The sequence below is a fragment of the Zalophus californianus genome, chromosome 12 (genome assembly GCF_009762305.2).
Source record: "Zalophus californianus isolate mZalCal1 chromosome 12, mZalCal1.pri.v2, whole genome shotgun sequence".
Classification (NCBI taxonomy): Eukaryota; Metazoa; Chordata; class Mammalia; order Carnivora; family Otariidae; genus Zalophus; species Zalophus californianus.
This window is the reverse complement of record NC_045606.1, coordinates 72,955,052-73,099,230: the sequence shown is the minus strand read 5'-3', so window position 1 is coordinate 73,099,230 and position 144,179 is coordinate 72,955,052. Positions and strand designations below refer to the sequence as shown.

Below are 144,179 nucleotides of genomic sequence, written 5' to 3'. Positions count from 1 at the left end.
ATTCTTTCAGTTTCTGCCAGTCTTGGATGTTCTGCATCTCTCCATCCATTCTAAACGACAGCCTTGCTGGATAAAGTATTCTTGGCTCCATGTTCTTCTGTTTAGTATCCTGAATATGTCTTGCCAGGCCTTTCTGGCTAGGGGCAGGGTTTTTTTATACAACAGCTGCCTAAGCCCACTCCCGTGGCAGACTGTAGGTGGAAAAGTTTCAGGGAAGAGGGAAACAGGTAGGCACTCCAAAAGATATTCATTACCTGCAGAATTGTACTATTTCCCAAAGCAAAGTCCTTAAGCGCAAGGAATAAATTACATGTTGCTTACAATATCGCTGTGTTTACCACAGTGCTGTTCATCTGCCACAGAGATTCACAACCCTGGCTGCACAACAGAATCACCTGGGAAACTTTTAGGAACATTTCAGCTTTCAGTGCTCCTCTTTGCCACCACCAGAGATTCTGATTTCACTGGTTGGGGGCAGGGCCCAGACACCAGACATCAGGGGCTGCTGTGCTTTCCAGATGTCAGACTTAACTCTTACTGAGGTCAGGGCCATGGAAAACATTACTCCTAATACTGAAAAACTGATTGGCCTCCTAACTGAAAACATGTGGAAATTCAAGAACTATTAAATAGCTTAAAATTCTTGCTTGGCCTTTTTAGAAGGCTAAGTGTAATTACATGCATATTGTCTTAGGTGGGGAGAATACCAGGAATATGGGTAACTTTAGAAAGAGACATTAAAATTTCTGATTTTATATTTAAAAAAATTTTCCCCATTCTGGTATCATCAAATGTGCTAGTCAGTGGTTATTTCTGCAAGGCTTTTTGAGCACATAATCAATGCATCTTCAAAATGCAGTCCTGTTCCTGGATTCTTTGAAAACAGGGTCTTATATAATTAGGAAAATTTAAGATTTATTAAGTTCTGAATTGTTCGCAATTCAGAGTCCCACTTGAATGACAATTGTTTTAGTTTTTTCAGTGGCAACTCTGAAATTGGCATTGATAAATTTAGACTTACTTAAACAAACTCCTTTAGAATAGCAAGCAGCTAATTTATTGCAGGCTCTAGATGGAGATACTCTTCCAGGGTGCTCTTTATAGTATCCTTATGGTTGCCAAGGTTTGCCTTAGGCTTTAGAACCATTGGATGTGGTTGAGTAGTTAGAGAATTCCTTGAAAGTAGTTTCTGGAGTTCTTCAATACGATCAATGAAACCAAGAAGATATTCCAAGTTAAATTGGTTCAAGGAAATTGGTTCAGTTGTTTGTTCCTGAGGGAATAGCACTGCCTTTCCTGCCAAGTGTCTCTGGGATCACCTTGACACATTTGTTAACAACCTCTGGAAGTCAGGCTGCCCTCATCTTATGATTAGGCACTGATTTTTGCATAGAATGTGATTCATCTGCTTTTACATTTCTTACCTCAATTTGCTTCTCTGTAAAGGAGCCATTTTTCCCAATTAACTTGCAGTACTCTTAAGGAAGGCAAGTTTTAATATTGACCTCTTTGGCAAAGGGCCTCAAAAGAGAATACCATGGAAAACATCTTTACCAATTTTTGATCTAGCATAAGCAGACTCCATTCCCCTCTTGTGTTATGGTACAGACCAGTACAGTACCAACACTTTGTTATCCTAGAGCATCTTGTGCTGGACCTTCTGGATGTGAAGATCCCTTCTTGGATTTACCATCATGTGTCCAATGGTCAATAATGGGAACTGTGGTGTTAGCTATTAAGTTTCCTTTGGGGGTGATGTGAATGGCTTCCCTTTCATTCTAGCAAGATATTGGCTTTGCCAGAGAAGGAGCAGAGATATCACCTTGCAAGTTGAACCGAGATTAGTGTGTCTGCACTGACTGGCAGGGACTCTGGAATATGCATTCCTGTGCAGCAGACCCTGCTGACCATCTTGGCAAGAAAGCTGTGCTTGATTGATGGGCACAGCCGTTAAATAAGAAACTGTGTCCTTACTTACTATGAACTCTGCAAGCTTGTCATTTGGCAAGGTTAATTCTAGGACTTTTGCATATGTCATATTTGATCCCAAATCAAATGGCCTAAAGAGGAAGTCATTAAAGGTTTCATTGTGAATTCCTTTTATAACACTATTCTGCTAACACATCATTGAAGTAGTCCCTTGACTTGTAATGCACACAGATGGCACAACTCAGCACTACAAGCATTTTGCTAGTTCTGTGTTGAAATCTAAATCCAAAAAAACTTTGACTAGCATTGATGAGAGATTTTCCTTTAGTAACCCATGAGACTGTCAGGTGTGCTCCTGAAGCAGGAACAAATAGCAGAATATAAGATCTATTATGGGTTCTGCAAACTTTTGGGAGAACAACATGCTTTTTCTTTTAAGGAATTTTGATTTTGTTGCCTTAAGATATGAATTCTTGTCATCTTGTAACTCCCAGCAAGCACACTTCCAAGAAAAAAACTTTCAATATGCCTCCCGAAGAGCATTTTAAATGCAGGTTCTACTTGGGTATTAAGGTGGAGGTTTTACTCAATTGTTTCCCAGAATTTTTTGTTGCCAAGCTTAATTTTGAAGAGGAGTTCCCCATTATTTCCTCCCTCTCTCTGTCTCTCCCTTCCCCTCCCCTCCCACCCTCCTTCCCTCCCTTCCTTCCTTCTCTCCCTTTCTTCATTTCTTCCTTCAACAAACATTTTTAAAGTATCTACTTTATGATGAGCTTCTGCTGAAGGTACAGGTATTAAAACACAATCCTGGCCCTCAGAAAACTTTCTTCTTGTGGGGAAGGAGTGGAGAAGTAAACATGACAAACATGCTGTCTGATAAGAATTATATCCCTGGTGTTATGGAAAAACATAGTTAGACACCTAAGCCATCCTGGGTGGAGTGAGGCAGTCTGGAATGGAAAGGTGTACTGTTGGTAAAGGTATCCTGGAGGAGGTAACATTGAGTCTCTTTGGGCAAGTGTAAGACAGCCTGTTTCAGGATGCAGGATGGAGAAAAGAAGACAAACAATGGGCCTAAAGGCAAGAGAGGATGGGACATTGAGGAAGTGGCAAAGAGTTCTGTGTTATTGGAATGTAAGGTACCTGGGGTGGGGGGTGGAGGACAAGAAGTGACTCTAGTGAGGTTGGAAGAAACTAAATCAGGAATATTGGTACATTTTTATTATAGATTTAGAATTTTCCTAAAGAAATGTGGACACCTTAAACAATTTTAATGATTAGATCTTCCTTGTTACCCAGGTCATTCTAGTGATGTGTGGAACATAGACCAGATGGTGAGATGGAAGGTAAGGTGATCTGTTAGAAGGCAATTGTAGGTAGTCCAAGGTAGAAATGATGAGGGTCTGACCTAAGGCAATTCCAGCTTAGTAGAGAAGAGGGGATAAATTGAGAGAATTTTAAAAGGTACAATTAATAGGACTTATGCTTATATAGATTTGGTGAAAAAGAAAGCACAAATATACTTATGAATGAGGTCCTCATTTTGGTAAAGATCATCTGTTCCAAACACATCTAAAGTCACTGGGAATCCAGCCAGAGGAATTCAAACTGTACAACTATAATCAATATGACTACCTTTGAACACATAACCCCATGATACACACATCATGCACCTTCTGCTATGTTACTTGCTTGCTGAAGACCTTGTTGGAGATTCCCTCAAGTTAACTTTTGATCTTTCTCATGAAAAGTCCTCTCTACACAACTATTGGAGATATCAAAATTTATCTAGCTTAGAGCCTCAGAATTATCTTTAATATACTTTTCCTTGTATAGGTATAATTTGTCCTTTTTCGAATTCTATCATAAACTATACATTTTAAACAATTATTTCCATAGCAAAGACACTTGTCTAATAAGTTATGGGAGCTACCATAATTTGACCTACTCACAGAACTTCCCTTTTTCAGTTTTTTTCCTCTAATTAGAAAAAGCTAAAATACTAATTTGGTTTCTGAATTTCCGTGTTACCTTTAGTACTTTATTTTCTTCCCATTCTGCAAGAGAAGATGTGCACATGTGGTGGAGAAGGCTGCCACTGAACTGTAGACTCTTCTTGTTGAGCCCTAGAGAGTTTTCATGCTCAGAGCAAGCAACTGTGGTAAGCAGGAGGGGAAGGTAGGTAGGAAAATGGTGATCAGTCACAGGACTGGGGAGAAGCTAAGCTAATTGCAAGTCTTCCCTTGGGAAAGTGAATGGTAGTGGTGATTTAGTACCCCTATTCTAAAACCCAAGTTGTAGCTGTCTAGAGAAATGGAATAATGAGCCTGAGGAGGACTATGGTTTCTTAATTGTTTATTAAGGAGTCAGAATTTGCACCACTTCAGTGAAGCCCTGAGCATGAGTGTAAAAGAGAAAAGGCTGCTGTACCTCAGAATGGCTGTTGAGAAACTCAGAGGCTCAGTCTAGGCTGTGATTCTAGATTTTGCAGCCTTAAAACTAATGTATTTTATGTATAACTCTTAGCCAGCTCAGTTTATCTGTTTTCCAAGCCCCAGAAAAGATGGGAAGCAAGCTAGAGGCAGGCATTCTGGCAGCAGCAGACAGATTTGAGAGCTGACAACCTCATAACAAAGGAAAGGCTTAAAAATGGAAAGTCAGTGTAGAATTGTACTCTGCATTATAGCATTATGCAAGAAAAGATAGATAAAATTATGGACCGGTATTATCAAGGAAGATTAAATTATGACTTGTGTTTTTTATTTGCCATCAATGTTTGTTAAAATAAACAGCTTAGGAATGCAAACGTTTTCATTGCTTGAAGAATTAATAACATAAGACATGTTTGTTTCTCTTATGGTTTCTGCTATTAAGCCTTGTAGAAAAATTACAAAGAGACCATGAAAGTGAGTATATCTCTTTTATGAGCTCTCAGAATTGCCCATCTCACTCTCTAGTTACCTACTACCTTACTTCCTATTTCAACTGTTATTCTCACCTTTCCCCCTACCGTTTGTACACATCACACTCTTTACCTTTCTTCAGCTCCTGTGTTTGTAGTTGCAAAATTTATTGCTATGGTTTGAATATCCATATACTGGAATTATAACTCCCCAAAGATGATGGTATTGGAGGTGGGAACTTTGGGAGTTTCCTAAATCATGAGGTTGGAGCCCTCATAATAGGGTTAGTGACTTATAAAGGAAACTCCAGAGAAATCTCTTGCCTCTTTCACCATGTGGGGATACAATAAGGAGTCTGCAACCCTTACCTGACAATGCTGGCACTCCGAAGTTGAACTTTCAGCCTCTAGAACTGTGAGAAATAAATTTCTGTTGTTGATAAGCCACCCAGTATGTGGTATTTTGGTATAGCAGCCCAAATGGACTAAGACACTAATCATTTTCCAAATGGTCAAAAATGGTAAAGGAAATCATTACTGTTCTTTCCTTTATAACTACCTTTCAATTACTTTTACTATTTAATTAGTATAAAATAAATAGTTGCCACAAAGGCCAAAGAATGAGAAACAAACAAAAACATTCAAAAACATTTATAACTTTTACATAGGAGATTAAAATGCTGAGAGAAAATCAAGAGGCCTGAATTTAAAATGTTGTAATAATTATTAATAACTTAGTAACTAACTTTACTGGAATGGATAAAGCTTTGTTTTGAAAGTCAGCTATATTAAAAAGTAACCCCTCCCAAATTCTCATAAATCATATCACTCCATTTTTGTAACAGATATTTCTACTATAGACTTTGTGGTTGAATTTTAAGTTAACATATCAGTTTACTCAGAAATCTTAATTCTGTAGAAGCAAAGAATGTGGGGCACCTGGGTGGCTCAGTCCGTTAAGCATCTGCCTTCAGCTCAGGTCATGATCCCAGGAACCTGGGATCAAGTCCCACATCAGGATCCCTGCTCAGTGGGGAGTCTGCTCCTCCCTCTCCCTCTGCCCCTCCCCGGGCTTGTGCTCTCTCTCGCTCATGCTCTTTCTCAAATAAACAAATAAAATCTTAAAAAAAAAAAAGAAACAAAGAGCTTGACTTAAAGTTGCAAATATACTCTTAGAAATGACTTAACTAGTATGGAATGAATGTTTGCATGTGTGACCCTTGTGTTGCAGATGCCTGGAGCAGAAGGGATCACTATTAATTTATATGAATATCACTCTTTTATTGGGTTGAGTTCCCACTTAAAAGTCTGGGAAAAATCTCTTCACTGGTCAGTCAGTCTGGGAGGTTGTCATCAGCTTGCAATTTGGAGGCTTAATCAATGGGTCAAAATGTCAGAAAGAAGCCATGTCAGAGAAAAGAAAGCTAACAAGTATTATGGGAGTTACTGGTTACTCCCAAGTGACATGCTCACTGTATGCTTGCTTCTGCAAGTTCTGTTCAGGGCATTTTCCAACTCTAATTCAGGGCTTCTCAACTCAGCAGTATTGATATTTTGGACTAAAAACCTCAGTGTATTATGGGGACTATTGAGTGCATTCTAGGATGGTTAGCAACATCCTTGGACTCCACCTATAGATTCCAGCAGCATTTTCTAGTATTGATAACCAAAAATGTCTTACAACTTAAGAAATGTACCGTGTGTGTATGGGTGTGTGTGTGTGTGTGTGTGTGTGTGTGTGTGTGTGTGTGTGTGGCAGGGGAGGGAAGATGGAGAGGTAGAGGGAAAGGCAAATTAACCTCAGTTGAAAATCACTGCCAAAATCATAACCCCAACACACTGAATTAACATGCTGTTATTGCTCTTGAAACATAATATCCTAGAAAAGTTTTTGCTGTACATTGAGATAGTAAAATGAATACTGTTCTCTAAGCTGTTTTGTTCTACTTAATTATAACTTCATTACCTGTAAAATATCCTGGTTGTATTAGGTCCAACGTACCTAGATGGGTATTTTATGTCTCCTCACAGAATGGCATACTTCTCTTGTCTAACTTTCTTTTCTCTTCTTTGGCCTAAAGTCTTTTTGTAAGTGATCCTGTGCCTAGTTAGGTGTAGGGTGAGCATGCATCTGGTTCATCCAGATCAGTCCTGGAGCATGCCTGTTAGCCAGGCATCATTGTTATTGGAACCCATTGTCAGTCCCAAAGTGTTCTGGTTTGGCTGATAAATCAGGCACCTTTTTATGACATTTTTGGGGGGAAAAGATGTTTCTTTTCATTCTACCAAAAAAAAAAAAAGGAATAAAATTCAATGTTTTTTTTTTTTAAGATTTTGTTTATTTATTTGACAGAGACAGACACAGTGAGAGGGGGAACACAAGCAGGGGGAGTGGGAGAGGGAGAAGCAGGCTTCCCACAGAGCAGGGAGCCCGATGCGGGGCTCAATCCCAGGACCCTGGGATCATGACCTGAGCTGAAGGCAGATGCTTAACGACTGAGCCACCCAGGTGCCCCTAAAATTCAGTTTTAAATGGAATGTTTAGGAAGTACATTTAGTTTTCTCCTCTGCCATTTCCCCATGCCATTAACCTGAAGAGAAAAATCACTTAGGATGGAAGAGTGTTCGTGAATAGACCCAGCAGCTTGACTACCTACCTGAAAGGCAGAAGAAGCTAAATACTTTCTGACAGATGAAACTGAATACCTCTAGCAGCAGCCCACAATCTGCAGCAGAGAAGGTGGCCTCAGGGCTGTTGCCCTCCTTTCTGACAGGCCTCTATAGAGTTTCCACACCCCTCAGCAGCAGTTCTACCAGGCAGAATTGGGAAGAGAGTAATTACTTGAAGGACTCTTGATGGAACAGCTAAATAGGATGAACTAAAGTGTTTAACCAATCCCCTTTAGCTCCTATCTAAATCAGAGGGCTGATGGCCAAAGAAATTGAATAGTCATCCGAAGTGCTACAGCTTCTAATACAGGTTTTGGCACTTCAGAACAAACGTGGGATGATAGGGAATCCCCAACTTGCATCACTTTCTCTCCCATTCCTTTCTAAAATGAAGATTGCCAGGGGCACCTGGGTGGTCAGTCAGTTAAGCATCAGCCTTCAGCTCTGGTCATGATCCCAGGGTCCTGGGATTGAGCCCGCATTGCATCAGGCTCCCTGCTCACCAGGGAGTCTGCTTCTCCCACTACCCCCTGCTCCTGCTCTCTTTCACTGTTTCCCTCTCTCATATAAATAAAAATCTTTAAAAAAAGTGAAGATGGCTATACTAACCATAGAGAAACAGAACTTCAGAAGAAACCCTTAACAGCTACATATGCTAATCAAGTTAGTCTTTTATTTGCCAATATGAATGGCTGAGGACCAATGCTCATTAAGGAAAATCAGTAAGGCAAAAAGGATAATCAAAATGAACAAACAAAAAAATTTAAAACTGTTATTGTTATCTTCAGAAAGATCAGATTAGGTATTGCAACCATAAGTAAGCTTAGGCTGCTATAAAAGATGAGCACTTAGGCAACAAGCAAGAGTTCTTGGAAATTGAAAAATAGTTGCCCAAATTTAAAAAGTGAAAGGAAACAGAAGATAAAATAAAATCAATTAAATATCTCAGAATATACAGCAAAAAAAGATATAAAATTTAACTATGGAGAATCAATTCAGGACAGCGAGCACATATTAGAAGTTCTAGAGTGAACAGAGAAAACAGAAGAATTAAAATGATCAAAGATGTAATCGAAGAAAATTATCTGATTAAAAAAGACACAAGTCTGCAATTTTTAAAAGCCCACAAAATGTTAAATGGGATGAACGAGGAAAACCCCAGCTGGACTTGTCCTAGTGAAATTTCAGAAATATAAAGACTCAGAAAAAGAGAAAAAGAGCATACTATCCACTTCTATAGTGAATAATATTACAAAATCATGATATTGTAAATGCTATTTATTGTTTTCCAACTTCAATGAATCAACTCTAGACAAGGCTTTAAAGATTAATTATGGACATACAGTAATGAAATGTAAATATAATTGGGGCCCCTACATTAATCCACATGGGCTGTGCACTGTCCAAGTCTAGGAGACACCATTCTTAAAGGAGGCAACAGCGCAGCAGCTATATATGTAATGAAAAATTCTTTAGCCATAAAAAAGAATGAAATCTTGCCATTTGCAACAACATGGATGGAAGTAGAGAGTATAATACTAAGCAAGATAAGTCAGTCAGAGAAAGACAAATACCATATGATTTCACTCATGTGGAGTTTAAGAAACAAAACAAATGAGTGAAGGAAAAAAAGAGAAAGAGAGAGGAAAACGAAGAAATAGACTCTTAACCATAGAGAACAAACTGATGGTTACCAGAGGGGAGGTCAGGGAGGGATGGGTGAAATAGGCGATGGGGATTAAGGAGTGCCCTTGTCCTGATGAGCACTGGGTGATGTGTGGAATCCTTGAATCACTATATTGTACACTCCAAACTAATATAACACTGGGTGTTAACTAATTGGAATTAAAATTAAAACTTAAAAAAATAAAATTAAAATTTATTTTAAAAACCCAAACCAAAAATAAAATAAAATAAAATAAACAATAACAAAAAACTTATCAGAATGGGGAATGAAGAGGAAACCACCAGAACTAAAAATAGAAACTCTGGAAAGTGGGATAAATGGCAGGTAGCAGGACAGAAAATGTAACCTTTCCTTTGATACCATTTGAATTTGTTCTTTTGGGTATGTTAAATTAATTAAAGAAGGAGGCTGATGTGGCTCTAATGTCATGGTGGCCTATGTAAGCAAACCAAAATCTAAGCCTGTAAACGCCTCAAGGTGACAAAATCAAAACCAAATTAGAAACCACTAAGTAGGCTTTAAGCTATAACCAATCAATAATTTCCTTTCTTTGCTTCTTGTACTTTCTCTATGTAAGTCGCTTCCCTGGCTCCTGTCGGGAAGTATTCCTAAAACCACCTCGAGTTTGGTACAGCTGGGTTGGAATCTAATTTTGCACAAATAAACTTTTAAAATCATCATTGTATAATCACCCAGTCACCTGGGAACTTTGCAGAGGGGCATGTGCAAATTACACAAAAATCAAACAGATCCTAAATCACTTCAAGATTACTATGCCTCATGCTTTTTTTTGACTCTGATTAAAGTGGAGGCACAGGGTGCTATTTTGTATTGTGATTTTGTGGACAAGTTAAATGGATGGTATTTCCCATAGGGTATGGAGCTCTCTTTTTTCCCTTTGGATATTGGTGGATTTATTGATGTCATATAATTTACTACTAACACTTCAGGATCTTTATTACGTATTGATTTGTTAAATATAAAACATTTTGTTTGAGCCACGCCACACTTCTGTGACAATTCAGATAATTTTATCAATAATGTTGAGTGAGGTTAAGAAATTGTTTCATGTCACTTGAGAAAGGAAAGAGCCAGCACTGGAACAGTCTGTCTTCCCCTACCCCATAGCTTCTTCAAGGGTGGAGGAAGATTGAATAGTATTAAAACACACAGGCAGCTTTTAAAATGTGAAAAACTCATTACCAAGGAGGAAAAAGGAGCCACCAAAAACAGGAAATCCTGCTGAATGCCTCAGCTATAATCTTCCTCACCCTGAACTCTTTTTCAAATTGAACAATATGGTAGTTAAAAATGTGTCCTGCAGAAAAGCTATCTACAGACACTGTAAAAATGAAGAGTGTTCCTTAAAAATCTATATAATTCCATTTAATATCCAGTGCCAATTTGAGTCCTTATTTATGTCCCATGAAGCATCTTCTGACTCAAAATTAAAAATTGGTTTTAATGGAGATTTTTAAAAATATATAAGATTAATCTCCTCCCCTCCACCCCCCCCACCCTGCAACCACAACATTTAAGAGGTTTTTTTTCCCTAAGATCAGTATCTGTAAAAATGGGGATGGGGATTGGGGAGTAGGAAATGTGGGAGGGTGTAGAATAGGAAATGTAACTGATCTTTTCATACCATTTGAATTTAATATATGCATGTATGGAGGGAGGTGATTTAACCATAAGTGAGAAAGTGCAGACTACCGATGAGTCCTTTTCCACAATGCTATCTGATCCCTTTAAAGTTAAAATTTTATTAGACTAACATGAATCCAATCAGGAGTTTCAGGGAATAATTCTGTTCTTGTTTTTTAATGGAGATTTGAAGTTCTGACTTCACAATGCTGAACACTTGATTTAAATTGAACATAAAATTGTTTTAGCAACTCCAGTTGCAGGACGTTCTCTTTCTCTGGCCCACCTGGCATCCGTGTGAATGTTTGATGACTTTGTCCAAATTCTGACTCTTTTCACGTTGACTCAGTTTCTAACTGCTAGAACAAGGTGACCTGCCAAGATAGAAAGGACAACATGCAGTGACTCACAGACATGTTTTCTCTTTTTTTTCTAAACAAGTGCAAAGACCATCGATAAGAGTGATTTTAACAACCATGTTATCAGTTTATTGTGAGGCAGTCTTTCTTCCTTCCTACTATACCCACCCACCCCCCAATCATCTCACCCAAGAGAAGCAATCTACAAAACTTTTAAAGATACACTTGCTGGTTTGAGTGTAGATACTTAATCTTGGAATTACTTTGGTTTTTGGGTGTTTAGCCAAACTGTTACTCAAGTATACACTTTTCTTGACAATTACCTTTAAGACACTGTAAAGTGTTTCATGGTACCTAGCCATAAACAATTCAAATGTATTTTAACTTAAAGCCTTCACTGGCTGTTTTCATCTCAATGACACAGAGAAATATATTTGGATCAGGGAATAATTTACATCAGTAATGTTTAATTAGCATGATAAGATATGTGTAATCAAGAATTACATAACTTCCATTGCATCCACATTTATCAAATACAAATAAAAATAACAAAGCTTATTTCTTCCATAGATAAAAGTGTCTTTGAGAAAAATAGTCAATCCATAGCTGCTGTGATAAAATAGCATGGTTCTGTTATTTTCAAAAGTCTAGCTGTCAGGATGGCTAAAATTAAAAAAGATAAGAAATAACAAATGTTGGCAAGGACGTGGAGAGAAAGGACTTCTCATGCACTATTGGTGAGAATGTCAGTTGGTACAGCCACTGTGGAAAACAGTGGCTTCAAAAAATTAAAAATAAAATACCATATGATCCAATAATTCCACTACTGGGTATTTCCCCAAAGAAAGCAAAAACACTAATTTGAAAAGATATATGTATCCCTATGTTTATTTCAGAATTATTTACAATAGCCAAGATATGGAAGCAAATTAAATGTCCATTGATAGATGAATGGATAAAGAAGATATGGCATAACACACACAGACACACACACACACAAACACACACACAGTATTCCTACTACACAGCCATAAAAAATGAGATCTTGCCATTTGCAACAACATGGATGGACCTAGAGGGTATTATGCTAAGTGAAATACATCAGACTGAGAAAGACAAATACCCTGATTTCACACATATGTGGAATCTAAAAAAACAAAACAAATGACTAAGCAAACAAAAAGCAGAATCTGACATATAAATGCAAAGAACAAACTGTTGGTTGCCAAAGGGAATGGGGATAGAGGAATAGGTAAAATGCGTGAAGGGGAGTGAGAGATACAGACTTCCAGTTATGGAATAAATAAGTCACAGGAATATAAGGTACAGCATAGGGAATATAGTCAATGGTATTATAATAGTGTTGTACGGTGACAGATGGTAGTTATGTGTGTGGTGAGCCTACCATAACATAGAGAGATGTTGAATCATCATGTTGTACATCTGAAACTAATGTAACATTGTGTCAATTATATTAAAAAAAGTCTTGAGTGAGATTAATGATGTTTTATAAAAGTCAGAATGTGCCTTTATTATATTATTTATTTATGCAGTGGTTTCCCATCACAAATGAAAAGCCCCAAGCTTAGTGAATTTGAATCTTTTAATGGAAAGTAAGCAAACCTGCCTAACTTTTGCTCTGGAGGGATACAAGGTCTTTATTCTATTAGACAATCAACAAAGATGCCCTGTGACCCAAAGGGAGACTTAGCTCTGTCTTCCAGAGCTGCTCACTATAAATCATTCTTGAAAAGAAAAAGTCAGTCAGTGCCAGCACTGACAAGACATGCAGAAAATTGAGAGACACGTGGAGAATTGTCTCCCAAAACTGGTAACTGCCAGTGTGGTATGATTTCAGGGACCTGGCTAGTGTATGGACTTCTACCCATCTTAGCTTCATCCCTTCAGTAGATAATGTTTATATGCACCCTACATTTTCCTTGCAGCCCCCTCCTTCCAACACATTACCTAGAGTTTTGTGTTGTCACTACCAGTGTCCCCTAAGTCACTGTTTTCAGCAACCATGGTGACTTGGCTCACTACAAATTTTTATTCCTGCTCTCATTTTATTTCTATTGTCTTCATTCTGCAGAATATACTATACAATGAACTTCACAATATTTCAATACTTTACAAGATATTCCTCTCTCTGGACATATGACTTGAGATAGTTGAAGACATGAGGCATATTAGCAACCATATTTCTTTTTTTCTCTCTTTAAATAATGAAGTCTGTATTCATTTTGTGTTTCTTTTTGTATCAGAGTAAATTGTAATAGAGGAAAAAAGATCTGAGCACAGATTGAAAAGACAAAGTTGAGGGTATAGGCATAGAAGCAGGCACCTTGGAAATAGGAGAGAACCCAATTGCATCTGCAGTTTCTTTTTCAATATACATTTTTCAGTCTGTACCTACACACACGCTCACACGCGCGCACACACACACACACACACACAATTGTCTTACTGAATTTACTTGATGACAAATGTAGCAGGAATTAAATGTATTCTCTATATTCAGTTATGGTACAGTCTTTTCAAGTAAAGATAACTCAGTCTCTTGTGAGGAAATATTCTTATTTTCAACAATTTAGAACCCTATTTTGTTTGTTTCTCCTGCTAACAAAAGCTCTTCCCTCCCCATCCTTCTTCCCAATGTGCAGGCAGAGGTGGCACCAAACTTAATGTGGCAGAAGTTGAAGCCACTGTCTTCTGTGTTCTTGATGTTCTTTGCTACAGAGGGATTGATTTTATTGGTTGTTGTCTTTGGGTGTGAGGTTCCTTTACTATGTATGGTCTTTTTCCCCCAGTTCAGAGTCCCTCCTAGGTCCTTGTGGCATCTCTATATTCCCCCACTGGTCACACTAGGAGCTCCTGGGTCTCTGGCACACCATGCACAGGCTATGGGAGGATTGGGGCACCCTTTTGGATATACCATTGAATGCCTCCCTTCCCAATCCCCACTGGACAGTTTTTTGGCCTGTTGACAGAGCAGCACAACATGGAGCTCTCCCTTAGCCTATTTCAGCTTTCTATGGGCATTTTGAAAGATTTTGTTCTTTTTCCCTTTGCCTGAGACACTGGGATGGCAGTATGGGCTGTTCTAGTTCTGACAAGGGAACCAGGTACCTCCTCAGCTTTAACTGCATTACCTCTGAGATGTGTGCCTTTTTTGCATGGCAGAAGACTTTGCTGCTCTCCCCTCTTCCCTTGCATCCTATCCTGTGCCCATCTCCCTAGAGCTCAGTAAAACTCTAGGACCAAAGTACATCAGGCCTATATCCTTATATGGGAATTGGAGTTTAGGGGATTTATAAAAAAACCTTATCCCTTTAAACAAAGTGTCGGTTTCAAGAATCTCACTGGGGGTTCAAAAAATCTAATTTTGGAAATCAAAAGCTGAACGTGGACACCTTGCCATCTTGCATTTCTGTTTTAATTCAAAGCTTCCCCAAGATATTGGCCAAGGTTCCACTAGCTGAAGGGGGAACAGCATAATATACATGGAAATGTGAGAAAGAAAAACACCTATTAACATATTTTAAAATATTCCCATAAAGTTGGATCTGGCTTACTTAATTAAAGGAAACATATTAGAAGGCTATTGGGGTCCCAGAAAACCAGTAGGAGGCTGAGGGATAAGTATGGGAATGAGCAGGAACCCAGGGTGATGCGGAATACCAAGACGAAGAAAGCAAGGCAAGGCAGTATGAGTAGGATGCCACTATTTAAGATTCAAAGGCCAGGTGGGAGAGCATCAGATGGTGAGTTTGGTGGGAGTCTACCCTCTGTTTTTGCCAGGGGTGGGAAGAGGTGGCATTGGGCAGTTTCAGCTTCTATAATGAATTACATGCAACTGGATTATCTTGTCACCAACACAACACAGTTAGTGGTGGTTCTGGAGGTTGATCAACCTTCGAGGGAAGAATTAGGGTGTTGTTAGGAGTTTTTTTCTTAGAACCCCTAAATGATAAATATATATGACACCTAAATGAAAACCAAGAAGAGATGGGGAAGAAGGGCTAAGAAATAGAAGGTGGGGTCTCCAAAAATAAGATCCCCTCTGCAATTCTGTCAAGGATATGTGTAATTCTGGGGTTTGATGCTTGACCTTGGCCCTAGCACACATCCCACGGTGCCTCTTTCCCCTGCTCCTCTGCTTCCTCCTTTATTTTCTCTCCTCATCTGTGTAAATGGTACTCAAGTACATTGCAGATTTTCCAGAGCCTCTTCATTCTAATTCTAAACTGCTAGGAGAGAAAATTTATTGGGCTAGCTTGGTGTAGCCACACCTAATTAGCTATGAATCCAGGGGGAAGGGGTGGATGCCAAGGACTATGTGACACAAACCCTCCTGTGCGTGGTGTGAGGTAGGCAGTGGTTCCCAGAGAGCAGGGAGTGGGGCATAGAGTGGGAAAAGAGGTTAAAGTGTATTGCAGGCCAATAGTATTTCAAGGTGTAACTGTATCGTAATTTATTTTACTAATCCTCTATTATTTCATCCCCATTTTCTCCTATTACAAGTAAACTGTGATAAAAATCCTTGGCATTAGTCACAGTTTTTTTCCTCCTTAAGATTAATTCCTAGAAATAGAATTGCTGGTGCAAAGAATCATCACATTTTAGAACTTTTGATGGATATTGAAATTATCTTCCAGAAAGCTTGTGCCAATTTATGCCATCTCTAGCTACTTAAAAGTATTATTTTTTTTTCTGTATTCCCACCTGGATGTATTAATTTGCTCATTAGATACATTAAAATAGTTAAGGCTTTAATTTACATGCCTTTCATTCCAAATAAGGATGAGATTTTTTTTCAGAAGCACGTTAGCCATTGTGTTTCTTCATATCTTCTACTTCTCCTTCTACTATTATTGTTTTAATCTTTATTTTCCTATTTTAAATACTCTTCAGATATAAAAGATAGCAGTTCTTGCCATATATGTCCCAAATATTTCTCCTTGTTATGGTATACCTTTTGAGGTTTTATATCTATCTTTTTTTTAAAGATTTTATTTATTTATTTATTTTAGAGAGAAAGAGAGAGAACGCAGGAGCATAGGTGGGGGCAGAGGGAGAAACAGGCTCCCCACTGAGCAAGGAGCCCAATGCAGGGCTCGATCCATTGACCCTGGGATCATGACCTGAGACATGATCATGACCTGAGACCTGAGGCATATGCTTAATCAAATGAGCCACCCAGATGTCCCTATATCTATCTTTTTAAAATGTATCTATTAACTAGTTTTTTTAAACTCATGATTATATGATGTAACTAATTTAAAATTTGGGCAGAAGGAAATTCTTTACAGTTATTGGATTTTTTTCTTTGTGGAATATGATGATCTTTTCTATATTTTTTATTTTATTTATTTATTATTATTATTTTTTAAGATTTTATTTATTTATTTGATAGAGAGACACAGTGAGAGAGGGAACACAAGCAGGGGGAGCAGGAGAGGGAGAAGCAGGCTTCCCGCGGAGCAGGGAGCCCGATGTGGGGCTCTATCCCAGGACCCCGGGATCATGACCTGAGCCAAAGGCAGACGCTTAACGACTGAGCCACCCAGGCACCCTGTTCTATATTTTTTAATTTAAATTTTTTAAGTAGGCTCCATGCCCAGCATGGAGCCCACTGCAGAGCTTGAGCTCATGACCCTGAGATCAAGACCTGAGCTGAGATCAAAAGTCAGATGTTTAACCGACTGAGCCACCCAGGCACCTCTGTTCTATTTTCTGACTTTAGGGGGAGTGGCTATTGGCCAAAGCCACCAGAAATTTAAAAAACAGGGAGAGTAAGTAGGGGTGTAGCTTTATGTACAGGTAATGTTATTGATTTGTTAACAGATTTGGTCACATAAATCCAAGATAAAGTTGATCTAGGCTCATTTTGTTTAGTCACTTAGGGATAGGAAAAAGAGGGAACAAAGGGAGTAGCTGATAATGCAGGACCAATTTTCAGTGTATTGTCTGTTTCTAAAACTCCCTTCAATTTTCCAAATGCTATTTCAAAGGTCAAGATTTTGTTGAGAGCTGACTAGAATCAACTTCTGTGTGTTAGATGGAAATTAGCTCAGAAGCTAAAGTGTAGTGGGAGGTATTGCTTCTTTTTCCAAGAGATATTTGGCTGAGAGGCTGCCAATTTATGTGCTATGACGCTTTTCAGATAAGAAAATTAGATTATCTTTGGCTTTAAGGGATAAACATCCATCTCCATGCTTTCTAGTCCTGCTTGAGTGATGCCATTAAATATATCTTCCTATGTTTTATTTTCATTCCCACCTGACAAATATCATTTCATTTTTTATTGTCACAGTAAGGTTTACTCTTCTTGATTTTATAACTTATCTAGCACAAGCTGGATAAATAAGTATGAGGATATAGTAGTTTAATTCACTAAGGACAGAACTTTCCAGATGTACACTGTCCAGTTTATACCTGCTGATGACTTTTTCACCAGAAGGATCCTTTAATACCTCAAATGGAGCACATCCAAACTGTGAAAAATAGACCCTGAGGTGAGCCTCACTGAGTCCCTGCTCACCTATAATCCTCTCCTTTCAAATGTCAGCAGGATCTGTGACTTATATTTTAACCCATAAAATATGGCAAAAGTGATGGGATTTCACTCCCTTAATTAGATTATATTGTATGGCAAAGATGATGGAATGTCTTGCCTTGATTAAATTATGTTATGCAAGACTATCTTAGCATAGATTCTAACATTGGCCTTGAAGAAACAAAAGGCCGCGTTGTGAATTACCTATGGAGAAGGCCACATGGCAAGGAACTACCTTTGAGACATGTAGGTGGCCTTCAGCCAATAGTCAGTAAGAAGCTGGAACCTCAGTTATATAGCCGCAAAGAAATGAATTCCACCAGAAACCTGAAAAAGCTTAGAAAAGTAATCTTCCCTAGTCAGGCCTTCAGATGAGAATGCAGCATAGTTAACACCTTGATTGCAGACTTGTGAACTCCCGAACAAAGGACCCAACTAAGCCATGCCCAGACTGCTGATCAACAGAAACTTTGAGATAATAAAGGTATATTGTTTTAAGCTTCTCAGTTTGCAGGAACTTGTTACAGAGCATATAAAACTCATATACGAATCTAAACTCAGTATCTTTCCCAAGCCTCTTGTATTTTCTTTGTATTAGTACAACTGTTTTTCCAGTGAAATTCATCTTTGATTGCCAAAGTCAAGCAGTTAAAAAATCTTGATTTCATGTCTAAACCATATCATATGTGACTCCACTTTTCCATTTCTGGTTTATATCATCTTTCCTTCCTATCTAGACCACTGAAAATCTTTTCCTTCCTTGGGCCTTCCCTGTGTCTTTTTGGTACATACCCAAAGCTGTGCTTTCCGAAACATCTTCTACAGATACCAGTCCCATGAAATGTCCATCGGAGTGCAAGCTCTGGGAAGGGAAAGAAAGGTGGCTGTTTTTTCCACCCCTGTGTGCCTGACATGTAGTATGTATCGGAAAATAATGAGTAAACAGATCAGAACATTTCTGGAAGAAAATTGAGGGTATTATAAGAATAAAAGCCTGATAATTTTCTTGCTTCAGGTTACAGGAGGGAGTATAATGAATTATCTTCACACTACAAGAGTTTTCAGAGCCCATCCAAGATACAGAACAGATGTAGGATAGAAGTAGATAGACCATACATCCCAGCTTAGGCTCTCCTTTTAACTCAAAATCATCTTGGTTGAGATGATAAATTCAGGTGGTGGGTGGTGAATGAGGTGCTAGTGCCCTGCATCAGATAACCAGTTTCCCTAACTCAGGCCTCCAGCACCTGCTTCTCTTTTAAATATAAAGGAACTAGGAAGAATTTTAGAGATTTGTGAGGCTGAATACTCTTGATTTTTTTGCTGTTGTTAAATCATTTGTCAATCCTTTCACCCAGATTGAAAATCTCAAAGGGAATTCAGTCCCATGTGTTTCTGATTAGTGTGCACGTGAGTTATGCAAAAGTTGCATAAGCACCATTAGAAGTACAAAAACCTTCCTAAAGTTTCTGTTTTATTTTTATTTATTTATTCTGCAGGTGGTGTTGGGAAGAGGGTGTTAGGGGCATAGTAAAGAAGAGTAAAGAGTATTTTGAATTAGAATCAGGATCATGAGGAAATCTCCCTAATATGGTAAAATTCACAAAAGTAATCAAGTCTTAAGACATGAAATCCAAGTTGTTCATATTGATATTGTGTGTGGTGCCATATAGTTGCCTCATTTTTTGAAACTAATCTCTGCCTACAATATATATCCACATATTTTCATAAATATAGTATTTATATAATATATTTATATAATTTGTGTAATATTAGATTTCAAAATTTCTTCCAGATTAGAGTAGAAATTATTTTAAATGGTTGGTCATATATCACTGAATATTAATTAATGTAATCTTTTCTCCATTAAATGAGTCATGGAAAACTTTCAAAAGCAGAGATAGCAAGGAGTGTTAAGCAATTATAGATTACCAAGGTTATCACTCTCTCTCTGAAGGACTGAAAGATCGTATGTCAAATTCTGATATATGTGCAATAATATCCAATGAGTAAATTTGAAATTTATGGCTGTATAAAAATAAAAGTTTAAAAACATTATTACATTTTAAGAAGCATTGTAGGTATTTCATACCATACAGAAATGCACACAGATTGATTAGTTGTGTTCAAAAACTCCCTTTTGTCCAATTTTTTGCTGAGTTCAGTGTCTCATCCCTGCCTGGAAATACTTAGTATGCCAGTGTGCCTGGGAACTCAGGGTGTGGTCTTCCCACCCAAAGGCTCTCTGTCAGTTAAAGGGTATGCTTTGTCCAGATTTAATTCATTGGATTCTAAGTATAATGGCAGATTTCGTGTATAATGAGTACAATGGTTTAAAATTATGAAACAAATTGCCTTATGAAACATGATTTCTTAACTTTCTGAAATCTGATGCCAGAATACATCTAGGTTTGGAGCATACATCTCAGTTCATAGCTCTCTGTTCTAATTTCGAGCTATCACCAACTACATTCAACATCTCTTATTCTGGCATAAAGGACCTCACCGCCATCATAGTAGAATTGCAATGAAATTCATGCTTACCACATTCCATGAACGGGCCAGGATTTTATAGAACATACTTCATTCCTCTGGGAAACATGTTTATTTTTGGTTTTCTGAGCAGATGCATTTCTGCAGTTGACTAGTAGCTTGCCAAGAAATTTCTGAAATCTAGCTGTTTTAGTAAGAAAACCCAAAATAGTGGTATAAGTTGTTGACCATCTGCTCTTATAGAAAAGATTGCTGCCTTGGGTGGAAGGAAGAATATAATAAATTCTTATGTTCTGTCCAGTCCTATGGTTCTATTATTCAAGCACCTCATATTAATTTGTCATTTCATACAATTTATTATAGTTTATTTTGGGACTAGTTATGAATAGATTTGTGTTGTTTGGGATGCATAAATAAGCTTCTTAAGGCTTATTTTCTACCTTCACTAATATGTCTTCATAATCTCTGATGTTCAAATGTCTTTAAAGGAGAAAGGGGATAATACTTCCCATGTCATGTTATAAACAAGGCTTAAAATAAAAATCCTTTAAGGAGAAAATATACAGAAGTTTTAATTTTCACTAAGGTAAAGATGATTGGTTTCAGAGCCTATTTATTGAGCAAATTATGCTAGCAGACGCTAGACACCCCTGAAGGTATGAGGAGGGACACCTCAAAGGAGAAGAAGGGCCATAGAGAATGGAGGGTGGGGAACTTTACCCTTTGCTTTAGAATTGACATGTTCAGTTATCTTGCCTCCTTCAGGTGGGAAAGTATTACAATCTGTCCCCAACTTTAGACTTGATAGTGAAGACAAAGTATAGGAGAGTACTCATAAGTGGTTAGAGGGCTGTATTATTTCTTAAAGTGTTGGAATTCTTTTCATTAGATAAAAAGGAGCAATCAATCAACAAATATTTAAGTTTAGCACTGAATTAAATGCTAAGGAATTACAAAAGATTAATAGTCAGTTTTAAACAGCACAAAAGGAAAGGGAGAACAAAACCAATAGTAGTAAACTCTGATTTTTCATGTAAAATAACATCATAGGCGTAGGGAAAAATTAGTTTCTGTTCAACAGGCCATTTTTGACCCTATTAGGAGATGTTTTAAAGTCTTTTCTTAGTATTTTGAACAAAATATTTGTACTCCTTACTGAAAATAGCTTGATATGAAGTCCCAAAGGAATTTTGTCTGCCTCAAAAGTTGCTTTTAGAGTTCTGAGTTTCTGGCTTCCTCCTTCCAAATGCACAGTGGATATATATTCTAATTCAAAATACAGGTTTTTGAGAAATAAGATATTTCTCTTCCTCAATAACGAATTTTTGCCCAGTTCTTTCAATAGGAGGTAATTTGCTACATTGAAATACTCGATCTCTTAATTCATAATTTTAAGTGGTGAAATATAAATTAAATACTTAACGTATGATTCCTGATGTACTTAATGTAACTTCCTTTTCATAAGTGGAGGCATGAGTACATATATATATATACTGGCCTGAGAGGCTACCTCTAGCCATGTATTAGTCTGAGAGGCCATATACTATGACTGTTGAAAGTGTGACCTCAAACTCCAGCTCCACTACTCACCAGCTGTGTAACTTTCACCAAGTTACTTATATACACTTAAACGATTTAAATTCCGGGTCTGTAAGACAGGTCTGTAAAAAAATTAGTGAATGTAAAGTTGACTTTCCATGCCTGTGGAATACTCTCTATAACTGTTAGCGATTTTTCCCTATTATTAAACCCTTCCCAAATTTTGGTCACTACATCATATTTTTCTAAAACCAACTCTCTGTTTTTACTTAATAAAATGTAAATCTTGTATAAGTAAGAATTATAGACTGAATGTCAATTTGTGACTAAGTGCAGGATATGCTGGAGCCATTATGTGGTGAATGCAGAGTGTGTAGCTAACCAATCTAAACAATTTAGAATTTTATGTGGATGTTAAGATTTTTAAAATTTCAAAAATAGGACTGATATAATAAGAAATATTTTGATAAATACATGCCTATTGCTAACAGTGGATGTAAACACTTATCTTGATATGTTAACAATTTTTTGAGGTAAAGTAAATATAAATAAAGTAAACTCTGTGGGAAAGTATGTTTGATATTTTTTAAAAGCCCTCAAACTAATTCAATGATGTCATTAAATTCATTAAATTGCGTAAAATTCTGAAAAAGTGAACCAAACAGGATTGAAGAAATAAGGATCATCTATTTTTTTAATCTCTGGGAATTTCCATCATTATGGAATATGCAGTATTATTTCCTGTCTTAAACATACAAACTTTTTAAATTCTATGCACTCTCCTAACAATCACCCCATTTCTCTGTTTTTCTTTTATGGCTAAACTCCTCTTTAGAGCTTGTCCTAACAACTCCACTAAAAGCTCTTTTATCAGAGCATAGCCCCACATTGCTGAATCCAATGCCATTCTTCATCTTTGACTCAGTTTATTACTTGACTTCCACTCTGTCTCATCTTTCTTATCGCTAAACACTGAAATGCAGCAGGTTCTGGCTTTATGTACTCTCCTTTCTCATTCTTGTTCCCTAGGTATCTTCATCCAACTCCCTGCTTTTAAAATCTCTGCATACAGATGACCCCAAATTTAGATCTCCAGTCCTATTAATTACAGGTTTGTAGAGTCACCTGTTTACTTCATGTCTCCACTTAAATGAAACATAGAAATTTCAAACTGATCTTGTTCATCATAGGACTCTTGGTTTACTTCAAACTTCCTTTTCCTATGGTTTTCTCCATCTCAGGAAAATGGCCTCTATTCTTCTGATCACTTTAACAAAACAAAACAAAACAACTTTGGAGTTATCCTTGTATTTCACTTTTCCCTCATGCTTCAGATCTAATTCATGAATAACTCCTTTGGCTCTACCTTGTAAATATATCCTCCATTAACTACTTCTTACCACCTCCACCACTACCTCCTGAATCTATTGCCATCACCCTTTCTCACCAGGATTATGAAAATAACCTATTTGTCCTCCCTGAGTCTGCCTTATCCTTCTCCATTTTATGTTTGGACAGTTGCTGGAATGATCTATATAAAATGAAAATCAGATTATGTGACCCCTCTGGTAAAACTTTTCAGAGGCTTCCCATCTCACGCTGAAAAACCACATTTCTTATGATATTGTCAGTCTTATCAGCCAACATCCCCACAGGGAGGGAAATCCTTTAACAAGCTGGATAGGAAAAGCAAAATCTCCAAGTTGAGTTAGTAGAAACAGAACGTGTTAATCCAATCATTTTAGGGGACATGTATAAGTTTGTCCAGTCATTGTGAAACAACAGATGAGATACAGGAGAGGAAACTGCAAAAGTTTATGTTCTTGTAGGAATAAGATATACTAATAACTCAATGATTTTGATTGAATTAAGCATATAGTAATTACTAAGATTGACAGACTTATTCATCATCCCTGATTACCTTCGTTATGGGCCGCTAATATTCATTATATCACAATGAGAAAGGCCACATGCAAGTAATCAGTAGCTGAATAACAGGAAGTCTAGATCATTGTACTTTGGGAAAAGGTTAAAGAAGGAGCTGAAGATGAATTTCATGCATAGATAAAAGATGAGATCATAAGACGGTTTGGGGTCTTACTTTTATGATTGTTTAGGTAGGTACATGGCAGTGATCAGTAAGGGCTAATTATTTTCCACTATTGAGACTACATTTTCCTGAGCACTCTATCAAATGGTCTGTGAATGATGAATTTTTCCCAGTTGGCTGGTAGGAACAGCACTGCTTTGAGCTCTGTGTGAATGTACCTTCCAATCTGTTAGCATAGTGTATATGGCATCTTTTTATTGTATATGTCCTCTTTAATTTCTATCAAGAAAGTTTTATATACATTTATTGTTGGATTTATTCCTTGTGGCCTTACTTTTTTATATTCTCTGTGATATCTTTTAAATTTAGTTTCTAAATGTTTGTTGCTGGATAAAAATGGAGTTAATTTTTTATATTGATTTTGCATCCAGTAATCTTTGTTTAAAGATCTTATTAATTCTGATGATTTATCTGTAAGTTCTTTTGAGTTTTATATGACATCAGCATATACTGAGAGTTTTATTTCTTCTTTTTTTTTATATCTTTTATTTCCTCAAATACTTAAATGCTTTGTCTGGGACCTTCAGTACAATGTTAAATAAAAATATGAATAGTATTTGTTCCTGGTCTCTAAGGGAAAGCTTTGTAGAGCTTTTCATCTGAATGAGGACATTCTCTTTTATCCCAAAATTGTTAAGAGGTTTTTGTTTTGTTCTGTTTAGTAATGAACCCATGATGAATTTTATGAAATTACTTTACTGTATTTATTGAGACAAGTACATGGTTTTGTAATTGGGTGACTTACATGAACTAATTTTCTATTGTAAATCACCTTTGCATGTCTGGGATAAACCAACTTGGTCATGATGTAATATTCTTAATGCATTGCAGGATTTACTTAGCTAATATTTTGATTGGGATTTTTGCATGTAAGTTCATGAGTGAATTGACCTGTCATTGTCTTTCCCATTCTATCCTCAGATTTTAACATCAATGTTATACTGGCACCATAAAATGAGTTAAAGAGTATTTCTTATTTTAATATCCTTTGGAAGAATTTATGTAATATTGCAAATATTTGTTCCCTCAATGTTTAGTTAGAATTCAGTGCTGAAGCCACCTTTATCGTGTGTTTTCATTTTAGGAAGAATTTTGCAAAAAAATGATGTAATTTCCTTAACCATTTTTAGAGAAATCTGGGTTTTCTATTTCTTTTTCAGTTAGTTTTAAGATACATTGTGTTAGGAATTTGTCAATTTTATTTAAATTTCAAATTTATTGGAATAAAGTTGTTTTTAATATCTTACCTTTTTTTATATCTACAACAATGCAGCTGTATCTCCTTTTTATTCCTAATATTCCTAATATTGACTACTTTTGCCTTTGTTTACTTTTATCAGTCTCACAGAGGTTTATCAATTTTATTAATCTTCACAAAGAGCCATAATTTGGTTCTTTTGATTCTCTCTTATATATTTTTCTCTGTTCTTTTTAAAAAATAATTTATGCTGCTCTCTTTATTTACTTTTAGTTTATCTCTTTTTAGATGATTGCTTAGCATTCATTCTGAACTTTTGTTTTCTAATATCTTAGAAATTGAAACTTAAGTACTAATTTAGTCTTGTCAAATAAGTTTTGATGTGTAGCACTTTCATTATCATTTTTTCTAAATATTTTATAATAGTTATGATTTCATCTGACTCATGGGTTATTTAGAGGCGATTTTCTTTCAAACATTTTTTTCTAGTTATCTTTTTGTTTTGATTTTTAACAAAATTTCACCATATACAAAGAAAATGACCCACATGCCTCAGTTTTTTGAACTTTTTTGAGACGACTTTTGAACCAGAATATGGTAAGTTATACAATATGTTTTGTGTATGCTTCAAAAACTTTTTAAGTTCACAGTTGGTGGGTATAGTGTTCTATATATGTCCATCGATTAACTTTTATTAATTGTGTTTTTCAAATCACCAGTATAATGTTAATTTTATTTTATCAGCTGTTCCTTTAGCTGTGAGAGCAATATATTAGACTCCCCCATTATTATTGTGATTTATTTTTCCTGTTTTTTTCCTCAATTTTTTGATTGCCTATTTTGGGGCTTTGATGGTAGGTGCATACAGGTTTAAAACTGTTATAACTTTTTGAGTCATTGAGTCTATTAACATTTTCTGGTGACCATTTTAATCTTTTTTAATGCTTTTGCTATTTATTTAGAGTGACATTAGTACCTTACTACTTTCCTTTTGCTTAGATTTTTAACTAGTATATATTGTTTTGTAAAAATCATTTTACTTCCAAATATTCTGAATCTTTAGGTTTCAAAGGTCTCTCTTATAAACAGCTCTGGGCTATTTGCTTTTTGTTTCTTTCACCCCACGAGGCTAAAAATTTTATATCGAATGCAACCTAACTGCCAAATGCTATAGCAATGAAAGCAGGCTCTAGAACTCTACTTTCCTATCTGGATCCCAGCTTTTACTCAGTGCTGAGACTGCCTTTTAATTTTACCAGTTCATTAATGATTCTTAAGAATATGTATTTATTTAGGATTATTAACTGGTTTTGTTACCTGTGGGAGAGTCTGCATTGTGTGAATAAAGGTCTCAGTCCTGGGATTCCCCACAAAAGGATTTACGTGAGGATCAGAGCTCAGAATAAAGATGCCAGAAGGAAAGCAGCAAGCACAAAGCAGTTTATTAAAGTGAAATTACACTCTCCAGGTGAGAGAGCAGGCAGGTTCCACAAGGTGGAACTGGCCCTGGGTTGTTTTGAGATTGGATATTGTCTCTGGGCTGGCAGGAGCTGTGACATACAGTGAGGTGGTCTCTAATGGAGGGTGCTTCCAATCATTTGGAGGACTCCTCCCACAGGTTGGGAGAGGAAGTTTTTGACCCTACAAGGTTTGTACCGGAACTGTCATGGCAACGTTCATGGGGGGACTGTAACCACAATGCAAATGCATTATACTGAGTCTAAGTGTTACCCCAGGGCAGAGGTGGAAGGGACCAGAGCATGCCCCATGCCTGTGGCTCTTGATCAGCCAACCCCAAGGTCTTGGAAGCCATAAGGTCAGGATGTTGTACTTCCAGGCTTTTAAAGTGTAGCTTATTTATCAACATCCTACCATCCCTATCATTCCCCTTCAAGGCCCTGGGACTCTGCCTCGGGGAGTTCCTTCCACTGCTCATGTCTAACTTCTACCTAACAGTTTCAGCAGAAGGATAATTCAGATAGCTTGCCATATTATAACAAATTAAAATGCAAAATAGTAAAATTTTAATCCATTATTAAATCCAAAATTAAAATCTACCATTTTGATTTATAACTCATGAGTTATAAGATGTGATAATTTATATGTTAAATAATTATGTTATTGCTTATTGATGGCCTTTTAATTTTTCTCCAGTTTTTTATTAAGATTCACTTTACATACAATAAAATTTACCCATTTTAGAGTATAGTTTGTGGGTTTTGACATATACACAGTTTTGTATTTTTTGGTGTAGTTTTTTTGTGTGACTACCACCATCATAAAGATACATAGCACCCCAAAATACTCTTCTTGTCCCTTTGTAACCAACTCCTTGCCCTACCTCAAGCTCATGGCAACCATTGACCCATTTTCTATACCTGTAGTTTCAGTTTTTTCAGAATTTCATATAAATTGGATCATCCAGTATGCATCTTTTTAAGTCTGGCTTCTTCTTACTTCACATAATGCAGTTGAGGTTTGTCTGTGTTGTGTATAATCATTTTTACTCCCAAATAGTATCGTGTTGTACAGATATACCACTGTTTATTTATCCATTCACCAGTGAAAGGACATTTGGGGAGTCCCAGTTTTGAGAAATTGCAAATAAAGCTGTTATAAACTTTTGTATGCATATTTTTATGTAAGTAAGACTTTCATCCTTGAAGTGGGAGTGCTGAATTGTATTATAAGGGAATACTTAACTTTCCAAGGACTGTTAAACTGTTTTCCAAAGAAGCTATGACATTTTGCAGTCCCACCAGCCATATATGAGAGTTTTGGTTGCTCAATATGATCATCAGCATTTGGTATTTATTGTCAGTGCCTTTGTGGTGTTTTGTTTTGTTTTTTTTAAGTTCTTATTTAAATTCCAGTTAGTTAACATACAGTGTAATATTAGTTTTAGGTGTACAACATAGTGATTCCGCACTTCAGTACAACACCCCGTGCTCATGACAAGGGCCCTCCTTAATCCCCATCACCTGTTTCACCCATCCCCCCACCCACCTCCCCTCTGGTAACCATCAGTTTGCTTAGGCTATTTCATGGTTTGCCTCTGTCTCTTTAGTTAATAGTCTATTTCATGGTTTGCCTCTGTCTCTCTTATTTTTTCCCTTTGCTTTGTTTGTATTGTTTCTTAAATTCTATATATGAGTGAAACCATATGGTATTTGTCTTTGACTTATTTCGCTTAGCATAATACTCTCTAGTTCTATCCATGTCATTGCAAATGGCAAGATTTCATTCTTTTTTATGACTGAGTAATATTCCATTGTATATATATACCACTTCTTCTTTATCCATTCTTCAATCTGTGGACACTTGGGCTGTTTCCATAATTTGGCTATTGTAGATAATGCTGCTATAAACATTGGGGTGCATGTATTCTTTAGGTAAATACCTAGTAGTGTAATTAATTGCTGAATTGTAGAGTAGTTCTATTTTTAACTTTTTGAGGAGCCTCCATACTGTTTTTCAGAGTGGCTGGGCCAGTTTGTATTTCTACCAGGAGGGCAAGAGGGTTCCCCTTTCTCCACATCCTCATCAACACTTATTTCTTGTGTTGTTGATTTTAGCCATTCTAAAATTTCATAGGTGTGAGGTGGTATCTCATTGTAGTTTTGGTTTCTATTTCCCTGATGATGAGTGATATTGAGCATCTTTTCATATATCTGTTGGCCATCTGTATGTCTTCTTTGGAAAAATGACTATTCATGTCTTCTGCTCATTTTTTAATTGGATTATTTATTTTGGGGGTATTGAGTTTTATAAGTTCTTTATAGATTTTGGACACTAACCCTTTATCAGATACGTCGTTTACAAATATCTCCCACCATTCCATAGGTTGCCTTTTAGTTTTGTTGGTTGTTTCCTTTGCTGTGCAGAAGCATTTTATTTTGATGTAGTCCCAATAGTTTATTTTTGCTTTTGTTTCCCTTGCCTCATGAGACATATCTAGAAAGAAGTTGCTATGACTGATGCCAAAGAAATTTCTTGTCAGTGCCTTTGACTTCAGCCACTGTAATAGGCATGTGATAGTATTTTATTATGGTTTTAATATGTATTTTCCTCATAAATGATGATGTTAAGCTTTTATCATGTAATTATTTGTAATATGAATATCTTCTTTGGTGAAGTGTCAACTTGAAAATTTTTTCCCATTTTGTGTTGGGTTCATTTTCTTACTGAGTTTTGAGGGTCCTTTATATAACCTTGGTATAAGTCCTTATCAGATATGTGATTTGCAAATACTTTCTCCCACTCTGTGGCTTGCCTTTCTGAAAAGCAGAATTTAGTTCTGTTGAAGTCCAAATTATCAATTTTTCTTTTATGAATTATGGCTTTGGTGCCACAGCTAAAAAAAATATTTGCCTAACTCAAAGTCACACATATTTTCTCCTGTGCTTATTTCTAGAAGTGTTTTAGCTTTAGATTTCACATTTAAATATTGATTCATTTTGATTTCATTTTTGTTACCTGAGGTATAGCTTCTCCTTCCTTCCTTTCTTCCTTTGTTTCTCCCTTTCTCCCTCTCTCTCTCTGCATATGGATATCAAATGGTTTTGGCACCAATTGTTTCTGCATTGAATTGCACTTGCATCTTTTTTGAAAATCAATTGTACATGGAAGTGTAGGTTTATTTCTGGAGTCTGATTCTGTTTCATTGTCCTACAAATCTGTTCGCTCACCAATACTGCATTGTCTGGTTTTATGGATCTTGCCATCAGGTGATATAAGTTCTTCAATTTTGTTCTTTTTCAAAATTGTTGCTTATTTTAGTTCCTTTGCCTTTCCATATAATTTTAAAATCTAAAAAACCTGCTGGGATTTTGATTGGAATTGCATTAAATTTGTCAATCTGGGGAGAATTGACTTCTTAATAATACTGAGTCATATAATCCATGAAAACAGTGTATCTTTCCAGGTATTTAGCTCTTCTTTTATTTTTTCATCAGTGTTTTGTAGTTTTTACCTCTTAGATCTTAAACATATTTTGTTAGTTATATGCCTAAGAATTCATGTTATTTAGTGTCTTAAGTATAAATAGTGCTGTTTTAAAATTTCAACTTCTAATTTTTCGTTAATGGAGTATAAAATATGTTTGATACATTTGTACATTGACCTTATATCCTGCCTGCTTGTTCAGCTCATTTATTAGTTCTAGTACCTTTTTTGTAGATTCTTTGGTATTTTCTATGCAGCCAATCTAGCACCTTAAGTATGGTGCTGAATAGAAGTAATGAGGGCAGATATCCTTGTTTTGTTCCCGTCTTAGGGGGAAGGAAGGAGCTAGTCCTTTACCATTGTGTGATGTTAGCTATTTTTTTTTCTTAAATAGACGTGCCTATTAAGTTAAGGAAGTTCCCTTCTATACCTAGATTACCGAGAAGTATTCTTTCTATCATGAATGGATATTGAATTTTGTTTTGTCGGTTGTTTTTTCTGCACCTACTGAGAGGAGCATAAGATTTTTTAGATTTTTAAATATGAATTACATTGACTGATTTTCAAATGTTTAACCTGCCTTGCAGTCCCTTGATAAACCCCAATGTATTCATGATGTTTTATCCTTTTTATATAGCATTGTATTTGATTTGCTAAATTTTCTTAAGATTTTGCAGCTATGTTTATGTGGGATATTGGTGTGTAGTTATCTTTTCTTACACTGTCTGGATTTTGGATTTAGGGTAATGCAGGCCTCAGAGATGAGTTCGGAAGTATTCCCTTGTCTTAAACCTTTTTGGGAGAGTTCGTGTAGAATTGGTATTTCTTTCTTAAATGTTTGTACAGTTTAATGGTAAAGACTTTGGGGCCAGGAGCTTTCTTTGTGGAAAGTTCTGTTAAACTATAAATTTAATTAATAGATGTGAGGCTATTCTGGTTATATTTTTTCTTCAGTCAGATTTGAGTGTGTCTTTTAAGGAATTTGTTTATTTCATGTAAGTTTTTGAAACTAGTGGCATGATATTGTTTTTTTATATTTTCTTATTATCTTTTTAATATGTGTAGGAAATGTAATGATGTTTTTTCACATATTCCTGATATTAGTGACTTAGTAAATCGTGTCTTTTCCCTCTCTGTTTTTTTTGTTGATCAATCTAGTTAGACGTTTATCAGCTTTATATATCTTTTCAGAAATCTAGCATTTGGCTTTAGTGGTTTTCTCCGTTGTTTTTTTATTTTCAATTTTTATCAATTTCTGCTCTATTCTTTATCATTTCCTTTCTTATGCTTGTTTGGGTTTTATTTGTCTTTTCATTTCTCAGTTAATTCAAGTTGGTTAATAATGTTCATGTTTTTTATATCCTTACTGATTTCATGACATTCTTTTAATTACTGAGAGAGTTTTGTTGAAATCTTTGTCTGTAATTGTGAATTTGCTTATTACTGCTTTCAGTTCTGTTTTTGCTTCATATACTTTGAAGCACTGTTATTAGGTGCATAAACATTTAAGATATTTTTTGATGAATTCACCTTTTTGTAATTATAAGATGACCCTCGTTATTCATGGTAATATTCTTTGCTTTGAATGTTATTTGGACTATTACTAATATAGTCACTGTAGTCTTCTTTTGATTAGTGTTAGCATGGCATATCTTTCTTTATTGTTGAGACTTTATTTCTTAGAGCAGTTTTAGGTTCACAGGAAAAATGAGGAGAAAGTACAGAGATTATCCATATACTTTCTGCCCCCCACATATGTATAGTTTACCCCATTATCAACATCACCCACCAGAGTGATGCATTTGTTGCAATTAATGAGCCCACACAGACACATTGTCATACCCAACGTCCATAGTTTACATTATAGTCCACTCTTGGTGTTGTACATTCAGTGGGTTTGTACAAATATATAATGACATGTATCCATCATTATGATGTCATACTGAGCGTATGTATGGGGGGATACACATGCTCAGTATTTCACTGCCCCCCAAATCCTCTGTTTCACCTATTCATTCCTTTCCCCCTCTAATCCCTGACCGCCACCGATCATTTTACTGCCTCCATAGTTTTGCCTTTTCCACAATGTCTTTTAGTTTGAATCATATATATCTTTTGCATCCTTTTAATTTTTTGTGTCTTTACATTTAAAATGGGTTTCTTATAGGCAGCATATAGATGAGTACTGTTTTTTTATCCAATCTGTCAATTTCTGCTTTTTAATTAGGGTGTTTATATCATTTGCAATAACGTCTATCTGCGGGTCTTTTCACACCCTGTGCACAGGCCTTTGCTGGCACCACGGGAGAGTAGACAGTGCCGAAACTTTTGCTGAAGTATTCTTCAACAGCAACATTTTACAGCATAAAAAAAAAGTCTGAGGCTGTAGTGGGGTCATTGTGCTTTCTAGTGATCTGTCATACTGGCATTAGGAAGCAAGTTCTTCTAGGAGTAAATAGTCTTCTAGGGTTCTTGGAAACATTTTGTGGTGAGGAGGAAGTGGAAGGCCAAACTGTAGGAGGGAGGGAGGATGTGGTTTTTCATAAGTGTAATCCTGAACTTCTTTCTGATTAGAGTGATTGAGGTTCAGGTTATTAAAATGAAAAAGTAAAAGAGACATGACTGTTTGTTCCCTTGTAGGACTCACAGAACATTTATCTAAATTTTGATAACAAAAATATCATTATGCTTTGAGTACAGTTTTCACTTGTTACTTTTACTAATAAAATATAAATTACATTTGTACCATTAAATAATTTTTTATAATATGGTTTTCTATGGATCCATAATGGTCTGTTGTATGGATATACCATGATGTATATAACAGTCTCTCTCTGATGGGTATTTTAGACATGTTTCCTATTTAACAACAACTAAAGAAAATCCCTGCTATACATGGTGATGACCATATTTTGTAAAAAGCTATTTATTTATTTATTGAGAGCACAAGCAGGGGGAGGGGCAAGTAGAGAGAGAGGGAGAGAATCTCAAGCAGACTCTCTGCTGAGCGTGGAGCCTGACTCGGGGTTCAGTCCCACGACCTTGAGATCATGACCTGAGCCAAAATCAAGAATCGGCCACTCAACCGACTGAGCCACCCAGATGCCCCAATGACCCTATTTTTATATGCATTCAGGATTATTTCTTTAGGGTAACTCTCTAGAAGTAAAAGCTAAAGCTTCTGAAATATTTATTGAATACCGGTTAATTTTATCTGAATGTGAGAAGTCAAAAGAAACCAATGAAATTTAGTGGAAGAACTGTAACAGATAGGCCTTAGAAGTTTTTTAGGTTTGGCTCTATAACTTACTTGACAGTAGGTAGAGTTTCCTTTTTTAAAATACATGATCCTGGGCTCATAACCCTTCTGTGTTCTTTTTCAAATTCTCTTTATCATAAATGAGTTTCTCTTTTTCTGATTAACTCTTATTAAACCTTGGTCATCGGGCTTTGAAACTTGTCTTGTTGTTCTTACTTTATACTTTGTATTCTCTTGTCCTATTAAAAGGTCATGAAAAAGTGGTGTGGGACATGCAGGACGTGATGTACAAACTGGAGGATCGGGTCATTTCCTTTGTAACATGACACTACATTGTTGCTGAGGAACACATTTAAAATAACACTGCGGAACTCAACTGAAATGTGGCACAAACATGACAACTTCCAGGCATGCCTTCAAGTACCTCTCTTAGGATGGACTTGCAATCTCTAGAGTTCAGTGTGGGGAGGATTACAATTCTTTGGAAGAATAAAAAGTTCACACTTTTGAAATTTCACAGAATTTTAAGGCCAAAACATAGTGGGTTCTCTTCACTTCCAGGGACAAATCGGATGCTTTACTCAAAACCACATTAAGCTTCTAGTTCAAATCCCAACCCAACCTTGTGACCTCCTGCAATGAAGTTCTTTCCATTGATTAAAGCTGATAGGGTCAGTTTGACACCAGGTTGAAGGGTCTGAGTATAACCCAGTCCAATCAGGTTGGCATTATTTACTTTAGCAGACAGAGGTGTTCTACAATCCAGCTTGTATTTAGCAGCATTGCCAAAACGGGTTTTGTTACTGCCAGCCGTCCAAGCAAGATTTATTGACGTTTCAATCTTCTCCTTAACTTTCTGGTAGATAGACCCTCCAAATTCAGTGCCATCATTCACATGAGTGTGCAGCTGGAAGTCGGCAGCCTTATAACCCAGGGCGAAATTATTCTGTGACAGTTTGGATTTGGCTGTGTCAAAACTCATCTGATAGCCAGCAAGCCAACCCTCAAAGGCTAACACAGCCCAGCCATAGATGGTTGGTCCAGAAAAATCTATATCAACATTACTGCCAAGACTGAAACAATCCCGTTTATAAGAGGCCTTCAATTTTCCACACTTCTTTCCTGTGTTCGGTACAAATATGGTATCAAGAATCAGTTTCAACCCTTCATCCAACTTACTCTCCAAAGAGATTTCTGTTCCGAGAGTATTGTCTGTGTTCCATTTCTGGGTGAAGGTAAGTCCATAGTTACAGACTATATTTGGTCTCTAGGTTGCCTGACGCTTTCCCTGTATCAGTGTAAGCATGACCTGAAGTAGAAAATTCCACTCCACTACAGGACTTGGTTTTCAGATCTATTTTAACCATGCCAAATCCATATCCTTTATTGAAGACATCCTTGGCGGCCTTTCCTAGGCCACAGTAAGTCGGTGTGTTACACATATCTCCAACCAGAGGGCCTGTCTCCGTTCCACCAGGGCAACGCTGAAGGTCCTATTTTCTGTATATTCTTTTCATTTTCCCCTTTCGTATTCCTCTCTATATAAGATAAGTTAATAATAGTGAACTCTATATCTTGGTATTTAAGTTACAGATTTATCAAGGAAAGAATATAACTACAAAGGAACAAGCCTCACCCAGAGATGGACAGATTGAAGGTTTTATGTCTTCACTTTTAGTGAGAGAGTAGGAATATCTTTGGTTAGGCGGAAGCATACTATTATTTTTAGTCAGAACTTAACGTAGGTAAAAGAGATGAACTGGAAGCTGAATCAACAATAGTGTATACACAGCTACATTTTTTGCTGTCAACTTTGCATTATTCCCAATTCTAAGGAATTGCATTTCCCAGAATCCCCTTTTCTGATGTGCTGATCTCGCGCGAGGTACTCATGTAAGATTTGGAAGGCAGGATGAAAAGGTCATTATTCTAAGGAGGTGTGGTGGCCAGATGTAGTGACTTTGCAGATCTTCCCGTGAGCTTCTCTTTGAGGTCATGGTGACCTGATATGGCAGATTTATAGAACTCACTATGAGCAACCATTTCATAGTTGTTAACAGCCAGATGTGGCTTCTCAGACTTCTCTCTAAGCTCTAACTTCTCCACTGTGTTCTAAGTCTTTGTGCTGAAGTCATTAGTAACTGAGTCTGTGATTCTTTGGTTGCAGTCTCCAGACCTTCCCTCCTCCAGCACCTTCCACACTTGTGCAAGCCCTGATTCCTATATTAAATCACTTTAATTACGGTAATGTGCAGTGGTTCTGTGTTTCCTGATTTTTTTCTGGATTGCTGCATATACTAAAATTCAATTATTCAGTGGATTACTTATGCAGAAATGTGCAGATTAAAGCTGTAGAATAAGCAATTCATAAACAAGTCTTAATAGGTGAAAGAATTTAGTATACAGCAAAGCTACAAATTCAAATCATAAAATAAAGACAATATCACTTAATAAATGGTAATAGGATATTTGGTTAACTATTTGGAAAAAATAAAAACAGACATTTAATAGTTTTCATCAGAATAAACTTTCAGTAAATTAAAGGATTAAATAAAAAAATTGAAGCTAGCAGAAATTAGGAATAATTGTATTTGGGGAAAGAAATGTCACCAAAGCAAAGGAAAATACATGAAGGAAAAGACTAATAAGTTTAACAACATAAAATTTTAAAATTTAAAGGTCAAAACTACATTAATAAAAATAAAAGGAAATTTGAAAACTTCTCCTGAAAAAATTTAAACATATATATAAGGAATTATAGCTTTACAAATAAATAATCTAATGGGTAAGTGGCATTAATTATCAATTTAGAAAGAAAGATACATGGCTAAAAAATTTCTTAACATAATAGGGAGTATAAGAAATAAAAATCAAGCTAGTAATATCTGATTTTTTGCCTCTTAAGCAAGGCTTTTATAAAGATAGTACATATTGTGTACAAGGATGTGGTTAAATGCTGGTAGTAGAATTTTAAACTGATACAAATTTGGTGTCAATAAAAGGGCTATTGTTAGTGATTAGTAAAAAGAACTTTGAAATAATCATATAGTTTGATTCTCTAATTATTCTTCTAGGATTTTATATCAGTGAAATAACTTTATGCAAAAATATTTATGCACTAAGAAAGTAATCAAATAGTATTTGTAATAGAAAAAAATGGAAACATACTAAATGATTAGCTTTAAGACACTGATTAAATACCTATGAATTACTGCATGATAAAATACTATGCAACAATTATAATGCTGATTTTATTTATTTATTTATTTATTTATTTATTTATTTAAAGATTTTATTTATTTATTTGAGAGAGAGAATGAGAGATAGAGAGCACGAGAGGGAAGAGGGTCAGAGGGAGAAGCACACTCCCCGCTGAGCAGGGAGCCCGATGTGGGACTCGATCCCGAGACTCCAGGATCATGACCTGAGCCAAAGGCAGTCACTTAACCAACTGAGCCACCCAGGCGCCCCTATAATGCTGATTTTAGATTAGATTTTTAGAATTTTAGATTAGAATGCAAATTTAATGACATAAAATGTTCAAGGCATAATGTTAAAAACTGTGATATAGGAAGCAAGGGCAAAAATGAACTATTGGGACCTCATCAAGATAAAAAGCTTTTGCACAGTGAAAGAAACAGTCAACAAAACCAAAAGACAATGACAGAATGGGAGAAGATATCTAGTATCCAAAATCTATAAAGAACTTATCAAACTCAACACCCAAAGAACAAATAATCCAATCAAGAAATGGGGAGAAGACATGAACAGACATTTTTCCAAAGAAGACATCCAAATGGCCAACAGACACATGAAAAAGTGCTCAACATTGCTCGGCATCAGGGAAATCCAAATGAAAAGCTCAATGAGATACCACCCCTCACCAGTCAGAATGGCTAAAATTAACAAGTCAGGAAACGACAGATGTTGGCAGGGATGCGGAAAAAGGGAAACCCTCCTACACTGTTGGTGGGAATGCAAGCTGGTGCAACCACTCTGGAAAACAGTATGGAGGTTCCTCAAAAATTTGAAAATAGAGCTACCATACGATCCAGCAATTGCACTACTGGGTATTTACTCCAAAGATACAAATGTAGGGATCTGAAGGGGTACGTGCACCCCAATGTTTATAGCAGCAATGTCCACAATAGCCAAACTGTGGAAAGAGCCAAGATGTCCATCAACAGATGAATGGATAAAGAAGATGTGGTATATGTATACAATGGAATATTATGCAGCCATCAAAAGGAATGAGATCTTGCCATTTGCAACGACGTGGATGGAACTGGAGGGTGTTATGCTGAGCAAAATAAGTCAATCAGAGAAAGACATGTATCATATGACCTCACTGATATGAGGAATTCTTAATCTCAGGAAACAAACTGAGGGTTGCTGGAGTGGGGGGGTGGGAGGGATGGGGTGACTGGGTGATAGACTTTGGGGAGGGTATGTGCTATGGTGAGCTCTGTGAATTGTGCAAGACTGTTGAATCAGAGATCTGTACCTCTGAAACAAATAATGCAATATATATTAAAAAAAAAAAGAAGATAGCAGGAGGGGAAGAATGAAAGGGGGGAAATCGGAGGGGGAGACGAACCATGAGAAACGATGGACTCTGAAAAACAAACTGAGGGTTCTAGAGGGGTGGGGGGTGGGAGGATGGGTTAGCCTGTGATGGGTATTAAAGAGGGCACATTCTGCATGGAGCACTGGGTGTTATGCACAATGAATCATGGAACACTACATCAAAAACTAATGATGTAATGTATGATGATTAACATAATAAAAAATTTAAAAAACTATGATATAAAAAGATGATATACATTAAGATGAAAATTTATAAAAATTTGGGATGGGTTAGTGTGTTTGAGTATGCATAGAAAAGAAAAAGATTGAAATTATTGCATCATATGGTATTTCTATTATTAATTTTTTTTAAAGATTTTATTTATTTATTTGAGAGAGAGAATGAGAGATAGAGAGCACGAGAGGGAAGAGTGTCAGAGGGAGAAGCAGACTCCCGGCTGAGCAGGGAGCCCGATGCGGGACTCGATCCCGGGACTCCAGGATTATGACCTGAGCCGAAGGCAGTCGTTTAACCAACTGAGCCACCCAGGCGCCCTCTATTATTAATTTTTTGAGTAACCTCCATACTGTTTTTCACAGTGGCTGTACCAATTTACATTCCCACCAACAGTGCAGGAGGGTTGCTTTTTCTCTACAACCTTGCTAATACTTGTTATTTCTTGTTTTTTTGATTTTGATTACTATGACAGGTATAGGATGATATGCTGAAAATTTTAATACCACTAAGGTATTGAGTATGAATGAGATGGATTTAATTTTTATTTGTTATGATTACCTATTTTTTCTGTAAAACAATGAAGCTTAACTATATAAAGCATTGTCCTTGGGTTCAGGCAGATATGCATTTGAATCTTGCATTTATTATTTATATGCCACTAAGTTTTTGCCTTGCATTGATTATTGTTTTGTGCTCTGTGTAATCAGCAAAATTTTTCTGAAAAAAACAAGACAGTACATATTTTAGTCTTTGTGGGCCAAAGGCAAAACTGAAGATATTGTGAAGAGAATTATGTAACAAGGGAGAAAACAAATTTCCACAAATTTTTTTTGGCAAAACTAAAAATACAATGATAATAATTGAGTACAGTTATTTTTAGAATTATAGGTCCACTTACGAGGATAATGGCATTTTTTCCTATGAGTAACATTTGTTTACTGGGGATTCAAAGTTAGTATTCTCTAACCACCAAAATTTGTAATAAAATTACGTCTATCTGTCAATATTGATTTGTAATGAGACTTCTTGTGTTTCATTTTGAAAATGTCTTTTTACATAGAAAGGTATTGCCAAATGCTGATATCTGTCCATGAGCATATAATTTTAATTAAGCATCACTGTTGTCTGGAAAGCATTTATGGATTCCACTAAATTTTTCTCCACATTTGTTTTTTAACATACCATTATATTGCATATTAATTACTTCTAACTGTAGGTTAGGTAGAAGCTCCTCAATTGCACTGTTTTTTTTTTTTTTTAAAGATTTTATTTATTTGAGAGAGAGAGAATGAGAGACAGAGAGCACGAGAGGGAAGAGGGTCAGAAGGAGAAGCAGACTCCCTGCTGCGCAGGGAGCCTGATGTGGGACTCGATCCCAGGACTCCAGGATCATGACCTGAGCTGAAGGCAGTCGCTTAACCAACTGAGCCACCCAGGCACCCTCAATTGCACTGTTAAATGGATTTTGAAATATGGAAATTTCCTTCTCACTTGAATTTAGGTCTGGAAAACACATCTGGAACTATATGTAGTTTGAGGTCAGAACATGTATCTGTTGTGAATCTGTATTGGACTGAATATCTCACTTCTTATTTTTACTTTTGACAAAATAGAAGTATATAAAAAAGCTTGACATTTCTTGTGATTCAAATAACAATAGTTGTCATTGAGTTTTACCTATAAGTGCTGATTTGCCTTATAATTTAAATTAATTAGGAAATGTATTCAAGCCTGCAGCAAAAGCTTATTTTCAAAACCATCTAGTGTTCAATAATAATAGCTAAGAGTGGTTCTTTTATTTTTTTAAATAAGAAATACCTCAGTCTTGGCCCTGAGGTCAAAATATTTCAATTAAATGTTAGCCACTGTTAAGACATTGAACTTCTGTATGGTACAACAAGTCAAGTTATTCAGCTTCTACTTCTGACAAAAATTCATTGGAATAATGGTTTATGAAAGTCATTGCATCTCACCATTGATACTACTCGACCAATGACACATGTAGATTCAACTACTTTCTGCCAAGTACTTGCTGATGAATATTACAATGAGTAAGTACTTCAGTTTCATAAGATTTGTAAATGTATCCAAATAAGCCTTTTCTGCTTCACACATATTTTTACTACTATCAGTTGTAACACATCTTAGCAGATTCCACTTCAGGTTGTATTGAATTAGTGTTTTCCCAACTTCTTTGAAAATATTGTCATTTATACCTGTTCCAATGCAAACTGGTCATAGAAGCTAATTCTTTAGTCACTTCAAACTCAGGATTAACTCTTGAGTCATCAAAAATCAAAGAAAACTGTTTGAAATTATTTGCCTTTTTTTTCAATTGGCTATTGATATTGCTTCTAATGCCCTCAACTTTGCAAGCAACCATTATCATGGAAAGGCTCTTATTTTTGAACAAGTTCATTTTCTCTGGACACATTTTTTCAGTTGCTGCAATCAAATATGGCAAATGGCTTTCCATATCTGGCTAACAAATGAGCTGCTCAGAAGTTTAATTTGGTTGCAACTTCATTTTCAATTTTTACATTTTTGTGTAGGAATTCTGCTGTGATGAGATATTCCATTTTAAGTTTTCTAATTTTTCTGACTGTTACTTTCCTATGAGTTGAGAATATTGTGAGAAGTTCTTAATCTGGGAATATCAACATATATTATATTAGCATAGCTATAGTGTCATTGCATTATAAACACAATGTTTTGCCATATAACTCAATAACAAAGTAATCCACATTCCACTGTGCCTTAAAAGTATGGCCCTGTATTTGAAGTCCACTTTTCTCTTTTTGTTTTAACATGATGGGTATACATTGGTAATAATAATAAAACAACATGCTGCAATATGGTGATATGCATGGCACTCAAAACAATGCTTCACTGTGATTTGTAGTATACCAAATAACACTGTGAAGCAAGGGGAGTACCACATTCAGTCTCTGTCACAACTATTCAACTCTGCATTATAGCAAGAAAGCAGGTATAGACCATACCTAAATGAATATGTCTGTGTTTCAATAAAACTTTGTGTATACTGAAACTTGAATTACATATAATTTTAATGCAAAATATATGGAATAATATATTTAGATTTTGTTTAGATTTTTTTAAACCAGTTTAAAAAGAAAAAAAGAACACTCTTAGATCATGGGCCATATAAAAAGAGATGGCAAGCTGGACTTGGCCACAGACTTTAGTTTGCCTCTCCTTGGTCTACATGAATCAGAATGTTTTCATTCCCTATACATTCCATGCTGTTTCTTTCCTAGTTGCCTTTTTTGACTTATGCTGTCTTCTCTACCTAGAATGCCATCCATCCATTGCTCCTTGCCTCCCTTCATTTTTATGAGATTAACTGCTACAAGTCCTTTAAGATCAGCTCATTTCTCACTTTCCTAAAGCTTTCCCTGATATGCTCTCCTCCCTTAAGGTTTCCTCTCTCATTTCCATAATAACCTGTGTATAACAATTATTGATTTTTTATCACCGTATTAGAGTTTCCTGTGTATGTATTTTTCTTCCCCAACAGACTAGGCAACTGAGGACAAGAACTATGTGTTTTTTAAGAGTTACCATATTATTCATATCTGTACAAAGAAAACTTGGGATTTACATATATATACATATATTAAACCTATATATAACTCATATATGATATGTGTGTACATATATTTGTGTGTATGTGTATTTGTATTATGTATATGTGTATATTTATATTACATATATTTGTACATACATATATGCAAAAATCAGTCTGTTTTTATTATTTCCATAAAATGAAAATCTTCAACATCATAATTTATTGAAGTCACTGCCCATGCTTGGCCTTATGAAATTTAGAAAACATTTGGACATTTTTTTGTTTTTGAGCCTGTGAAGTTAACTCCTATAAGGAAAGCCAGGTTAAGAGCAGTGCCAATTCCATATTTTCCAAGATTTAATTGAAAGACTGTATACAGATGTTTAGCAAACCAATTATGATTATTGGGCCATTCACATATTCATTTAAAAGAGTGTAGTTTTCTTCCATATTTTTTTGTGTCTCCGTTAATATTTTCCTTTCTAAAAAACAGGCTATATTACTGGGCACATTTTAACACCACAATTAGTCATGGATGTGGTGATTCATCAGGTTGGCTTAAAAAATGAAAGCAGCCTTGCCCTTCCTAAGCGTTGACTGTTGGCAACTCTCTTTTCCCCACTCTGAATCAGATGTGTATTTGTTTGAGTAATCAAGAAAGAACTGTCTGTCTTGTGACCTTAAAGGCTGGTGAAAGGGAGCAACTGAGTGTTTTTGGCATAGTAAAGTTAGCAGAACAATGCAAATCTGTAGACCAGAGACTGCTCTGCTTGGCCACTTACTCTGGGCAGACTTGAATGTCACACAATCCTCTGATTGCCGGCAGGATTTTTCACCCTCTGCAGAAAACTGTTTTAATATAAGCAAAATGGACTTCAAGTCTTATAAAAACAATTCTTAAACTCTCTCTGTGTGCATCTTATTGAATTCTCTACCATCTATTAAGACCTGCAGTCTTTCCAAAATGAGCATTCTGAATCCTACTGTGATAAGAGCTGGTAACAGACAGCATTACAAGATGGATGCCATTAGGGGAAAAGCACATTGAATAACCCTGCTGGGGAATGAATGAGTCAGCCTAATGCAAATTTAGGTGAGGCAATCGGACCACACAGAGGGGATGTTGAAGGCATTTCAAAGATGAGAGAGGGATGATAGCCAGTAAGGCCAAGAACTTTTAATGAAATGACAGATCTGATGACAGTGAAGCTGAATCTGGCGGAAGCAAAGGATTCACTTTCTCATAATGGATTAACTCACCCTATTTGCCTCTTAAACAATGGGTATTTTAAAGACACCAGTTGGAGGAAGTCCAAGTATCCAGTTTTAAGGACGCCTATTAGAACAGTTACAGGAGAGTGTCTCTCTCTTATTTTTTTCTCTTGGTAGGGGTATGCGGGAGGTCATTCAAAAGCCAGATAGAGGTAAAATTACAATGCACATCCCAGTGGACTCCTCCTGCCCTATGTTCGACATTCTTAAAATCTATGTCCCGGGTCTTGAAATCTTTAAACAATCTACAATGTTCTTTTGCTTGCCTTGGGAAACCTATTTCAGTAGCACAGCCATGCTGGTTACACACCTTTACTGACTCATGTTCCCAAGTGATTTTATTCCAGATATGATTTGGGGACAGTTATGTAAATGCTGTTCTGATATCTTCCTAAAAGGAAATTATTTTGGAAGTAAAGTCACTGATAAAATCAACTCAGGGAAATGCACTTTGTAAATATTAAAATATGAGCATTATTAAAGGCCATGCTGTAAAAATACCAATTATTTTTCCTGAATAGCAGTTATAATAGAACAATGATGTATCTTTAAGGGGAGAGTGAAAGGACCTCAATTTGAGAAATGTGAGGCAGGAAAAGTTTTAAATTATTATATTCACAAATATTACCTAAATGGTTACTTAAAAGACAATTCTCTATGTAAAATAAAACACAAAAGGCCAATATGAAGGGAATGGAAGTTAATGTTATCAAAGGAGACAAATGTAAATCAGGTTTCTTTCCATATCCCATCATGGAGGAATCCCCTTTTTCTCTTGGCTTCCTGTTTTCCATGTGGAGAAACTTCCTTGAACATATCAGTCCCATTTCTAAGCCACCCTGACTCATTCCTTCCCAGAGGGGTGAGCAATTCAGGGCAGACTCAGCCCTGTGGGGATGGCCTGGCGAAGGCCTGCAGTTCTCCAGCTCTGCCTTGGACTCACTGGGTCCAGTGCTCTCATTCAGGGTCTAAATGTTGGAGGATATTTATGACTACAGATCTAAATCCAAATTCTTAAATCCACCTTCTTTGAGGCTCTGGTCTGACTCACCCTCTATCTCTCAACTGGTTCTGAATTTAGGTAGGAAAGGGAAGAGTTATTTTTGGATCTTGATAAAACTCCAATAGTTGATTATGAAACAAAATTATGTGAGATGTAAGAGGTGTATCTAAGTATCCCTCAGAAAAATTAAATAGAATTTATCTTCCTGAGAAGAGGCAAAACCAGAAAAATAATACATACCAAGTCCCTTCATGTTTATTTGTTTATAGTGATGTATGACATTGGATAGGCAGATGTATGAAAGAACACAGTATAGAGGGAGCATAAGGCTCCACTTGGATGTGTAGTAGTTAACCAGAGAAGACAGGCAACATCAAAAAAGCCTAAGAGGAGAAAAGAATTATGAATTTCACTCTTCCGTCTCCCTTCCAAAAAAGAGTAACTACAAATATTTGAGAGGGAAGCATGGCCATAGACACTGTGAGGCTATGCAGTAAAATCAGATTTCAGACTAAGGATAACTGATTTCAGGATTTAAATCAGGATCAATCACAACAGGGCATATGAGATGCCATGAGGCTAGGTGTCCCAGTGGGACAGAGTGGGGAATGTTCTGTGGGAAGGAGAGAGCTTCCTTTCAGAGAAAAGGAGGAAGAACTGAAAGTTTAGTTATAAGAAAGCTAGAGGCTGGAGGGAAAGGAGGGACAAATAATGGGAACTGAAAATGGCTTGATTAAAGACAAGTAGAGCAACAGAAATGCAGCTCTCCCTCTACCTCCCACCTCTTCACTGCCACTGGAGGTAGCTATGGAGGTCGCTAACTCCTACTTACTCAGTATTCAGTGTAATGGCATCTCCTCCTGAAGGCTTTCTTCAGCCCTTTCAATTCCCACTTACCCATCAGCCTTCACTGCCTCCTCTCAGATTCAGACTGGCTGGTCCAGTGTTTAAGAACTTGAGCCATACAGCCAGAGAGATCATATTTGAAAATAATCTCTGCAGTTTGTTTTCTGCACAATCTTGGGCAAGTTATTTAACCTCTCCTAGTCTAGTTTCTTCATCAATAAAGTCTGGCAAATGATAGTATACATTCCATACAGTTGTGAGCACTAAACAAAATAATACACACAGAGCCTGGCACACTGTAAGAACCCAGTAAAAGGTGGTTATGATTACTGACCAGTCCTTCTCATTCTCTAGCATAGTACTTATCATGTTGCATTTCCATTTTCTATCTGCACGTCTATCTGTATGTCTGTTTGCATGCAAATTGTGAACTGAAAGTTGAATCCCCCATGCCTGGTACAATGTGAGACCCCATAAAAGTTTGTTGAATGAATTCAAAGAGTAAGCTTATCCCATTCTCTACCATAAATGACACTGATATCTGTGGTTGTATTTCAGAAAGGGCATGCAAGGAAAAAATCTGTCCAAGTCAACTATATCATTGTCTACTCTTTCAAAATACTTTAAAAAAGAGATTCTCTAATCTCCTTTGGTAAGATCCTCTGGTCAGCATTTTCTCCAAGTCAAACACACACTTTAAAATGAAAGTTTATCACTTAATTTTTTACATCAGTAAAAAGAAAACAGCTGCCTTCATTCCCTATAAAATAACCTCTCATACATGTAAACATTCACATTGGCTCTTTCTCCTCTTAGTAAAATAAACCTATTTCTTTAACCTTTTTAAATAGTCTTTTCTCTTCAAGCCCTTTAATAACTGTGTTCTGAAAAATACTGAGTCACAAAGCATAAAAACAGTGAAAAGTTTTATGAAGCTTCAAAAAGTGGTACATCTAACACCTGAAGAAAGGACACCCATCTAAAAATGGAAGAGCCACATTTATTTGGAAATTGTGGTCTTCAAAACATTATTATACTGGCAAATAAAGTCTTAGTAGTTTTAGCCAATTATACTACTTAACCCTTCCTACTTTTATAAAATATATTTCCAAAGGATTAAAATATTGATGTATTTAATATATTAAGAATCTTAAACTATTTCATCCTTGGACACATTCACTACTTTTCTAAAGATCTGGCCCAAAATGTAAATTGGTATATCCACTATGGAAAACAGTAATGGAAGGTCCTCAAAAAATTAAAAATAGAACTCCCAGATGATCGGGTAATCCCTCTCCTGGGTATGTATCCAAAGGAAATGAAACCAGGATCTCAAAAATATACCTATGCTCTCATGTTCATTGTAGCATTATTCATAATAGTCAAGATATGGAAACAACCTAAATCTCTAAATGGATGAGTGGATAAAGAAGATGTGGTAAATGTACACAATCAAATATTATTCACCCAAGAGGAAAATGAATAAATCTTGCCATTTGCCAGATCAGTGAAATGTGAGGGAATTATATTAAATGAAATAAGTCAGACATAACAATAAATATTGCATATCACTTATATGTGGATTCTAACAAAGCTGAACTCATACAAACAGAGAGTAGAATGGTGGTTACTCTGGGCTGGGGGTGGGGGAGATGGAGAGATATTGGTCAAAGGGTACAAACTTCCACTCACAAAATAAGTAAGTTCTGGAGATATAATGCACAGCACAATGATTATGTTAATAAGCTATATTATATGCAGATCTTCCTCAATTTACAATGGGTTTATGTAAGAATAACCAATAAGCTTATCATAAGTTGAAAATATCATAAGTCAAAAATGCATTTAACAAAACTAACCTACCAAACATCACAGCTTAGCCTAGTCTACTTACATTCACCTATTAATCTGGCAAAATCAGCTAACCCGAAGCCTGTTGTGTAAAAAAGTGTTGAATAACATTGTAATTTATTAAATACTGCATTGAAAGTAAAAAACAGAATGGTTGCATGAGTACAGAATGGTCATTGGTGTATCTGTTGTTTACCTTGTTAACAATGTGGCTGACCGGAAGCTGTGGCTCACTGCTGCCGCCCAGCACCATCAGAAAGTATTGTATGGTGTATCACTAGCCAAAGAAAAGATCTAAATTCAAAATCTGAAGTATAATTTCTACTGAATGTGTATTGCTTTTGCACCATTGTAAAGTGGAAAAATCATAAGTCGACCCATTGTAAGTTGGGGACCATCTGTACTTGAAAATTGCTGAGAGAATAGTTCTTAAATGTTCTTTTTACAAAAATGAAATGGTAATGGGCGCCTGGATGGTTCAGTTGGTTAAGTGTCTGACTCTTGATTTCAGCTCAGGTCATGATCTCAGTGTCATGAGATCAAGCCTCGTGTCAGGCTCCACACTTGGGATTCTCTCTCTCTCTCTCTCTCTCTCTCTCTCTCTCAGCCTCTCCCCCCAGCTCACCGGCACTCTCTCTTTCTCTCTCTCAAAAAAAAAAACAAAAACAAGAAAAGAAAAGAAATGGTAATTATGTGATGTGATGGAGGTGTTAGCTAACACTATGGTGATAATCATTTTGCAATATATAAGTGTATGAATATCAATGTGTTCTATACCTTAAATTTCCACAATGTTATATATCAGTTATATCTCAATATAGCTGGAAAAAAATTTAATAATAAAGACCTGGCCAAGAATAATTATCAGTAGGTTCATCATAATATCCCAAACTGAAAAGTTAGAAACAAGCTAGGGAAAAGATCATATAGGATAAGAAATAATTTGTTTCAGAAAAATGTTTGTACAACACAAACATTTCCCTTAGTATGACAGAGACAATGCCTTAAAAATGATCATGTATGCATTTAAAATAATATTTTAAAGATTATTTTTGACATTTGAAAATGTTTGGGGCACTTGGCTGGCTCAGTCAGAAGAGGATGCGACTCTTGATCTCAGGGTCTTGAGTTCGAGCCACATGTTGGGTACAGAGATTACTAAAAAAATAAATAAAAAAACATAATACTAATGTAATAGCAAAATGGCTTATCAGATTGCATATTCAATATGAAAATATTGTTTAAAATATTTTCTTCAGTGTTTAAAATGAATACATTGTGGTAGGCATTTGTCATATATGTGGCCATCTGTGGTTTAGGACTTGAAATTAAGGCTCAATATTATGTGCTATCTTGACATCTGGTAAAGTGAGGAGGATCTTGAGTGACTGGCCTAACTGCAAGTTCCCCTCCCCATTCTATTTTCATAGATAAGGTCCCCTAGCCAACTTTATCATGGATTAGCAATCCTCCTTATCACCAGGCACAGTTCCTGCTTATCCCTAAGTAGTGGGCTTCACTTGTTTGCCAGCCCACTACTCAGGGATTATTCAAATAAGCCAATCACGTCCTCTGCCAGAACTAGGAGTCACTCTGCCCTCTTGATACTACAAAGCCTCCCTTCTAGTGTCCTTGCTTATTCATGCTGTTCCTGAGTACAACCCCCACGTAGACTTGTGGGCAAGTGGAGTTCCCCTCTCCCGGGCTATGAGTATATGTGATTAGTAAACTGCTATTGATCTTATGAGTCCAGTGTTAGGTCAGGTCACAGTGTTCAGCCATCCCTGTAACTATAGGGCAGAAATCCCTCCCTTACCAACAGGGTGAGTAGTAGGTGATCAAAATAACACCCAACAATTGTTAATTAAACACCCTTTTTATATTTGGTGAAATTCTCACCAAAATATGAAGTGCCAAAGGCAGAAGCCCTTTCTCCAGCCTTCTGTGTAGCTAGGACATGTGTATATGACAAGATTTCCGCCCATTCAGGTGCCTGAGAGTTTGACTTGGAACATGAGTCATTAGGCATTCAAGGCAGTGTTCTCTTGATGAGTGTGGCAGTAGTGGTATCTGACAGTTCATCAGTACAACACTGATGAGGTTCTCTTATTTAGTCCCAAACATCATCATGGAAAGTTGCAGTGTTGGGGAAGGTTGCAGTGTTGCAGCCAAGATGTGGCAAGAGTGTCATGATTACATATTGTTTCAGGCTGAATGGCTTTGCACATTGAGTCTCTGACACTCACAAATCCTGTGAGGACCCAATATCATTTTATATGTTTCTTTACTATTTAAAGTAGCCCAAGTTGGTTCTACTATTCACAACTTAGTATTTTTACCAAAATAATAAATGGCATCAGAAAAAGTTGCAGGCAGCCAGAATCCTTAAGGAGATGGAAATCTGAGATTATATGACATACTTACATCTGAAGGCTTTGAGAATAAAAATGTTACCAGATAATGGGATTCTACCATCCATACCAAGCAGTGTTTAAACAAAAGAATTAATTAATTCTTCACCTGTGATGGCTTCCAATGACAGGCTTTAGGAAATAAATGTCCACTGATCTAGGATAGTAGGATATGTGTGAGAAATGCAAGGATTGTGGCATAGGCTGGTTGTTTCTAAGTGCACTGGAGAACTTACAGACATTAAACAATGTGTTCAATATCCAAAATTCTTGTCTCAATGCATTCAAGGGTAGATAATTTCCTTGATGATACGAAATTATCTTTTACATTTTTCAATAATGGAACAGTTGTAGTTGAAAATAAGATAGAAAATTTTATCCTGAGGATAACCAAATTACAAAGTCAGTTTAACTTATAGTCTTATTCTCATGTAAAAGTTAGGGTATTTCTTTTTTTTTTTTAATTTTTTTATTAACATATAATATATTATTTGTTTCAGGGCCACAGGTCTGTGATTCATCAGTCTCACAATTCACAGCGCTCACCATAGCACATACCCTTCCCAGTGTCCATCACCCAGCCACCCCATCCCTCCCACCCCCTTCCACTCCAGCAGCCCTCAGTTTGCTTCCTGAGATTAAGAGTCATTTAGGGTTTGTCTCCCTCTCTGGTAAGTTAGGGTATTTCTTAAGCAAGATGGAAATCTATGAATTAATATAGGACTAAATGAGAGGAATCAGACCATGAGAGTACAAAAACCCCCAAGTTCCACAGAATCTCCTCAGTAAGCAGAATCAGCTTCTTTCCTCCGTCATGGGCCTTTCCCTGGCTTGCTTGGAGACTTGTAACAATCTTTTCCTCCTGCGTGCCTGTACCACCTCTCACTGTTGTCAGTATAACTGGAGTCAGACATCAGCATGTCTCAAGGGGCCACTTTCCAATAAAACAGGGAGGGGAAAGTTTATATACCAGATAATTAGAAATACTTTACTAATTTGTGATGGCAAAAGTTTAGGGAATATATTCTGAAGGGCCTAGACTAAGAAGGAGCTAGTTTCATGTGCATTCATTTTGCAAAAATTCATAGAGCTATTCATTTGTTATATATGCCCTTTCTCGTATGCATATTTCATTTCAACAAAGTTTGTAAACATCAGTAAATTGGCATGTTCAATCAATTCTGAACATCACACTGACCCAAGTAAAGCTTTGTCTTGCTTTTCTTTCTGCGAATTGCTCCCCAGTGACTTTTGAATTCACCTTTTGTACATATCTGAATTCTTTCTGACAATAAACATTAATGAAATTCATCTCCTTCTATAGGTGCTGGCCTCCGTAATTGAAACAGAGCCGTTCTTTCTAAGATTTGAGCAGAAAAGGGTTCCAGATGTACAAGCAGACTCTGCCTCTCTCCTCAGGTCTCTCCCTCTCAGGGGTCTAGTCCATGCACTCCTGCTGCCACTCTTTCCTCCCGACTTTTTACCACCCTGGCTCCAGCACACGCAAACCCTTTCAGTTGCTTCCACTTAGAAAATCTAAAACAGGCTGATATTTTCTTTTCTTTTCTTTTTTTTTTTTAAAGATTTTTATTTATTTATTTGACAGAGAGAGACAGAGAACACAAGCAGGGGGAGCGGCAGGCAGAGGGAGAAGCAGGCTCCCCCCTGAGCAGGGAGCCCAACCCCAGGACCCTGGGATCATGACCTGAGCCAAAGGCAGACGCTTAACGACTGAGCCACCCAGGCGCCCCATGTGGTTGGAGGTTTAAATGAAAAAGAAGGGTATAGGTGTTGACATTGGGCAGCAAAGCATAGTTAATGGACACATTTTGTATCTGTGGCTGACCTGTATGTTTTTGAATATCCTTTCAATATTGTGGGAAGGTGTAACTGTATTTCCTGTTCTCTTCTGCACCGAGGACTGAGGCATGTGATTCACTCAGATGAATCCATAGAAGTAATTAGGTGAACTAAAACCATCACTTTGAAGCAAAAAATAGAGATATGAGTGTTTTATTTTCTCATGAAATAGACTGGTTCTAATTTGAGAGTATGTTCTCAACGTGGTTTTTTATAAACCAAAAGACAGGTATGGAACTAGGTGAAAAGGAAACTAGATTTTATCCATTTCTGAAGTTGGACTAGATTATGAGAAAATTCATGTGGGCACAAATTCAGCTTTATAGGTATCCCCTATAATACTTATTGCTTTACAGATCATAGAGGTTTGGTGAAGATTATTTATATTATTATTTTAAAAATCACTCAAGTACGTTGGCAGATACTCCATGTCAATTTAGTTTGACAGGATATATGTTAATGTATGTTAAACCAGCATATACTAAGGGAGTTAGCAGCATTTGTAGTTTTAATTCTATAATAGTGGGATAAAGAAAGGGAATGTAGGGAAAAAGAAAACTTCCCACCCTGGAGCTGAGAAATATTTTGAATCTGACATCACAATTAATAGGAGGAGAAAATGAAATTTTCCTAAAGCGTGAATTCAAAATTCCACAAGTTCTTGCCAGGCAGGGGCAGTCCATGGGCCAGCTGCAATAGTTGTGTTAGAGCCAAACCCGGAGATAGAAGAGATAAGAGTAACATGGGAGCCAAATATGTAATTTAGAGAAAGCAGAGGCTTTCAAAAGGAAAAGTGTGAGGTGCCCAAAAAATCACATTCATTGTCAGAATGAAATTTGGCACTCTGATAAATTATTACTTGACTCCATGTAATGAAAGATAACAGGTTACTCCAACCTGTGCCCTTCATAGTAAGCCATTAATCAAAATCTCCAAAGGGACACACAGAAAGTCAAAGATTTTTTAAAAAATTTCAATTAAATTTTAGGTTTAAATACTTGCGGTTATCAGACTTTTAAAAAATGTGTACTCATCCCATATCTTGGTGAAGGACAATTTTTTCTTGTCAGCATAGAGATAGAAAGAAATGGTGGTTCTTGAAATAATGTTAAGGAGATCATTAGATAAATTTAAGTTAAAGTAAAATATGTGGGGACTGAGGCTGGGTGACTTAGCCATGGTTTCCCTTGTTTCCCTGACCCACTTCCTTTTCATGCATTTAAATGAGACTAGTCAACTAGTAAAGATTTTGAAAAGAAAATCTGTCTCTACCGTTCATTTTGACTCTTTCACAGATCAACGGGTGATATTTACCTCATGGTTGTTACGGGTTGGAGGAAAAGCTTCCTATAAAATGGTATATTTGATTGGATTCAACAAAGTTGGTGAAAAACATCATTTATCTCTAATTGGCCCACGCAGTTTCAGTACATCCCCCATCAAAAAAAGACCCCCCTCCCCATCTTGGATGATCATTGATGGGAACAACAGACGGTAAAGGTGTGAGGCAGTTGTCTAAATGAGAAGCGTGAACTGTGCCATCCTCAGTCCTGCTTCCAGACTCTTCTAGAAAGGTTTCAAGCATCATAAAGCCCTCTGAATTTTGACCTATTCTGTTGTATAGAGGTAAACAACTTTATTCTATTAGTTGCTTAAGAATACACCCAAGCAAAAAAGTCTATCTAAGTTCCAGTTAGGGCCCTGCTATTATGGGTTTAGAAAGACTCAAGTCACGTTTGCAGTTGAATTTTATAATTCTGAAATTCTTTCTCACTGCCTGCTCTGATTGTCCAAGCACCTCTGCCCTTGATCTGGTCTGTTTCTGTTAATGTGACACCTGGCCTCCCCGAGGTGGTCTGCTCCACATCTGAATCATTCAGCAAATATTTATTGAGCAACTGCAAGAAGCCAGACTCTGTGCTGGTTGCTAAGGATGCAGATAAATAACACTGCCCATCCTCTTGAGTTACCCAGAGTCTGGTGGTGTGAAAACAGTGATCTATTGCTTTCTCTTGACAAATTCCTTGATACCTAGAAGGCTTAAAATGATAGTTTTAGCAATGAACTGGAATAAAGAAAAGGCAGAAGTCACATCCTAAAAATAGTAAATAAGATGAGACGGTATTACAAGGCACATGTGAATGTTTCTGAGTTGTATTAGAAGACTTAAAAAAGACAAAATTTTAGCTTAAGTTAGATTTCTGTCAATAGTTTGTAAGAACCCGTAGAATTCTCAGTTCCACCCAAAATCTGAGACTAGTTTTATCACTTGGTGGAGATTTCCTACCTGGTCCAGGTGATGATACATTTCCCTATGGTTCTTGCCCTAGTCCCAGCATGAGATAAATAAATATCACCCCACACAGCCTCTCCATGTTGCGGTCCTTTTGTATCTTCAGGCTGTTGTCTTATGTGGGGGCCCTTTTAAAACTTCTCAAGTATGATCCTTCCTAGGGAACTACCTGGCTCTTATCAGGCATCCTTGCCTTGTGGTTATTTGGCTTGAGGTAAGGGGATACAAATGAATCTTCTCTTTAAACTCTTCAATACTTCATTCTTTAGCCACTGAAGGTGTATAATCACAGAAGGTGTATAATGTAACTTTCATGGGACCTGAAACTCTTTCAGTTTTTTGGGGGTGTTAAAAAAAAGAATACAAAAGAACAAATGTGAAATTAGGAATGAACGTGACTATTTACTAAGAAGGTGAAAAGAATTCAGAACTAATGACAAATTTTTAAAAGCTTACAAGCACTTCACAGAATTAAAAAATAGCATTTTTGTTAACTGCCTCCCACACCTCTAAAATATCTTTTTCCCTATGATTTTTGGCTGCATATTCTTCAATCTCCTCTTCATATGCCAATGATTTAGAAATGCCATTTTTAATAGACATATTAGAAAGGTATTTCAATTTTTGCTTTGTCATGGTTAATTAAAATTTCTTTTATTATTAGTTTAGAAGTTCCTTCTACCTTTATACCTCTTTATTGGAACTGCCATATACACTTTTAGAATTCTTATAAAATGTGGGAAAACCACTATTAGGTTTCTTTCATATATGAGCTGTAAGATTCCCAGTTTTCTGGTGCAGCAAATTAATATTAAATACCCTTTTATTGGACAATTTTCGTTGTCTCGGGAGGCACCTGTGCAAGTAAGGGGCCCTGAAGTTTAATCTTCATTATTTTGCAGTAATCCACTGTGACCTGCTAATGTTGGAGAATTGGTTTATAATCTCTTGGAATATATCATCTGGGTCGTCCAGTCCCTTGACTTGCGATGCTAGAACTCTCAGCACCTAATCTATTGTTCTTAGCCTTTAGGACCTCAATTGAAACAGACACCTTAAGTGGTAATACATAATAATATATGGGATCTGAATAAGAGGATTATGTTAGTTTAAAAGACTAAATCAAACTTTACCCTACAGGCAGAAAATAAATATCCACCTTTCAAACCATGGAAATTATAAGACATTGTATGGGTCATAATCTCTGACAACAATGCAATAAAACTAGAAAGTCATTATACAGGAATGTTAAAAAGGTCAACCACTCATACACCTAGTTATTTTTCTCACTAACTGTTGAGCCATGAAGGAAATAAAAATTTATAATTACTCCAAAAATAGTATTAATGAAATCATTCCATATAAAGATCTATGGGATAGTGTTAGAACTGTAACTAAAGACAAATTGAAATTATTAAATATTTTTATTATTAAACAAAAATAATCAAAATCAATTGCCCATTAATTAATTAGTAGTGACTACCTCTCACAGGGATTTGCTATGTTTTCTAAACACGCATAAACTTTGATATCTAGGCATGGTAAGGAATAATATGATCAAGCATACATTAGCATACATTTATATGGTAATTTGGGTTCACAGAAGAAGACTGAACTAAAAGGAGGAGTTGAGGGGGAAATGTTTGTATTTTGAACTTATTTTATTAGACATTTCCTGCTTATGGCTTGGTGAGCTTGGCACATGCTTGTGTATCTGTAGTTAGTACAATAGGTTCCTAACTTCATTATGTTTGGCTTACTTTATACTTAAGTGTATATGGGATTGGGGAGTTTACAGTTGGAGAGGGAAATGTGTGAGCTCTTGGACACTTGACATAAAACTTCTCAGGGAAATGTTTGCAATAATTCTGGTAGAAACTTCAAAAAATATTAATTTAAAGAATATTGATTAATTTCCTATGGCTATAATACCTTTTTTTCTAGGCTTTTGTTTTAGATAGACTGGGATGCATGGGTGACTCAGTTGGTTAAGTGACCAGCTCGTGATTTTGGCTCAGGTCATGATCTCATGGGTTGTGAGTTTGAGCCCCATGTGCTGCTGCTTGAGATTCTTGCCCTCTGCCCCTCCCCCCACTCATGCTCTCCTTCTCTCTCAAGTAAATAAAGAAATCTTAAAAAAAAATAAAATGGATACGGAAATATTGACTATCTTTTTTTTATTTTTGTTTTGCATGTATTTTTTACGTGCTTTTTTGTTGTTTTATAATCTTTTTTTTTTTTAAGATTTTATTTATTTGACAGAGAGAGACACAGCGAGAGAGGGAACACAAGCAGGGGGAGTGGGAGAGGGAGAAGCAGGTTTCCCGCTGAACAGGGAGCCCGATGCGGGGCTCGATCCCAGGACCCTGGGATCATGACCTGAGCCGAAGGCAGACGCTTAACAACTGAGCCACCCAGGCACCCTGTTGTTTTATAATCTTAAACAAAGGTCCTAGATGGGTTTTGCTTGCTCAGAGAAGTACGTCAAATAGAAGTCTTTCATAGTATGATTCATTTTAATTTGGGGGACTTCATTTACTCATTACAAAAATGTTTTCAATAATAATGACACTTTCTTTTAAATTTAGACACAGTGTGGGGCGCCTGGATGGCACAGTCGGTTAAGCGTCTGACTCTTTGTTTCAGCTCAGGTCGTGATCCTAGGGTCATGGGATCAAGCCTAGCATGGGGTTCCCCGCTCAGTGTCGTAAGCAGACTCCCTCTCCCTCTCCCTTTGCCCCTCCACCCCTCTAAAATAAATAAATTTTAAAAAAAGTTAAAAAATGAATTTAGACAGGTCTGAAAATACTGAAATAATTATGTTCAGAAAAAGTGTTATGCAAACATTACATTATTTAGCAATGCTCCTCTAATTTCAGCTAAACCACAGGAGAGTGATTTATGGATTTTGGAAAGTTCTCATACATAGTTGGTGGAAGTGAAAATTGGTACAACCTTTGCGTAGTTGCCAGGATTTCTTCAGGAAAATATAGAACACATTTGATAACAATTCTCTGACAAAAAGAACCACAAGGACAGTATACAATATATGACATGAGAAACCTATTGACATCATACTCAGTGTATCTTACATGTAACTTTAATGGCTTAGGGTTTTTTCAGTGTTTGTCCTTTAAAAATTCAGGTTGTCTTTACCATAGCCAAAAACTTTGTTAAAAATATGTGTAGGTTCAGAGTTAACTTCTTACTCCCTTAACACTTAACTGGTTTTGCCCACTACTCTATAGATAACCCATAAAATTGCACATAATTTACATCTTGAACCAGAGTTTAATAAATCTAGTACTGTTGTTTCTACTGTGCTCAAATAATTCTTTCCATTTACTCAAAGACAGTAAACATCAGGCCCAAGACCCAGACTTTTGCATGAAGAGAATTTGGAGCTCCTTTTAATGCAACAATTAAATTTGAAATACTCCAGTTAAAAAAAAAAAAAAAGCAAGAAATGGTGAATTTTTATCAGAAATCCTCTCCTTCAGATATTCAAGAAATCTTGTTATACATTTGGTATCAGAGATGATTTATTGATTATCTTAGTGGGTTAATAGCATTTCCTTCATGCAAATGTAACATTATTCCTATAAGCATCCTTTTTCATAAGAAATTTGGGGTCATAATTATGTTTTTATTTTTTAAGAGATTTTATTTATTTGTAAGAGGGAGAGAGAGAGAGAGAGGGAGAGCACGAGCAGGGGGAGGGGCAGAGGGACAAGCAGACTCCCTGCTGAGTGAGGAGCCTGATGCTGGGCTGCACCGCAGGACCCTCAGATCATGACCTGAGCTGAAGGCAGATGCTTAACCAAATGAGCCCCCAGGCACACCCATCATTATGTTTTTAAAAATTCTTGATTTAAGGTAACAATCTTGAAAAATAAACCTACAACTATTTTTTTTTACAAATACTTCAAACTCTGAGAAAGATGAAAGCTAAACAAAGAACAATACCGTTATGAGTCATGTATTTATAAAGAAAGGAACTATAAAGTACTACTGCACAGGCACATGCTGTCTAATTACACAGGAGGCTCATTTGAGGCTAGAGCAGGCAAATGTGCTCACTGTGCCGTTCCCAGATTGCCTCAGGCTACAGCTTTCCTGTGTGACATGGCAGGTGAGTGTGAATGAGACCCTTCCAGAGCACAGTGGGAACACATTTCTTCCATCGGAACTGCAGAGGTAGAAATGGCTGAATGAAGTGGGTTCACAGCCTCTCTTCCCAACACCTAACAACAACAACAACAAAAAGTTAAAATTCAGCAGCAGCTTAACAAGAAAATTGTACACCTTCTCTCCATAAATTTGAAAAGTAGTTACCTGGGGTGCCTGGGTGGCTCAGTTGTTAAGCGTCTGCCTTCGGCTCAGGTCATGATCCCAGGGTCCTGGGATCAAGCCCCACATTGGGCTCCCTGCTCAGTGGGAAGCCTGCTTCTCCGTCTCCTACTCCCCCTGCTTGTGTTCCCTCTTTCACTGTATCTCTCTCTGTCAAATAAATAAATAAAATCTTTAAAAAAAAGAAAAAAGAAAAGTAGTTACCTGAGAGGGAGATGGGGAGAGTCAGAAAGCTTCTTTCAAAATATCATGTCACTCCTCCATGCAAAACACTTCAGTGGCTTTCCATCTTCCTCAGTGTAAAAGCCCAAGGCCTTAAAATGTCTTCCTGGCCTCTTTAGATCCTGGCTCCCACTACCCTTCTGACCTCATTGCCTACTAGTCTTGATGGCCTCCTCATTCTGCTTCAAACATGCCAATCACTTTTCCAGGGCTAATTCTTTGCATTTATAGTTCCTTCGCCTGGAGAGTTTGTCCCTTGGAAACCATGTCTCATGTCTCTACTTTCTTCAAGTCTGTAGCTCATATGTCACCTTATCAGAGGTCCTTTCCGACCACCCTATCCAAAATACTAAGCCCTGTCACTTTCTATTATGCTTACTTCATTTTTCATCATCATGCTTATATCACCTGACTTATGTATGTTTTGTTATTTATTCATTGTTGTCTTGTTCCCACTAGAAGGTAATCTTCATGGGGTAGGTTCTTTGTCTATTTTGTTCACTGCTATAAACCCAAAAATGGGCTTGGCACAGAGTTGACACAAAAAATATGTTGAATGAGTGAATTCTGGTGTAGACAGAGTTCTAGCTCTGCTTCCATTCTGCAGAAGCAATCCTCTTAATAGTGTGAATACACAATGTAATGACATTCTCACCAACATCTTCCACAGGGAGAGAAATGATCTGACCAGGCATCCTGGAAGGCCAAGAGAAAAATATAGGAAATACTTTTGAGTACATAAGCTCCCATTGTATGAGCAAAGGCAAAAAGGGCCCCAACAACCTGCAAAGGCAAAAAGGGCCCCAAGAAGCTGCTCATTTCTAGGGATTCATGCTAAGGTGGATAGAGAAGAAGTTTGTAGGAGTGAACACATCCTTGGCTGGTTGCAGTGAGCCTTGCTATAGTTTCTTTAAAAGTATTTCAGAAGGAAAAAAAATTTGTAACTTTGTTTGAGCACTGCCTTTCCCCCCCTCTATAGCCTCAATATAAGAAAATAGAGAATTTCAGATCTCAGAATTAGACTCAAAGTGTCATACCAAGAGTTGGAGAGGATGGCTATCGAATAGACTTTACCACACAATATCTTTTGTCATGTTAAGAAGGAACAAGATGTAGAAATGTGATCCATCAATCAGTAGCTAGATAGAGCTATATATAAATGTGGAACATTGCCTAGAAAAGACAAAATGATGAACTCCGTCTGGAGGAAAATGTCAAAGAATAGAAGACAACCTAATGTGAGTGCTCTGAGTTTATTAAAAAACAACAAAACAGGGGGCGCCTGGGTGGACCAGTTGGTTAAACATCTGACTCATGATTTTGGCTCAAGTCATGATCTCATTCATGGGTCATGAGATCGAGCCTTGGGTCGTGAGATCAAGCCTTGCATAGGGCTCTGTGCTCAGCAGGGAGTCTGCTTGGGATTCTCTCTCTCCCTCTGCCCCTCCCCCCCCGCTCACTCGCTCTCTCTCTCTCTCTCTCTCAGATAAATAAATCTTTAAAAAAAACCAAAAAACTTGTAAAATTGTGAATTCAAAAATAAATATGAAATATAACAATGGGATAATATTAAGAGGGCAGTTACTAAGTGAGCAAATTGTTAACCAGAACACTACTGTATAATAAAGTGGAAATAACAAAATACAAAATATATATAAATATATATTTTTGTGGAAATATAAACTTTTGTGCATAGGAAATATAAATTTTTGTGCATAGGAAAAATTTAGGTAACTAAATGCCCATAAGGATTTAAAGTATAGAAATGATGATAGGATCAGCAAATAAAATTCACTATGAGGATTCTAGATGTCCCTACAGTAGAAATGCCAACAAAAGGAATAGAATTTTATTCAAAAATGTAGGGGAAATTTCCTCTGAAATGAAGACTAAAGATTGCAGATTGTAAAAAAATAATAAAGAACAATCAATATATATCAACATAGACCTATAATTTATTGAAATAATTAAACTTTGAGGAAGGAGAAAATAATTCTTTGGACGCCTAGAAAACAAAGGAAGTCACTAAAAGCTAGCTTTTGTCTTCTATAGTAGAATCCAATGCCAGGAAAACAGAGGAATAATTACTGCAGAGTTCTGAGGTCAGAGATTTTAATCAGAAATATTATACCTTGCCAAAATATTATTCATTTATAAAAGTCATCAGCAAATTTTCAAGCATGGGAGAATGCAGGGAATATAGACTCCATGAGTTCTTCTGGAAAAACCTATTTGATCTCAACTTTTTTTCCACCTTTACTGAGGTATAATTGATAAATCATAAGATATTTAGTGTACATTGTGGTGATTTGATATATGTATAGACTGTGAAAGGATTTCTTCCGTGTAGTTAATTAATGTATCTATTACCTCACATATCTATTTCTTCAAATGGTGAGACCATTTAAGTTCTGTCACAGCAAATTTCAATTATACAATACATTGTTATCAACTATAGTAATTATGTTACACATTAGATCATCAGACCTTATTTATTGATAGCAACTTTTTTTAAAGATTTTATTTATTTATTTATATGAGAGAGGAGTGACAGAGCATGAGCATGGGGGGCAGGGGTAGCAGAAGGAGAGGGAGAAGCAGACTCCCTGCCGAGCAGGGAGCCTGAAGTGGGGCTCGATTCCTGAACTCCAGGATCATGATCTGAGCCGAAGGCAGATCCTTAACCGACTGAGCCACCCAGGTGCACCCCTTGAGTGGTTTTCAACATTATTTGTGAAACTAAGTTTTGAAAAACTACCCAGATTTAAAGGAGGGGGTGGAGATTCACTACAAGACAGGAGGTACTATCTCTCGATTTTCATTTGGACAACTCTTACCTTCTCAATTTCTAAAACACACAGTTTCTAAGGAAACTAAAAAACAAAACAAGCTAAAATAACAACAATCTGGAGACTACGACACAGTCATTTGGAACAATGGTTCTCAGGCAATTTTATCTGCAACTTTTCTTAAGTACTGTATTTGTGTTATCATTCCTCTTTTCCCTATGTTTTTGTTTTCCTTTTTTGTTCACCTCCCTCAAAGATCACAGCCTGGACCACTCTTTTATAAAGAAAGAACACTCATAGTTTACACCTCCATTACTACAGATTCTTGATTTTATAGATTTCAACAGGGACTGAGCCTGGGTGGCTCAGTCGTTAAGCGTCTGCCTTCAGCTCAGGTCATGATCTCAGGGTCCTGGAATCGAGTCCTACATGGGGCACCTTGCTCAGTGGGGAGCCTGCTTCTCCTTCTGCCTGTCTCTGCTCCCCCTGCTTGCACGCGCTCTCTCTCTCTCTGACAAATAGATAAAATCTTAAAAAATAAAATAAAATAAAATAAAAAATACATATAGATATCTCTCAACAGAGATTGAGATGTGAGGCTTAAGAGGCCAAGGAGGCCACTCTGCAACTCTGCTTGACCTCAAGGCTGTCACCATGAGCCAAACCTCGGAGCACAGCTTTGTGGATGCCATAATAGAGTACTAGATGAGAGGAAGTCTCATAACTCATTTCATAAAAATTTGCTCATTTTACAGATAAGAAAAGTGAGGATCAACTTTATAAAAAGTGACTTGCACTGGGTGCAAACTAGAGTCCAGGACTGTGATTTCCAGGTCCAGTCAACTTCACCACCATGTGCCACACCAACCGCTTGGTGTCCTTTTGGCACACAACCAAATCTTGTATTTGCCCCTGGAATTCAAGGTTGTTGTTTTCCTTCTTAACTTGGTTTCTTCATTTGCTGATTCTTTAGCTGTGGGATCCTCAGTCATATCCACTGAGGAGCCAACTACATTAAATAAAAATATGGTCACGAACTGATTGGCTAACCCTACTCTTAGCCCAACTCCCAAGGTGAATGACCTTGTTGGGCTTTACTCCCGCTCTTTACCAGGGAGATCAGTATCACCTCAGCTATTTCTAAGCAAATCTAATGTTCCAGAATGCAGGGAATATAGAATCTCAGGGAATGACTGATTCTCTGGGACATGTTTCTGTGTGCACGCCTTGTTCTTTTCAATGACCTCCCCATGAGTTTCTGGAATGTGAAGACTGCTTTTTTCTGAAGAAACCACTGGCCTACATACTTCTAGTTCTTTAAAAAATTGTTACAAGGGGCACTGCTGTAACCAGCAATATAAACTCTTGGACTATTTCCTAGTTATCTTTCTGCCTGTTCTTTATCCACCAGCCTGAAAAGAGTGGTGCAATTTTGTGAGCTAGCTAAAAAGAATTGAATAAATGAACAAATAAGTACACTGAAGAATAAGCACTAGACTGTGAACCCAGTGCTTCCATAATAGACTCCTTTCTGTGGCATGACTTCCATCAAAAATATCCTTTTTCTCCTAATCACTCTGCATTTCTAACACTCTACCTTTCCCTTAACCCTTCCTTTCCTTCCTCTACTTTCTCCCCTTTTCTTCTTTCCTCCTCCCACTGCAACATTTTCTTCTTTAAATCTTCAGACAAAAGAGCAATTTTAATCATTGAAACATACGGAGGCTGGGTTGCTATCAGTGAACAATCCATAAATAATACTTAGATGTAAATTTTGACATTTTGCTCAAATTTCCTCATGGCTATATAAGATTTTTTTTTTGTAGTATTAACATGAATGTAGAAAAGCAATGAGTACATTGGTGTGTGTGTTTGTGTATGTGTGAGAGTGATAGATATAGAAACAAAGACAGAAAGAGACATAGAGAAATTTCAGATGAATATTATTTGGCAACATTTCAAAAAAACCCCAAAAAACAAAAACAAAAAACCCAAAGGACATTAGCAAGATCAAAGCTGTGTGGGTACATAAGTGAAGTTCAAAGAAAGTGGCAAAAGATACCAGAAAGCAATTTTTAAAATCATGTAATTACATAACAATGATTCTTTTGTTTGTACCAACCTTTCTAGTTATGTTTTGATGTGAATGACAAGTGATAATTTCCTTAAATTTACTCCCACCCTGTTCTCAGTATGTATTATGTGAAATCTTGTTTCCTGGCATGTTTTAGGAAGAGAGGTAGAGGAGTCAGGCTGGCCTCAGTGTGATGTGTGCCATTTCCCACTCCTGATCCATCAATTACACTAGTCAGGTGGCCTCATCCCATCTCTGAGGGAGGCCGGGCCAAGGAGTGCGCATCATCACCGGGATCTGCCATACCTGAGGTAGTTGAAAACTCACTGGTCTTGGAGTCCAGAAAAACTTGTTCCAGTCTACCTCAAACTCAGTAGAGGAGACAGCACTTTTTATTTTCCATCAAAAAGCATGCTATACTTCCCCCCATTTCCAATCACATTTACAATTATGCTAACAACACCTAACTTTTAAAGGGACACTTTTTGCTGAAGAATGTGTAAGCCCTTGGTTTATTGTTTTTATTTTAGTTGAGAGCAGTGGTGTTCTATCCAATAAATAACATTTCCAACAAAATTAAAAGGAGGCAATAGGAAAAAAAAGAGGAGAGACATTGATTTTACAATTTATTCTACTCTGTTTAAATCTGATTGAAGAGAATATACATATAGAGAAGTGTACGTTTTGGTAGTGTGCAGTTCAGTGAATTTTCACAAACTGGCTATACCTGGGTAGTCAGCTCTCAGATCAAGAAATAAAACATTACTAGTAACTCAGAGTCCTCTTCTAGTTTATAACCTCCTAAGGATCACCACTATCCTGCCTTCTAATACCACAAGTGAATTTGTATTTTACATAAATGGAATCGCACAGTATATATTCTTTTGTGCCGTATGTAGAGAGCAGAATGGAGTCTCTCCTGTCCAGCAGGAGCCTGTGTCAAGCAATGACGCAAGCAGGTAAGGTCCTGCAGCCGGGAGACATCGCCGGCACCCACACTAGCTGAACCCCCAGCACTGACAACGAGCGGAACCAGAGGAGGGCTGCAGAGACCCAAAACCGATTCATTCCCTTTAAAAAGGGAAGAATTTGGGTAGAAAACAGTCAGACTCTTCAGACCTGACCCCTTTATGTCTGACCCCTTAAAAAAGGCAACTGCCGCGGAAGGCTCTGCCTGATGGATGTTCGAACAGAACCGAGAGCCTTCCCTGCTGGAACATCAGAAGCAGTCAGTGCCGAGAGCTGACCTGGACCAGACGGAGGCCTTAGCTCAGCTGTGCGCCCCCAGCCTGACTTCGCGTTCGGTTCATGAACTTCCTGCACCCTTCTGTTGTCTTGTTTGTTGTGTGGCTTGTCATCTGTCCTGCTCCCTGTGCTATGTAAGCAGCCAAGCTCAATCACATGGTGAATTGTCATGGAGTTTGGAATCCTGGACCTGCTTTATATTGTGACTTAACTGATTTATGATCAAATAAAGCTGACATTGTGGAAAGACATAACTCATGTATGTGCCTTCATAGCACTCTCATGAAGCATTATATTGAATTTGTTATTATGTTATGCTATTAGGTTGCTCCTCTTATTGCTAATGTATTCCACTCTGTGAATATAGCCATACTATTAGATTTGGGTTTATTTTTGACCTCCAGTCTCTATTGGCTCGAGAGGTGGAAAGTATTTTCGTATGTAATCAGTATTCTGCTTCTCTTGATCATTTTCCTGACCTCTTCTGATCACTTCTGACTGCTCTCTTTTTGAGGCTTACAGTCATTAAATTTCCATGGGCTTTGCTGGCTCTGAGGCAAATCCAATCATAGTTCTCTTTTTGTTTTCCTTACTCATTCTTTCCTGAATTCCTCTGCTGCTGCATATATATATCTTGTATATATGATCTATCTATTTATCTATCTAATGTTTTATGTAACACACACACACATACACTTTTTTCATGCTTATCTCATATGCCAGTTATTCTCAAATTTTTTACGTTGGGCTTAAACTGGAGGTAATTTGGAGACATTTATATGGGACTTGTTGAAAAAAATTATATATTTTTTATTTATATAATTATAAAAATACAGCATGTTAATGAAGAAATTGAATATGGTCTTTATATAAAGATGACAAATATTTGTAGTTTTTAAAATGAGAAACTTAAGTTTGCTTTGGTGAAAGAATCTGATTTTTTTGTGTCACATTTTTATAACTGAAGTGTTTATAGATTTCCTATTCAAGTCTTATTAATGATGCAAAATCTTGATAATTACCATTGATGAGACACTTTTTTTGGTGCAAGTGTCACCTGGTGATGGGTATTAAAGAGGGCACATTCTGCGTGGAGCACTGGGTGTTATACGCAAACAATGAATCATGGAACCCTACATCAAAAACTAATGATGAAATGTATGGTGATTAACATAACATAATAAAATAAAAAAGTATTAAAACCATTAAAATATTGTAACAGCTAAAATTATATTTGAAAAATTTAGGAATCGCTTTCTTTATTTCTCAGCGGTAACATCGAAATTTCCTTTGCTAATGAGGATAGATTTTTAATCCAATAGAATTTTTTTTATATCAAGTATTTTGAGATAATGACAAAGCTCTATTTTGGAACGGGCCTACCTATACGTCAGAGAAGCTACTATGTAGCCAGCACATCAACTGAAAACAGAAAGAAACATTCAATAAATGGGAAGCTAGAAATGTGGGACCACTGCCCAGAGCTATCCCCTTCCCAACATCCCATCTGCCCCCCTTCCTCTTCCTCCTCTCTCCTAATGCTCTACCAGGTTCACCTAAACTATTTGGCATCTCCACCTCCCAACTCCTCCAGCAGCCTCATAGGCCTTATAATGGGTTGGTTGGTGGTTCCCCAAAAGATATGTCCATGCTTTAATTCCTAGAGCTGTAAATGTTACCTTATTTGGAGAAGAGGTCTTTGCATATGTAATTAATGGTCTTGAGATAAAGTGATTATCCTGGATTATTTGGATGGTCACTAAATCCAATGACAAATGCCTTTATAAGAAGCACACAGGAGGGACGCCTGGGTGGCTCAGTTGGGCGGCTGCCTTCGGCCCAGGTCGTGATCCCAGGGTCCTGGCATCGAGTCCCGCATCGGGCTCCTTGCTCAGCGGGAAGCCTGCTTCTCCCTCTCTCTCCCTCTGCTTGTACTCTCTCTGTCAAATAAATAAAATCTTAAAAAAAAAAAAAAAAGCACACAGGAGAGATTTGACAGAAAAAAGATGAGGAAGTGATGGGACCACAGAGGCAGAAATTGGAGTGATGCAGCCACAAGGCCACAAGTCAAAGAATGCCACCCCTGCCTTGCAAGCTGCCCGAGGGCTGAGAAAGACAGGATGGTGTAGCATGGCCAGTGAGCCTTCTTGACACATTGTCCTTGGGGTGGCCACGTAGGGCTATTAACATTCAACTCACCCTCTGGTAGTGATGCAGTTTCTTCTCACTAGGATTATTGAAAATGTGTATTGGAAAGAAAAATTATTTTCTATAGAAAACATCCATAGTTTTGGTAGGAAAAAATATAGGTTTATGGTGGATCAGTATCAGGAAAATCACCCAGCAGAAAATATTCCCAACTTATATTTTGAATTTTATTAAAGCACTCCTTGAACATAAACCAAAAGATCCTTAAGAGGTGGTAGATGGTGGAGGAAACCCTTCTATATTTGGGTGTAGAATTATCCTAAATTCATGTGTTAGCCTGTTTGAACTTCATTTTTATTAACTCTCTGACACATTACTTTTTGAGGCATAACAAAAGTTTTGAGAAATTTTCTTCAGCCCACTTCACATCACAGTTTGCTCTTTGCAGTTCCTTTGTACTCGCCTTTGTCTCTGCCTCCCCTGCCCCCCTGCCATGTGCTTCTCCTCAGGTAATACTCCTCCTGCCTCTCCTAGCCACCTTTGTGCCAACATTTCTGAACTTTGTACTGGGATAAAGATATTCCCCCAAGGTGGCCAATTGTTCCAACTTATTGAAGACTATTATAAAGAAAACACCAAAGTAGACCGCTTGGTAATTTAAAATCTGTGATTGGTTAGCTTTTGGGGTTCCTGCATTGCAGTGATCATCTTGTAGATTCCACAGTTCTTGGTACAGAGCAGTAGAGAGGAAAAGAGATTCCCTTCTTCTAGGCCAGAACATGGGAATGTTAAACAAACACAAGCAGAGCACGAGGAGTGGCTTCCTGGGGTGACAGAAGTGACAGCTGTCTCAGCAGCTCAGAGGGCATTCGTTTCTAAAATTACTGTGGTATGGACATTGCTGGTGGAGTCCTCTCGTCCCATAGAATACTGCCTGAATTGTAGTTGAGAAGTACTGGGACTGACCCTTTGGACATAAGTAAGCATTCTTGTAGTTTCTTGATAATATGAAGGATAAGTCCCTGGAGGAAGCTAGAACGTTTATTCACCCTGGCGAGGGTGATGCATTTTAGTTTGGCTAACTGATAAGACACATAGTATGACCACAGCTCTAAGTACTGTCAGTGTTCCATTTTACAGATAGAAAAACAAGGCACAAAGAGATTTAACAACTTCTCCAAGGTCACAGTTAATAAGGCACAGTCAGAATCAAACCCAGGCAGTCTGGCTAGACAGTCTGAGAAGATTTGATTAGCATTTAAGTCCAGGAAATAGAGTGGAAGGGTTACTCTACTGTTACTCAAATAATTGCTCCAAGAAATGGAAAGACATTGTGCATAAGGTATTTACTTGTTAGTGTGAGTTGGGGTCACAGCGTGATGGGAGGGTATTTCTGGCATCTCACAACAGGCAAAAGTCATACAAGAATATCTTGCATTTGGTACTGGAAAGGTTGAAACTGCCTTATGTACACAAGATTGAGATAATATTTATTTCAGCAAAATATCTTGAGCCTGTTCATTTTTGTACCCTGAGGTCTGGAAAACCAGACATTCTCTTGCCCAGCTAGCGTAATCTATTTTAGCATCAGTGTTCCCCATTTTCTAATAAAATTAGAGTTTTAGGTTAAAGAGAAGTATTTATTAAAGCAAATGTTGTTTTTACTGTAATGTTGTTTAATTTTATCAGGCTGGTATCCAAGTTGCCCCTGAAACACAAGCTCTATAGATGGTGAAGTTTAGGAAGGTTAAAACATGGCTAATGGGTGTTCTTGAGGAATCTTAAATCTCAGCTAATATGTTAAATTTTCAGTTTTTGAGAACATATACAAAATGCTCTTCATTGCCATTAATGTCTAGGAAGCCAGGTTGTGGCTATTGATCCCTAATATAAAATTGAGAATCAATTATTGAAAGATTTATTTATTTATTTATTTGGGGGGTGGGGAAACAGAGAGAGAGAGAGCATGTGAGCCGGGGAGAAGGGGCAGAGGGAGAGGGGAGAGAGAATCCTCAAGCAGACTCTCCACTGAGGCTGCAGCCTGATGCAGGGCTTGATCCCCGGACCCCAAGATCATGACCTGAGCTGTAATCAGGAGTGAGATGCTTAACCTACTGAGCCACCCAGGCACTCTGAGAATCAATTATTTAATATAATATACCTGAATTTTTCTTCAAAACTTAATTGTAAGTAAGTGATTTATGTCCATACCCTTTTGGGGAGAGTCTAGCTCATCAAAAAGGTGGTAAGATTTCATACACTGTATTTAGAGATTAAAGATTAAGTCCAAGCTAAAATTGAGTTTGCTCTGGGTCAGCCAAAGTTACTGGAAGAGAGAAGCTGCCATTTAATTAAAAGCACAAGCAGGTGGAGACAGTCTTATGTAAAGATGTTCTCAAAATCTCAGACTCCAGTGTCCCCTCTTTTCAGAACTTTAGGCACATCTTACCGGGCATATCCCCCTGGATATGACATTGACATTTTAAAGAAACGTACCCCAAACAAAACACCATATTTGTCAACCCAGAAACTCCCCAAACCCTGTCATTTTGGGATTTTTATGGAGGCCTCACTACCTAGGTATGATTGACTAAATCATTGGCCATTCATGAATGATCTTAAATTCTAGCCTCTCTCCCCTTCCAGAGGGCTGAAAGTTCCAACCTTCTATCCATGTGGTTGGTTCCTCTGGCAAACTCAGGTGTGATTGAAAGGGGTTTCTTATGAATAACTGAAGACCCTTTATCTCCTTCATCACTTAGGAAATCTGACGGGTTTTAAGAGCTCTGTGCCATGAACTGGATGAAGACGAAATATGTATTTCTTACCATAAATCACAGTATGACAATGTCCCACCACTTTTCCTTCTGGATCACTTACACTCCTGTTAATGACCCAGTTCCAGTGTTGCCTTCCCCCCTGAAATCTGCTCTGCTCTCATCTTGACTCCCTTCATGCATCCCCTCTATTGAGGGCTTAACACACTACATGATAATTACTTGTTCGCATGTCTGCCTCTCTCCCCATCTGGTGAGTACGAGCTCATTGGCTCCTTGTACACCTTGTAAACATCAGAGTCTTTTTGTAAATGCTGAGCGATTGATTATTGAATAAATGAATGAACACAAGTTTTGATGTTTTCTACATATTCACGAGACTGTTATCTGGTGAATTTGCTGACATCAGCTCTACTTGGTGACCATATCAGATCATTGATAGTGAGAGGACTTTTGTATCAAGCCACAACTATAAATATCTAACATAGTTTATTATTAATTTTCCTTTTCTCACATCACTCACTTATATTTGGAAATAAATATTACAAGGTGTGTGAGCAAAATAGCTGTCATTTCTTTTAATATTAACCAAAATCACGGTATCAGACTTATTTCCATTTATAAGATTCATGAAGTAAGAAGGTATAATCATTTTATTGCCTTGTAACCAGAGAAAACTTCGGGGCATATGTACATTCTACATTTCTGAAACATGATTTATTCTCTATAGTTTGTGAGTTTGATACATTTAGCTTTTAGGGCAAATTTTAAGCTTATAGCCACAAATTTTCCAGTTTTCTAGTCATTCAAAATGCCTTCACCAGTCTTTTTTTTTTTTCATTTAAGATTATTTGGGTATTTTATGAGATTAAGAAGAAAAAAAAAGATTTGGTTAGCATATCTAGTTTCTTTGAAGTGAAATGACACTTAGAATTTGATAGTTGGTCTTAATTCATGTTGCCAGATAAGTGTATGTTGCTGATAAGTAAGCCTATTTTCTTCAACTGAATGTAAACAAGTGAAGAAATATGGTGGAAAATAGTGTTCTCACATCTATTCTGACTTTTAAAAACACACCTCTCTTGTAATATTCTTTAGTCTTCTTCTTGCCTTTAAAGATGTGACCCATCAGACTTTACATTTGTTCAACAGAATTGATGGAAGTCTTTGAGGCAACTGTGTATCTCAACCACGTGTCTTTCCACTTTAGCTCACCAAAGGACGGACTACTTTTATTACCTGAACAGGAAAACTGAGTCATCTAAAAGGGCCAAAAACCAGATTCTTTCCTAATCAGAGACCTCGGAGCCCAAATGTGTGCAATTTGGGTCCTGGCCTTTTGGAGACAAACTTATGGGAATAAACTTTTCCATAGCAGAAGAGACATCATGATTTTTCCGTATTGCACTCCAATTTCTTGAGAATGTGCTTGAAGAAGGATGCTGAACTAAACTCTAGATTTCTGTCTTCTATTTCAGATACATTCCATGCAGATTATGGCACAGTGTAGGGTATACCACTCAGCCTCCCACACACAGTGATTCATACGGAAACCCCTTTTACTGGCTGCCAACAAATCAAGAGCTTGGGCTAGCAGGGTTTGAGAGGGCACGGATTCAGCCTCAACTGGGGCTGGGCGGGAACACAGTGTGCATTCCAGGTTGGAAGAAGTGCATGGTTTACAATTGCAAGGGAAGGCAGAGCTGCTGATGCTAAAAAACAGTCCAGGAGGCTAATAAATGGTAAATGAGTCCCCAAAAGCACACAATCTCTCTCTTCCTGTCTGTCTCTCCACCTTCCTTTTTTTTCTCCTCTCTCATTTCCCTAATATGTTATCAAAGCTGAGACGTTAACTGTAAAATTTCTGAAGTCCCTTATTCATTGTGTAATGGGCAAGCCACTGTGTTGTCCTTAGCTATGTCTGCAACTTCATACTGATCCACCCTGAAACTTGTAATGCTGGAGCGTGTGCTGGTTTGAATCGGCATTACCATACAAGGCAGCTTTGAATTCCTCGTGGTAACCTTTTATTACTCTTTCTAAGTTTCCCAAGTACTGCCAAACATCTTGAACTTTGTGGAATGATTATAAATTTTATAAACATAAACCTCTGATTTCACTTTGAAATTGTGAAAGAATGCCAAAATTATAGTCACAATGCACATTTCAAAATCAAAGACCTGGAACACCATTTTGATTACTTCAAGCCTAGAAAACATTTGTTGGTATCATCGGACAATTGATAAATGGGCCTTGCAGCAGCTATGCTGGTTTTCAGGAAGATTATACAACCCAGAAACAAAGACTGGGCTGCAAAGCTAGCCTTGGTGTCTGGGTTGTTTGTACATGCCTGAGATATTTAGAAAGCTGCCCCTTTAAAATCTCCAAAACATTTATTAGAAAACTTCATAATATAAGTATGTTTCCCTTGGCACCTCAGCAGGGCAGTTCTTGTTTTCGGCTCAAAATATGAGGGATTTGGTTCAGAAACAGAAAGGGTTTTGTCTTTAACAGGCTGACATGGGGCTGCTGCTGGTTGCGTGACCCAGAATTAATGCAATGCGGAGCAACTCTGTAACGAGAGAACTTTCTCTACAAAGATGGGCTAAAGCAAATGTGCATGGAAGAAATCTCTGGAAGGGCAAACAAGCAAAAGAAAACTATTTTTATGTGGTCCTGGTATAGTTTATATGAAAGGGAAAAGACATGGAGTGTGTATGCAATACGGGGAGGCTGGATTGACAAAGCTCAAATGCCAGTTCTTCCCCTTCCTAGTTTTGTGGCCTTGGTCAAATTACACAATCTCATTGTCCTCAGTTTCCTTATCTGTAAAATGTAAAACCTACCTCCGAGGGAGTGAGTGCATATGTATAAAGCATTTAGAACAGTGGCTAGCTCTGCTGTTCAAAAGAATGATAAGGCAACTTTAAAAAAGAGAGTGACCAAGAATGAACTTTGTTTAAAACAATGTTTTGGCCAAAATTTGCTCTCACATAATAATGCGTGCCCCAACACACACACACACCTAGAAAATGTCATTCTAAAGCTATTAACTCTTCCTTTGGTAAAATGCAGATTAAGTACTCTGAAAAAGCCTCTATGATCGTCCCCCCAAAAACCTCTTGGCTAGAGATAAGTAATAGAAATTCCTATGTTCGTTCTATAAGAAGCAAGAATTATCCTCAGCCTTCAGTAAGGATACTGAACCCTCCCTCCGGGATGCAACCCCTTGCAGCAGGGGCTTAGCTGGATGTGCTTGCTCTGTCTTACGCCACCATAGGGCAGAGGGAATCCTTAATAAATATTAAATGGTGATGATGATTTCACAATAGTGCTTTACAGTTACCTCGAAGATTTTGCAAAACTGTACAGGGAATTTCCCGATATTGAAAAATACTGGGTATAGTGCCATTTGGTAGAAAACGAGGTGGGGTGTGGAAAATCAATTCAGAATGAAAGTACTTTAAGTCACTGTGGTCCTATATGGTCCTCCAGCTTCTCTTCCCAGCCCCTATGTTAAGTTCATGAGCAGAACTTTGTTTGGAACAAGGAAAGAAAGAGAAAATGTGTGGGGGAAAAAAAATAATGTACTATATGCCTTTGTTAAGCAGGACTGCCAAAACTCTCACATACCCTGAGTCACTCTTTTTTTTTTTTCTTTTTATAATTTTATTTGTTTATTTGAGAGACAGAAATCACAAGCATTGAGGTGGGGGAGGGACAAAGGGAGAGGGAGAAGCAGACCCCACTGAGCAAGAAGCCTGACATGGGGCTCCATCCCAGGACCCTGGGATCATGACCTGAGCCGAAGGCAGACGCTTAAAACAGACTGAGCCAACCAGGCACCCCACAATTCAGTCTTATATATGCTTAATTACATTGAAGTTAAGATCCCTAAATTGTATATAAATTGCAATTCAAAGGAAGTAACTCATTTTTAAATGTGAGAAAAAATTGTAGGAAATTGGGTAAATAACTAATTATGACTCACATACCACTGTTCTTTTTCTTTTCTTTTTTTTGATGTAGTGTTTCATGATTCATTGTTTGCGTATAACACCCAGTGCTCCATTCAATATGTGCCCTCTTTAATACCCATCACCAGGCTAACCCATCCCCCCACCCCCCTCCCCTCTAGAACCCTCAGTTTGTTTCTCAGAGTCCATAGTCTCTCATGGTTCATCTCCCCCTCCGATTCCCCCCCCCCTTCATTTTTCCCTTTCTACTATCTTCTTCTTCTTTTTTTTAACATATAATGTATTATTTGTCAGAGGTACAGGTCTGTGATTCAACAATTCACATCGCTCACCCTAGCACATACCCTCCCCAGTGTCTATCACCCAGCAACCCCATCCCTCCCACCCCCACCACTCCAGCAACCCTCAGTTTGTTTCCTGAGATTAAGAATTCCTCATATCAGTGAGATCATATGATACATGTCTTTCTGATTGACTTATTTCACTCAGCATAACACCCTCCAGTTCTATCCACGTCGTTGCAAATGGCAAGATCTCATTCCTTTTGATGGCTGCATAATATTCCATTGTGTATATATATATATATATATATATATATATATATATATATACACCACATCTTCTTTATCCATCTGTCGATGGACATCTTGGCTCTTTCCACAGTTTGTGAACATTGCTGCTATAAACATTGGGGTACACGTACCCCTTTGGGTCCCTACATTTGTATCTTTGGGGTAAATACCCAGTAGTGCAATTGCTGGGTCGTATGGTAGCTCTATTTTCAACTTTTTGAGGAACCTCCATACTGTTTTCCAGAGTGGCTGCACCAGCTTGCTTTCCCACTGTTCGTTGATAAACTATAAGTATTGACAAACTTCCAGGCTAATCTCCAGATTTTATCTCTACATTTATCACAATGGATTGAACACCTATCTCCTTTATAAGATATGAGATTATGAACTTCTTGAGGGCAAGGCTTATGTTGTACATGGTTTTACACCCATAGTACTTGGGACCTTGTGGACCCCTCTCAATCTTCCTTAAATGAATGATTTTTATTTCATAAAACTTGGAGAAAGAACAAGCCCTTGTGTTCTAAATTCTTTCCCACTGAATCCTTAGCAAGACTAAAGGTGTTTCTCATCTTGGCAACTGGAATGCTGAGGATTCCATTTATCCAGTATAGGAATTCAAGAACTTCCAGTAGGAATATAGGCCTTCCATTTTCTCCAGGCCTGTGATCGTAACCTCCAGAATGTGCTGTCTTGAAAACAGTACTCACCAGGTTTTCTGAGTCAGGATTATTATGAATGTTCCTTATGTTTATAAACTCTACAGATAGAGCTTATGGACTTATGTTTATTAAGACTGCACATTTGTATAAATCTTTGAGCCAAGGGAGAGGAAGGGCAGCTAGAAGGATTAGTTAATATCTTAAGTACGGTATTTGTATAAATAACATTTTGTAGTAAATTTACATGTTTTGCAGGATTTCTCCTTTATGAGTCAACTAATTCTGTTCAACAGGTCTTACAGATACCAGGGCTGCATAACGAACTACCCCCAAATTTTGTGGCACAAAACACCCATTCATTATGTTCATGGCATCTGTGGTTGGGAATATGGACAGGACACAGTGGGTTCAGCTTGTCTCTGCTGACATTGGGGGCTTTTGCTAGAAGACTTGAGGCTGGGGAATGGAATCATTTGAAGATTCATTCACTTGTGTCTGGAAGTTGATGCTGGCCTTGGGCAGGGAGCCTCACTTCCTCTCCATATGGACCTCCCCACATGGAATCTCCAAGTGGGCTACTTGGGGCCTCCTCACAGTATAATGACTGGGCCCCATCCCTTGAGATAGGCTAGAGAGGTCATACTTGTGAGCTAGCCTAGGAAGGCATGCTTGCTACATTCTGTTCATCCTGGTAGTCACAAAGTCCCCCTCAGGCTCAAGGGGAGGGAAGATAGATTCCAGATGGTGAGTGGCAAGGTCCTGGGAGAGCATGTGAGACCACAAATATTACTAGGGTTATTTTTGAAAATGTAATCTGCCACATAGGGATTGGTACTCTCATTTTATAGAGGAGATATTGAGACACAAACAGGTTAAGTGGTTGTTCAGAACTTTCAACGTCTATTGTACCAAACAAAAGTACCAAAACTACTAGTATAAATTTAATTCTTCAGTAAAGAGAAAATGTACTAAACTTGTCTTAATTTTACCCTGGAAAAATAGAAAGTAACATGAAAATCACTTCAAAAGTATCACTGACATATTGTCATGTTTCATAAGGAGACTAAGACTTTTGTTGTAAGTTAATATGAGATGCCAACATAACTTTTATTTATTGACTTCTTTATCTACATCTCTAGCTAGTTTTTCCTGAGATTCAGATTTCAGGTTCCAAACTATCCCCCTACACCTGTCTCAAACTCAATGTGTTCCAAAGGAGATTCATTTTTCTCTCAATTTAGCTCCTCCATAAGGAGATTTTTCCATTTCTGTCACTGCCATTCTTCCAATTGGCAGGAATGGGGTTTCGGGGTTGTCCTTGATTCCCCCTGTCCTTCAATCCCAATGCGACCAGGTATTTCACACTCTGTTTTTGCAATGCTTCTATTTATCTCTCCACTACTCTAGGAAAATAATGAAAATAACCTCTGTTATTGGAGAAGATATTTCAATATCTCAGTCACTTTAGGATCTCACTTTAGGATCATTTCTTTTGTCTCCTTTCAGGAACAGGTGGTCGTTACTTTAGTCTTCCGTTTACCTGTTTGTCTCCTCCATGAGACTATGAAGAATTGAGAGCACAAGTCTTACCTTATTCACCTCTAGTTTCCCAGTACCCCAGTATAACACCTGACCTAGTCAAGGTATGTTTGTAGAATTAGCAAACCATCTGCTTTATTTATCTGTACTAGTTAGGAAAGGCTAACTCCCATGAAAAATAACCCTAATCTCAGTGGCTTAAAACAATAAATCTTACTTCTTGCTCACATCGTGTTCCAGTGTGCAACAGTGTGGAGAAGAGAGCCTCCTTTATCTCCTGTATCTCTTGGCTCCTCCATCTTCTAAGGAAACTTGAGTTTTAATGGCCAAGCCTAGAAGGCTCTTGCTGGGAAGTATAGTCCCATTGGAGATAAGTTTGGTTATCATCTAGCCAATGTCACACTAGCCTTTCAACTATATACTTATTTATAATAGTCATCTTGTAGATCTGCTGGTCCTACCCACCTTTATTTCCATTCTGTTCTCTGCCCCCCAAAACCTCACTTGGGGAGATATTTGACTTTTTTGTAGAGGTTGCATGACTCTGACCTCTAGGCATAAACTGGTTTGCCCCCGTGTGAAACAACTGGGGTTGGACTTTCTTTTTGGGGAATTTGGAATCAGAAACTGGTAGCACTGTTAGGGAGAAAAAAAGTTTACTTTACCCTTCTGTGTTCTTTGGCTAACAAATTGGTATAAGACAGATTAACAGGGGAAAAACAAACTTAATTACAGATATGCTGGAGCCCCATAAGAATATGAGACCCCACAGGCAGTTAAGCAGTTGAGGTTTATATACCATCCAGAACTAAGAGGGGGTAGGGAGTCTGAGACTCCAAAGAGAAGGAAGACAAATTACAGGAAGATGGGAAGAACAAATGTTTTCGTAAACAAATGTTTGCCATACCATTCAGAGACAATGAGACACAGAGAGGAATTTAATCTCCAGACCATGCTGAGCTTAGCCCCAGTTTACCACACCTGGCCCATATTCTAAATTCTTTTAGGCAGATAAGGGGAAGGTAAAGCTTTTCCCAAGTCTTTGGGCCTTGATTAACTTCAGCTCAAAGTAATCCACATGCCAAAGTGGCATTTGAGGGGAGGCTTATTCTGAGCCCCTTCAGGACTAAGCTCTAATAGTAATTTCTTTGGCAGTGGGGTATAAATGATTCATGTGGGAGAGTTCACAGCCTTCCCTCAACCCACTCAGTCTATTGAAGAGGATCCCAATTTTCATATGTTATGATAAAGGCCAATGTTTAGAATCTTAGAACAATTAGAACCTCATTATAGCGATTATGCAGGCCCTTATCATCTAATATTTTTAATGGCTTTGACCTCTTGCTATTTGTATATTCTCTGATCTTGAATCTTATTTTCCCCATTTGGCCACATTTAATTTTATGTGTTAGAATTCTTCTATTCTCTCTAGAACATAAAGCACCACGAGAGCAAGCATTTTGTCTTGTTCACTACTTCGTTCCCAGTGCCTGCAGCCATGCCAGGCAGAAAGCAGATGTTCAATAATTATTGATTGACTGTGAGTGAGTACATGAATGCATGAATGAAGCAATGGAGAGAAGTGGACATGACAGAGTGCAAGAGAAGAGAGATTGGTAAGACTGAGGCTTGGGGGTCTTGTGGAGAGAGAGCAGGTGGAGGTGTAAAGAAAGCAGGCAGAAGAGGAGAGGGAATTTTCGTAAGTATTGCTGAGGGCAGTGCTATGTACTATGATCCTTGTAACCACTTTTTAAAAATTCGAGTAAATTTTTTTCTTAACTTACTGAGCTATATTTCTTCTACTGATCCATTTTTTAAAAAATTGGCCAAAGGAATTCCATATCAACTAGTGAAACTCTTACCTGGTTTTCATGACTTATTCATATGTTACTTAATTCATTTTGTTATTCACCATTTTGGAGGCATGTATCATGTGTTAAGTGCTCTATTGGGTTCCAGGGAAAAAACATGAATATTATATTCCTGAACTCAATTAGGGCAATGATATAAGTAAACTAGTAGTATAGATCAAAACCTCTATGGGAGCACAGAGGATGGGTCACGAACTTAGTAGGGTGTGAAAGTGTCGTGGATCAGCTTCTTAGTGGTAGCTACCTTTGCAGTTATGGATGTATGAAAGAAGTTGCTTTTGGCTGTGGCTAGATAACAACGTATATGTATGGACAGTTAGAAAAAGAGGCTGGATTGCTGTTAGAGTTTTTAAGTAGGAGAATAGAAATTCCATCTTTGTATTACACTCTGGGAGAAGAATAGAGAATGAATCAGAACAATGTTTCTCAAAGTGTGGACCCAGATATCAGCATCAGCATCACCTGGGAACTTTTTAGGAATGCAGATAATCAGGCCCCACCCAAGACCTACTGTTTCAGAAAGTCTGGGGAGTGGGGTCCAGTAATCTATCGAACAAGTCTTCCAGGTGATTTTGCTGCATACTAAAGTTTGAGAACCACTGAGTGAGCATGAGGGTGAGAGGGTGAGACTATAGGCAGGAAGGCCTGATAGGAACTTACAATATCCTTGGCGAGAAACAGTGAGGTCATCAACTACAGTGTTGGTTATGGTATTAGAGAGGCAGGCATAGACAGATTCAAATAAATGTTTCAGATGGTCAGATAAGTCAGCATGGTAGGGGAACCAAGGAATAAGATATAAGGGAGAGAGAGAGAGAGAGCGAGAGTGAGAGAGACTTTGATAGAGGAGGTAACGATGACCTGTGACTTGAAATGGATCGGATAGATAGAATGAGATGGAGTGGGGAGAAAGCCAAGCAAAAATTTAGTAACCAGTCACTGCAAGAACTTCACAGTATCTCTTGCTGTAACTCCACATCATCTCTGGCCATTCTCTGGCATTCTGCCTAAGAAGGATACCCCAAATGATGCCCCTGTCTCATCTCACAAGCCAACAGAAACCCCAAACCTTCAGAACTAAATAGCTGCCCAGCAGCCCTATACCCTATAACTAAAGAATCTGAACTCTAATTATTCATCATAGTGGTCCATAGATTCTGAACTCTAAATAATTATTCACCATAGTGTTGAGTTGTTTGCCAGTTCAATAGCCATTACCCCTCTTCCTATTATCAGCAAATTAATTTTGTTCTGGGTGACCATGTGCCCAGCCCTTAGGGTATGAATTATGATGGGATAAGTCAACCATACCTATAGCTTTCCTTTTTCTCTGAGCAGATGACCTAGTTCTAGCCAAGAAATGGAAGGGTAGGTAAGTCTGCTGGGGGCTCCTGGGAAAGATGTTTCTCCTTGTTAAGAGAGTAAAATACCCTTTTGTCCCACCTCTGCTTTACACTTTGGGGGCTGTTATGTGAAGGATTGGCACTTGAGCGAGAGGACAAACTTGAGAATGGAAGGCAATGAGTATGGGATGGCAGAGCAGAGATTAAAAAGAGCTTGTTCTGAGCCAAATTTGGACTAGCGTATGTCTTGTCTTTAAACCACTCCTGTTTTTAGTTACTTACAGCCAAACGCATTCCTAATTGATTACTCAATTCTTCTCTAGCAAACTACCGGAACTAACCTCAGTATGTCTCTCAGCTCTGTTTACTCCAGGCATCTAGATTTTTTGGCCTCACTTGGAAATCTGATATCCATTCTGCTTTGTAAATCCCTTAATCTGGCCCTATCCCTTCCCACACTCCCTAACTTTACGTCTGTGTCCTATGAATTCCAACTTCTGTGAACTGCAAACTCCCTGTACTCTCAACTGCTTCATCTCCTTGTTCCAACTGATAGTTATTCCTCAAGCTCTGTTTCTTCTGTAGTATTCTCTAGTAGAGGCCAGTTATTTTTGCTCTCATACGGGCATTCCAGAGTGCCTGTGGTGTCAGTGTCTTCCTTGTCCTCTGTTGGCATTTCCACTAATTCCTTTTTTTTCCCCTAACAAAATCACAGCTCTTTGAAGTATGTATAGTAGATGGGCTCAGACTTTACCACCTATTTCTACCCTTAGTTGTCATCTTGAATCAAATTCTAGGATACCCCTTCACATTTTTTGATAACTTTTGCCTCTGGCTCATTCTTCTCTCAACCATTTTCCCTATTGTTATTCTTGGTGACTTCAACAATTTCTAGATGTCTATCCTACACTTGGGCCCATTATTTCTTAGACTCCTCAAATCCATTGATCTTGTCCCCCATCCTACTCAGCTATAACTGTAAGAAGAGAAACAATCAATGGGACTTGGCCAGAAGATCTCTAGATTCCTAAATCCAGCCCTCGTTTAAACTATATCATGATGCCTTCACAGTCAGTATTTATGGGGGCATCAACTCTAATGTCTCTGCATTCAATAATGGTAGACTCTAGTAAAGATAACTGGGTACAAGTTGTTTTGTTATTGTCTGAAGGTCAAGATATTCTGGGGTGAAGTATCATTGAAGAAAAATCAATAGCAGCCTTCATAAATGTCAGCATAAAATGCCATTCAAAACAAGTATAAAAGGCTAATGATATTTTGTTTTGAGTGTTTCAAAATACATTATCAGACTAAATAGAAGCTACAGTGACATGTTGTTCCCCATGAAGAGACAAAATAATTAGCTAAAGCTATTTAAATATCTGATAAATATATGAAAAAAAGATTCAATTAATGAAGAAAGCATGTTTTCCAGGTTATATGCTCAAAGCACACCCACATATCCCAGCAGAGTAGGTCCTTTTCACATCTGTGAGTATTCAGTGCAATCATCAAAGTTGTCATTGAGCATTTAAATCAGGAGAGGTCAGGAAGGGGCAGAGCATATCTAGTAAGAATCTGTGGTAAAATGCTATTTTATGGAGACATTGATGGAGTCGTAAGTTTTCTGAGGAGTTAAGCGAATGCCCAGAAGACAAGTTCAGATATGCCAGGGCATCTTGAGACAAAGGCTTAATACTGATCTTGGGTTATGGTGTCTCTTTGGTAACCATGGTGAGGCTGGATGAGCTTAAACACTGCATGTTGGAAATTCCTTAAGAATAAGTCAATAATGAATCTCTTTCCGGTAAAATCGGGCTGAAATACTTCAAAATCACATTTGGAAATCTATGCTTTAAGATTTCAGAGTTACAGAAGTTTCAGCTAGAGTTGATTAAAGAAAAAAACCTCACAGGCCTTCATTTCAGAAAAAAAAAAATTCTACAACAAATAGAACGGCTAGTGTGTCTCTTAAGCAACTTGTATTTCTTAATGGGATCAAATAACTGAAATCCACTGATTTCTCAAAATTATTATTGTATCCAAAGGTTACAAGCAAAATTCTGCTTAGAGATGAACAGGATATGTCCAGTTTCTGTGAATGAGATCATGATTAATCATTCTAACATGTCACATTCTTCTAATAAGGATGATAAATGTATTACCTCACCTCAGTATTCTTCAACAACTGATGTGTCAAAATCTTTTGAACTTCCTGGGTCAGGAAAGAAACCTCTCTGTTCTCAAGTACCCACTGCAGAGTAGGGAATAAGAGAATCAGAAGTCCCCACGATACCTTTTAATATCCAAGATGGTGGCTTCTGCAGAAGGGAAAAAGACATCCCTTATTCTCTGTGGTGCCTTTATCATGGTTCATATTCTGCTATTCTCTTCCTCCAAGTCTAGTCCTTCCAGAGTAGCTCTCCACTGCTAACTGCACAGACTATGGTAGTTAATGACTTCTATATTGACTATAGAAAGGATAAGCTATATCTCTGAAAATTAGAACTTAAATGGGATTTGGATGATACAGATTTCTATTTATTACTTCCCTATCTTTTCTTATTTCAAGGAGAGGATTTAACTTTGGTCCCTGTACCAAGTAAACCATTATTTAGAACTGAGGACAATGAAGAATATAAAATGATAGTGGAGAGTGAGGGGGTGAGCATATCCTAAATGCTAGAGGAAAAATAAATCTTAGAGAATCTAGTAACTATCTTATTCTCTTGTTATAGGACAAAGTATTTAAAAGACATTTAAAAAAAAACCTGATTAACACTTAAAAATAGCACTCATTCTGTTCTATTACATACATTTCATTACAGTTCATTTTCTTGTATTTTAAGACCCAACTGAAGATAAGTCAGGGTAAAGGGTAAAACCCAGTGGCTGTGTATTTCCCAGGCAAAGTACTTTATTCTTTTAGGAAATGCCTAACATACATGCAATCAATATCTTTGGTAGTGAATGATGGATTTGGTCAGTTTTCTTAGGCGTCTAACATCCCCCAAACAGCTTGATTCTACCTCAGCCCCAGGAATGTAGGTTGTGCAGGGAGACATGTGACGAGTGGCCATGTTAATATAGAGGGAAATTGGTTCAATTTATTCCCACTTAGCCATGCCTGGGAAAGTTAACTTGTTCAACTTTGTGGAAAAAATGCTACAGAAAATATATTTGTTGCCATTTGAGATAAAGGTAAAAAGAACAAGCATAAAGTGGTATTTATAGACAATGATGGACATTTGTGATATAAGCATTTAAAACTGTATGCAGGATTAGATTACTTCTTTAAATAAAGTGACATGTTCAAGATACTTTCATGGCTGAGGAAGGCATAATGCAGAAGGAATAAATGTGTCTATCTGTATGTTAGTGATAGTATGTGAGTGGTGGGATGGGATATGGAATTTAGGAAAAGCACTATCAGCCAAACAATCATGAGCTGGGGAAAAAAAAAATCCAAAGCAAATTATTCTGAGTATGTGTCATAGAAAACCACTACACCCACTATGACAGGAATACTTCAGACTGAAAAAAAAAAAAGAAATCTCATGATCTGCTAAACTAGGAAGAATTAATCTACTACTATTCCACATTTGCTTCCTTTTTCACAATAAGTAGCCATGGAAAAAATTGTTAGAAAGCCAAAAAACAATTTAAGTAAAAGAGTAGTAGTATTTGTTAGATTCACCTCAAAAGGATATAGCTTACCCAAACTTCAGTTTAAATGACACTTTTCTGAAAGACAAAACTCCTGCATGAATTGAAAAACCAGCAACTTAAATTTGTTGTTTGCTTGATTTATTTAAAAGTGTCATAAAAGGGGCAACTGGATGGCTCAGTTAGTTAAGCATCTGACTCTTGATTTCAGCTCAGGTCATGATCTTAGGGTCTTGAGATAGAGCCCTACATGGGGCTCTGCATTGAGTGTGGAGCCTGCTTGAGATTCTCTCTCTCCCCTCTCTCTCTCCAAAAAAAAAAAAAAAGTTTCATAAAATGCATTCCTTCATCATAACAAAAAGCTGTCCTGTCAAAACAGCTTTTATTATTGTTTGAGGCTTTATCTGTGGAGACAACGCCCCCTGCTGTGACAAATGCTCAACTGCAGATGGATTTTTTTGTTCTCTAAGGGAAAGGCTATGAAGAATAAAGGTACAATTGCTGAGGTGAAAGAGACTTTATTTTGAATATACGTATCATTCATTCAGCTTCATTTTTATAGTGCATAGCTATATATGGAAGTATATAGGGAAAAATAAACATTAGAAATATCTAAGAATGGAAGTATACAGGCAAAGAAGACATTCGATATATACCCTTGAACAGGTTTAGAAGCACCATACGACAGTATCCATTAGAAAATAAGTTCATGCAAAAAAAAAAATCTATCCAAACCACAGTAGGCAAGTGCAATCAGTACAAGTTATAGTTTCTTGGGTACAAAAAGTATACATGTTCTTTGGATTGAAAACATAAATGAATGGCTTGACTTTTATGTCCAAGCCAGAAATCATCTACAGAAGTAAAAAGTAGATGCCACATCTGACAATAAAGTATTTAAGGCCACAGATAGAGGTCAACAGCTTACAAAGAGAATGCAGCGAGGTAGGGCAAGTTAAAAAAAAAAAAAGAGAAATGCAATAAAGCTACCTGTGCCTAAATGAGAAAAGAGCAGAGGCATCAGAATGGTAACAGCTCTCTGCACTCTGCTGCACTCTGTCAGAAGAATTCACTGAGCATCACTACAAAGTTCAGTGAATAAGATAAGGCAATAAACGCAGAGCCTTGGCATTAGGGCAAGTTTAATTTCCTTTCATTTTACATAAGAGCAGAAAAAGAATACAGAACTAGCAATGTGCATCTTTCCATTTCGGCACACTAATTTTTAAGTGTTTATATATATACTTTTTGTTTGGCACAGGGGGATGGGCATATGAAGATTAAACCCAAGCTTCCACCTCCAAGATTTTACATGCAGAAAGCTAAGGAAAGCTTAAAGCAGGTTTTAAAAATTGAGATGAAAAAAATTGATAAGGAAAAACAGCAAAGAAAGATACTGAACAAAATCTCCTGGTTTCCTTTGCAGTTTCTTTTTTTCCTTTCCATTTATTTTTCCAAGTTGCATTTTACAGTAGAAATGCAGACCATTTAGGATAGCTATGGCTCAATATTGCTCGGTACTTTCCTCTTAAGACATCATCTTCTTACACTCCACTGAACAGAAAACCATCCCTTCTACTGGCATGAACTTCTGCCCAATGAGACACTTGCTGCAGCACGAACACAAAAAGCACTCTGTGGACGCATGCCAGCTGAAATTGTTGTAGGTCACCCGCTGCACTTCAGGGTCAATGGCATTGTGGCATCCTTGACATACCTGTTAAGCCGATTACATAAATAAGAGAAGAGGATGAGAGATCAAACTGTGATGGTAACATTTTCATGTTAGAACAAATAATACCTTTCTTTCAGATGGTAAATTAAACTGAGATGACACCTCAAAAATATGTAACTGAGAGTGACCTTCTAGTTAATCCTTTTAGGCAACCACTGTCAATGGGCATCTACAAGCTGAGCACTATGAGAAATAACAGGTGAAGACTGAACAGGTGATTTGGTGCTTACAGGATATCCCCATGGTGTTTGAGGCAGAAAGTCTTGATGGCAAGTTTCAAAGCAGTTTCATTCCAGTGTATTCTATTTTAGTAATTATAAAGAAGTTCTATGATTTTTCCTATAATACCAAATGCTGGTGAAGATGTGGAACAATAGGAACTCTCTTTCATTATTGGTGGGAATGCCATATGTATAGCCACTTTGGGAGACCGTTTAGCAGTTTCTTAGAAAACTAAACATACTTTCATCATACAATCCAAATTTGTGCTCCTTGGTATTTACCTAAAGGAGCTGAAAACTTAATGCCCACAAAAACTTGCACATTGTTATTTAGAGAATCCTTATTCATAACTGCCAAAATTTGGAAGCAAACAAGATATGTCAGCTAGTAAAGGGATACATACACTGTGGTACATCCAGACAATGGAATATTAACCAGTGCTAAAAAAACGATAGGAGCCTTCAGACCATGAAAAGACATGGAGGAACTTTAAATGCACATTGCTAAGAGAAAGAAGCCAATCTAAAAAAGCAACATACTGCATGATTCCAACTATATGACATTCTGGCAAAGGCAAAACTATGGAGAAAATAAAGATTAGTGGTTGCCAGTGGTGGGGTAGGGAGGTGGGAGAGAGGAATGGGTAGAGAACAGAGGACATTTAGGGCAGTGAAAATATTCTCTAAAATATTATAATGATGGGTATATGTCATTTGCCCATTCTATACCTTTGTCCAAACCCACAGAATGTACAACACCAAGAATGAACCCTGAGGTGAACTATGTACTTTGGGTGATTATGATATGTGGATGTAGATTAATCCTTGGTAAAAAATGTAGCATTCAGGTGAGTGATGTTACAGTGAGTGAGGTTATGTATGTGTAAGTGTAGGGGTTATATGGGAAATTGCTGTTTTCCTCTCAATTTTGTTGTAAACCTAATACTGCTCTTAAAAAAATAGTCTTAAAAAAAAGATTTTTCCTCACTCATTAAAGCTTTGAAGTAGTAATTTTACTAGTCTTACCTCTGACACATGAGATTATTAACATCACTAATTTCTAGACAGTATGAAATGAAAATCATGTTCAAAATAATTAAGGACTCAATTAAAAATACTGACAGTGTTTGAGAATAATTAGTTTGCACTAAAAATATAACTTGTAGTTAATTGGCTTCTGTTCTAAGTCATAATTTATGTATAATCTAATATTATAAAACATTAATATTTATATTCTCTGTGGAATTCAGTGTATGTTATGTACAAATAAGCATATGGCACACACACACATCCACAAACACACATGATTTTCTTCTTTAGCTGAACAGGTATATAAAGAAAATAAATGAATAATCCTCAGTATTTTAGCAAAAAACAAAACTACCCTATCAAGACTTCTAAAACACTAGATAGTCCACAGGTCTTCTTGTTTGTGCATATTCTGAATGAATGTGACTATCTAAAGTTTTTAAGTATTTTATAACAAGTACATAAAGCAACAAATTGACCTGGATAGGTCATTCAGCCTGAGCATCCTTACTTGAAAAGACCTTAAAACGTGGCTGCTATTCAGTGGGGAAACTGGTTTAGGATGTGAAGTGTGAAGTGAAGCCTTGTTACAAATATCTACTTCAAACGTGCAACATACTTTCCATGCTTTTTTTTTAAAGATTTTATTTATGTTTGAGAGAGAGAGAGGGAGCGGGAGAGAGAGAGAGAAAATTGAGTAGGCTCCATGCCCAGCGCGGAGCAGAGGCCGAGGTGGGCTCAATCTCATGACCCTGAGATCATGACCTGAGCCGAAATCAAGAGTTGGACACTTAACCTACCGAGCCACCCAGGCACCCCAACTTTCCATACTTTTTAGAGCTACATGGCTTCTAATTACAGATTATTACTGTTTAATTCCCATTTTATGTCTACCTAGTGTTTCCCAGGAAGCAAGGGAGATATTCTCTTTCCATGATGAATACGCCGCTATTCCTGAATACAACAAAAATGGGTGTTTTAATTACAAATGTGCTCTTAATTTGTAGCTGTATCATGCAAGCAGTTGCTTTTGCATATATTCATATTTTGTAGATTTATATTTAGAATGTTGTCCTTTGCAGTTTTGTTTCATATTAATTTTTCAATGTTTTAAACTTTTTTGTATAAAATAGAAGCATTTCACAATTTTTTTTAGAAAAAATTGCTTTTAGATCATGCTTTTCGACCATGACCTATCTTCTTTATCTTGGCCCTCTAACAATACTTGTGGATCTTTTTATATCTTTTGAAACTCATATTTTTGTGATTTTAAAAAAGAGATAATTACTATTCAATTATATGTAAAATTAAAGAAATTGCTTAGGTTAAAAAAAAGAAACTTATGAACACCCTGAATGGTATAAGAATTTAGGGTTTGTGGTTTCATATAATTTAGTTTTGCTAATAATTTGTCATTCATCCTAAAGTCTGACATATAGTCCCAGCTAAAATTTACTGCCCCTAATTCTTTATAAATCTGAAAGTTGCCTAGGCCTCATTGAGGGTCTGGAACATGATGTGCTTTACCACTTTCTGCCTGGCATTTGATTTTTTCTGGGTTCTTAAATTTCTAATATTTCAGTTCATTCTGATTTCCTTCAATTTCTCCTACTTCTTTTAGTTTATTTGTATACACAGTGTGAAAAAACTAACAACATTTATTGTAATGAGCTCTCTGGCAGGAGGTTCCTGTGAAGTCTTAGAGATGTGAACTCAGGAGGGTGGGCATTTGAGACCAGAATTCCAGAGACCATTCAGAGACAAACTAAGTGTATTTCCCACTATCCTCTTTCTAAGTTATTTTTTTCCCCCACAGACATTTCCTGTTTTGAGTTCTTGCCTTCAGGTCTACAAACAACTTTGAAGATTAAAAGATCTAAGCAGATTGATACCCTGAACTAGACAATCTTCAAAATTTTACATCATTTAGTATGTGGCATGGGTAGCTCTTTCTGCCATTAGCTGGTTTGTGCAGGCAATGGAGAGAGTTGTTCATTTTAATTTTATACAAAGGGCAACAGTACACCTTACTGGGAAAGTAAACTTTCTAAAAGAAATCATGCCACATTATAAAGCTAAATAATTTACAAATTTCTGTGTTTTAATAATATCTCTGGTTATTCCTCTCTATTGGTTAGTTACAATGTAATGAAGAGAAGCTTGTAACAGTTACCTAAAGCAGCTTCATCTGTTTTAAAGCTTTATTCAGTATTGAGTATCTCCTGTGCTGTTCTAGTGTTGGAAATAGAAAACAAAATAGACAAAATTTCCTGCCTGTGTGGAGTCTGCATCCCAGTCCTTGAGACCAAGGTCACACAACCCTACGATAAAATACACATTATGATAACCATCTACCTTTAAAGAAACTGTAGCAATAATATTTAGAGAAGCGGTTTTTAGCTAAATTATGTTCTAGGTCACATGGTGATTCTTTATCCTTTTCCTAGGCATAAGGAGGCCCATGTTGATCCCCAAGCAAATGAGAAATATTAGAAGACAAAGAAGTCACTTGAACATTTCCTAAGGGCAGACATTGAGGGCATGGAAATAAAAAGGCAAGCTTTACCCACCAGCTGCTTATAGTCTAGGGGAGGAGACAGAGGGGTGGTATTAATTACACACAGATGTGCCCCATGGGAGCACAGAGAGGCATCCTAGCCAGAGAAAAAGGGGTGGAACTTGGGGAAAAAAAAATCAAGAAAGATATTCTAAAAAAGCTTGCCTCCAACTGAGTCTGGGGGAACATACAGTCTGGGGGAACATACACGGTCAGGGGAAACGGGGAATGGGTGCATAACAAAGGAGTTAGTGTGAGTAGAAGACCAAGAATGGTGCATAAACTAGAAAATGGGTAACCTGTTGAATGTGATTTGGGTTGGGTAACTGGTAGAACAGGCAAGAAGGGGCTGGATCTGTTAAGCAAAGGCTTAATGAGTAGGTTTGCATTTCAGAAAGATTTATCTTCCATCATTATGGAAGGTGGCTTTGGACAAGATGAAGAATGGAAGTGGGGAGACCAAATTTGAGGGCACTACAATAATCCAAATGATAAAAAATAAAGGTCTGAGGTAGAGTATAGTTGTAACTGTGAGGATCTGCGATTTATGGATGAGGCAGAATTGAGAGAAAATGACGAATTATACTCAGGGAATGGATAAAGGTTGAAAACTGGCACTGGCATCAAAACTCGTTACCTTATTCGCGTAGTACCACACTCCTAGAACGATATAAACACGTCACTGTATTCCTTAGCCAGGAGCCTGCTTTATGTGATAGCTCTGGGGAACTTTAGTACATATTTTCCTGCTTATAAAGAAGTAAATGTCTATCATTTTAATATCCCTTGGATTAAGAACTTTACTATATATGGTTAACTTTCTTTATCTACCATTTATCTAAACTGCTTATCTCTTGGCCATTATGCAATAGCAGCTCTGTGTAAGCAGGGTAGAGCCAAGAAAAAAATATACTCTCACATTAAATATTTGAATGTTTGGCTGATACAAATAAATCTAAATACACAGGTCAAATTTTGTTATAATCAATTCAATGAGGGTTTAAGAAACAGGCATTGTACAATCTCCAGGTTTTAAAAAAAAAAAATGAAGCCACAGTGGGGGGCTCTAGGAACATCAACAGAAACCATAAACACTCAAACAGCTAAAGAATGCAAATAGCTCCCAAAAATTGTTAATGTAAATGGACCGTGATCTGTACGATGAGAACCAATCAATCTCATTCCCATTAAAGAACTTTTTTAGTGGGGATCTGATGACTAAGTAGCACTTCTAATCTATAGTGTAAACTGTACAGATAGAAATCTTGAGGTGGCTCACAGTCAATGCATGTTACTGTTTTTGAGTTACCTGGATTTTAACACCCTATGGCAGGAATCGCAGGTTTCCTACTTAAGGGTAGTCCTTTTTGTTTCTCATTGGCTTAAGTAAAGACAGAGTATCAAGTCCTGCAGCAGGTCAAGCAACCATACCCCAGGATGCTTCTTACCACAGCATGATTCTTCACATAGCAGGGCTTGCACACGGGCTTGTCATTGACCATCACGTATATTTCCCCAGCTAGGATGTTGTCACAGTCAAAGCAGCAGAAGTGTTTCAAATGCCAATTTTGGTTTTCTGCCTGGGTATACTCGTTGCTGAATATCAACTGAGAAGAGGGCAAAAATAAGAGGAATCATGTATTTTCCTTTTTGCTATAAATGACAAAGCCAGGTTCTGTAGACCAATAAGGGATTTAGATCCATAAGTAAAATCAACCCACTTTCCTGGGCTCAAAGTCTGAAAAGAGCCTAACGTTTAAACTCAGGTTATTATTTAGTTTAGTCCAAATCACTTTTCTGTGTTCCTGGACAGTCCTGCGTTGTCAACACAGTTAACACGGACACTCTCCGAATGACTGAAGTTAAAAGTTGTTTTCCCACTCAACTCCTCTATGTAAAGAAAGAGACTGATGCCTGGTGAATTCATGTGGGCTTTCTGCCAGGACGGCCTGGTGAGGATGGTCAGGGGATGGACTCTATGGGGACACCAGAAGGAGCCTGCCTGCAGGAGCCACAGACAACATACCTCATCGCAGCCAGCACATCGTGGTTTCTCACTGTCACAGTAATGTCTGCCACAGTACAGCTTCCCATTCTTCCAGAAATAAATCATGTCGACCAGGAGTTCGTGGCAGGTACTGCAGACGAAACAAGCTGGGTGCCACAGTTTATCATAGCCGGCCCTTTCAGCGTAGATGGCTGGGTCACCCTCTTTCATACTCTGTTTGCAGCAGTAGCAGGACTGAAAGGGAAGCCGACCAAAACAACGTCATCGTTAAGACTGGCATTTCTCATCATTAGTGTCGTAGGAATTCAGAGAAACAACTTTCAAAAGAAAGAATTCCTACTAAAATTAGTAATTCGTCCATGGAGACGATAAGATGTCAGTACTTCCGGGAAATGGAATTTCTAGGCTTTCTCCAGGCTCTTCAAACCTAATTTTTGTGCCCTGCTGGTAACGGAGCACTGTTTCCTGAATCAAGTCTCTTACAGAAAAAGGGCAACAATAATTTTCACCATAATTTTTAAGTGGTTCTCTCAAAATGATTACCTTAGAGCTTATTAATACCTTTTCTCTCTTTTTTTAAACAGGACTAAGCCTTATTGGTTAATGTGCTAATTGTATCTACGAGAAATATATTACACTAAGTTTAGCTCTTATGTTTTGTTCATCTGTATCACAATTCTCTTTTACTTTCAAAAGACTTCAATTTCCCTCTCTAAGGGAGATTTTTTTAAAAATAAGATTGACTATATAGTTGACCCCTGAACAACAACACAGGGGTTAGGGGTGCTGACCCCACACGCAATCAAAAATCTACATATTAACTTTTGACCTTCTCAAAACTTAACTAATTGTCTACTATTGATCTGAAGCCTTACTAATAACAGTTGATTCACACATATTTTGTATGTTATATACTGAATTCTTAGAATAAAGTAAGCTAGAAAAAAGAAATTAAAATCATATGGGGGGGGGGGCGCCTGGGTGGCTCAGTCGTTACGCATCTGCCTTCAGCTCAGGTCATGATCCCAGGGTCCTGGGATCGAGCCCCAGATCGGGCTCCCTGCTCAGCGGGAAGCCTGCTTCTCCCTCTCCCACTCCCCCTGCTTGTGTTCCTGCTCCACTATCTCTCTGTCAAATAAATAAAATCTTTAAAAAAAAATCATATGAAAGAGAGAATACATTTACAGTACTATACTGTATTGATAAAAAAAAAAAATACCTGTGTATAAGTGGACCCGCACAGTTCAAACCCATGTTTTTCAGGGTCAACTGTTTATCCACATAAATTTGAATTATGAATTTTAGGCATGTTCTCACAAGCAAAACTGAATTAACCTAAGCATATGTTATTCTTGTTTATGGGAAGAAATAAACAATTAACACCAAAATTATGTTTAGAAGCAGATTCTAGAGGAGCATGTTGTATTCCAGCATGACACCCATGCTAACTACCATGTATACATAAAACTCACAATTATCCTTGGCAACAGATAATCAGAAAGCTCAGCTTTAGACAGAGGTCTCAAACATGATGATTCGCTAAAATAAACCTCGACTGAATTTTAATTTATTTCCTTTACTTACTCCTTTTGGAAACATAGGAATGCCCCCCCTCCCCAAAAATGTTCAAAGAATGGGAAAGAACCTGTAAAAATAGACCAACTGGGCCAATGCCAGGAGCTCTGTACTTACATACGGAGTTCTTCTGTGCTCGGCCAAATTGTCCTCTGTGGCCCCCACGGCTGCTGTGGTGCTTCTATCCCCACTAGGGCTGTACATCCGGTTGGGGCCTTGAGCATCTATCTCACGGGGAAGTCTGACATCTCCTACTCCCAGAGCTTCGCTCTTGTATTTCTTCACAAACTGTTCCATCTCCTTCACCTCCTTGGGGGACAACTCATGGCACTTGCAAGGGTCCTGGTCGTGTGCGGGGAGCTGCTTTGCCAACTGTTTCTTTCGGTACTGCGCCCCCTCCGAGCCTGCCACCGGCTGCTTCTCCGTGGGCAGCATCTGCATGTAACGCCTGGCCTGGGCCCCAGGGAGACCAGTGTTAACCGGGAGATGCCTTGGCCATCAGACAAGCAATATTTCATAACACACATCGGAAGCAAATTACTTAAGAAAGAAGGGGGTTTTATCCATTTGTAACAGTCTTTAAAATATATCTTCAGATGTTAACACAATCACAAAAGGTACTGTAAATAGATTTAGTTCAGTAAAAATAAATACATTTTTCTCCATGAAATTAAACCTTTGTTTTCAGTTTATAAGAAGATTTTGGTTACTAATGTTTACCTGTGCTATATACACAGATGTGTAATTGCAAGAGAACACAAATTTTTAGAAGGCATGTTTAAATGTTTAGAATGGCCTATGGATCAGCAGCATTTTTGCCATTATAAAAAAAAGATATTATCATAAGATTCACTTGAATGACTTAACTCATCTTCTTAAAAGACTTCCAAATGTCATATTTGGCTGTTATAACAGTAAAAGGAGTTTGACACAAAATTACTGGGTTTGTTTTTCTGTTTTTTGCCTTACACAGTAAAGTATACTGTTGAACATTTTTTGAGTTTTGAAAAAATGACAGAAATTCTATTCTTTCAGATATTCTTTGCTATCTTAGGAGACATCTTCTCAAGAGTAAGCTAGAAGTTACTAGATATATACAAAACATGTGTTTTTCATCTAAGTATTAAGAATCTCAGACCATTCCCTCAAAAAGATTAACATACCTGAGTAGTCAGGAAAATTCTATGAGGTATCTAATTTTACTTTCAAAAACGAATAGAAGTTAAAAGTCAGAGCAATAGGAACCCCAGAAAAATAATAAACTTGAGGTTGATTAGGTCACTGAAGGGACTGCCCTAAATAAGTAGCCCCGAACTTTAATAAAGAGACTGCCCTTCCCCTTATTATTTACCAATGCCTGATTCTGGACAGGAGGAGCCCATTCATAGGTAACTGTATTGATGGAGACATTCTTCTTGGCAGCAACTGGATTGGTCAGTATCATAACATTACGTTTATACATGGGAATTCCATCTGATTTTAGCTTTGCAATCAGGGTGGTATATTTGGTGTCTTCAAAAAGTTTTCCCACTTTTCGATCCTCTTCATTGCTCAAGAGGACATCATGCTCTTCTTGGCCACACTTGCAGTTACGACATATTTTTCTATAATTTTGGAAATAAGTTGGCAATAACTAATTATACCTATTAAATAAGTAAGCATACTCATACATTTATAGTTTATAAAATACTTTTATACACATTATTCCATATAATGGTATAGAAAGGCAAGCTATTGGGTGGGGGAATTCCAAGTAGCTATCCATAAATTTAAGCAAGGAAACATAAAAATGTACCTTCATATTATAAGACTTCAAAAGCTTAGGTCTTAATAAAAACTGTATGCTCAAGGGAGCATATCTGAGCAAAACCTCATCTGGTATTCCTCATTTTCTTAAATCAGTAAGTAAATAAAATCACCAAAATACTATTACAGCAAGAGGTTTCATATTTTATTGCATGGTAACATTTCATAGCCATTACCTAAGTTTTTTGTTTTTGGGTTTTTTCTAAGTGAGACAGAGGTTGATATTACTTTTCTGATCAAGGACTATAATCCTAGATGCAGCTTCAGCTTTCCTCATTTCCTTTCCTGTCCCGTTGCTAATTTCCTTTCCTTTCCTTTCTCATTTCCTGTTTCCTTTCTCTTCCTTTCCTTTCCCTTTATTTCTTCAAACACTTAGTGACCACTTACTATGTGCTTTCATATGTATAAAAAACCAGATAGATGAAAGTCTTTGGACTTTCAGAGCAATGAAACAAAAGATACCACTAAATGAAATGTCCCCCTTCCCCAATCTGGCCTAGCAGGTAATCATTCTTTCATGCAACATACACAAACGTCCATGTGTTTAGCAATGTACTTAGCTTATATATAGTACTTGGCTTAGCTTATAGCAATGTACTTAGACTGATACACCCTATAATTGCATTTGTGATAGGAAAGAAAAGTACAGGATATGTCATTTGACAGGGCCTAATTTTGACTTGGAACTGGTGAGGAAAGGACTCCATAAAAATATTACTCCATAAGAAACTAACATTTAGGTTGAGATCTGAAGGATAATGAAACAAGTATGAAGTGTGTGTGTGTGTGTGTGTGTGTGTGTGTGTGTGTGTGTGTGTGTGTGTGTGTGTGTGTGTGTACTTGAGATGGGGTAAAGAAAGAGAAGAAAAACCTCCAAACACTGGGTAGAAAGAGTATGTGTGGTGGTCCTGACTTAGGAAAGAGCTTGTGCCCTTAGGTCCCATGATCAGAGAGGGCTGGCGGGACTGCAGTGAGGTAAATAAATGCGGAGTGACAAGGTTGGAGAGGGAGGCAGGCATAAGATCATGCAGGGACTTGTAGGACACATTAAATGATTTGGCTTTTACTGTAAGACTAAGCAGGAGGCACTGAAGGCTTTTAGGTAATGGACTAACATGATTAGATCTATCATTCTCAAAACTGTACCACCTATTATATGAGAATGGATTGGGGTAGACATAATTGGAAGGAGGGAGACCGATTAACATGTCAATGGCGCATCCAGTTTGCAAAGTAACAGGGATCCCAGTACTACTTCACAAGTGGAATTTATATTTTGGATGGTTATTTTTGTGGTCTAGGTGAGATGTGTTATAGCTTGAACTACAGTATTTAACAGTGGAGATGGAAAAACAAGAACAGATTTAAGATCTCCTCGAAGGTAAAACTGACTAAATTTTGTGGTTGCTGTGGACGTAGTGATGGTAAAGGGAAGGCCCAATCTGCCAGAAAATGAACCCAGGTTTTCAGGATGAGTAAGCTGGTAGAAGGAATGTAACTTATTAAGAGAGTAAATATAAAAGAAGAACAGATTTAAGGTAGTTGGGGGGAAGGCTGATCAAAGTTCTCCAAAATTCAACTACTGAAAAGTTTGAAATGCCTACAAAACAGGGTAAAGATATCAAGTAGATTGTAGGATATGTAGATCTGGTAGAAAATATAAATTTGGGTGTCAGGGAATGACATATTTAATATAAATTGAACAGATCACTTTCACCTCCTGGGCAAGAGTACAGGGAAAAGGTGAGGACTCAGGAAGGAGTCTGGCAGAGAAGCAGAAGCTGGAAGAGGTGACCAAGGAAAACAGAGAAGTAGAGAGATTTTGTGGTGTTAAAAACATAAGCTGGAAGTAAATATAGGGCAATGATAGCATATAAATTAGAGGGAGGAGTCTGAGAATTTTAAAAAAACATTGTAATATCCTTACATTGTTCAGGAAGATATTGAAGATCTAGATTAACATTAGATATTGTTAAGCATGCATATTAAACTAACTAGATAACTAAAGAAGGAAATATTACATATAATTTCTAAACTTAGAGAAAATGGAATGATGATATAAAATGCAAGTAATTAAACAGAAGGCAGTAAGAGGAGAATAAAGAAACTTAGATTAGGACATGTAGAAAGCACAAATTAAGATGGTTAACATAATCCAAATATACCAACAGTCACAATAAATGGACTCAGTGCTCCAGTTAAAAGACAAAGAATTTCACACTGAATTATACAACAAAATTGAACTATATGCTACTTGGAAGAGACACTTAAAATTTAAGGACAAAGAAAGGATGAAAGCAAAAGGATGCAAAAAGATACATCAGGCAAATTCCAACAAAAAGTAAGTTAGATACTTATATTAATATCATACACTTTAGACTTTAATGCTTTTTCCTTTAATGAGTATTAAAGAGAATCACTACATAGTGACAGAAGTTTAAAATCACCTCTATGATGTAACAGGTTTAAAATTAATATAGCTTAATAAGCTATTCAAAATATATAAGCAAAAATAACAGAATTTTAAGAAATAGACAAACTCATTATAGTAACAATAAAAAATTTGAAATAAAGATTTGAAAAACACAATAATCCTGATCAAGCAGACACATAAAAAATACCTTATCCAGTGACTGGAGAATACTTCTTTTTGTGAACATTTGAAACACTTCAGGAAACTGAACGCATACTGGTATTTCTCAAGAAATGCCCAAGGAATCACCATCAACCACATTATTTGAACAGAATATAATTATGTTAGAAATCAACAGCAAAAAAGGAAGAAATCAGGGAGGCAGACAAACCATGAGAGACTATGGACTCCGGGAACCAAACTGAGGGTTACAGAAGGGAGGATGGTGGGGGGATGGGGTAGCCGGGTGATGGGTATTAAGGAGGGCACGTGTTGTGATGAGCACTGGGTGTTATATGCAACTAATGAATCATTGAAAACTACATCAAAAACTAATAATGTACTATATGTTGGCTAACTGAACATAATTTTAATAAAAGTAACTAGAAAGTACTTTTGAAAGACTCCTAAAAAATTCAATATTGAAACAATCACAATAGAAATTAAACCAAACAACATTTTAAGGAAAAAAAGAAAACAAAACTATTACTTCTTGAAATGCAGAACACAACTGAGGGGGTGCTTAGGAGAAAAGGCATAGCTAACCTGCTCAAGTTAGACGGAAAAGAGAATAATATGAGTAAGTTCAACTCAGGAAGTTATGAAAAATGGAGAATAAGACTAAAGAACATGGAAGGAAAATAAAAATAGCAGAAACTAATAAAACAAATGTTTGCTTCTTATAAGATGCAGGGGAAAAATGCATTCAATATATTTCAATACATTTTAACATCTCTTCTGACTACATTTTGCTTAGTAGTTTTAGCTCCAGAAGGAAACTAGACAGAATTTTAGGGAGGGTTTCTGGGAAAAAAAAAACCCACACTCAAATATATCATACTCAGTGCATTCATTTTAGCAAGAAAGCAACCTTGCCATCACTTCACTCATACAGTCCTGTGGGTACTAATCAGAGCAGTAAGAAAAATCAAAGAAATTGAAGTTAAAAGGATTCATCAGAAAGGGAGAAACTAAACTGCTGTTAATCACAGACGCTATGACTGATCATATAAAAATGTATTAACATCAGTGAGAGTTTAATAAGTTTTCTGGATTTAAAATAAATTGGATTTCTCTACATTACTAAATTAGGAAAAAACAACTAAAAATTCTTAAATGAATCTCTTTGCCAAATAACAAATTATTAAATAATTATAGATTTTTGTGTTTTGTTTTAAGGTGAGGTATGCAAACTAAAAATACAAGATTTGACTCGTGCAGTCCCAGAGAGAGAGAGAGAGAGAGACAGAGTTAGAGATATAGGGGGTGGGGAGGCAAACTAATTTCCTTGTGCACACATTGTTTAGAAATCTTTATTTGGTAAGAATGTGCTGAAGAGTTTGCATATTCTAGTTCAGCTATAAAAGACTCTTACATCTGGTTATCTCATACTCCCACCCCGTGGAAAGGAGCATATTATTCTACTACAGTATGTTCTTCGTTCTTGTTCTTCAGTTAACAAAAACAATATAATTATCCATAAAACTATCACACTGCTTTTGGTTCAAGTTTAAAATCAGACCTTCCTGAGACTTCAGTTCTTTAGGGCTGGGAAGTTAGTTCTTAATATAGATAAATAGATCCTTATATGGCTGTGAACTATGGCATGCATCCGAATAGTCAGCAAAGTGATTAACTAAAGAAGGGAGTAATAAAGTTACAAGGATATGTGATGAAGGATATGGACTTCCTTTGGAAATGTTTATTAGCCAGTTCAACACCAGAAAACATGTGCACCATAAAATAAGGGGAGTTAGATTTTAGAATTTGAAAGACAAAAAAAAGCATGTGAAAGAAAGTCTGCTGGTTTCTAAAGCATTAACTGTGACAAGCTGTAGAATAAATAAGTTCTATTTACTATGAAAGTATTATATATAAAAAGGTATATTAACCAATGATATAAGAGCCATCTCTCTACTTTTTCTTATTATGTGTCCTGGCTATTCTTGGAAGATTTATATTCTGAGAATATCTAATTTCCCCATCCACCCCTTCCCCCACCCAACATACCTTTATTAAGTAGGTAAAATCAGGTTAAAACAATACACCAATAGCAGCAGTTGATGAGGGAAAAAGAAGTTTTCAGTTTTCTAAGTGGGGAAAATCCATGAACTGATTCATGATAGCCTTTGAAATCACAGATACATTATAAACCTCATCTGTATCCTCACTCCAGCATGGTGGCAAAGCAGTAACAGAGCACTTGGCAAGAATGTGACTCAAGAGGGTGGAATGGTTCTTTCAGTTCAAGTTGTCATCACTAAGCAGCTGGAGTGACCACATCCCTTAGAGACCGTTTACCCTAGAGCTCCATTTCTAAAATAAAAAGGGATAGCTATAAACCACCGTTCAAGAAAGAAACCTATAAATCTGGGCCAGGTGCCAAGAGCTATCCATTATAGAAATCTATGGTATTTACGAGATCAAAAAAAATTTTTTTTAATTTTTTAAAAATAATATGGGGGTTAGTCTACAGTGTTTTACATTTGATTCACCCATATTTAAATTGGAAAATTTTATTTTTACAAATATCTTTTAAGAACTTTTATTTTTTTTATTTTTTTAAGTATTTATTTATTTGAGAGAGAGAGAGAACACATGTCAGCAGGGGAGGGAGAGAGGGAGAGGGAATCTCCAGCAGACTGCGCGGAGCGTGGAGCCCAGTGTGGGGCTTGATCTCACGACCCCGAGATCATGACCTGAGCCGAAATCAAGAGTCTGACACTTAACTGACTAAGCCACCCAGGCACCCTCTTTTAAGAACTTTTAAAGTCATTAGGAAGATAGCCAATAAGTTTATTGCAAGGAAAATTTTGTTGAGGAATCAGGGGAGAAAAGGATATTATCTTGGTAGCCAAGGCATGAGAATGAGTAGGACATTTATTACATAATTAATTTCAACCTAAAATAACCTAGATTCTATTCTTCTTAAGAAAATGAAGAACTTTAAAAAAACTGATTTTATGCCAACCTAAAACAAAACGAAAATGGCATGGGTGAGCACAGTACCCACGTGCTGGGGCTACATTTGTAAGGTTTGTTTTATATCTTTCCTCAGATGCTTCACCAGTAACTTTTGATGATAGATGCAGACAAACAGCTTGTTTACTACATTTATATGAGCTATACCAATTTGATAGCAGTTTTTGAGGGAGTTATAAGTCAGTTACCATACTTAGCACAGTTGCCAAATCTCTAAATCTTCTAACCTGTCCTTCCTATAGAGCACTTCTCAAATTCTCCATTGAATGTTAATAAAAGTTAACAAAATTGTTAATGTTAATAAAAATTGGGGAAGAAAGAAGTGAATTCAGAATTAAGTTTATTTAAAAGGGTCTTTTTTATGACTTCTAAAAAAAGATGCAAATGTAATCTGATAGGCTGGGAAGCTCTAAGTAATGGGGGAGTAGGGTTATTTGTATTAAGAAGTTCTTTGTACAAAAAGTTTAGGGTGTTAGCACATACACATGTAAAGGTTAATGTGCATGACAAATCGGAACTGTATACTCACATTTTTACATTTCAACTTTGGATTTCTTGAGTTAAATCCAGGAGATGGTGTACCAAAATTTAGCAAAAGCACTGTCTCAGAAAAATACACAGATTTACAGTTTCAAGCTGAAAGCAGTCAAGAAACTATCTTTCATCTCCACCCGAAGGGAAATTATTTTTGTATCACTTCATAAAAAATATTATTTTTACAAGGCAAGTGGTAGCAACTGGAGTGCTTTGACATACTGCCCATATTCACAGTGATTTAAAGGTATGGTCATGGCACTGCTACAAATCATATTTTAAAAGGGTTGAAGCTGCGGTTTTATAACAGGGATATACTTATATGGACTTAAGCGTGGGCCTCTGTTACAGGATTCCACACAAGGATTAATCCATTTATGGTGGGAAATTTTTAGTTTTCAGCCAGCCCTAAACCAATCAGAAATTCTCTGGATATATGCTATATTCAAGTAACACTTTTCTTACAAAATGCTACTATCTTTTTTTTCCTTAACATATATTGCATTATTTGTTTCAGAAGTACAGATCTGTGATTCATCAGTCTCGTACAATTCACAGCGCTCACCATAGCACGTACCCTCCCCAATGTCTATCACCCAGCCACTCAATCCCTCCCACCCCCCACCACTGCAGCAACCCTCAGTTTGTTTCCTGAGATTAAGAATTCCTCGTATCAGTGAGGTCATATGATACATGTCTTTCTCTGATTGACTTATTTCACTCACAAAATGCTACTATCTTATTAGAAGGATTTATCAAAGATAAAAGACTAATTCTATTACTTATATGATGAATAACTATTATCCTAATGATACTACTTTCAGAATGAAATGACTGACTATAAACTCAAAATCCTGGGTGTGTGTCTTAATATCTCATAAATATTTGTTAGCTCTAGATATTACTTGGAAGTGTGTCCAGAAGACAACAGCTCTTATTTAGTAAGCATCAGGCATCCTCAACCTTTTATTTTTCTCTAGTCTTGTCATTACTGATGCAGTGAAGAAAGAGCTCACAGTTAAAGCATCATTGTCCACAAAGACGTATATGTCACAAAAGCACCACGCTGTAGAGAAGACAGCCTGATGCAGCCCGCAAAGTTCACTGATCATGATGAGCATGTGAACATGGGTTCTAGTTTCTGTTCTGCCATGTAGAAGATGGTGATGAGGAAGGTTTTGGCAAGCTTTGGGTCCAAATTTGAGCTCTGCCATCTATAAGCCATGCCTCTGGTAAGTCATTTAATTTCCCTAAACCTTTGATTTTTCATATATAAAATGGAATACTATCACTTACCTCAAAGGGTATTATGAAGATTAGTTACAATCAGGGACATAAAGTGTTGTGGTAAGCAGAATTCTAAGACGGCCCCTTTGACCTGCACCCTCTGGTGTTACCCTCATGATTATGTTACTACATATGACAAAGGGAGATTATCCAGGTGTGCCAAATCTAATCACATGAGCCCTTTAAAAACATAAATTTTCTCTGGCTGGGCGCAGAAGAGGAAGCCGGAGAGAGTTAAGTCATAGAAAGGATTCTAAGCACTGTTAGTGACTTTGAAGACAGAGGTGGCCCTGTGCCAAGGAATGTGGGTGGCTTCTAGAAGCTGGGAACAGTCCCTGACTGACAGCTGGCAAAGAAACAGGGACAACCTACAACCATAGGAAATGAAGGAAATGAATTCTACCAACATCACAAATGAGTCCAGAAGCAAATTCTAACCCCAGTTTTCAGATTAGAGCCCAACCTGGCCAAAACCTGACTTCAGCCTTTTGAAATTCTAAGCAGAGAATCCAGCTAAGCCTGCCTTGATTTCTGGCCTAAAGCATAAATGGAATCCATTACTAAGTGTTGTTTTAACCTGCTAAATTTGTAGTAATTTTGTTATGCAGCAATAGAAAATCATTATAAGTGCTTATTAGTGTGCGACACAGGAAATTTCATAAATTATATTTCTTATTAATATCTAATAGGCTCAAACAAGTCATTTTAACTTCCTTTGGGTTTTAGGTCTTTGATCTAAAAAATGAGGTCTGACTAGCTAAGTTCCAAGTTCCACTCTAAACTTCCATAAGTCTAAGAATTCATTTTTAGTTTTTTCACAACTGTTGTAACACACCTTGAACAGGCAGTCATGCCTGCTGGATCTCTTTCATTCACTCTCCAGATCCATTCTGCACCCTTCTGCATAGTACCCTGAGCCATGCTCTAGGAGGCTGACCTGTAAGGACTGCAGCATTGGGCTACCTTGTCCCTAGCAATGGAAGGTGCCAGCAGGAAATTCGAGTGATGAAGAATAGTGAGGTCTGAGGATTTATTTCCTGGCTTCCTACAAGTGTACAAGGTGCTCAGGCCAAAAATGACCCCTTACTCTCCTTGGGGGTGTGTAGAAGCAGGGAAGAGGGTGCCAAGGACTGAATTGTGCCCCCCTCCCCCCCAATTCGTATGTTGAAGCCCTAACCCGTAGTGTGACTGTATTTGTAGATAGAGCTTTTGGGAGGTAAAGTTAAATGAGGGCATAAGAGTAAGGCCCTAATCTGACAGGATTGGTGGCTTTATAAGAAGAGTAAGAGAGAGATCTCTCTCTCCATATACATGCACTGAGAACATGTGAGGACAAAGAGAGAAGGTGGCCGTCTGCAGAGCAGGAAGAGGTTTCTCACCAGAACCCAACCATGCTCTGATACCTAACTTCTTGCATTTCCAGCCTCCAGAACTAGAAGACAATACGTCTCTGTTGTTTCAGCCATCCAGTCTATGGGATTTTGCTATGGGAGCCTGAGCTAAGACAGGGAGTTCTCAGAGGTAATGCTTGAACTGAGACTTCAAGAATAGGAAGGACTTTTTGTTTCATGATGGTAAGATGTAGGGTCTTTCCAGCTAAAGGAAACATACAAAAACAAAACAAACAAACAAACAAAAAACTACAGGTTATTTCAGGGAACAGTATGTACCTACCTCAGCAGCTGAGGCACAGGGTACTTGGAGGGGAAGTGGGAGAGGAGACTAGACAAGCAAGCAGGAGTAGATGTTGAGGTTTGAGGCCAAACAGTTTGCCTAAAGGATCAAGCCAAGTGGGAAAGCAATGAAGGTTCTTAAGCTCTTGGGAAGTACATAACAGTATCCATTTTCAAGACCATTCTATGGCTGCATGGAAGTCAGATCGCTGAAAAGTGGGGAATAATTAACTTAGCTCTGATGTTCACAATGTGCCCCATGAAGCCCTACGTGTCCTAGAAGTCAAGGGTTACCATGAAGATGGAAGAGGAAGCTCAGTGGACAGGATCCTGGGACTCTATGTCCACTTTAATCACAGCAGCTCTATGGCCCTAGACCAGACCTGGAATCTTCATTATACTGAGTACAACCGGCCTAGCACATTTTACTTCAATGACTGTACTAAAAATGGCTCATCTGGAGGTCAAAGACACCTGCCCTCTAGCCTTCTAGTTATGGTGAAAAAGTCAAGGAATAATCAAGAATTCTGAGAGAGAAATGTGTCCAAATTCATGCCAGAAGACAGAACTACTAAGCAACCTTCTGGACGATCTGTACAAATCCAAGCGAGGCTGGAGGCTGTGGCAAAACCCTAGTCTTTTATGGCTCCTAACAAATTCTCAGAGTATACCAAGGTAAGTAAATGGAAAAATGAAAACAAAAAAGTGATTTTCAGGCCACAGAAGTCAGCTCTTCTCTGACATTTTTATCTGAAAGTCTCAGATTATAGTGATCTGCAATAGAAAAATAATATAGCACAAATAAGAATTACTCTAAACTAGCCTTCTGCTTTAGAGAAAAGATGCTATCACTTAGGAATAAGCTTTAAAAATGTCATTAGCTGTTTTGGCAACTGTAGTCAACCTAAAAAGATTATTTTGATTGCACGGTAAGAACCATGCCCAGCAGAGGGCAGTGCAACTCTCTACACAGCCCACTGAGAGCACAATTAAGTGGTGTGCGCGGTAGGAGCTGAAATATTCTAATCCATGAAATCTATTTTGTGTCTAGTGACTTTACCTTTCAAAACCATGACAGACATGCTGCCTAATTGCTATGTCCCTTGAAAAGGGGGCACAGGGAAGAGCCATGAAAGTCTTGTAATTAAAAACCTCCCTGGAAAATTTTAGCTCCCTACAAATAAAGAACTGTACCGTCATTTCTCGGTGAGCGGAGGTTTCTGTTGCCCTACTTATTATTTATTTATTTATTATTTATTTATTTATTCATGAGAGACAGAGGAGGGGAGAAAGAGAGAGAGAGAGAAGCAGAGGGAGAAGCAGGCTCCCAAGGAGCAGGGAGCCCGATGCGGGACTCGATCCCAGGACTCTGGGATCATGACCTGAGCCGAAGGCAGACGCTTAACCATCTGAGCCACCCAGGCGCCCACCCTCACTATTTAAAACAACTGTCTTTGTTTCCTAAAACTTGCTAAAGAAACCTTTAAAAGAGCTTTATATCTCAAATTTTATTTGTTTACATTCTCCTTTAACTTACATTGTACACAGTCCCAAGAGCAGATGAAATTTTTTATTCTAGAGAGTTTTCTATGGAAATATGCAGTACAGAAGTGAGGTTCTCAAGTGAGGTTTATTCTAACAAGGCATCTGCCGTCCTAATAATGTATAGTTGATGACTAACTTTTTCTCCTTGTCCTAATGACGTACAGTTGATGACTTTTTTCTTCTAACAATAACATGCTGATTCTAACTTTGAACAGATTTATAAACTACCATCACAGTCCTTGACAGCCACTGATGAACAACATTTATTCTTATACGAACAGGTTTAAAATAGCGATTTTTAGATGTATAGGACATACTATCACTTTAAAATATGTAAATCAGAGCACCTGGGTGGCTCAGTCGGTTAAGCGACTGCCTTCAGCTCAGGTCATGATCCTGGAGTCCCAGGATCAAGTCCCACATCGGGCTCCCTGCTCAGCAGGGAGTCTGCTTCTCTCTCTGACCCTCTTCCCTCTCATGCTATCTCTCATTCTCTCTCTAATAAATAAATAAAATCTTAATAAAAAAAATAAACAAAATATGTAAATCAGATCTATATAAAATTCACATTTTGTTTTCAAAATTCATATTTTTGATCCACTAACAGTTGTCTGTCATGTATGTGCACTTGATTCAAGCCAAGACAATAGAAATGAATTATTATTTTTTTAATTTAAGTGTTTCAAAGTTTCTCAGTAGTAAATTTACAGCTGAAAATTTTGAAGAGTCCTTAGGTTCAAGTCTATGTCCTGACAACTAGCATATGAATGCTTAATTAGCCATATTTATAATTTATTGTAAATATACAGATAAGATGTGCAAAGTTACCAATTTTTAAGAAAAGAATAATTATAATAAATAGTGACAGATTACCATAAACTTATTTGCTGCTCAGAAAAGAGACATATTCAGTATTCTAGACTCATAGGAAATATGAAGGACAGCAAATAAACAATTCCAGATATAGTTATATGGTCCAGTTAGCTCAGTCACACTTAATGATAGGAAGACAGAATAGATTTATTTTTTATTTATTTCTTAGAAGAGAATATGGCAGATCTACAACTTAGCAACCATGCTAGAGAATTTGCAAGAGGTTCTCCACTGCCTGAGGAAGCACTGTCAAAGAGCAGAAATTATTTATGTGGTTGTAGTTTTTAAAACATTACCTCCAAAAATGTAGTTCGAATCCTTCACATTTTTCTTTGCATTTTAAACAGGGGGCTCCAAATCCTTGCTCATGACCTAAGCCCATCTGTTAAGGAGAAAACAATTTGTATTATAACAGTTTTAAAAAATCTTAAAAATTCAATAAATTCCACTTCTAATTCCACTTACCATTCCTGTTGATATAATTTCAAACAACTCTTTTATGAGTATCAGGTTGTTTGGTTAATGATGACACTTAGAGATATGGGGACTGGAAGTACCTATACAACATACCTTTAATTCTTACTGCTTTTTTCATGAAAAGCACCAGAATACAACTGTGTAGAAGACTATAAATACCGTAAGTTGCAGAAAGTCATAAATTGATCTCTTCGGCCACTATACGCCCTGTATACAATAGCAACAGGGGGCAGAGAGCCAGAGCTTGGAGGGCAAGTCTGCCCCTATTAACATATTTTACAGCAAACAAGGAATATGAAGATTTTAGGATTATGATTAAAATAGTATTATTTCATTTTATTATTTACTATTCATTTATTTTATTAATTTATGATCCATTTTATTATTTATATCATATTTATTATATTCAAAATATTATTTAAGTATAATAATAATAGCAACAATAAGCATATATTGAATGCCAGGGATAGATAATAAGCACTTATCGAAATCTTATAAAATCTCACAAAATGCTTATAAAGTAGGCAATATTATTCTCTATTTTAGAGAGGACAACTGAAATTTAGAGAGGTTACAGAACTTGTTTAAGTTCAAAGTGTAAATAAATGGTAGAGAAGTGATCTGGGTTCAGGTCTTCCTGACTCTGAAGCCTGTGCTTTTATGCCTAGGGTGAGCAGAGAGGGGATGTACTATTGCCCATATTATAGCAAACTATTGCTTTTAATCATATTAAACAATAATCCTTGGGAACTTGCTGAGACATGACTTAGTAAACAGAAAAGGGGGTGGTGCAGATGAGGGAAGGACACAAGAAGGCAATGTAAGCTCTTTCACCCAACTATTGATATTAGAATAAAAAAGATCAGCCCACCTTATATCAGCACATGGGCAAATCACCAGTGACCAGGCTACTCTGTATTTTAAATATCACATCCGTGATTGCTAACAAATTCGTTACCGCCTAGTGCCTGGAGTTAAAAGAGTTCAAGCTGGACAAATAATAGATTTTCTACCAGGGCACCCTTTTGTAATTTTACCAAGTTGTGTTTTTGCTATGCAATCTAAACCACACTGTTACTTCTTCCTTGAAAGATCAGTCTGACCATGCCCTGAAGTGTAGATGAAGCCCGCCCTTTTTTTTCTGAAGAAAATAACCACATCCTCTTACCATAACTAAGGTCTACCCAGCTGCTCAGGGGAACCCACATTATTTTTAAGTCAGACCATCTCAAGCATACTCTCTAAAGGTGATAAAAATCTGTCTAGTATTAACTAAACTTCATCACTTTTGCCATGTCCCCAGGACCAATTTTTTTTTAAAGATTATTTATTTGAGAGAGAGAATGAGATAGAGAGAGAGCATGAGAGGGGAGAGGGTCAGAGGGAGAAGCAGACTCCCTGCTGAGCAGGGAGCCCGATATGGGACTTGATCCCGGGACTCCAGGATCATGACCTGAGCTGAAGGCAGTCGCTTAACCAACTGAGCCACCCAGGTGCCCTCCCCAGTACCAATTTTAAAAAGATTTTGAAGTTGTATACTTTAATACTAGGTGACACTTTTTTTGTTTGCTTGCTTTCTTGTTTTTTTGCTTTTTTTTTTAAGGAATCAAATTGTTTCCTTGTCACTGATGATCACAGCTCACAGTACAGAAATAAAGTGGGTTAAGCAAAAGAGAGAAAAACTGGTTATTTGAGGTTTTTTTAAAAAAGATTTTATTTATTTGAGAGAGAGAGAACATGAGGGGGGTGGTGAGGGAGGCAGAGGGAGAAGCAGGCTCCCCGATGGGCAGGGTGCCTGACGTGGGGCTCGATCCCAGGACCCCAGGATCATGACCCCAGGATCATGACCTGAGCTGAAGGCAGACACTTAACTGACTGAGCCACCCAGGCACCCCTGGGTTTTCTGGTCTTTTGTAAGGAATGTAATTAAAGAGTTTTCTCTTATCAGTACGATATCCAGACTAAAAAGAATGGCAAATCTAAAAAAGGGTATTCTTTTTTAAGCTCTTTCTAATTTTCCATTACAGGAGAGTTAACAATCCTGAACTCACCTGGTATATGGATTTCCTTCATAGGTGGTTTCATGCATTCCTACCAAACTCTGATCCCAAATGAAAATTAAGATGACATTAAGGCTTAATCACATAGTTTAGCTTAAATCAGCTGCTTCTAAACTCTCTTGTATTTAATTCACAGTAAGAAATACATTTTATCTCATGACAGAGATATGCACACACACATTAAATGTCCACAAATTTTTACCTGCTTTCAAATCTGAATCACCTGGACTGAGCAGCACCGGCCTTAATAAAATACTGCAAGCATACTGGAAAAATTGCATCTCATTCTCTAATTCTGAATGGAACCTGGAAGCTTAGCTAATATAACTAGAAACCCAATTAGTCAGCAGAGGTTTTACACTAAGGCCCAGTGCAGTTCATCGCCAATTTATTATTTTTTTTATTAAAAGATTTTATTTATTTATTTATTTGACAGAGATAGAGACAACGAGAGAGGGAATACAAGCAGAGGGATTGGGAGAGGGAGAAGCAGGCTTCCCACTGAGCAGGGAGCCCAATGCGGAGCTCGATCCCAGGACCCTAGGATCATGACCTGAGCCAAAGGCGGACGCTTAACAACTGAGCCACCCAGGAACCCCTCATTGCAAATTTATAAAGTCAGCATTGGAAAGGGGCAAATTGTTTCTTTCCTACCTGCTTTTTATCTTCTTAAAATAGTGATCAGTTTACCTACTAGAATTATTAAAACTGGTGATGTTTCCTGAACGTGTCTTCTAAAGTGGCCCACATATTCTTATTGCTGGACAGGCCTAGGCATCCCCCTGGTGTAAGAGACCAGGAAATTAAAATCAAGAGGAGGGCCGTTCTGCTCCTGATCACACAGCCAGTCAAGAGCTTGCTAACCTACCACTGTGCTACGGAGCAGACCTCCACAGAGCATCGGATGCAAGCCCTTCAGTCTTCCAAAGATTCCCGGGCCCATTTCTGCCTCAAGGGAAAGGACTACAAGCCTTTAAATGTAATGACTGACACGTTTAGAATGGGAAGATACAAATCTGTCAGGAAGGCTGGGGAGGCTCTTTTGAAATGATGCTTGAACTGAGCTGAAAGGTTGAGCAGCACCTGACTCAGCAGAGAGAGGGAAAAGCACATTTAAGGCAGAGGGCACAACTGATGTAAGGTTTGTGGCAGAAGAGGGCACTGTTAGAGCTGGGACACCTTAGAGCACTTGAGAGGTGATCAGATCAGGCTTGCAACAGGCTGAGGGAGCTTTTTTGTCTTTCTCCTTTTCTTTTCCTTTTCCCAAGGAAGAAATAATCTTCTGAGGATGAGACTGGGAAGGAAGAAGCACTCGAGAAAAGCCATGCAGGCAATGGAGGGGATGGACGGGGAATGGGGGAGCAAGAGCACCCCTCAAGCTCTGGCAGCCACGCCACAGAGCCCCCTCTGGGGAGATAGGAACTTGACTCTGAAAAAAAGCAGTCATTTGAGGGAAACAGCTCTGCAGCCTACCCCAGAAAGCTCGGAAAGCACTGCTCCAGTGTTCTTCCATCCTCCCCGCCTGCCCCACTGGCGTGCCTTAGAAGGCCAATGAAATCTCCATCTAGGTTCCTTCAGTACAGTTTATGACTACCTGAAGAAAGTATCCCTCCCACCTTTCCAAACACACACACTTTCATTTTCCCCAAATGCTCAGACACAAGGAGTGAAGGGACTCTCAAAATATCAGAGAGAGGGAACGAGTAAATGAAAGAGAGTGGAATGAGATCATGGCAATATGATACACTCTCCTGCTGTAATTCACTGAAAGCAGTTCTAATTAAAAATAAACATACAAACGAAAAAGACACCTAGCTTTCAAAACCACTGTTCGTAGCTAAAGTGATTAGAGAGTTTCAGACTGGGAATAAGCTTGTTTTCCTAGAGAAATTTCATTAAAAGAAACTATTTTATAGCTATAAGTGTATAGCTATAAAACTTGAACTTCCTTGAAACCCAGCAATGAAGATCTCTAACCTATGCCACTTCACTTTCAGAGAACTGAAAATGCAAAAAGAGCACTGAAGGGAGTCAGGAAAACTGTGATCTGGTCCCAAGGTGTCACTGCCAAGTCCAGTGATTTCAGAAGTCATTTTTATTCTTTGAGCTTCTTCGTGTAGATAATGAAGGAATTGAGTTAGATCAATTCTAACAAACCTTTTAATTCTAAAATTATGACTGCAGGGATGCCTGGGTGGCTCAGTCGGTTAAGCAGCTGCTTTCGGCTCAGGTCATGATCCTGGAGTCCTGGGATCGAGTCCCACATCGGGCTCCCTGCTCTGCGGGGAGCCTGCTTCTCCCTCTGCCTGCTGCTCTCCTGCTTGTGCTCTCTCTCTGACAAATAAATAAATAAAATCTTAAAAAAAAAATAAAATAAAATTATGACTGCAAATCAGGTTTCAGATTAACTTGATCTGAGTTTGTTATTCGGCATGGTCTTCTGCTCAGCATTTAAACACTAAATAGACAATAGTCATTTGAAAAAGCTAATAGATTACTGGCTCATATAGGTTAGAATCATTTGGAGTTCAGTTTGGAGGAGGAGTTTATAAAGGAAACAAAAAATTTAAGTTCTGAGGGATAAGACACAGTTCTGTTGCACGTAATTATTTTAGCAGCAAATGTGATATGGTATTCCCTGCAGAGTCAACACTTGGTGCCTTAAAAACACATGTTTTTCATAAGTGCACAGGTCCCAAAACTCTCTACTTACTTCATATAATTTTAGTAACACATTCTGGCCAGCATCAATACAAGGATATGACAGATTAATTTTTCTTCTTCAGTGTCCAAAAAACAGATCCTTTGGATTGACTATATTTGGAAAAACTACAGCCAGGCTTTAGGAATACCTATCAAAGTCCTTTGAAAAAATAAAAATGACTCTATAGTATGTTTCCTGAAATACTAGTCCTAGACAAATAAAATTTTTAAAGTATCCTTAACTATAGGTTCCAGATACTGAACTTACATTACCATGATCTATGCCCCAAAACACCCCTTGTCCCCTGCTTATTCTAGGGTAAGAAATGGGAATGGAATCAATTTCTCCATATTCATAATTTCAGGTAACCAGATAGGTTGGCAACATTTCAAGTGACCCTGCTGATCCAGGAAAGGGTATTGCATGTCAGATACTTTAAAGAAAAAGGAAAGAAGGATAGGAAACATCTGGTATTTCAACATGGTCTGAGTTGATTTGGAGATAATTTGAGTCTGGAAGATATTACGCAGTATTCAGGGTGAGATCATCAGATTCATGCTGTTTTCATAACCAAATTTCCCTCTGGAGCAAAGAATCATATGTGGTTACTAAACAAGCAAGTGTTACTAAGACTTCTTTAATCATTTTGGAATGAAGCGGACCAAGGTAGATTATAGGAAATATACATATCTTCTCTTTCTCTCTGTACATGTGCATGTTATTTACCTATTTATCACACATGCAGACATACATATATTCATATTATACTCTTAAAGAAGCATTTTAGACCTTGTTCATACAAATGAATATTCTGAACAAAGGAATGACATTTCCAAAAAAAATTAGCTCCTCTCAACACATGGCTCTTTTAGAAACTTGGTGTGATCTGGGAAGTTCCCCTACCTGAATCAATATATTTGATTCATCAGTGACACAAAAATTTAAATTATTTTACATTTTTTGTTCATTGCCTGCTTCCTAATCTCTACCAAGATTTGCAGTACCCACTCCCACCCCCCAGAAAAAGGTTAGGCTACACAGAAAACCAGACTTAAATATAAAAACAGAGGCATCCTTCAACTTTTATATAGTTTGGCAAATTTCTTAGATGAGAATACAAAGAAATGATTTATTATGATTAAGAGCTACTATTAATCATTTCTAGCAAAACTGCTATATCTTTTTTTTTTTCGCTTATAAGAACAAAAACTTTCCATCTCTTATTTAAGTTCGAAATACATAAGAGGAAGAATGAAGAAAAAGTTGTCACCACCCACCTGGTTGCACAAACTGGGGCCCAGAGTCCTCCCTGTCCCTGTCTAGCATGCTTACTATGCTCCAAGTCTGGCTGGTCTCTCCTCTAAAAACTCCACGGTTTATTTCCCTCACCTCCACTCCACTGCTCAATGTTCACACTTCTGTCATGTCAACCTGGGATCACTCTCCTCGATGATCACTCTCTTTGATGGCGTCCTATTGCCACTCTCAAAATTACTTTAATAAAACCTAAAGATGATCACAACATTCTCCTTGTTAGATGCTTTTACTGAGTTCAATGAATTCCACAAGTCTTAACATGCAGAGAAGGTCATTTTCAATCCTCACCACCCTTCTTCCTTCCACTCCGTTCCTCACAAAACTCTGCTTCCCAGGGGAGCTTCTCCCCTTTGTTGGATCTCATTCCCCTTCTCCTCCATCTGGCAAAATCCTACTTTGTACAGACCCAACTCAAACATCAGTTACTATGCGATGCCCTTCTTGGACTATTCTCAATCAAGTGCTAAATCCCCATCAGTCTATTATTTACTCCCTTTTTATTTTGCTATGACGGTTTAACCTCAGTTTACCCCATTAGACTACAAGTTTCTTGTTCATATTTGAATCCTGATGCTTGCCACAGAGCCCGAGCTTGACAGAAATGCCAGAAAGTTTTATTTATTTAATGCTTGTCTTAATTATCTAATGACCTTTAACATACTACTTTTATCCCACAAGTTCACATAGTACTTTTACCCCAGGAACTTCCATTGCATTTCAAAAAGGGGGGAAAAAAAAAAAAGCTCTGGTAGGGCTGGTTATTACCAGCATGGTTCTAAGATGGATCATCTCATTTTATCCTCACAACACCCCTATGTAAGTCTATGAGATACTATTAATTATCATCTGCATTTTCATCCCGATGAAGAAACTGGAGCAGAGAATTTTTAACTTGCCCCAGGTCGTCTGCATTGCAGAATGCCCATTTTTTTAAAAAAAATTTTTATTGTTATGTTAATCACCATACATCATTAGTTTTTGATGTAGTGTTCCATGATTCATTGTTTGTGCATAACACCCAGTGCTCCACGCAGAACGTGCCCTCTTTAATACCCATCACCAGGCTAACCCATCCCCTCAACCCCCTCCCCTCTAGAAACCTCAGTTTGTTTTTCGGAGTCCATCGTCTCTCATGGTTCGTCTCCCCCTCCGACTTACTGCCCTTCATTCTTCCCCTCCTCCTATCTTCTTCTTTTTTTTTTTCTTAACATATATTGCATTATTTGTTTCAGAAGTACCGATCTGTGATTCAACAGTCTTGCACAATTCACAGTGCTCACCATAGCACATACCCTCCCCAATGTCTGTCACCCAGCCACCCCATCCTTCCCACCCCCCACCACTCCAGCAACCCTCAGTTTGTTTCCTGAGGTTAAAAATTCCTCATATCAGTGAGGTCATATGATACATGTCTTTCTCTGATTGACTTATTTCACTCAACATTAACACCCTCCAGTTCCATCCATGTCGTTGCAAATGGCAAGATCTCATTCCTTTTTATGGCTGCATAATATTCCATTGTGTATATATACACATGTACACATGTACACATGTACACATATATACACATGTATATATACCACAACTTCTTCATCCATTCATCTGTCGATGGACATCTTGGCTCTTTCCACAGTTTGGCTATTGTGGACATTGCTGCTATAAACATTGGGGTGCACGTACCCCTTCGGATCCCTACATTTGTATCTTGGGGGTAAATACCCAGTAGTGCAATTGCTGGATCATATGGTAGCTCTATTTTCAACTGTTTGAGGAACCTCCATACTGTTTTCCAGAGTGGTTGCACCAGCTTGCATTCCCACCAACAGTGTAGGAGGGTTCCCCTTTCTCCACATCCCTGCCAACATCTGTTGTTTCCTGACTTGTTAATTCTAGCCATTCTGACTGGTGTGAGGTGGTATCTCACTGAGGTTTTGATTTGGATTTCCCTGATGCCGAGCGATGTTGAGCACTTTTTCATGTGTCTGTTGGCCATTTGGATGTCTTCTTTGGAAAAATGTCTGTTCATGTCTTCTGCCCATTTCTTGATTGGATTATTTGTTCTCTGGGTGTTGAGTTTGATAAGTTCTTTATAGATTTTGGATACTAGCCCTTTATCTGATATGTCATTTGCAAATATTTTCTCCCATTCTGTTGGTTGTCTTTTGGTTTTGTGGACTGTTTCTTTTGCTGTGCAAAAGCTTTTTATCTTGATGAAATCCCAATAGTTCATTTTTGCCCTTGCTTCCCTTGCCTTTGGCGATGTTTCTAGGAAGAAGTTGCTGTGGCTGAGCTCGACGAGGTTGCTACCTGTGTTCTCCTTTAGGATTTTGATGGACTCCTGTCTCACGTTTAGGTCTTTCAACCATTTGGAGTCTATTTTTGTGTGTGGTGTAAGGAAATGGTCCAGTTTCATTCTTCTGCATGTGGCTGTCCAATTTTCCCAACACCATTTGTTGAAGAGACTGTCTTTATTCCATTGGACATTCTTTCCTGCTTTGTCAAAGATGAGTTGACCATAGAGTTGAGGGTCCATTTCTGGGCTCTCGATTCTGTTCCATTCATCTATGTGTCTGTTTTTGTGCCAGTACCATACTGTCTTGATGATGACAGCTTTGTAATAGAGCTGGAAGTCTGGAATTGTGATGCCGCCAGCTTTGCTTTTCTTTTTCAATATTCCTCCAGCTATTCGGGGTCTCTTCTGGTTCCATACAAATTTTAGGATTATTTGTTCCATTTCTTTGAAAAAAGTGGATGGTATTTTGATGGGGATTGCATTGAATGTGTAGATTGCTCTAGGTAGCATTGACATCTTCACAATGTTGGTTCTCCCAATCCATGAGCATGGAACGTTTTTCCATTTCTTTGCGTCTTCTTCAATTTCTTTCATGAGTATTTTATAGTTTTCTGAGTACAGATCCTTTGCCTCTTTGGTTAAATTTATTCCCAGGTATCTTATGGTTTTGGGTGCAATTGTAAATGGGATCGACTCCTTGATTTGTCTCTCTTCTGTCTTGTTGTTGGTGTATAGGAATGCCACTGATTTCTGTGCATTGATTTTATATCCTGCTACTTGACTGAATTCCTGTATGAGTTCTAGCAGTTTTGGGGTGGAGTCTTTTGGGTTTTCCACGTACAGTATCATATCATCTGCAAAGAGTGAGAGTTTGACTTCCTCTTTGCCGATTTGGATGCCTTTGATTTCTTTTTGTTGTCTGATTGCTGTGGCTAGGACTTCTATGTTGAATAGCAGTGGTGATAGTGGACATCCCTGCCGCGTTCCTGACCTTAGGGGAAAAGCTGAGAGCTTTTCCCCATTGAGAATGATATTCGCTGTAGGTTTTTCATGGATGGCTTTTATGATATTGAGGTATGTACCCTCTATCCCTATACTCTGAAGTTTTGATCAAGAAAGGATGCTGTACTTTGTCAAATGCTTTTTCTGCAACTATTGAGAGGATCATATGACTCTTGTTCTTTCTTTTGTTAATGTATTGTATCACGTGGATTGATTTGCGGATGTTGAACCAACCTTGCAGCCCAGGGATAAATCCCACTTGATCATGGTGAATAATCCTTTTAATGTACTGTTGGATCCTATTGGCTAGTATTTTGGTGAGAATTTTTGCATCCATGTTCATCAAGGATATTGGTCTGTAATTCTCCTTTTAATGGGGTCTTTGTCTAGTTTGGGGATCAAGGTAACGGTGGCCTCATAAAATGAGTTTGGAAGTTTTCCTTCCATTTCTATTTTTTGGAACAGTTTCAGGAGAATAGGTATTAATTCTTCTTTAAATGTTTGATAGAATTCCCCTGGGAAGCCATCTGGGCCTGGGCTTTTGTTTGTTGGGAGATTTTTGATGACTGCTTCAATTTCCTTAGTGGTTATAGGTCTGTTCAGGTTTTCTATTTCTTCCTGGTTCAGTTTTGGTAGTTGATACATCTCTAGGAATGCACCCATTTCTTCCAGGTTATCTAATTTGCTGGCATAGAGTTGCTCATAATATGTTGTTATAATTGTTTGTATTTCTTTGGTGTTGGTTGTGATCTCTTCTCTTTCATTCATGATTTTGTTGATTTGGGTCATTTCTCTTTTCTTTTTGATAAGTCTGGCCAGCGGTTTATCAATCTTGTTAATTCTTTCAAAGAACCAACTCCTAGTTTCGTTGATCTGTTCTACTGTTCTTTTGGTTTCTATTTCATTGATTTCTGCTCTGATCTTTATTATTTCTCTTCTCCTGCTGGGTTTAGGCTTTATTTGCTGTTCTTTCTCTAGCTCCTTTAGGTGTAGGGTTAGGTTGTGTATTTGAGACCTTTCTTGTTTCTTGAGAAAGGCTTGTATTGCTATATACTTTCCTCTCAGGACTGCCTTTGCTGTATCCCAAAGATTTTGAACAGTTGTGTTTTCATTTTCATTGGTTTCCATGAATTTTTTTAATTCTTCTTTAATTTCCTGGTTGACCCATTCATTCTTTAGTAGGATGCTTTTTAGCCTCCATGTATTTGAGTTCTTTCCGACTTTCCTCTTGTGATTGAGTTCTAGTTTCAAAGCACTATGGTCTGAAAATATGCAGGGAATAATCCCAATCTTTTGGTATCGGTTGAGACCTGATTTGTGACCTAGGATGTGATCAATTCTGGAGAATGTTCCATGGGCACTAGAGAAGAATGTGTATTCTGTTGCTTTGGGATGGAACGTTCTGAATATGTCTGTGAAGTCCATTTGGTCCAGTGTGTCATTTAAAGTCTTTATTTCCTTGTTGATTTTTTGCTTAGATGATCTGTCCATTTCAGTCAGGGGGGTGTTAAAGTCCCCCACTATTATTGTATTGTTGTCAATGTGTTTCTTTGCTTTTGTTATTAATTGCATTATAAAAGTGGCATGTTAGGGGCATAGATATTTACAATTGTTAGATCTTCTTGTTGGATAGACCCTTTAAGTAAGATATAGTGTCCTTCTTCATCTCTTATTACAGTCTTTGTTTTAAAATCTAATTTGTCTGATATAAGAATTGCCACCCCAGCTTTCTTTTGGTGTCCATTAGCATGGTAAATGGTTTTCCACCCCCTCACTTTCAATGTGGGGGTGTCTTTGGGTCTAAAATGAGTCTCTTGCAGACAGCATATTGATGGGTCTTGTTTTTTAATCCAATCTGATAGCCTGTGTCTTTTGATTGGGGCATTTAGCCCATTTACATTCAGGGTAACTATTGAAAGATAGGAATTTAGTGCCATTGTATTGCCTGTAAGGTGACTGTGACTGTATATTGCCTGTGTTCCTTTCTGATCTATGCTGCTTTTAGGCTCTCTCTTTGCTTAGAGGACCCCTTTCAATATTTCTTGTAGGGCTGGTTTTGTGTTTGCAAATTCCTTTAGTTTTTGTTTGTCCTGGAAGCTTTTTATCTCTCCTTCCATTTTCAATGACAGCCTTGCTGGATATAGTATTCTTGGCTGCATATTTTTCTTGTTTAGTGCTCTGAAGATATCATGCCAGTCCTTTCTGGCCTGCCAGGTCTCTGTGGATAGGTCTGTTGCCAATCTAATGTTTCTACCATTGTAGGTTACATATCTCTTCTCCCGAGCTGCTTTCAGGATTTTCTCTTTGTCTCTGAGACTCGTAAGTTTTACTATTAGATGTCGGGGTGTTGACCTATTTTTATTGATTTTGCGAGGGGTTCTCTGTGCCTCCTGGATTTTAATGCCTGTTTCCTTCCCCACATTAGGGAAGTTCTCTGCTATAATTTGCTCCAACATACCTTCTGCCCCTCTCTCTCTTTTTTCTTCTTCTGGGATCCCAATTATTCTAATGTTGTTTCCTCTTATCGTATCACTTATCTCTCAAATTCTGCCCTCGTGATCCTGTAGTTGTTTCTCTCTCTTTTTCTCAGCGTCTTTATTTTCCATCATTTGGTCTTCTATATTGCTGATTTTCTCTTCTGCCTCATTTATCTTAGCTGTTAGTGCCCCCATTTTTGATTGCACCTCATTAATAGCCTTTTTGATTTCGACTTGGTTAGATTTTAATTCTTTTATTTCTCCAGAAAGGGTTTCTCTAATAACTTCCACGCTTTTTTCAAGCCCAGCTAGTATCTTTAAAGTCATGATTCTGAACTCTAGGTCTGACATCGTACTAATGTCCCTATTGAGTAGGTCCCTGGCAGATGGTACTACCTCTTGTTCTTTTTGCTGAGGTGATTTTTTTCATTTTGTCATTTTGTCCAGAGGAGAACAGATAAATGAGAGAACAAAATGCTAACAGGTTAACAACGTCCCCAGCAAATATACTCTATACAAATCAGAAAAGACCTGAAACCAGGGGAAAAGAAAAGGAAAGAAAGAAAAAAGAAAGAGAAAAAAAAAAAAAAGAAAAAGAAAAAGATAAAAACAAACAAAAACAGAAAACAACAACAAAAAAACCAGAATATGATCAAATATGATCAGGCTAGTGCATAGATCAGTGCCACACACTAGATTTTGGGTGTATTTTGGTCTGTTAGAAGAAAGTGCCTCCTAAAATTTTAAAGGAAGAAAGACTTATATATGTACAAAATAAGGATTGATACAATGAAGGGATGGAAGATGACTGTAAAGATGAAACTTATAAAAGGTTTTATAAACGGAATTGATAAGAAGTTGTTTGAAAGAAGAAAGAAGATTTAAAAAAAAGAAAAAAAAAATGGGAGAGACTGTGATCAGGCAGACTAGAACAAAGCCATACACTAGTGATTTAGGGTGTATTTTGATCTGTTAGAAGAAACTGTATATCAAAATTTTAAAAAGAGAAGAACTTTATATATATATATATTATATGCCAAAAATAAGGGTAACTACTATGAAGGAATAAAATATGACTCTAAAAATGAAAAATAAAAAATGTTTTTTTAAAAAAGGGATTGATAAGATGTTGGTTGAAAAAGGGAAAAAGAAAAATTAAAAAAAAAAACAGTTAAAAAAATTAACTTTGAAAAACTAATGAATCATGGTAAAAAGCCATGAATTCTATGTGCAGTATTCCCCTAGCGCTGGAGTTCTCCCGTTCTCCTTGATCGGAAAACTTGGTTTGGCTTGCTGGCTGTTCGTGCTGATCTTCTGGGGGAGGGGCCTGTTGCCGGTTCCCAAATGTCTTTGCCGGAGGCAGAATTGCCCCGCCCTTGTCGTCCGGGCTAAGCAAGCTGCTTGGGTTTGCTCTCAGGAGCTTTTGTTCCCTGCAAGCTCTCCTACAGCTTTGGAGGACCAGGGTGAAAATGGTGGCCTCCCACTCTCTGCCCGGAGGAGCTGAGAACTCGGGGCCCCGCTCCTCAGTGTGCCCCCAGAGAAAAGCAGTCAGTCACTTCCGTCTCCCCGGTCTCCCGCCGCACTCCATGCTCACCCGGCCTGTGACCAAGCGTTTCTATCTCTGGCACCCGACCCCATGTGGAGTCTCCAAACCCAGCAGATCCCTGTGTGCACTCCCACGCTGCTCCTCCTGGGGGAAGGAGGGGAGTCTCCCCAGCTCTGCTGCTTGTTGGGTCCCTGCTGGAGGTGCAGTGGCCCAACTGGGCCGTGGATCACAGTTTATGGCCACCCCAAGCCGCGAGCCCGCGCCTCGGCTCCGTCTCTGCAGCTGGCTTCTGCGCTCCGATACCTGGGAGCTCTGCCGCACTCAGGCACCCCCGGTCTTTCTGTGACCCCGAGGGTCCTGAGTCCACACTGTCCCGCGAGGGTTCCACTCCCCTCCCCCCCCGGCTTAGCCACTGGTGTGACGTCCCTCAGCGGAACTGACTTCTAAAAATTCCGATTTTGTGCTCCGCGGCTCTATCACTTGCCAGAAGCGGCTGACGGAGGCCCCCTCCCCCGCCGTCTATCCTCCCAAATATCGCCTCGGATTCACTTCTCTGCACGTCCTACCTTCTAGCAAGTCGTCGCTTCTCCATTCAGAGAGTTGTTGCTACTCTTTTCTTCGATCTCCTGTTGAGTTCGTAGGTGTTCAGAATGGTTTGATCCCTATTCAGCTGAATTCCTGAGGCCAGACGAAATCCAGGTCTCCTACTCCTCCGCCATCTTGCTCCGCCCCCCCAGAATGCCCATTCTTAACCATTAGTGCCTAAATGTAGGCCATGAACATGGAAAGATCCTGGGTTAACTACTTAGTTTTTTAAAAATAGAAAGAAATAGAATATTTAACTTGAGACCAAGGATTATAGCTCAAGAAGAGAATAATTAATTAAAGGTCTTTGGTTATAAGATACCACTTATACAGAAGCAAATGGGAATAAAACTCTTCATTGTAGATTCTAGGATTCATTTCCACATTCCTTCAGTTTTTTAGTGCCTAAGTACAAAGCCAGAGCCCTACATGAATCTGTATCATAAAATTCACTGTGAGCCAAAAGGACGAACATTCTTTTTGTTCACACACAGTAGTAAACCATCACATAGATTACTGTGTTAGGAAAGAAAAGGAAACAAGTGATCTTTCAACCTAAATAGTTTATAATAAATTCTATTCTGGAGGTACTGGGTCACTCTTCCTGGAGCTTTAACAAATTAAGTAGATAACTCCCATTCAATCTGTCCCTACATTTCTTAAGGCAGTACCAGTATCAGGTAAGCAACACACGGACTGTTACCAAGGCAATTTGTCTACTTCAGTCTGAGAAGTAATCAGGTGACAGCTATATTTCCTAAGACATCTATACGATGTCAATAAATTTGGTAAATTTTTGACAAAGATCAGAAGTAGATCCTGCTGCTTTTTTCTAGGAAACAAGAATGAATTTTAGTTCTGGTAGGATACCCTAAAACATTTCTAATTATGCTTTTTCTTAATGAGCACTGGTGATTGTGATGGTGGAGATGGAGGTAAGAGTACCTCAACCACCATTTGTTAAGATGTTATCACTGCCAGGCACAATACATACACCATCCCATTATTTCTCCAGACAACCTACAGCAAAGTGTTATCTTCCCTATCTCACAAGTAAGGGAACTATGACTTGGACAGATTGAGTAATTTGTCCAAGACTGCCCAGCTAGCAAGTGGCAGAACTGAGATTTGAATCTTAGCAATTATAACTCCAAATCCTAAGCTCTTTACTCCAAAGTCATCATTTTTCTTGTCCAAAATGAGAGTTTGAAGATAAAAATTTAAATAAGTAATATTCCTCATCTGTAACTTCTCTGGAACAATAGGTTTTGAACTGAACGACTGCCAATTCCTCACTAGCCAAGAGCTCCTCCTTCCTGGACAAATGTGAGACTGATTATAAGGAACCTGAATGTCTGTACACCAGCTGCACTAACACCGAAGGCCCTGAGGTGATTATTCACACATGCAAGAGGGCCCAGAGAAAAATGGGGTGTGAGTCAAGGAAAATCTCCAAGGTCCTGAGGCAAAATAGGTCTCTTTCAATGTTATATCAAGAGAAAAAAATGTTTTAAGAGAAACAATGAATCCAAAATATATTTATATCACCTCCTGGAAAAAATAAAATAAACAAAACAATGAAATACAGATGAACAAATTAAATCTCAAAGTTGGAAGATTCTTATTCAAAATATGTAGACTTAACATTAGTACTGAAAATTATGTGCTATGTTATATATCTATACATTATATAGAAGATACCATATAGTGGCCAGGGATAATATAATGAGGCAAAAATTGAAATAATACTTTTCATTTTTTTCAAATCACGAAATTTCTAGATTTATAATGGAAAATGTCTGTATTGGTTACAAATTACCCCCAAAACTTAGGGGCTGAAATAAACATTTATGATCTCACAGTTTCTGTGGGTCAGGCCAGCTGGGAGTGGCTTAACGAGGTGAACTGGCTCAGGGCCTCTTGCCACATTGCAATCAGGAGTCAGCTAGGGATGCAGTCATATCACAAGGCCCAACTGGGGCCAAGACCCACTTTTAAGCACTCCCATAAGGGCGCCTCATGATATGGCAGCTGATTTTTCTCAGGGCAAGTGATCCCAGAGAGAATGAGAGCACCCAAGACAGAAGCTGTGGCCTTTATTTATTTATTTTTTTAGATTTTATTTATTTATTTGAGAGAAAGAGAGAATGAGAGATAGAGAGCACGAGAGGGAAGAGGGTCAGAGGGAGAAGCAGACTCCCTGCTGAGCAGGGAGCCCGATGTGGGACTTGATCCCAGGACTCCAGGATCATGACCTGAGCCGAAGGCAGTCGCTTAACCAACTGAGCCACCCAGGCGCCCAGAAGCTGTGGCCTTTAATCTTAGAAGGGACATACCATCATTTCTGCCATGTTAAACTCTTTGGCAGCAATTGACCAAGTCCAACTGATACTCAAGGGGAGGGAAATACACAAGGGTGTGAATTCTAGGAGTTGTGAATCAATGGGGGCATCTTAGAAGATGCCTTGGAGCACCTGGGTGGCTCAGTTGTGTCAGTTAAGCACCTGACTCTTGGTTTTGGCTCAGGTCATGATCTCAGGGTCATGAGATTGAACCCCACGTTGGGCTCTGTGCTCAATGTGGAGTCTGCTTGAGGTTCTCTCTCTCCCCACTGCCACTCCCCCTGCTCCTTCTGCCCCTCCCCCTGCTCTCTCTCAAATAAACAAATCTTAAAAAAAAAAAATAAGCTGTCTTCCACAACCTCTTTTCTGTTTTGATTTTAAATCCAAAGACTAAGTGATTTGTGATGAGAGACATATTACAAAGGGTGTGCTTATCTACCACTCGTCTTTATTTTTTTTCCATTTCAAATGTTTAAATGTCTCTTCACCCAAATGGGCATAGTGAACAGAACTTTGCTCCTTCCTTATAAATATTCTTATTTCTCTCGATTTGTTAGCTGTTCACTCAGTCAGGTGCAGGGAACAGTCTTCCAGAAGACAGGGTAGAATATGATTTTTAGTCTCTAAGTCTTATTTTCCATTGATCTCAGCATATAGACATACTTTTGGTAATATACACATACACATACATACTGCTTGTGTTTTGGAACACAATCATAAATTAGAATGCAGAATGTCAAGTTTGATTAGCAAGAAATTTTCAGAAATCTATTTAAGAGAAAAATTTCATTATTTTTATATGCCATAGTCCTTCTTAATAAGCACATTAAAAATGGAAAAAAGATTTGTATAAACTTTATTACATAAATCTATCTGATGATGGAATTAAGTAAAATAAAAAAAATTATAGCACTTCTTTGTGATGTCAGAATGCAAATTACTTGATTCCAATTAGGCAGTATTTATAGTCAGCAGTTCTAACTACTTTTCCTGTACTGCTTACCTATTCAAAGCCTAATGTATCCTCCTCAAAGTATTATTAGGGAAAAAATAACTTAGATTTTTTTAAAAATCTACACTTATTTTAGGTAAGCAAATGATTAAAAATGTATTGTGTGTTCAGTTTATCCTAGTTCCTTATAAACATTTTTCAAACTGACTACTATCAAATTATTTTTATACTGTTGCTTAAAGGAAGTTGCTTGAAATGTTCACCAATAGAATACCTCCTCTGCAGACTCTCAAAAAAAGGCATTATCCTCAATCTGCTACTTTGAGAAAGACAATCCAGGCTATAAAAATGTCACAATTAACCAGTTATGATTGCTGCTGAAATGATTTCTTAATTAGGATTGGCTGAGCTCTGGCTCCATGGAAGGACTCAGCAGTGGCATGTGCTTTTATACACAGCCCTCAAAGCCTCCCAATTATTAGCTATAAAAGGAATCTTAAAAACCTGATTCCAAAAGGCATCTGCAGTAGTCCCTTAAAAGAATTTAGATCATAACAAGCAATCCTAATTTGGTCTTGTGTCACTACCTCAACAAGAGTGTTTCCCACACATGGCTGTATCTTGAGAGACTCTTATTAAGACTCTGAATATCCTAAAAGTGTTGCCATCATTTTTGCCAGGGCTAAGGGCTATAATATTATTTCTCTAGGACTAACTTGTAAGTTATAACAAATGAGTGAGGGCGTGGGGAGGGTGATTATATACTTGTGTTATTTATTGCCATTAACTGCTTATCTAATCAGAACACATGCAGGAAGAGAGCCACACAGGTGTGTTTTCACAGAGCAGAGAATGAAGGGAAAAGCTTGCCGCACTGGCTGAGAGAACCATCGAAGAGGCTGCCCAGGGGAGCGAGAGGATCCAAGGGAACCTGGAGAGTCACGCCCAATGAAGAGAAGGCATAGAAAAGGAGAGGGGTGGGGAGGATAAAAAGTACAAAAAGATAGTCTTCTCATTTTCTACTTTTGCCCAGGATTGGCGTTCAGGGGCATTTAGAACAAAAAGTCTAATAGCACAGACAGGGGTCTTAGAAATTGGGAAAGGCAGGAAGAGATGCAAGAAACCCTAATTCCAGATGCTGTATGCTTATTTACTTACTGTCTAGTCTTTTCACACCATCCCTTAATCTGGAAAAAAAAATAATTATGTTTACATGGTGTGCTGTGTAAACATAAGAGCCTTAACTAATTTTTGATCCGGTTTTTGATGTCTCATCTATTACAGAAGTGGTTTGTATTTATGTTTTATGTTCTATATTTAGACTACAGTCCAAAGATTTCTGCACTACAAAAGGTACACAGACATCATTTTAAATTTGTCTAGGGTTCAGGGGAAAAACACATGCATATATCACCACTTTTTTACAACTAGGATCAAATGTCAGGTACAGATAAACTTGTTTCCTTAATCTTGATAGAACAACAAGTAAATAAATCAAAATTAGATTTGACTAGATTAGAAACAGGGCCCATTCTCAAGTGACCAGTGATGTCAGGGAAGCTACAGTGTCCTGATTCTTTATTTTTTCACATGGACAGAGGGCTATGAAGGTAATTCAAGTGAGAAAAACTTTCTCTAAGACCCTCTCCTCCCCCCAGCTTTCAGTGTGGGAGGCTGAGAAGACTTACATTCTAGCAATAGAGGGGGTATAAATTATGATTGACTGCCTAACAAACTACTCTTAAATAGACTGGCTTAAAAGTAGTTTATGATCATGATACTCTGCTCATGGCTTTTCAGTTTGGTACCTTGGGCTGGGTTCAGCTGGATGGTTTTTCTAGTCTGAACTAGGCTCACTACATCTGCAGTCACTTTTCAAGTCAACTCGGGACAGCTGGTCTAGGGGAGCCTCAGCTGAGATATTTCATCTGTTCCATGTGGTCTCTCATCCTCCAGCTGGTGGGGCTAGGCTAGTTCCATGGTAGCAACAAGGTTCTGAGAAAGTAGTTAGAAGTGAACAAGGCCTCTTGAGGTCCACACACACATCACTTCTACCACACTCTATTGGCAGCCCAGAGTCAAAGGGCAGGGAAAAAGATTCCATTTCTTAAAGGAAGGTGTTGCAAAGAATTGTGGCCATTTTTGCAATTTACCACAAAATCTTTGAGGATTCTGTTTAGGAAAACATACCCATTCTATTGGGCCAGAATACCTAGTAATGTTAAATCAAGTGCCCCCTCTAGAAAACCTAGTTAATATAGCTTTGAATCCTTCCCATAGTGACTAGCACATGGTACCTACTCAAACAAGTACTGGAAACGATAACTTAAAAATTTTTACTTTTATCATAAAAAATTAAGATCAAAACAATTGGAAAATTAAAAAAAGAAACCAATTAAATGCAGTAATTTAATACATCCCAATTATTGAACTTCAAGTATTTCTTGTGTTCAACAAAGCACCAGTAGCAATAATATCCTGAAAGCATGTTGTCACAAAATTCTTGATGATATATTCAGGTGCCTGTTAAAGGGTTTGAAGTTCTATGCAGAATTTTCTTTCTTCTAGGTTGGATTTCTTGATAACGATCATGATACATCTACTTATTGTCTACGTGCAGGCACCATACTTTGTGCTTTAAAATGTTTATCTCAATTATCCTTACAGCCCTGTGAGACAGTTATAACCCATTTTCTGATCAAGATCCCAAGGTTTAGAGTGTTAAGTAACTTTGCCAGATTCACCCAGCTTGTAAGTGCCAGGGTGAAGAAATGAACCCAGGATTCTAAAGCTGATAACTGCTGCAATTCAGCTTCTCCAAACATTTACTTATTGATGTCAAAGTCTAGTTAACTAAACAAAACTGATCAGGGAACATTCACAGCATTAATAATTAACACTGATTAAGCACTTGCTAACTATGCTAAGCGTTTACATGCATTGCTTTATTTAATGACACAATAACTCAATAAGGAAGTATTATCCATGTTTTATAGATAAGCTCCCTGAAGCTAAGAAAGCTAAGAAACTTGTCCAAATGTCTAGGGGAGTATCAAACTGGGATTCAAACCTCTGTCTGGAGCCATCAAAGTCTGTTCTGTGGCCTCTAAAGTCCCTAACTGTGCTCCACCAGAGTGGGCAACAGTGGGCTACAGGATGATCCTATTCTGTGGCTTGACTTCCATCTGGTCCATGAGAAGGTACCAACAAATAACATCTCTATTGTTTTTACCTGTGACATCTTAAAAGCAATATGGATATTAAGCCATCAAAATCTGTCTTGCCTTCTCTACCTTTAATTTCTCTTGGGTTAATTTTCTATTCTGCTACCACTGGCACAGTCTAACACACAGCAATATTTGAATATTTGTGAAACCTATTTTCAATTTGTTGCAGTAATTAAAAGGTCAAAATCTGTAACTCCTCTTAGAAACCTTTGGCAACTTGCCATTTTCCAAAAAAATGAGTCCTACATTTCTTCACCTGGAGATCACATGACTTAGGTGGAGTGAAGTGGAAGAGGTCTGAGTCTAAAGCTAACAGAAGAATGAGTAGAATGAGAAAAGGATCCTCTAAAAATCAAGTAAGGGATACTGCAAGGTTAATTTTCCTTTACAATTTTTCTAAAGAGCCTTTGAAATATCAGTAGTCTGTGATACTGTGTAGAGTATCTTCTCAGAATAGACTCTGATACATGAGAGATCTTCAGAAAAGTATACTTCAGCCCACAAAATTCAACAGTCCTACTTTGGCATGTGTGCTAGACTGAAGTAATGATCCCAGTTGTTCATTGTCTGGTAGCAGGATTAAACATTCACAACCCTCTCCATAAGCTCGCAGTCACCAGAATGGACTTCTCTCTTTGACTTGAGTTTGGACACATGGCTGCTGTGGCACAAGCAGAGGCATAAAATGTGATCCTACAGGTGGGCATGCCCTCTCCTGCTCTAGCCTTTGCTTAAGGGATCCCGTGATCTAAAGAGGATGAAAGATATATGGAGTTAAAGTAGTTCCAATCCACAACCTGGAGCCAAACCCAGCCTACACAAACTAGACCCCAGTGTGAAATTTCCTCCTCTACTTCAAGAGATGATATCGTGTAATAAATAAGAATCAGGGTTAGGATAGAGAAACAGATCCTTAACAGCAGGCTCAGTGACACACTTCCTCAATTTAAACCTGTAACAGGTACTGCAGATCATGTACCTTGGCTTTATTTTAGAAGAGTCAAACTGAAAATGTTAATGGTGTGGATAACAAATGTTTACTGACTTTTCCCTTTTCACTGACTTTTCCCTTTGTTCATGCTATTTATTCTTCCTGTAGTGCCCTCTTTGCCTAATGAAATCTTATTCATCCTATAGGAGTTAGTTTGAATGCTGTTTCCTCCATAAAACACTCCCAAATCCACCCAAGTTAATTACTTCTGCTTCGGAGACTTCATAATAGTTGTCTGTATTCCTGTGATTGCAGTGCTGCTCAAAAATGTGGCAATTTGTGAACTACTGGTTATTAGTCTGTGGTGAGACATATAAAGAAACTGAGAAAAAGCTATGAGGAATTATCAGCAGTAATTTTATGGCTGATGCAGTTAATAATTTTTTAATTGGCCTTGTCTTTGTCTTTTTTTCTTTTAATAATTCATTTTTATTATTTTTTTAAAATATTGGCCCATGACAGACTCAGAGTTTAAAAAAACATGGTTCCTCATCACAGCTATTTTGAGCAATCCAGTGTTACCACACTTCATTCTACCCAACACTGCAGTTAACTTACATATCTGTCCTACACATCTGTTCAGTTTGCTTGCCTGCCTTCTTTTATCGACCAAAGCTGACATCAGAGTGTTTTGGGGATACAAACTCAACAGGTGACATTGATAGAAATGGAGTTTTTGTAATCTTACATTTAAATTGCCCTTTTAAAATTCTCTATGAAAAACAGAGGGTAACTTTGTTTAACTCCCAATTACTTTTATTGTAGGCTCTTACCTCATCAAGGAAAAAATATTCTTTACCTTTACTTTGTGACTCACTCTATCAAGACTTTCAGAGGTTATATTTATAGAAACAAAAATCCACCTAACATATGCAAGATCATTTTGCAATGAAACATGCTATCACTTTATATTCAAACAAAGCAAGGGCAAGTTCACTGCAGCTACAGACTTATGAATGGACTCAGCACCAAGGCATTTGTGCTGGGCTTTCGGCCTCCTTTTTGCTAGGCTTGCTGCTTAGATAAGAAGCTGTGCAACAGACCACCTGAAACCTCTTTTATAGTTTTGCACGGTGGCCAGAATGTCACAGTAATAAACACAGGCTGAGTCATTTGTGATTTGAGGATGATCCAGCATTTCAGAGATTAAATATATTTGTTAGCAGCAGACTCTCCGTCATGTGGCAGATGAGATCTCAGCAGTCCTCAATGCCTGGCTTCGCACACAGCTTCCCCTTCATGCCTTGGTCAAACCCGAGAAGTCCTGCATTCTTAGGAGACTACATAAGGACCAGACAAACTGGGAATCTTAAACTATGCTCTTCTCCTTTTTAGAATATGACCAAAATAAAAGCAGCAATACCTGGAATCAACTAATTTTTATAGCTATGTACTACTCAGTGTGACAGAAACGAAGTACTTCCATAGCATGTTCTCAAAATATACCTCATGAATTTCTTGTGGTTCTTTTTTCTATCACCTTCTGTTCTTTCCTAATATTTTTGTCATAGGCAATGAGTAGTGATTATAGTGGTTGATTGAGAAGGAAGGAAGAGAAAAGCAATTAAGAAGTCATTTTAGGGACACAGCATGAACTTGCATTAGAAAATTATAATCATGCATACTCTTATCTCTCTAATTCCCTATTATTTAAGTAGGGGGTTGAGTAGATTGGATACTTAGGAAAAAAAAGTGAGACAATTCTAAATATGATGAGCTCTTTTATAGGAAAGTCAAAGACTGGAGCTGGACAGCTGAAAAGCATAATCTCTACACTTAATCCTCTAATAACAATACTTAAGGCAAATTTTAATACATGGATATTTACTCAAAGAGCAGGGGTGAACTTATCAAGTTATTTTTCCTTAAAATCTTGAAAATCTATGACGTTCTGAAACCTGTTTTCTATTTGGTTAGTTTTCCTCCCTCAAAAAAGTTGATTTCATAATTCATAATTTATATAATGTTCCCTGAATCTCACTACCTCGTAAAGAGCAAAATAATTTCCCGTAGGTACTGTATATCAATGATCTAATGAGCAGATTTTAAAAAATCATAGTTTGATGGCAGTAGTTAGTTACCAAACAAAGACTAGTAATGACTGCAAACAGAAAACACAATCCAGGGATGCCTGGGTGGCTCAGTCGGTGAAGTATCTGCCTTTGGCTCAGGTAGTGGTCCCAGGGTCCTGGGATGGAGCCCTCATGGGGCTCTTTGCTCAGCAGGGAGCCTGCTTCTCCCTTGCCTGCCACTTCCCCTGCTTGTGCGCTCTCTCTCTCTGACAAATAAATAAATAATATCTGTAAAAAAAGAAAGAAAGAAAACAATCCAGGAATTACTCTTGTAGGGCATTTGTAAACAGGAAGAAGACTTAGTTGTGTAACTTTGTAAGTGTAATGTAACTAATTATAGCCTTATCCATTTATGAGCTTTTTCACATTCTGAAACATAAAAGCTGCTTTCTCATTCCTTTTACATTTGCCAGTAACATAAATAAATACAAATTCCTAATTGCAAAGTTTGCAAAACCAGGAGCCAATACTATGAATTACCACTAAAAATGCCTCTTCTCTATGTTAGAATTCTAGTGTACTGCTGACCTGTAAGCAGTTTTATATATTTTATTATATTAATGGGTATAATCCCAGTTGTGCTTTTGATCATTTATTTTGATATTTACTATTTTGCTCTATCATTCCTTTTAAGAGTGTAAATTCTATGACACAACGTACCATACCTTTTCTGCTCATACTATACTCACAAAGTCTAGAACAGTGCTTGGCACATGAGGTACCGTAATTTTTATTTATTTATTTATTTTTATTTTTTTTTAAGATTTTATTTATTTACTTGAGAGAGAAATGAGAGAGAGAGAGAGCATGAGAGAGGGGAGGGTCAGGGGGGGAAGCAGACTCCCCGCTGAGCAGGGAGTCCAATGTGGGACTCGATCCCGGGACTCCAGGATCATGACCTGAGCCGAAGGCAGTCACTTAACCAACTGAGCCACCCAGGCGCCCTGAAGTACCATAATTTTTAAATAAATCATCTTATTTTGGGAGCGATAACTTTTAAAGACAACAAAAACTCCATTATTTTTTCATTTTCCTGTAATTATTGAGGAAAGTGACATATCACACCTAGGATTATCTCACCTATGCTAATGGAGCAGTTTATTATGCATTTGAAACTTCATACTACACATTTAAAATAATTAAACTTAATGTCTTCAAATATTTCACAAATCTTATAAAGGTAAATTAAGTAAAAACAAGTTGAAAATAGCTAAGATTTATTAAAAAATTGTTTAACTTCTAGGTTTCCTCATGGAATTCACAGAACTGCATAACATTATACATCATACTATTATTAAAATCACACATATTGACATATTCTTGGTTTGTGTGATTTTTAAGCACTGTGGAACATTATTATACTTGTAGACTACTACTAATATTTATCAAAGTCACAAAGAGTCACAGGGTTTGAAGAAATCTTAGAAATCACTTGGTTCCCCTATTGATTTTAATAGATATGGAAATTGAGAACCAAAGTGGCCAACATCACAAAAACTAGAGTGGACCAAATCTACTAACTCAGTTGAGAGTGATGCCATCAACATCATACTGATAAATGGAAGTGAGAAAGCTGATATACTACAGATCTCTTCATATACAACAGGTCTTTACATATACTGGGTACTTAACTGAATTTTTCTATTTTCTGAACACACTGTGGTATATGGTTTGTAAAAAAAAGATATTCAAGTTAACGTGGGGCCAAATTGTATTCCTACTTATAGTTCTCAGAACAAAGAACATCGTAAGTAGTCCTCTTGAGCCAATTTATCATTCTCTCCCTACTAAGTAGGCCTCTCAGAGTAACCCTTGTTGCTCTCTGATGGTCCATGAGGTTAATTCTATGCTCACTATGCTGGTATAATCCCAGAGCTCATGGAGAACCTCGTGAAACAGTTGATCATTTTGGTGTTTCCCATTGCTTCTTTTATTTATTTAATTTTTTTATTAACATATAATGTATTATTTGTTTCAGGGGTACAGGTCTGTGATTCATCAGTCTTACACAACTCACTGTGCTCACCATGGCATCCCACTGCTTCTCAATAGATCTTCTTGTATCAAGAATGGGAAATTTAAAACAATAATGATAACGACAACAACAACAATAACAAACAGTTCTCCTCCCAGCAGTGATTAATTTCTTTTTTAAACTGAGCTATTCTTAGCTATCTGGTCTGCTGGTCCAGTGGCACTCTGAGCACTCTGCTACTGGGGGAAAGAAAGGTTTAGCCTATCATGCGATGTATGAGGCTTTCTATCAACTCAGCTTCAGCAGATAGACAATTCTACAGCCCAACCCATGAGTGCCTCGATACAATTCCAGATGTCACTAATATCTGCAAGCACAGAGCCAAATGCTGGGTCACTATTATTCAAGGACGATATTAAGTAGCTAGGAGGCAGCATTACCATTGCTCCCAACAAAAGTTGGAAAGTTGGAAGAATCCTAGAGGCTATGGTCCAGGATATTATTGGAGCTTATAAAATTTCTTTGCCGGTAAAAGTCTCTGAGAAGTCCCTTTTCACAATACGTTTACTTTATTTAGACTTTGTGTCTGTCCAAAGAATGTCTATGGCAACTTACACTAAAGGGCAAATATACAACATGGATAAAGTATAAATAAAATATAGAAAACCAGTAGGGTGGTAATTTTATTGGAATAGAAACCACTTCCTCCAAATAATTCCTTAAAACAAAAATTTTGAAATGCACTTTATTTCTCTTTTTATATTAGGGTAATTCATTTAAAGTATATTTAGCAAACAAGGCAATGATATAAGAGGACTTAGGGGCTAGATGATGGAGAAGCATGGTTCTGAAGACTATGGTTCAAGATCATAGGTTAATCTGAAACTGCCAGAACCTATCTAAACCTGCTTCTGTTGTCCTTAAAATGAAGCTAAGGTCTACTTCATAAGATTGCTTTGGACAGCAAACAAAACTATACAAGTATAAATAGGATAGGAATTCACTGCTCAAGAAGCTTGCAATCTAGGTAAAAAGAAAATCATAATCTAGAGGGAGAAAGGAATGAATGTCCTAAGAGTTAGAGATAACACGCTTTGGGAATTCAGAAGAGATATTGCACCTAGCTAGGAACAAGAAGAAAGATTTCCTGGGGGACAGGGCATGGTGAGGAGGAGGGGAGTGTCTTGAAGGATGAGTAATATTTAGTATTGTAGATGAGAAAGCGAAGTCAAGGGGTGAGGTGATGGTACCCAGTAACAGCCAGCAGAGATAAATCCCCAATTCTACTTCATAGGAGAGGATAAAGGAACAAAATCAATAGAAAACCTACTACAGTTCTATTCAAACCAATATTCAGGGCAAGTTAGAGAAAGTGACTTTTCATATCCAATTAATGTAATGAATCACCCCATGTGTTAGCAGAGATAAAAGCCCAGTCGAGGACCACTTCACTTTCTTCTGTACTTGTTCTGAGAGACTGAGTGAGTGCCTCTAAGGCAGAGCCCTGGCAGTACCCTGCCCTCCCATTACCCCCAGCTTTGCCAATGATTCTCGCAGCAAGAATGGCTTCAAGCCGAGAATCCAACTGTAGATTTGAACATCCAGGTCACCATTTACTTGCCTTTTCTGCTTCAATCAAGGGCCACCTAAGAGAAAAGTCTCATTCTAATTCCTAATGGAAATCATCTTTGTGGTTCAGTACTCTTGCCAACTGCAACCACGTGGTTTCACTGTGTTTCTCTGGCTAATGACAGCAGCTTTCAAAACAAGTTTGGATGCTGAGAAAGGGGATTTTTTCGTGACCTATGATTGTAAAAGTGCATCTCATCTTTTTAAAATAAAATTAAAGAAACAAGGAAGAAAGTCCTAGGAAAAATATGTAAGGCGTTAGGAAGGATCAAAAGACAAAGGTTAGAAAGGAGGCGAGAAATGAATAAGGAGTAAAATGAAAAGCTCTGCAGCAATTCCAGGCAGCCTAAGGGAAATTATGGGACTTCTCCTTCTCTCTGGTATGTTTTTAAAGGAAAAAAAAAGTGATTCTCATGGGAGAGTAACACAGAAAGGAAAGAGGAAAAGAGCTGGCTGTGGGCCATGATTTACCATTCACCCCAAAGTGAGACTCTGTTTCTGCTTCTCAGAGGCCATTGTTTTTTCCAAGCAGACACGGGCTCTATTACACAAAGTCAATTACAATGAAGAGACATAAAACTTAAGGAAGAGATCTAGACAAGTAACTCAGAAGACAGGGCACAGACATAAAAGTCAAATTCCACTCTAAAATATTATTAAAACAAAAACTGTGTATAACCAAACTAGCTTCACATCCTAGCAACAGCTCGCTTGCTTCAAACAAAACAAAATATAGTAAAATCTAATTATAAAAATCCCTTGTTTTTGTGATGGTGGGTTTTAACTGGTAATTACTCTAAATTTGTGCAAATGATGTGGACACCCAAGTTCTCCTTTTATAAACCAAGAATCCTATAGTAGTATCATCTGCCTAAGTTGTTAAGGACAACCCTCTTTAAATCTTTTTACACAAAATGTTAATGGGAAAAAAAGGTAACATTTTTCATCTGCCTGGGGAAAATCTGTCATGAAATCAAGAGTGTAAGAGTTTTAGAAGGAAAAAAATGCCACATATCTTAAAATTGACGTCAAAACAGTTTTATTTAAATGGTTGTGTCTCTGTTCCAGCTTCCAACCTGGCTTTTTTAAAGGTACGTTCAAACGATTACTTTACTTGTATACCCAAGCCAAAAAGAAGGGAGACTTGAAAACTAGCTACCAAAATAAGGTGAGAAGGCTCTGCTAGTAGATCAGAGATAAAATCTTATGTTTCCTTCTTCCAGTGTGTTGGAAAACAATTTCCAAAAGGAATGCAAGTTTCTGAGATTCTGGCTAAACCTATAAAATCTATTCCTGGAATCTCCAAACTTTTTGTACTGGGAAACTTTTTGTTAAACCCATAGAACGTCAAGCCTGTCAAGGGTCCTACAAAGGCACAGAGAGAGGGTTATGGTTGGCAGTAAAATTGGACATTTTCGGGGTCCTTTAGTAGTTTCCAATTTACTGGTTGAGGACTCTGCCCTGAGGATCAGAGGCGATGACAAGGTAGTGAAACAAAGATTTGTCAATGTCATGGGATTGCAAGAGCTTTAAATTCATAGAATCCTTTTTCTCTGGGGTGGAGGAAGGACAGGAGGAGGATTAGAGAAACGGGTGAGATTCTTGGATGAAAAAGATAGCCTTTTAGACTAAAGGGGAGATGAAGGAGAAAAATTATACCATATATCAAGGGCTTTTTTAAAATCATAATCCACATTTTAAAACTAAGGAAATTGTTTATAACTAATGTCTGATTTTTTCCCTTGTAAGGACACTGATTCTTAACTTTGGACTGACTTTCTTTCTCAGAATTACCTTTTCTTTATCTCAAATAATTTCAAAATCACTTTTAAATGTTGACCTCCCCCCCACCTTTTAAGTACATTTCCTTTTTCAGACCAGTTTTATGTTCACAGCAAAATTGAGCACAAGGTACGGAGATTCCATATAACTCCCTGCCCCCCTATCTCCCACATATCTTCCCACAGTATCAATCTCCCACACCAAAGTGGTACCTTTGTTACAACTGATGAGCTTACACTGACACGTCACTATCCCCCAAAGTCCAGAGTTTATTTTAGGACTCATTCTTGGTGTTGTTCATTCTATGCATTTTTACACATATATACTGACACGTAGCTACCATCGTAGGTAGCATACAGAATAGTTTCGCTGCCCTAAAAAATCCTGTGCTTCACCTATTGATCCTTTCCTCCCCCAAAGGGGGCTCACTCTTAAAAAGTAGTTTTTGCATCAATATTTATAAGCACAGTCAAGACCTCCCAAATTTTAGACAGGCATTAAATTAAGTAGCGCTTACCCACTTGAAAAAATAAGCAGTGTTCAGCAACAGAAGGCTAACTAAGCAGCAAACAAAATGCTTTCCTAGTGGCAAGCAAGATTAACAAAAAATGTGTCATTTAAAAGCACAAGAATAAGAAACCAAAAGGGAAGAGATTAGAATGCAATCACATTACTCTCATAATTTACATGTTTTCCTGTCATTAGATTCCCTTTAGAGTACTGGTGCTAGTCATAAGTGATAAACTGTTTTTCTACTGCAAGTTTTTATGTTTCAACAGCTTTCTAACCTAATATTTTGCATTCGCCTACATTTTCTTTCTTTTTTTTTAAAGATTTTATTTATTTATTCATGAGAGACAGAGAGAGGGAGAGGGAGAGAGAGAGAGAGAGAGAGAGGCTGAGGGAGAAGGAGGCTCCCAAGGAGCAGGAAGCCTGACGCAGGACTCGATCCCAGGACTCCGGGATCATGACCTGAGCCGAAGGCAGACGCTCAACCATCTGAGCCACCCAGGCGCCCTCGCCTACATTTTCAAAAATCCAATCCTGGGCATGAAACAAAATTAATGCTCAAGTTAAGAACTCTGTCTTTTAGAAGATGAAATAATAGCAATACTGGCAATCATAGTGGACAAGAGAAGAAAATTAGGTTCTATTTTTCTCTCCTTTCTCTCTCCCCACAAAACTTCCTTCCCTATCTGATAAGGGACAGCTAGCTTAAATTTACCGCAAAGTAAACAGGAGCAATTCCCTGGAATGAGACCTTTCACAAAGAATGTTACACTGGAATGTGACATCAGCATTCCTTCTGAGTCACAGTCTGGTGCCCACCCCTTTCTCCCAGGAGACGTGAGGCTCCCATAACCAGGGAGCAGCTCAGGTAGGGCTGTGGGTCCTGAAGCCCCCGGGGTGGGACGGCACAGAGGGCGTAGGGGGTGGGGGGACAGCCGGGCGGGAAACGTCTCCTGACGCTAAACCACTAGTGACAATAACCCCTTTGGGGCTAGCTGCCGAAGAGGAAGAACGTTTTCTTTGAGAGATAAAGCACTAAGAGGAAGACAGTGCATGGGAAGTCAATAATGAATGACCAAAAAAAGAAAAAAAAAATCACTTCTCAACGCTATCACCAGCCGCGAGTGCGAAGGAAGTGCATTAAATCAGCACTCACTTTTGAGAGCCGTGGGCGGCCAGGGTGGGAGGGGAGGAGGTCTGAGCTGTCAAAGTCACATCAGTGCTCCTAAACCACAAAGGCTTAATAAAGTTGAACTTCCTGAGACAGGAAGAAGTGTCACGATCTCGCCCGAACTCGCCCTGCCCTCATCCTTCTCTTTTGGGGAGGCACAGGCGCAGCTGAAATATACTAAGTAAAGTTTCAAACACCTCCAACCGTTGGACGTGGTTAGACAGGGAGAAATGTCCCGCGTCCGCTCCCGCTCTCGCGCCCGACTCTCCGTCGCTCCCGGATTTCAGGAGTTAGGGGTGCTGCTAGGTACCCCCTCTACCGGGAGAGGCGGGTACCGTGGCCAGCGGTACCGGAGACCCGGAGCCGGCTCGCGCCGGGCGTCCCGTGAGCCCCACCCGCCGCCCGCAGCCAGGGGGAGGCTCCCCGCGCAGGTGAAGCGGCTGCTGCCAGTCGCCCGCGCCCTCCTACCTTCTTCACTTTGGCCTCCAGGTCCATGTTTGTGTGTCAAAGGAGTTCTTCTGCCGTCCAGGATCTCACGCCGAGGATCGCCTGGCCTCCGGCTTCGCTGCGGGTACTGGGGAGGACCTGTGGGGGTTCCAGCGCCGCTGCCGGAGCCACTCGCCCGGCGCCGTCAAACTTCCGCCGCCCAGTCGGCCGCATTCAGCCTGCAGCGGGGATCCGGGAACAAAGAGGCCCAGGCAGCCAATGGCAGCGTGGCAGCCGGCCAGCCGCCAATCACCGAGCGCCGCACGCACCTTCGCGGCCCGAGCTGGTCGCAGGCAAGGTGAGGGGCGGAGTCGCGTTCTGGTAACGCAGGCCTGGGCTCCGTCCATGCACTGTGCGTGTGCAGATCCTCTCGAGAAGAAACTGAGGCCCACCCAGCCTCCAGCTGAAGATGAGGAAGACCCCTTTCCATTCTGGCAGCTGGTACCTGTGTTTGCCTGGGACCTTAGATATGTGTCCTGGGGAGTCCTTATCTCACTGCTTTAGCTTCTTGGTTTATTTTCAGAGCAAAGAGAAAGACATGAAGTTGTGGAGACCGTTAAGAATTTCTGTGATGGTCATTGCAGCCCCACTTTCACTATTGAGTTGTAGAGGTGGCCGTTTCTCAAATGCTTTGCTCCATAATCCCAAGCACTGGCAAAGAACCTCATCTCACAGATTTAATTTCTATAAACAAGTTTATACATGTTTTCTGAGCATTCAAATGTTCAAAAACAGGGATGATGTGAATCACTTCCAAGACAGGTTGTGTCATTCCTTTGGAAGTAGAGGCTTGTCCTTTCTCCCTGCTACGTGAAATGGTGTGAGGCTGCTGCTCATGTTCTCGTGCCCTGATGAAGTTTGATAGGCGTAACAAGCAGCGCCAGAGCTAGGATCCATTTCATGGCCTCATTCCGGAGCGATTACAATGAATACCATCAGATTGGTGGGTCTGGAAGAGATCCTAGGGATTACTGAGTCTAGCTGTCTCATTTTTCTGGAAACTGAGGACCCCAGAGGTGTAGAGATCTGTCCGATTTCTTAGTGAGCTAGTGCTCATGAGTCTAGGCAATGCCTCCAGCATGTTTGGGAACATAGACACATTGTATTGACTAAGTAAAAGAGAAGAGAGAGAAGAGTCCATTTCTTTTTCAGTTTGTGGTAATGACAAAAAATTATAATGCACAGACAAGAGGTGACCTAATCTGGCATCTATTTTTAAAAAGAAATTCCCCACAAATGTAGATATCTGGGTACAGATGTCTTTTCCTTTACCTCTGAAAATTTAGTAACTGAAAGCCGCCAAAACTCATGTTGGTCAACACTTTCAACCCTTTGCTCACTTGGCTGATTGTTAGCATCATTCAACAGAGCAATGATTTATAATGTGCATATTTCCCTCATCCTATTAATAAACTAAGAATGGAGTGACCAAAATGGATTGTGAATTTTTCATTCTAACTCAGTTGAAGTAAAACTTTCCCATCCCATTTTCCCAAACCATCCTAAAATATTTGGGCCCCTACAATGTTTACTGGGCATAAGCTCCCTGAACAGGAAGCTTAGCTATGACAAGGGAATTTGGACTCTTTCAGGGAGCTCAAGAGATGGAAAATGTCCAATAAAACAGTTTAAATAAGGCATCAAACAAATGTCATGACATAGATTTTGGACTTATTTGGTGGGATTTCAGAGATAACACTAAGAAAAAGATCTGGAGACTGTTTTTTGTTGTTGTTGTTTGTTTTGTTTTTTTTAATCCATCAAATTCTGCCTTCTCCTTCTCTTTCTTCCCAGCCCTCACTAGCAGGGATATAAGTTGATTTCTATCTGGAATCTACTGTGCCAATATTATAGAAGCTAAAAATAGAGATGGATAAGCATTAAGTTAGGAGAATTAGATTGTGAGTCTTCATTTAGCAATTTAAGTGTTAAACTAGAGAGATTTTAAAGAGTTAGAACTGGCACTCTTGACTAAATGTAACTGACAGAAAAATGAATAGAAAACAGCACATATGTTTCTGGTTTGATCACCTATAGAGATGGTTCAGGAAAAGATAAAATATATGATGAAGGTCAGGGTTTTGTTTAGTTGTGCTTTCTTTGTGGGATGGTGGAGATAAAGGGTTCAGTTCTGACTATATTGGGGGTTTGAGGTTGGGAAATGAAGCAAAGTATCCAAATACAAATCTTAGAGATGAGAGCTGGACTGAAATAGTGATTTAGGACTCAATAGCCTACAAAGTTAAATCGCTGAAAGCCATGGATAGAGTAAGATCAGCATGGGAGATGGCAAAATAAAAGAGTATCAATGACTACAATTGAGCAAAGCTGAGCAAGAGAAGCACAGAAAGGAGATGAGAGCCAATTATAATGTAAGAATAAAATTTCAAGTAGAGTTCCAGCAACCAAGAGAGGAAATTCAAGAAGGAATTAGTCAACAATGTCAAATTGTAGAGGAGGGTTGAATCCCCATTGGATTTAACAAAAAGAAAATCATTGGCAAACTTGGGAAATGCTAGCTATATCACACTTGAAACAGGATGAGGGCCAAAGTAAGGCAGTAGCAAAGGATATGGAGAGTTAGAAAGGGTAATCAGTGATAGTAAGGAGGTAGATAATATTGGAATTGATTGGTTTGAAAGGAGGGAAAATAAGGAGTCTAGAATGACTCTTAGGAACCTTTTTTGGGTGAACAGTATGGTAGATCTAACTCACTCAATAAGGTAAGAAACAGAAAAAAAGGAAGATTGAGAAAGATAATGGGTATTTTGTATGTGGATTTTTTGAGGGCAATTGGATTGAGTCTGGTGATCCAAAGAAAATGTGGGCTAGAGATTTAGATGGCTGATTATAAATACACGGGCATACACACATACATCTACATATATACATACCTGCATATAAACAAGCACACACAGTAAACATACTACAAACACTAGGGAAAGGAAAGTTTTCTACACAAGTGAGGGAAAAATTTCAAGACAGAGATGATTACACCTCTCTCCTCAATTATTCATGTTGTCCCAGAAGTCCTCTTTAGAAATGTTAATCATTTATTAACACATGTTAGAGGAACTCCTGTGCTCCTGGTATAGCTATTACTGCTCATTAGCTGCTTGTGTAGGATTACACATTGTTCTGTAGGGATATACCAACATATCTCAGAGCAAACTATTAAGTATAAAATTTTTTAAATTGACCAAACATTGGGCATTGACTAAGTTAGTAATGGATGATCCATATGATAGATTTATTAGAGGTTCTAAATTATAATACTTAAGAATTTTTGTAATAGTGAACAATTATGTTGTGGGAACAAAATAAAATATAGAAATATATATACATTATGCTCACAACTATGCAAAAATACCTTGCACAGAATAGGAACATGAGGAAAATACACTAAAATGTCAGTAGTGGTTTGTCTTTGATTGGTGGGTCCATGGGGATTCCTTCCTTCCTTTAAAAAAATATTCCATGATGAGCATGACATATTTCTTAATGGAAAAACCTTCTTTAAAAATGTTATTCAGAGCATTTTAGGAAGATGGGACAGTGACAGAGTAATTTTCAATCTCTCTGAAAACCCACGTTAAAAAACAAAACAAAAAACAAATTAGTTAACAAACCAAAAGCCCATGGGCAACCTTTGCAATAAAACTAGGTGATAAGGTACCTGCATAAACCCCAAAATACAAGCAGTGAGGACAAACCACTAAGAGCCACAAGACATGTATGTATAAACAATTTTGTGGAGGGAGGGAGGGAACAATAGGGTGGTATCTGATGGACAAAAGAACTCAAGATGTTCTCCATTAATTCATTTTATTTTTTTCCAGTTATTCATTTTAAAACGTGGCAGGGCTTTTATAACAACAGTTGACACAGTAAGAATGATTAAAGGGGCTGAAGCAATCTCACCCTCGTGATACTTCAAAACTGACCCTCAAGGACTCCCTTGTAGAAGGACCCACAATAAGAAACTACACTGAAGAAAATCAAAATTGAGTAAGATGGGGCAGAACAGATATTGAAAAGTGAAAAGCTGGAGAAGCACTCTCTAAAATGCTAGACAGGAACCACATGTAGTTATTTAAATGTTAATTTAGTTAACATAAATTAAAATTTAAAATTCAGGTCCTCAGTCACACTAGCCATATTTTAAGTGCTCAACAGCTAGAGAGGGGAACAGAATCAGGAAATCCCAAAAGCCCTACTGTATTTTTTAATGCTTCATAAAAACAAAGAAAGATGGAACTCTCTGAATTGGGGCACAATTTTCTGTTTGTAAAAGTTTAGGAAAATTAATATCACATAAAAATGAGCAACAGTAAATTATCAAGGTCAAATTAAATACAAAGTTATAAGAAAAAAGAAAAAAAATCATAAAAAAAGAAAATGGAGAAGAATAACTTCCCTACAGATAATGAAAGAACATCAGAAAGATGTTTCCACAAAACAAAACAAAACAAAACTGTAAGCAATTATTTCAAAACATGCTAAAAGACATTAAAAAGTTAACACATGTCAGGAAAAAAATCACATAAAGCAGAATTAAAAAAACTCAGGAGAGAGGTGATAGAACTTAGAAAAGAATTAGAAATGAAGAAAACAATATTACAAAAATGAAGACTAAATGAAAAAAAAATACAAGGGCTAAACTGATGATGCCTGAGAAAAATAGGTAAAAAAAATTTTTTTTCTAAAAAATCAAAAGGAAATGAAGGAAAAAAGAGAAAATATTCTAGAGACAGTAACAAATATTGAAAATAGGGTAAAATGATGGACATATGAAAGGGAGGAGTCCCTGACAAAGAAAATCGGATCAGAGGAACAAATACTAAAAACTATAATTCAAGAAAACTTTCCTGAGTTCAAAAATATATATTTGGAACTAGATACTGAAAGATCATAATACGTCCCTAAATTGACTCAAAATAACCAACACCAGGACATATTTTTGTAAAATTGCTGGACTTTGAAGCATGGGGGGGGTGGAGTCCTTTGGATATCTAGATTTAAAAAACACATGACTTTTAAGAAGAAGAAAATTATATTATCATCAGAATTCTTCTATAGTAATCTAGATCAGAAGAAAGAGTAACATATTAAAGATATTCAAGAAAGATAGTGTGAGCCAAGGATTTTATATGAAGCGACTTTCAAGTTTAAAGGGCACAAACTTTTTTATCAACATAGAACTCAGGAAATATAGTTCTCATGAGCCCTTCCTGAGGAATGTTCACATGGCTGTTTTCTGTGTGTGTATGTGTGTGTGTGTGTTTGTGTGTGTGTCTATGTCTGAATCTCCCTCTTCTTTCTCTTATGAAGAGACCAGTCATTGAAGTTAGGGCCCACCCTAATCCAGTATGACTTCATGTTAACTAATTATAGCTGCAAAAATCCCATTTCCAAATAAGGTCATATTCTGAGGTTTCAGGTGGATATGAATTTTGGAGGGACACTATTTGACCTAGTAAGGTGGGGCAACAAAAGCAACATGGCCACAATAACACTCCTACTTGGAAAACAAACAAACAAACAAGCAGAAGCTATCTGTGGTCGTTGTTCCACAGCAAACACTATTCCTGCAGAATTGGGAATATAAAAACTAACTTTACTGGTAGTAACTTTCACTTACCTTTCATTTTAGATACACTGGATTGTTACTTCAGGGAAGATCTTCCTTATCCATTGTACCCTAAGTGAAGTTCTAGAAAGGCATTAATTGAGATACTCTTTCTGGAGAGCTGTCCTACCATATGAGCACTACTTTGGAGGATTGGGGTGTTTGGGATAACATAAAGAAAGGAGTAATAGGGCACTTTTGCCAGGCTTATTTCAGGGGAATTTTAAATCAGTATTTCTCAATCATGATACAAATGACATTCTGGCCCAGATAATTCTTTGTTGTAGGGGGCTATCCTGTGTACTGCAGGATGTTTAACGGTATTCCTGGTCCTCACATACTAGATGCCAGTACCACTCTGCCCCGGTTGTGACAACCAAAAACATCTCCAGACATTGCCAAATGTCTTCCGTGGAGCTAAACCTTTCTCAGTTGAGAACTACCACTTTCAGTGATTCCAGCAATATATTATCTACTGTTGTGTAACAAGCCATCCCAAACCTTAGTGACTTTGAACAACAAAAAACATGTATTTTGCTTACAAATCAATAGTTTGAGCAGGAAAGGCAAGGATCCTTTGTCTCTGCAGCATATAACTTCAGCTGAGATGGCTGGACAGGGGTACTGCAAGATGGCTTCATCACTGACATGTTGGTGCTGGCTGTCAGCTGGGACCCCAATAATATTTGTCGGTGGGAGTCCCCAGTTCCTCTCTAGCTAGGCCTCTCTTAGCTGCTTGAACATCTTTACAATATATTGGCTGGGTTTCAAAAAGTCATCTGTGGAATCTGAAAAACAAAAAATGAATAAACAAAAAGGAGAATCAGACCTATAAATACAGAGAACAAACTGATGGTTGCCAGAGGGAAGGGGGCTGGGGAGTGGGCAAAATGGGTGAAGGGAGTGGGAGATACAGGCTTCCAGTTATGGAGTGAATAAGTTATGAATAAAAGGTACAGCATAGGGAATATAGTCAGTGATATTGCAATAGCGTTGTATGGTGACAGATGGTACCTACACTTGAAGTGAGCCCAACATAAGATATAAAAAAAGTTGAATCACTTTGTTGTACATCTGAAACTGATAAAACATTGTATGTCAACTATACTCAAATGAAAAAATTAAAAATAAACAATCAACAACAAAAACAAGTGTTCCAAGAAAGTGAGGTGGAATTTATGATATTTTAATGATCTGATTTGGAAAGTCATGTAGTGTCATTCCCATCATATTCTATTATTTGAGGTAATCAAAAAGATCTACTTTTGTTTAAAGGCAGGAGAGATAGACCCCGCTTTGATGAGAGGAGTGTCAAAATCACAATTTAAGAAGAGTATGTGGGATGGGAGATATTGTTACAATCTTTGGAAAATATAATCTTCTACCACCTTGCCCTACTGTCACAAAAATTCACATCCCTTCCACATGCCAAATATAATAATTTCACCCTCTAGGATCTTCAAGTCTCCTCAAAGTCTAGTATCTGTCACCTAAATCAAGTCCAGATGTGGATGATGTTTCTCAGGTGTGGTTAAATGTTTGCAGCTCTTTGAATACTATTCATCTTGGTCTGAAAGACTCTGGACTAAAGAAAAATGTTCTCTCTCTCTCACACATAAGCAACATATAGTGGGGAAGTCCTAGAATATCTGCTATAGACAATCCCTTTCAAAAATGAGTAAAACAGGAAGCCACTGTTCCATAGCAATTCTGAAATTCAGCTAGCTACGTGTTCTTCCTTTCTTGATTAGGACTCATTTCTATTCCTTGTTCACAGATCTTGGCTCCACCCTCTGGGATCTTGGTTCTGCTCTCTGAATCATTCTTCCTTTTCCATGTTTGCATCTGAGTCATTTTCTCAACTTGCTTCCTACATGTAAAAATTGGAAGTCCAAAACCCTCTTTGCATTTTGCACTAACTCTGCCCCTTTCCATCCAAGCTTTTATAATTACTTGTAAATCAAGGGTTTAGAAGTCTCCTAGCATCCAGTTTGAACCAGTCTTACATCTGGGATGCTCAAGTCTTGAACAACCCAGG

The 144,179-nt window shown here is 37.8% G+C and overlaps 1 protein-coding gene and 1 pseudogene across 1 annotated transcript; both read right to left on the bottom strand.

Annotated features, from left to right (window-relative positions):
• Positions 1–33,539: 33,539 nt before the first annotated feature.
• On the bottom strand, positions 33,540–34,751 carry LOC113911482 (annotated as a pseudogene).
• Positions 34,752–82,966: 48,215 nt separating this feature from the next.
• TES (testin LIM domain protein) lies at positions 82,967–136,701 on the bottom strand. The gene is made up of 7 exons (XM_027574533.1): positions 136,495–136,701; positions 105,211–105,296; positions 92,934–93,186; positions 91,700–92,035; positions 90,026–90,241; positions 89,448–89,606; positions 82,967–84,174 (listed from the first exon to the last, which is right to left on the bottom strand). Exons 1-7 carry the CDS (start codon positions 136,519–136,521, stop codon positions 83,986–83,988), a joined length of 1,266 nt encoding a protein of 421 aa, XP_027430334.1. The 5' UTR covers positions 136,522–136,701; the 3' UTR covers positions 82,967–83,985.
• Positions 136,702–144,179: the final 7,478 nt, after the last annotated feature.

Excerpts from the sequence above, each read along its gene's own strand:
- TES (XM_027574533.1), bottom strand. The coding sequence starts at position 136,521 with ATGGACCTGGAGGCCAAAGTGAAGAAG. Across the intron at positions 105,297-136,494 it reads TGGAGGCCAAAGTGAAGAAG|ATGGGCTTAGGTCATGAGCA; the intron begins GTAGGAGGGCGC and ends TCTCCTTAACAG. Across the intron at positions 90,242-91,699 it reads AGCACAGAAGAACTCCGTAT|TCCTGCTACTGCTGCAAACA; the intron begins GTAAGTACAGAG and ends CTTCCCTTTCAG.